Source organism: Coturnix japonica, chromosome 1 (assembly GCF_054131305.1).
Source record: "Coturnix japonica strain WE chromosome 1, WE-NBRP24, whole genome shotgun sequence".
In the NCBI taxonomy this organism is placed as follows: Eukaryota; Metazoa; Chordata; class Aves; order Galliformes; family Phasianidae; genus Coturnix; species Coturnix japonica.
The window spans coordinates 164,153,627-164,285,122 of NC_140663.1; the positions used below are offsets into that span (position 1 = coordinate 164,153,627).

A 131,496-nucleotide genomic window follows, 5' to 3' on the forward strand; every position below is an offset into this window, starting at 1 on the left:
AATCCCACTCACCAGACATGAAAAACAGTGATACTTTCCTGTTGTGTTCCTGCTGAGGATAAGCCTTGCTAGCAAGTCAACATGAAGTGAAGCTCAATGTGAATGAATGCATTTGAAAGCACAGTGATGAAATTTTATGAACATTTTCAGTGATTTTTATTAGGACAAGAGCTGTGAGAAGCAAACATCAGCAATACGGGACAATTCTACTTTACATGTCCAAAATATAAATGGTGAAGATCCTCATAGTACTGCTATCTTATTCTGGAGATGCTGCTGCACTATGTTCAAGACAGAGCCTCTGTGGCTTTGCCCTATAGCTAGGGCAGTGCTTTGCACACCTGCCCCGAGGAAGAAGAGAACTAAATCCTGCTCTATTCCTCCCACCTGCACCTATCGCTATAGCAAATGGCAGCCCAATTTGCTGTGCTTTGGGCACATGGCACCAGTGACACCTGAGAAGTAGTTCAAAACCTCTAGTTTGATGGAGAGGTTGAAGTGGGTGCAAGTGTAGGTGGGATCACTGGGCAGGGACATGTTGCACAGTTGGCTTAGGAAGATGTGAAGTTCTATTCTTCTCATTGAGGAAGAAGCTCAACATTGCCAACACATTTAGCTTTTAAATAGAATACTAAAAGTCTTAATGCAAAGAGAAGGCTAAACCCACTTGTGCCTAAGCAAACGAAGTTCTCTCTGCAGCCCCAGCTACCTGGCTCACAGAGAATGAGCATTTCAGACTTGCTTTGGCAAGTCACTTACTGTGTGTACAAATAAAACATACTGCTGCAAACGTAGCTTCGTGCAGACTAAGGGATCAGTGTTTTAAGCGGGTCTTCTAATATACATACAATTACATTAGAGAGTAAGTGCTGATTTAAAAAACGAACTCATTATTAGCAGATTAAAATATGTATCTACTCTAATTATGTAAGAATGGCTTCAAAAGATTATGTGCTGCTTGATTATTAGGTTAGAAAGAACTTGAGATAGTCACAGCAACTTTAAATATAGACTAGAGCCTTAAGTTGAGTATGTGAGGCATGAGGAGGCAGCTTTGGCATAGGGCATGTGAAAGCTGAGAGCATCCAGATCTGTCAGAAAAAGAAGGAAAAATAAAAGTGCCAACAAGAAAAACATTCAGCACGATATTTAAACCTCTGGGGTAACATTTGAAGTAGATCCATTGAGTCCCTTCTCCTCTTTTCCTTCTTTCTGTTTTCATCATCATTATTACATCCCCTACCTGAATAAATAGTCCTTTTGAGATACAGTCTTTAAAGCCCCTGGAGTCTTTGTTCACAAACATTAGGGATATGATGTGAGAGATGGTTCAGAAATTTCTGCCTCTGTCAGCTGTAGACTCTAATCCAGGGCACACTGGAGGCAGACATTCCAGGCAGCAGTTGTGTTGGCAGTCAATGTACAGGCATGGTCCATAGCTCAGGTGTGTTTATTGGCAACTTCTGTTCAGTTATATGACTTTGTGAAATACATATGCATGTCTATGTGTATACACTATTAATATCTGCATGTAGATGTATATATATGTATATAGGAATGTCCTGTTTGATGGTATCAAAAGTACATGTAACATAGCAGTCAGGCTCTTCTATAGTTACTTGGGACTAGCTTTCTTCATCAGAAAGTATTTCTTAGCTAGGAAGAGCTCAATTCTAGCTGTTCTCATGATGCTGGTATGTTGAGAAAAGTTAATTTCTCTGCTATATGGAGTACTGCAGCTTGCCATTTCTTTTTTGTACATTGAAAAGTATGCGGGATGTTGTGCAGAGAAGCCCAACTATGAACAGCTTCTCTGGTCTGAGAAATTTCCTGGTTAGCTATAACAGAGGCAGGAACTTTTGACCCTTGTGTCAAAGGGACGTGCTGACACTGTGAGCAGAGAGAGGGCCATAAACACAACCCTATCTTTAGAGCCAGTCTGGTAGTCCCAATAGGCTGTATCCCAAAAATGAGAGAATATTCCAGCAAAGACCACTTTACATTTGCACTGTTTTTATCTGCTTTCCCCAGTTTTCACTTCCAGGCATTTTGCTTGGTTAGATGAACCTTTGTTCTGGTCTGCTGATAATTTCCTGTGATCCTGTATGATCCTCTGGGTTCTCCTGTGAGACTGCAGCCCATCAAATCAACGTCTATAGAGAAAAAGGAAGGGTATGCAGGAGTCACTGGCTGTGCTGGTTAATGATACTGGTGGGTTGGCTTCTTGCTTCCATGAAGGGAAGCTTTTCCAGCTGTCATGGACAAAGTCCAAGAGGAAGAAGTTGTGCTGGGAGACCATGTGGGGAAGAGAAGGATTTGAGGGAGGATCAAGGCAGATATACATCTTGTTGCCCTCAGTCTGGGGGGAGAATTTTGAATCTAGATTTCACAAATCCTCTGTAAGTATGGGATTCCAGCAAAAGGAGGGCACTAGCTCTGCACAAGTTTTCCCTAAGAAGACAGGCACTGATTAAGCCTTTACTCTCTCCTTGGTATCCTCTAGCAGAGGACACCACCCACTGATGTTGGCATTCATGACCCTGGAGGGCAGGAGAAAGACAGGCCAACAAAAGGGAAGACTTCTATGATCCACCCCTTGCCCCCCGGTGATAACTAGGGATGCTATTTATGGAGCTCACCCAGCAAAGCCAGTCAGCCCCTGCCCGCCTCCCTGGTAACCTGCAGCTATTTGTTGTGGTTTGTTTTCCCTTGGGCTGGTTTCCACCAGCCAGTGTCCCTCACTGTGCATGTCAGTGACATCTGAGAGTGCCAGAGGATGGATGGGCCTGGGGAGGGGGTGTCACAGCCTGCCCCAATAAACCTGAGGATGAATGTATCAAAGGCGTGAGAATCAGCCAATAACCTCCATCCTGTGTGCCAGGGGCTGGCAGTGAGGGTGGGGGCCTGATCTGTGGCCAGCTTTGCACACTTTGGCATGACCAAGACCCTCCTGCTTGGCGGCATCTCACACTGGTCCCTCTATTGAGATACTTGAGCAAAAGCTCCAAGTACCCAGCCTAGGGGCAGCACAAAGTCAGCTCCAAGCTCAGCCTAAGACACCCTGCTGAGATGTATTGGTTTAAAGGAAACAAATGGCTATTTCCTGCCATATCATTTCATTCATGTCTATATCATGTTCTAGCTGTGCCGTGGGCAAAGTTAAGGTTAAAGGTTAAGCTACCTAGGTTGCAGAGCAGAGTGCTTTCTGGGAGAAGACACTGCAGGGCTGCAGAAACATTTCTGTACATGTGCTGGCATGGCAGCATTGATAGCAATGTGGAAAATCACTGAGGAAAGAACATGCAGGTAGACTGGGGCTCTTCAGTGCAAAGGGTGATGCTTTCCAAACCTCATGTCAGAGTTTTTTACCTGGAGGATGCTCCTGGATTTTGTTCATCTCTGTTTAAACACAAGAAACATTTTGTTCCTCTTCACATTCTTTTAAAAACATATGAACATGAAACCATAAGGATGGCACAGAGCTGCAAGCAGGAGACCAACAGCCATGCTGTACTGAAGAAGTTAACTGTGTGGCAGCTGGAAATGATCTTCAGAGCTGCTGAAATCAGCACATGAGCTTCTGCACGTTGCTCTTCCTTGCCTTTTCTCCATGCTGGGTGAGAAGACCCCAGGGGACACAAGGAATGCCCTGTAAGATCCCATTGCCTCCCAGCACAGCATGCTGAGAGGAGAGCTGATGTGAGTAAACCAGCTCATAGACCCTGCAGCTTAAACAGCCTTAATCAAACCCTGCAGCCCAGCTTAGCCCTTTTAAAATATTTTGGGGGTGATGTCAGCACCTGAGCAGCCAACACACTTGTTGCTCTCCTCCCTCAGACTACTTCAGTTCCCACAGTGGGATGAGGCACCAGATCGAGTGGGAGATAGGCAGCAGCTGAGAGAGAAATTGTATCTGCAGTGCCCCAGAGCCCCAGAGGCAGAACCACTGGGTCCCGTTCACCTTCATAAGGTAAAAAAAAAACTTGGCTTACTTATTAGGTCAGATTTTCTCTTGCCCAGGGATACGGGAGGCTGGCAGAACAGCTTGGGAATGGAGGAATTTATGAACTGCATGCAGTAGGCTTTTAATATTTAATCTGCAAACTCAAGCAGTTTCTATTTAAACCCTCTGCCTTCACTCTGGTATGGTCCCAAGGCTTCTCCTGTTTGCACCATAGGTACAACAGCCCAATCTGGCTTCTCTTCTCTTTGAAGATTTTGGTTGCGTGCTGAAATTCTTTGTTTGTCTAGAGCTTATGCCTCATTTGTCTAAGGGGTTTATTTTATTCACATGGCATGCAGATGGGATTGGTGCGTGACATTCCTGATAAAGCATCCTCATTTCTCTGTACGAACTTATGAACATGCAAAGTGCAAAACTTGCTGTGATAAAGTAAATAAAACCAATAACCAACAGAATGGCTTTTGAATATAACTTGAATGGAATTGCTATAGACCTGGAAGGGCTTGAAAGTGCAGGGAAGTCAGAAGTTTCTTGTGAAAATCCCATTTCACCCACAGGATTAACTCACAATGTTTATGAAGTTCTTCAGAAAGGAGAATGCCTAACCCTAAGTTCTCTGTGCACTTGTAGTGGTACCATCAATAATTCATTGCTTTCTCCTCTAACATATAGGAGAAGTTGAAATTCATTTTTTTTTTTTCCAGCTGTAGTATTTCTGTGCAAAATTTTATTTGTAGAGAAGATTATTTAAGGAATGCTCGATGAGTGTCTGGGATAAAGGTCTGAGAGGTTTCTTAGCTTTATTAGCTTTAACAAATCCTAGGGATGTATTAGCTTTTCTCTATAGGAGAATGCTCTGCAACTCTCTTCTTTGAAATATGAAATATGCAAACAAACCTCAGAGTCTAGAGAACGCTGAACAGAAGTATGTTTGCAGTGTACATCAACTCAAAGTCACACATGGGTTTGGTCTTTATTTATTTGAAATGCAAAGTTCCAGGGGCTGCTCCTCCTTGGGAGAAATGTTTCGGGGTGACGTTGAGATGGTTTCTTGTCAAATGCTGGCAATCCAAGAAGGCGATAAGCTGCTGGAGATGGCCGCTGCTTTGTAGCACCCGCAGTGCTGATTAACTTCTAGGCACAAAACCCAACATTTATTCATGCTGATATAGATAGCTCTGTCAGACTTGCCTTCCTGTATCTGTTCCTCACGTATTTTCCTTTTTCCTTACAAGAGCTTGTGACCTGAAGGCTGAGCTCAAGGACGCTCCCTGCTAAGCCCCTGCTGGCTTCTCTTTGCTCTGCCCGCTGACCTCTGCTCGCCCCGAACATCCCCCAAAATGGAGCGATCCACACAAGAACTTTTCCTCAACTTCATGATTGTCCTCATCACTGTGCTGCTCATGTGGCTCCTGGTGAAGTCCTATCAGGAGTAAAGGATGGTCAGAAACTCTTGGAGCTAATCTGGGTCTCTGTGGGTAGACGCCAGTAACACATCTCTGTTATGAGCTTTTGGTCAATTCGGGATGCTGTGATCTTTTTTTACTCTCTAGTCTCTGTTGCCTGTGTTCACGTTTATAATGGGTCTGTGATGGTGTAATTATTTTATTCTGCACTGATCCAGCTGTAAAATGTGAGATCCTGAGGAAATGTCTTATGTGGCTGTAAGTGCTGTGCCCCTCTGCCCACGCACCTGCTTCTTTGGTATCAGGGCAGGGTATAACCCCTGCAGCATGCAGTGGGTCTGTCTGTTAGCCAGCATAAAAGGTACAGACTTGCTTAGCAGAAAGAAATGTGAAACCCCCGCGTTCGCTTGATCTTGTTTCACCTCAATAAAGAACATGTAAAACCATTTTTTTGTAGCTTTTCTGAGTGCTGTTCACGGTGAGACCCACTGATAGCTGGAGCACGGTGTGTCACACAGCTCTGGTGGTTTGGTTGCCTCTGGCACCCGGATTTTTATTTGCACTTCACAAAGAATTCCTGTATAGTGACAGCTGTGATCCTGCAGGTTCGCTGATGCTCAGCCACACAGGATGAGTCGATTCCAGCAACTTTTATGTCCAATGTGACTTATGCCACCTGTGCTGTGGAGGTAGACTTCAAAGAGAGCCTCTATATCACAGATAATTATATTTTCTGAAGCTGGATTTTGAATGAGGATTCCCAGAGTCTATTTAGGGCTGATCTGTGCTTGTTGGATCTGTGCCTGTGGAGAGGAGCTCATGCTGTGCTGCAAGGGAGTAGGGAGCTAAACGACATTTAAGGTCCCTTCCAACTCAGGCCATTCTATGATTCTATGAACTCTGTAGGTCTCTTACATCTGGACTACTCTACTCTACTCTACTCTACTCTACTCTACTCTACTCTACTCTACTCTACTCTATGCTATTCTGTTCTAAAAACACAAGAAGGCAGCTATAGGTGTGCCATGCTGCTGACACAGATCTCTTTGCTCTACAGGATCCTGTACCAGGTGGGAAAAACTGTGGGGCTGTTACTGTTACAGCCCCTGTTACAGCCCCTGTTACAGCCCCTGTTACAGCCCCTGTTACAGCCCCTGTTACAGTTACTGCTGTCTGCTCTCTGGGTTTTTTTAGGTGGAGGAGTAACTGCTGGAACAGCCTTAAGGAAAGAGACAAAACGATGGTGATAGCACTGTTTGTTAGTTGTGCCTGGTGCTTAGAGACTGCTGGGGACTGTCCTATTGTCCTGTGTTGTTTTGTCTATTGTGGTGTCTTCCCACCGCTGCAAGAAACCCTGGTGCAAAGTCAACTCTTGTTTGCTCCAGGTTATGGCTAAGGGTGAGGCAACCTCCTCTCAAGGAAACACTGAGAAAACTGAAACATGGAAATGAATTTGCAGCCTGTCTCTGCTGGAGATACCTCACACTAGTGCTGCTGTAATTTAACTAATTTACACAGTCTGTTTGTGTTTATAGGCTGTGGCACACAGGAGTGGCTGGCGAAGGACACAGAAAGATCTATTTTTAAATATGGTGAATACTTGATAATTCAGCATGAAAGACTCTCATCTTTCATAAGCCGTGACTCCTTACCCCTGCTGAACACTGAGTCTCCAGCCAGCATAGTCAGACCTCCCTTGAAGATCAAAAATAGATCTTTGGGTTCTCCCACGCATCACAGCTTTCACCAGGGACATCGCTGCCACGTGGGAGGGCTGAGGCTTTTAAGCCAGTGCCAGAACATGAGAGCATTTCCCAAAGAGAGTGTTGTTATGAGCAAACAGTACACATTTGGTCTCGTCACAAGTTAGCAATGAAAGAATGAAGGTGTGGGTTTCCCAGCTGAGACAGCAGCAGTGGGGACAGACACAACTCAGAGCGGCCCTGGGAGCTTTCAGATGGGAAGAAAGTCTTTGAGAGTTTGGGGCACCCATAGCTTTCAACCATCAGCCTTTTCTGGAGCATTCATGCATCTGTCTTCAGCACGAGTAAGGGTAGACACCTTGAACTCAGTGTTAGAATGAGAATGCTGTCCAAATCATTTTCTTTTCAGGCAGATTCCAAATAAAAGGTTGGGTTATTTGCCTACATTGAATTACACCATTGGCCTAAAACTGACAGAAAAAATTAATTCAGCCAACAGAACTAGATGTCCTGATATGACATGATTGCATTGGTCTGTAGGCACATGAGCAACAAAGGACATCATCTGAATCAGAGTCATAGAATCATTAAGGTTGGAAAAGACCACTAAGATCATCTAATCTTAGTACTCCCCACCATCATGCCCTCTAAATCATGTCCCTAAGGACACTGTTCTTGAACACCCCCAGGGATGGTGACTCCACCACCTCCCTGGGCAGCCTGTGCCATACATCACCAATACTTCTCTTTTGGAGAATTTTTTCCTAAAATCTAACCTACACCTCCCCTTGCACTATTTAAGACCATTTCCTCTTGTCCTATAAGTGCACACATGCAGGCAGATTCCATTGTTTGAGGGACACAAATGCAAATATTTGATGTTACACTGGAGTCTCAAACCCTCTCTTGTACCTTTCTGTTTGCCAGAGACACCCTGGAGGAGTGATGGCTCTCTGTATTTACTGTTTTTTGTCACCAGCACTTTAAAGTATAAGGGAGACTGAGAGCATCAGAGCAATTCTGCACTAATGGTGATTTGCCCTTCGTTTCTCAGAATAATTCTTTTAGTCAAAACATACATTTAAATTGTTCCTAAAAGTTGCACTCTGAGCAGTGTATTCCAGTACTCATCCACCCCAACCATCAAAAGGTGTTCTCCTATGCTCAGATGCAATAGCAGGGGACAGTCTGACAAAATGATGGCTGATGTAGAAATGTGTATGAAGCAAAGGTGTGACAATGAATTCCTCCATGCAGAAAAACTGGCACCCACTGACATTATCAAACAATGTTAACAATGTTATTGTGCTCTTTGTATCAGTTGTAGTTTCCATTGAAGTAAATAGGAGGCATCACCTTTGGAGTAAACTACATAGATACTGATAAAATACTCCTGAGCTTTCTCATTTCCAGATTGAGGTGCTGCAGCTCTCCCAGCCTTTTCTTCTACAGCAGCTACTCTAAGCCCTGATCACCTTCATAGTCCTTTCTGCTGCACTCTCTCCAGTGTGGAGTTCTTGTATTGGGAAGCACAGCACCGGGAACAGCACTCCAGGTGCAAGGGCTGGACTGTACCTCTGAAAAAGCATCACTGTACTCAACCTGTTTTCCCTCCTACCCACCTTTGTTAGAAGGCACTGCAGGAACTACCAAATTCAAGCAAAGCTGTGCCTGCTTTTGAACCCTAACAAGGTACTTTTGTTTCCTGGTATCTAAGTACAAATTAATTAAACTTGTCCAGAACCAGTGTAGCGGCCTTCCCATTCACTTCACTGGGCTTTGGACCAGATCTTAGCTATCTAATTTTAGATGTTCAGACTGCAGAAACTTGGCCATGGGCCTGGTAATTCAGAATTGCTAAGCACTCAGCACTTCACACTGCAGAAATCAAAAACACAGCATGTGCAACGTGCTCTTGGGAAAAATCAGACTGCTAGGGGGGGTGCCTGGATCACAACCTAAGAACCAAATATTAGGCACCAAGATTTACAATTTTGCCAAGATATTTAAAGATTGTTCAATGGGATTTACGAAAATGCTTCTAGCAAAAATGATTGCAGTCAAAACGGTTTTCTGTGCTGTTCTTTTATTTATTTTATTTTATTTTATTTTATTTTATTTTATTTTATTTTATTTTATTTTATTTCATTTTCCCCCCTTTTTAAGAGCAGTGTTCTTGTCAAGGAAAGTTAAAATTCCAGAAAAAAAAAAAAAAAGGAAACCTTGGCTGTTGTTCTTTGCCAGTGAAACCTGTTGTCATTTTTATGATTCTGAAACCACTCCATGACTCTGGAGTACATCACACTCTACTGCCTTTTCTGTACAAGTTGTAAAGAGGAATCTCGTCGCCCAGATTCTCATTGTAAAGAATGCTAGTTTGAAGCAATGCTGTGCTGTAAACCAGTGGTGTTCATTTTGCTCCTGGATTATGCCATGGCTGCTGTAGAGTGAGTGACTCATGCCCACTTTCCCCTCCATCGCCCATACTCCGAGTCAGGCAATGTCTATCATGGGAGCAATAACCTGCAGCTCTCACAGAGCAGCCACCACCTCTGAGCCACAGGGCAGGAAGCTTTTCTGCAATGAGGGGAGAGAATGGGAAAAACAAACTATTGACAGTGAGGAACCACAGGTGCTGCATTTCTAAGTGGGCTGACTGTAAACCACTGTTTTCTTCCTGATACTTTTAGTTTTCACATTCACTCGAAATTCAGTTATCCATGGAAAAAAAATCACACGCTGTGTGTGTGTGTGTGTGTGTGTGTGTGTGTGTGTAGTGTGGTCAGTAGATGACAGAAAACAAGGGATGGAGAAAGGAAGGCAAAAAGAAGATTCTCAGCTATGTCAAGATCCCATTCCTTTGTATACATGGAATTTTTCTCCGGACCAAACCAAGAAAATATTACGCATAAATAACTTCCTTGCTACACAGCAAGTCCAGCGCTATTCTATTTATACAACTGCATTTGGCAGTGTCCCAAAGGCAATAGGCGCCTTTGCAATTCAAGAAGAACTTTGCACAGCAATTATCTATATTTTACTGGTGCAGTGAGCTAGGAAGGATCAAGAAAACTGACAGCTGATCACACTTTGGGATTCCATCACCAGGGCTCCTAAATCATTCTTCACCTACACAGCTGAGCTAACCTCCCCCTTGTGCGTAGGGCTTACCTCTCATGGGGCAGAGCTGGAAAAGCCTTTGGCATCCTTCCCAGGGCTGTATACAGCTGCAGCTCAAGCCAATCAACTCTGACCTCTTAGCTTAACAGTTCAGCTGTCAGCTTCTAAAGAGAGATGACAGTATTTTTAAGCAGGCTCCATTGTGCTTATCAGCTAATGCTAATCTCTGCTTGCACTTGGCTGTTTGGTGAGGGAGTGAAGGAAGCACACACTCAGGCAAAATGAACGGTTGATGTGCTTTCTGTATTGCACCAATATTCTGCCAGCTTTTGCAATGGGTGGATGAGGGTGATGATTAATAATAATTATTTGCCTTTGGCAGCCATTGTTATCTAAATGATAGAATCACCAAGGTTGGAAAAGACCTTCAAGATCATCCAGTCCAACCATCCACCTATCAATCACTGGTAACTCAGTACAACATCTAAACATTTCTTGAACACCTCTGGGTATGGTGAGATGTGACTTTATAGAATCACAGACTCATTTTGGCTGGAAAATGCCCCTAAGGCCATCAAGACCAGCCATCACCTAACATTGCAAATCAACCACTAGACTATGTCCCTTAGTGCCACATGCACATAAAACTTAAATGCCTACAGTGATGGTGACACCACCATCTCCCTGGGTAGCCAGTTCTAATTCCTGGCCACGCTTTCCATGAGGAAATTCTTCCTAATATCCATCCTAAATCTCCTCTGGTGCAACCTGAGACTCTTCATCTATTGGTTTTGTATGCGTGCCCCTTTGTGTCCCCAGGAGAGCAGACAAAGCTCCATGTCTCTCCTCCAAATGACCTTTTTCCTCATCTCTAAAGTGCTTCTCCCTGCCCAGAATCCAGGAAGTGGCTTTTATCTTTGGGCCTCGTGGCAGTGGCACAGTTTTGGCGCATTGCTGTGAATAGGTGCATGCTACAAGGTATCTGATGGGAGCAACATAATTTTTTAGTCAGAACTGTGGAACAAGCTGAGCAATAAATAATATAGAATGGATTTTGCATGTACCTCTTTTCCCTGCAGTATTTTGCCATTTTGCTGTTCAACCAGACTCTGGACAACCTGACTGAGCTGTAGGTGTTCCTGTTCACCACAGAGGGATTGGACTAGATGGCCTTTGGCAGTCCCTTTCAACTCAAATGGGTCTGTGATTCTAACTTCAAATGTAGTCCAGTATTTTTTTGAATGTGTTTCTGTTTCTTGATGGTATAAAACAAAGTGAAATCAGAAGCTAACAAGCATGAACACTGAAAACTCTAAGCTGTAGGTTTTCCAGCCTAGGATTGTTCCCTACTGAATTGTACATCTGTGTATATCAGCTGCACTTTCACTTGTGGACCAACATAAAGATTAAACTGAAACTATTCAATAAGATATAATCAACTTTATGTCATGATGAGGCTAAATAAATTTTTCCTTGAGAATAGAAACAGGAACCTGTTGCATAACAGTCACGGTCCCTTTATAGTCTTTCTGTGTTGAGGCAGTACTCAGCTGAGCATAGAAAATACTGAAAATATATTCCCCTATAGGCTTGGGGAAAACTTGTCTGCATAAAAAGCAATCTTCAAACCTATTCTGCTCATCTTCTAGATGCAAAGTCATGGAAAGATTTTGTTACTGATCCCCTCCATAAAGTGGATCAGTGTCATGTTGGGCTCTAGTTTAAGCTCTTTTTTTCTTTAAACAACAGAAGTTCTTATTTCTTGGGCAGTCAGACATCACAGTCATGAAGAGCACACAAGACCAGGATAAAAATTCTACTTTTGAAAAATGACAATGTGATAATAACTGCAGTCCATGAGTGAAACACTCTTATGGGAGTGGAAAGGCTACAAGAAGAATTAGCAAAATATGGGGAAAAAAAGAAAAATTAAAAAAAAATCAGGAAATAATTACTAATAAAATACTGCTGTTCAAACCCAGAAATTGCATCCAGATTGGAAAAAAAATTAAAATAAAATCAGAGAGATTAAATACAGAATCATAAGGAGAGCAAGGAAAATATTCTGAGTAACAATAAGGCAGGTGCATTAAAAACTACCAATAAAAGACAACAGAAACAGGAAAGCTGCCACAGAGACTGCAGGGTCTACAAACAGTAGGTAAAGGAGTGCTCAGAGAACACAGGTTTTCTACAAGAATGGTATATTAATTATCTGCAGCAGTGTTCACTGTGGAAAGGCTTAGGAGGTTTTCCATGCTAGAACTTATCTGCAGATGATGAGTTGGAGAACTGGTCTCAGCTGATGAGTCAGAAGTCAATAGAATGTACCGTCATATATCACAAGGAGCAGGTGATGTTCAGCCAGTGATTTTTGAGGAACTCAGATATGAAATTACCTGTCTAGTTTATGTGGAGTGTAATTTATTGCTTGTGTGAGACTGGTACCAGAGGAATAGAAGGTGACATAAACAATATCAGTTTTTAAGAGGACTGCAAAGGAGAGCTGGAGACTTAAAGTCCAGCAAGTTTCATTTCCATATTGGCCAACCAACCAACCAACCAACCAGAAAACAGATGAACAAAAAAACCCAAACCCTCATGCAGAGAATATATAGAATTCATAGGTATATGAGTGAAAAAAAAGAGCAAGGCTTCACCAGAGGGAAACTACTTTCTGTGACCATGTCAGTAGAAGTGAACTGATTGATACACTTAAGAAAACCCAAGCTTTCCTGACATAGAAGGAAAAGTTCTCCCTTTAACTGTCTGAAAGACAGAAAGGAAGTGGGAATGAACCATGAAATTGCCTAGAGGAGGGATGTCCAGAAGAGACTGCGTTGTTTAGCATATTTACAGGAAAAGGAGTTAAATAGGAAGATTGCAGTATTTGCTGGTGGCATAGATGTCATATAAAAGAGTTACAGTGTTGTCTCAATGGCAAATGATAAATAAGAAAATGGTGGATAGCATTCAAGATTGACAAAGGTGAAATAGGCCACATACGGAGAAAATGCCTTCAACACACAAAGTAATGAGCATGGCAGATATCGGTACACAGGAAGGATACGGGTCTGAATTCAAAGTGCTCCCCAATCACAGCAACTCCATTCTCAGTGTTGGAAAAATTGCAGAGAGGAAAAATAATAACAACAAAAATCATTGTGACAACTTTGTTGTGAGAATAAATGAAGCAGATGAGCTCTTCTTAGCTAGGAAACAAGATGACTGAAGGAAAGATGAGAATAGTAACGAATAAGGCCATATGGGCTGACTATTCATGCTTTTTCTGTCCCTCAAATAAACATAAATAAAGGCATTCCAGTGAGTAAAACTAAACCGTAAAACTCAGAAGTACAAGATGTTCTGAAAGAAAACAATACAGATATACTTTAAAATGTTTAGAGAAATCTGTGGAAGAAAAAAATTACTATCAAGAGCTGCTAAATATGAGGATAGACTTACTGGCTCCACAGGAATGTTAAGCCACAGACTGTAAACACTGAAAAGGTATTTTGAAGATTTATTGCTTGTAGTTTACCTGTCATTAGGGCACCATGGATCTGGCTGAAGGAACTGAGCTTGTTCAGCCTGGAAAAGAGAAGGCTGCACGAAGATGTAATTGCAGCCTTACAATATTTAAAGAGAGTTTATAAGCAGGAGTGAAACATTTTTCAAGGTGAGATAGTGATAGGTCAATGGGGAATAGTTTTAAACTGAAGGAAGGGATATTTAGATTGGATGTTGGGGAAGATTTTTACTGAGACAGTGGGTGAAGTGCTGGAATGGATTGCCCAGAGAAGCCAGGAATGCCCCATCCCTGGAGGTTTTTAAGGCCGGACTGGATGGGACACTGGGCAACTTGATCCAGTACTTATCTAGCAGATGGCAACCCTGCCTGTGGCATGGAAATTGGAACTTGATGATCCTTGAGGTTGCTTCCTACCCAAGCCATTCTATGATTCTATGGAGGTTCCCCAACCCAGCAGGGCAGGGCTTGGAAGCTGGGGCTCTTCCCATCACCAAGGGATGGAAAGTCCAAGGAACAGAGCCGGTCAGGGGCAGCCAATGGAAGCCTCAGCACAGGGCAGTGGAAACCTCACTGGGGATGGGACCAGGCCAAATGAAAGTGAATTGTTAAAAGATACAACAGCCTTTGAATACACATAACATAGCAGCAAAGGAGAAAGCAATAAAATCTTCTCCATGCAAAACAAACAAACAAACAAGTAATGAGCTCGAACGTTAGCAAAGTTTTCCATGCGGTTTTCTTCAAGCTTGACTGATATAGGATAGGAAGACAGATGCTACAGATTCCCTCCAGGCTGATGCAACCTATTTGGATCTCCTCAGGCCTTAAAGCATGGGAGTCTTTCTCCACGGTGGGGAGAACATGATAGATTGAATGAAAACCTCCCAGTATCGTTACAATTCCTTGCGATTCCTTGCTCTGCTCCCCCGACCCGGCAGCGCTGAGCAGCAGCGCCGCCCTCCGCCGCGGCCCTTGGCGCTGTCCAGGGTGCTGAAACGACGCTCCTCTAGCCTACGCGGTAGTGCGGCCTTGGATGGATGGATGGAGCAGGTAAGGATGCGGGTCAAAGAAACGAGTAAAAAGACAAAATGAGGGCACTGGCAGGATGGTTAGCTCATTGTCTATAGAAACTGAGAAACGTTTCTATATAAACGTTCTAAATATTGAACAGAGGAAGTTGTGCCCTCTGCCTGGAGGGTCTAAATTCTTACTTCAATGCATTGTTTTAATGTTCGGACTTCAAATATTGCAGAATGATGGCATAACAGCTTTAAGCATCACAAGGCAATGTCTTCTATGTGTTATGTATACTGAGTAATACAAACTTCAGCTATGACAACAGTGTGGCTGTTATAGTAGATAAATTAAGATCCTAAAAACTTCCTTCCCAAAAGTTTTACTCACCAACTACAAAACATGGTGCTTGGCTCTAAAAGAACTCCCAGTTACTTGTTGTTGTTTTGAAATGGATTTCTAATGGCTGAAACAGGGAATGAGGAACTGAGGATTCAGCGCCCTCCCACATTCTAATGGAATAACATTCATTGTTTTTGTTGTGGTTTTGTAATTTTTGCTATTGGTATTCCACATCATAACATCATGTACAGCACAAAGAAGAACTACATGTCCCAGAGGACCTCATGATCAGAGAGGGAAACACATCATGGAAGTGATGCTCGCTCTCTCACTCACTGCTTGGCAGCAGGTGTGGGTGTGCTTCCAAGCTGTTGCGCCCTCAATTTCAAAGTAGGCTTCTTGGTCTTCAGAAACCTCTCTCTCACTCATTTCGCTTTATTTATTAGCCTCAATTTCAAATAGATTTTATTATATTGTATTGCATTCTGACATCATAGTTAGTAAAATAAGTTTTTTTCTCCTTACATTGTTGCTGCTGCTCTGTTTGTTTCCTTGAGCCCAGCTCCCATCTCCCTACCCCTTTCCCTTCTCATCTGTTGGGAGCTGGGGGCCCACGGACCTACTGCCCCCCTGTCATAGACATAGTTTGATCTAGATATCTCCATGACAGTTTTCCATTGCAACTCATCTTCCCCTGTATCATGAATAGGTATTTGACCATTTACTGGGATTCTCTGGAACTGAACTCCTTCTGACATGCCAAGTATTATTTGTCCTGGTTGGAATAAGGTTATTTGGAGTTAGTCATACGATAGAAGCTTGTTGAAATATGTTGTGTGGTCTTGTTTAAAATAAATAAATAAGGGCATTTTCTAAAGCATGATTTTTCTCCCCCTCTATGGAAATGTTTGTGTCAGGCAATTTAGTATGAAAACAAAAATCAATTGATTACAACTGATTTGATTCTAGGAGCAGTGAGCTGTGGTATGCTGGAATTAACCTCTGGCAGAATAGAAGACGAATGTAGAAGTCCCAGTGCACATGCAGGTAACACATCACTCCTAGTTTCTGTGCGCCTATGGGTATCTCTCAATCTCCTTTTTTTTTTATTCGAGAACATGATCTTGTAAAGAAAGAGAGAAAAAAAGTTACATCCTTATCAGCCTATCTAAATTTTAGTCATTTGACATTATTTTTATAGTGCTGATTGAATTTTCAGTAGCATCACAGATGATCTAATTCAAATGATATTGGTTGAACTGCCTCCTACAATTCTCTGACCAAAAGACAGTTCTTTTCTGTGAGGAAGTGGAGTCTCTAACTTCCATCACTCAAATGTCTATGAGCTGTCGCTGCTATACTTGAAAAATAATGGAATAGTACTGTGGTGTAGAAGTTAATTATCATTATGCATGAGGCTCATACACAGTGATTATACACATCCAAAATAAATATAAGAGAATCACAAAAGATACTGCTGATAGCCAGGGTTGTTTAATTTTCATGTATAAGTGCAAATTAAGAATATAGAACGATACACTGAAGTGCCAGTATTCATCTCTATTATTTGCTGTTCAGGCAGCTCCAAAATGATTTGAATTGCTGCGGGTTTCCAAATGACCTCACTGTAGCTTTTGGATCTCCACTGGAATTAGAAAAGAATTCAGTACTCCAAAAGTGCTGGTATTTATTTCTACATGCTGGCAGAGTCACTGCCTGGTTTTTCAAATAGTCTCCCAGGATATAAACACGGAGGGTAGTTTTTAACACAAGGGCACTCACATCACTGATCAAGGGAGACTTTCTGACCCACTCAGTGGGTAGTTGATGTTCACAGCTCCCTCAGACCTGCCTTTTCATCCAGCAAATGAAAGGGTAACACTGTTCTGGGACTATAACTCTATGCTGAGAGCCAGGGCGCCCTATTCTTTGCTTTTGCTGATTTTACTGCTTCTGGCCAGATCTGTAAATTTACACTGCACAGCAGGCAGGTACAACTTTAACTGAGGCTGACCTCAGTCATGAAATAGAATAATACAGGTAAGATCCATCCCTTGAGTCAGGAGAGGCTGATTCTCTATGGAAAGAACCTGTTAAGAGTCAGACTGTGCTTTAGGGGCAGAACATTCCTGTGTACCAAACTGGTAGCAGAGCTGGAGAAGGCCTGCTTTCCTAATATGGCCATACACTCATGCCTCTTATCCACAGCCCTCAAGTAAGAAGTGAAACAGTTGGAGGCAGCAGCCTTGAGATGGCCAAACTAAGAGCAACCTTCCTGTCCCCAGTGTCACAGCAGCACCCCGTGAACTGGGGCAGGGCAGAATGCAAGCAGGGGGCTTACTAAAGGGGCTGGTGCCTGTACAGACCTCTGCTCCCAAAGTTCTTTTCCTGCTCCTTTTTGGCCCCAGAGGCAGAGGAAGGAAAACTCATATCTTCCACAAAATGGCTGTCTGCCAAAAGTATGCAACAGAGGGTGAAAGGAAGAGAAGTTAAAGGGTCAGTGGGCCAGACACATGAAAACCAATGAGAAGTGTATGTGCACTGGCTTAAATTCGAACTAATAAACCAATGTGAATGGTTAAATGGGAGAAAGAGCAAATCAGCATCATAAAAATCCCTGACAGAGAGAGGCTGATAACTACATTCTTCTACTTGGCATTCTCCTCTGCCATGTCAAAGTAGGGGGAGCTCCACCCAGGAAAAGCAGACAAATTTCATAGGCTGCCTCAGGCTGAGAGGTCTGTGGCAGAAGGTGCAGACCACATGCCGTTCTCATCAGTTAGGTAAGGTTCACATCCTATTGACACAATAGGATGTGAAGTATAAAGAACTATCAGAATGTCCTCTCTGTTCAAACTTTAACCTTAATACAGTTCCAAGTTGCTCAGCTTCCTTACTCCACTCTCCTCAAATTTTTACATTTGGCTGTGCCTACAGCTTGTTAATAATTTGTGACTGGTCTCTCTTATGAAGCGCAGCCTTAACTATTCATCTCTAGCCGTGAAACTTGCCCCACATTATCCTAAGTTTCTCAGGCTCAGATCATAGAATCATCAGAGAATGGCTTAGGTTGGAAGGGACCTCAAGGATCATCAAGCTCCAATCCCTGCTAAACTGCACATTTAATACTAGACCAGGCTGCCCAGTACCCCATCCAACCTGGCCTTGAACACTTCCAGGGACGGGGTGCTCACAATCTCTCTGGGCAGCCCGTGCCAGTTCCTCACCACTCTCATAGTAAAGAACTTCCCCAAACTAACATAAATCTTCCCTCCTTCAACTTAAAACCATTTCCCTTTGTCCTGCTATTATCAACCTTTTGAAAGAGTTGGCTCCCCTCCTGTTTGTAGGTTTCCTTTGGGTGCTGTAAGGCTGCAATGAGGTCAATCTGCAGCCTTCTCTTCTCCAGGCTGATCAAGCCCAGCTCCCTGATCCTGTCTTTGTAGGGCAGGTGCTCCATCCCTCTGATAACCTTCGTGGCCCTCCTCCGGACCGTCTCCAGGGGCCCCAGACCTGGACACAGGTGAGAAATATTAGATACTTGGCTGCCAGAGAAGACTGAGGCAAAGAACTCATTCAGTACTTCAGCCTTCTCCTCATCTACTGGAGCCAGCTCTCCTTTTACATTTACCAAGGGATGTACACTCACTTTGGCCTGTCGCTTCTGGCCAGTGTCTCTGTAGAATGCCTTCATATTGTTTTTAACTTCCTTTACCAAGTTCAGTTCTGCCTGTGCTGTGGCTTTCCTGATCCCACATCTGCAAGTCTGGACCCACCTCTTTATGAATCCTTCCTTCAACACATATATTGCATTTTCTTTCAAGGACCTTCCCAGACATGTTGTATGCACCAGGGATATATCTGTCCTAATTTATAGCATGTTACAAAACCGTGCTCTGTTGTCCATTGGTTTGGTATTTCACAGTCATCTCTACATGCCATCTTCATGTTTGCCCCTGCAATAGGGAAAAGGAGTCCGTAAGCACATAGCCGTGTTCCATTCTCCAGCTCCTTTTGTTTCACTCTGGTCTGCAGGGCTGACAACCGTGCTCATAGGTGCTAACCCAATGTTCTCCTGTTTTGCTCACCTTTGTTTCACACCATAAGCATTTTGGGGCACAGAATTCCTTTAGTTACATGGTTTTACAGTCCTTTGGTGCAATAGAGCACAGGTCTAAGAACACAGCACCACAGAAAATAAATCTTCTGCCATTCCCCATAGTTCATTATGATCTAAGCTGTTGTACTCGGTTCTTGCTCAGAGGCTTTATAGCTAAATCTCCTTTTCTAATTATAGCTCTATATAGAGAAGAACAGTTTCCTTTACTAGAATAAGTAATGACCTGATTTCTCTGCGTGCTGTTCACAGGGGAACGTACAAAGCCAATTCTGCTATATTTCTACATGATCTTGTTGGAAAACTCCTGTCTAATCTTTGGCAAGTCTCATAGAAAACCTGCACTGCTGCAAACCAAGGAAAACAATGAATAATTCATTTTCTTATCTTTTTTCAGGATTGTTTTCTGCAAAACATCTATTTTAATAATTCATGTGATTTTTAGCTGCACCACGTTATCAGTGCAAATGTACAGAGGAGAGACATTTTGTTTTTCTCAGCGTAGCCTGGAAGATCCATTAGTGCAAACATTTGGACAAAAATCCGGGTGAGGAGTGAGAGGTGAAAGTCTGGTTGCAGGCTACAGAGATAACGGGGCAGTTATCTGGAAATTACAGATCATCTGAGCCATTCTCAGAGAACTACAATGCTCAGATGGTCATATGTTGATCACATCAAGAGCCAACTGTAGGGCAGAGAGAAGCATACAGAGAGATCCTATATATCCCCAAAGCATCTGCCAAACAGGTGAAGTTAGCACTGATAAAACTGCATGTGATTACAGTTACAGGCTATAACTGACTCCTACCTCAGTCAGTCTGTCCAGGTGGCAAAGCTGCAGGCTGAGGTTCCCTCTACAGCTCACACAGGAGCAACTCCAATTGGCAATACCCCGCTCATGGGATAACCCTGCACTGCTGACTGCACATGTGCACAGATTGAAACCTCAGGTCAAATTATGACAGAAATGAACAGGTCAGCAAACAGGATGCTAAAAGCTAACCAGAGTCCATGAAGGGCAGAAATAAGAACAAACTGTATAAAGGAAACCTTCACTATGCTTCCACCAATTCTTTGGCTCAGTAGCAGCAGACCTCTTCTATTTACCCAAGTATCAGCACTCTGTTCATGTACCTCCTGATCCACCTAGAAGCACTAATTTCAACTATGACTATGCCAACAATTCTCTACTTGCAGCAGTGAGCCTCAGCCAGCTCTGCCATGTAGAGTGCACAGCACAGGACATAAAGTGGGTACAGAAGTTTGTAAATATCACTATTCTATTAATGAAGACTAATTCCCTTTACACCACAGCAAATTTTCCAGTCCAGCTTCAGGAGATGGACAGAAGAAACATTTATCCAAGAATAACTGCATGAATGGACTTTCTCTGGTGCTATAAATAGCGTATAGATACACACTGCCACCAGCACTTGAACAAATACCTTCCAAACGAGGTGGTAAGAACCTGGGCAAAAATGGTTCTTCTTTCTACAGAGGAAGAAAAAAGCTACAAGACAAAAAGCCAAAGGCAGAACATCACTTGCTCTCCTCCCCACTGTGACCACGAGCCCCGCGAGCAGCCCCTACCTGAGGTGACGGCCCAGCCCCAGGGGCTGGAGGAGCTCAGAGCTTACTGAACACAAATCGGTGCCCACCTACCTTGTCCAAGGAGCTCTGGCAAGAAGGTAAACTCATATTTGGTAGAATAAGTCAATGGGATAAACCATACACAATGTGGTGTCACCAGTGATGCTATTTTCATCTGCCCACCCAAAGCGAGGCATGTTCTGCATAATATTGGTACATTATCTCATCTTGTTATTAAGTGAATGAGCAGCTTAGACCTCCCATCATTTTAAGCCATTTTGCTTGGTGCAAACCTGATTGCAGTCTCGTAGTGCAGAGGCAGGCAGGTCAGACAGCTTTGGTCAGTGCTGATAGTAATTACAATGTGGCTCTGCCTTTTTAATGCGCTCATGCTGCATGACAAGGCCAATGTAAACAATTTGCCTGGTGAAACTGCCTGAGAAACTTGTTCAAATTACTCAGTGTAAATCTTTCCTGTTCTAAATTAAACCCTCCAAATCTGTTCCCTGCAGTGAGCGCAAACACTTTGTGCTTTCTTGAAACAACCTTTTACACCTTTGTTTCTTTACCATTTCTTCCAATATTCTCTCTCTAGCAAAAACAGGAACCAGTTCCTCACAGGTCACAATTTGGAGATGTATCAATGGTAGAATAAATGATAACTTCTAAAATAAACATTTTTGTTTCCACTGTAGGTTTTAAGATTCATCCTGGGGCATTGCCACATTGTCAGTCACTGGGGACACTCTTAACCCCAGGACTGATGAGGGCATGGAGAGCCAGGATGTCACAGCCCACAGCTTACGTAAGAATAGGCAGTAAAATAAGCTCCACAGGCACCAGCATGCAGGGGCTCAACGGGAGTAGGAACTTCATGCTTAGCTTCATTAAATCCACCTCCCTGCAAGACAGGAAAGAAATCACCCACAGCAGCTACATTATAGTGACACAATCTGACATGGGGCCAGATGACATTTGCTGATTTTATTTGAAGTTGACACTTTGGGACAACTTGGGACAGGGCACGGCAACTGAGAAGATCACAGCATTGAGAAGATGGCAGGGACCTTCATGCCAGCTCCATTCACTCCCATGCAGATTAAAAATAAACCAGTGCAGACTAATTAATGTATTGCAGAAGGGGAGTATGAGAGCCATGGAAGGAAATAAGGTGAGAGGCTAAGATTTGAAAGAATGAAAACTGTTGCGAGAAAACATTAGAGGCTCCAAAAGCTATAAAAAAGTCATCAATATTTGATGCGTTGCTATCATAGATTATTTACAAGTTCAACACATTTTTTATTCATTGTATTTTCATTCAAAATATGTAATAGCTATAATCTCCAGTGCTGTATTTCTGAAGTCATCAGACAACACTACTTATTGCAACACCTATAGGATTCTGTTATGTCTGCAAAGCATGCAACTTCTCAGCCCTGCAGAAAAGTCCCGATTCCCACCTCACATTTGAGCTAAGAAATGAGAGCTTAAATCCAAAGCTTATTTATTTCGTGATGACACCATAACTTGAAATGCTAAAACAAACAGAATCCTTCACACTGTAACCAGAACTGCTGTAACAAACCTGATCCAGGTAAATTTACATCACTCTTCAGACTAAGAAAATACCACAGAGCTGTCATAACCCTTCTATCTATTACTCCATGTCTGCAAAATGAAACCCATAGTGCTTCCATTTAGAATGACATATGATTTATTCATATAACTCACAAGTAGTTGGACACTACTCCAAGTTTAATCTCCATATGCAAGTGATTTACACAAACATATAATACTAAAATTGCTTGCTTAGAAGGTAAAAAATACCATGGGTATGAAATGCCATGGTAGATGCTGTTCAATATACTACACATTCTTAGTCTCAGACACTTTCACTCATTTCTGATTTTAGAAAAAAATGCAGTTTGCCATTACTTGTTTTTTAAGTAGTCTGGGAAACTCGTGTGGGTTTTCTCTAAACCTTCCAGTCAATTATTTTTCCCAGTCCTTATGAACTGAACTGACATCCAAAGCTGCAGTTTGAGTAGGTCAAAAAAATATATTGATTTCTGCTCCTCTGAATTCACTAAGCGCAACGTAATCAAATCACATCACCGCCTTCCAACATGCGACACAGAACACCAAGCCCTGTACAGCCAAAGGAACGTGCAGGAATTTAAACTGTGCTTCAGCATGGTGGTGTTGGTGCCGACAACCTGACAGTGCAATTTTTGGTTCCTATCAGTATCCAGTAGCTGTGAGTGATTGCACTTCCCTGGGAATACGTGAGCATCACCAGATCATTTGGTATTCATGCAGCTGTGGAGCCTGATTGTAATTCTGCATAAACTTCTTACTGAAACTTGTATCTAGTAAGCCTCATTATCTCTGCATTAAGCATATATGGCTGCATGGAGAAAATTGGACTTTAATGTGTTTGTCTACATCAGATTAAGTTACACATATTATCTCCTAGACGAGGTCCAAACATATATTTCGCTTGAAATGCCAGTAGTTATCTTAGAACATACCAATAAGTTAAAAAGCTTTCACAATACAAGATCCAGCCACATATTCCACATATACAAAACACAGCTAGAGAAATACAATTCAATTTTTCGATGCTGAATTATGAGAAAAGTCTAAAAAAATAGAAAAACTCTGATACCCAGACATCAATTCAGAATGTAACACCGCATAATGCCGCAATATGAGCACCCATTTAAAATGAGAAATCCCCCAAGAGAAGCATAAGGGGATCTAGTACTTGTGACAAAAATAGATGAATACTGCACCAAAAACATGCATACAATTGCCATGGTCATTCAGTATGCTAGTGATGGTCTAAACAGTGATCTAACGCAAGAGTGAAAGAGTGTTTCCAAATAAAATCACGTGAATAACTACATATTGATTAAGCTTTCTGATGCAGCAAAGTGAGGGCACAGAGCCATCTCGGGGTTCTGGAGCTGTTTCAAGATTCGCTTGTGAAATTTCTCTCTGACGCGGTTGAACTCCATTATATCCAGTGGATCCTCTTCAATCCAAAATTTGTGGAATTCATGCATTAAGTAGCCTACAAAAGAACAATTAACAATGATTATAAGAGAAATGCAGTATTTTAAATCACATGAAATCAAAAGAGAACTGACAATTCATAATTATGATGAGCACAAAGAATTCTGATCACTGAAGTCTGGCACTTCACAGAACTATGCAGGGATAAGTCTTAGTCTACCTGCAAGACTGCTGCAGCTTAAGGCACGTGCATGACTTATGTCTTGTCAAACAAAAGGAACTGGCAGAGTTTGCTGCCATGGTACTGGCATTGCACATGCTGGACACTTAATAGAACAGCTGGAAATTCATCTCAGGAAAACATCTGATCACATGCTTAACAAGGCTATTTGATGTAAGAATATCCCCCCTTAATTTCAAGAAGGTTTTTTAGAAAGCTGACTTAGAAGCAAGCTCAAGGTTTGATGAACATTGGCAGAACTTCCAATAGTTCAAAGAACTCATTAAACATCCTGACATATATATGGATGATGAGCTGTTAACTTCATTCAACTATGTTAAATAAACTAAAACATTAAACTAATGAGCAGGAAAGATGATACTGATTACATTCTTGGTTCTATGATTATATGAGCCATTGAGGATATGTAACCTCGCATTGCAACACAGTGAAACATGCAGGTTATGTGTGTCCAGGAAGTGATGTTGTTTGTTGTACAAGAGGCTTATCTGGTTTTATCCATTTCCCTCTATTTCATTATAGTCAGCCACAAATACACATGCATATTTCTAACTTAAATTTCACTGTATGTTTGCAAAGTTTCTCATTATGAATTTGAGAAACTCTATTCAAAAGGCACCTTAAACACATTAAATCATAAAGTCGGAAAAAACCTCTACGATCATCTAGTCGGACTGACAACTCATTACCACCATGCCCACATCTTTGGATCTATATACTCCAGCAGCCAGAGACTGTTTCATTCCAAGAGATGGTTCTTTCAAAGAAAAGCTCAGTTAAAAACCCTTAAAAAATCACTATATAAAATGTAAAACATTCAATCTTCATCTCCAAAACTCAGTTTCCAAAAGATACCTTCTGTACTTTAGCTGACCGTGCCACTGAATTATCATAAATAGGGAAATCAGCCCATCTTGTCTTCTTGATATTTGTTCCTTGATTGCAATTTGAAAACCATTAGAAATGTGGTGCTTGCTGTTGTACCCTTCTGGCAAAGATGCACGGCAGGTCTGTGCCATAGAAGGAATGCTTGAATATAGAGGAGAGGTTTGGATAAAAACAAGTCTACTGGAGGGTGCAGGGAAACATTTGTATGTAAATGAAGATATCTAAGATGGATTTATGGGAGAAGTATCTTTAGAAGCTCTTTAAAAGCTTAAGCTCTTTCTTTTTATTACTTAAAATCAATTTAAGCAGGTAGGAAGGTCAAGCACTTTTATTTTTTGCACTTTGTTTCACTCCCTGGTTTGGTGGCATCAAGCGTTGCAACTAAGTACTGGATCACAAAGAGAGGACAGCAAGACCAGCATGACAGTACCTGCACTGTGTCAGCAGATTTAATATACTCTGCTGTCTGCAAGGGTAGAGTAATAGGAACACGGATCAAGTCACCTTCCCATCTCCCCACTTACAGAAGGTTTGCTGAAAGTGAGTGAGTGTCGGTGCCTCTGGAGCAACGTTGTAGAAATGGGTCTTCAGAGCTCCACTCACAAGCAGGTTATATGCAAGGTCTGTTATGTTGATGCCCACAATAGCAAATGAGTAGCTGTAAAAACAAGTAGGTATTTGTTGAGAGCTTGTTTTCTTTTCACGGGCTGTAAGAAACTCTGACACTGACTCTGCAGATGGTGTGATACTGAAGTGTATTAATTCTCTTCCTCAGCAGCTTCCAGAGGGGGTGAAAAACTGGAAAAACATTTATCCTATCTATTTTGTACCCTCTAATGGCGGCATTTCCCTAGTGAAACATACAGACACGGTGAAAACAGGAGTTTCACCACTGTGCCAGCATTTTCAGTGGAGCAGCAGATGTTAATTCCTGTGGAACAAATAACTCAGGAGTCCCTGATCTTGCCTCTCACATGGAATAAGCACTCCACATGGTGGCTGTGCTTTCAAGGTGACCTGATATTCACTATTTTAACCTTTTGGCCCAACTGAAAACCCACAATTGGGAACAACAGGGTCAGACAATTGTTTCCATAATGACACTCATAAGGCTAAAAAGCCCATGGGAGAAACCCAGCTGAGTCATTTCCAATTTCTTGTCAGCAGAGAACTAGATACACAGGCAAAAACTTAAGTCAGGGCATGCTGGGAAGAGAATTAAAGTATCTGACCTATGAAGCAAAACTCTGACCTGCTAAGAGATCAACAAGGAAAGTATATTAACAAATTAGAACTCTTATCATTTGTAAACCTGCTGTTTAAAGAACTAAATATTTCTGGCAATGACCATTTCCCAAAATAAGAAAGTAAAGGAAACTTATTTAGTTTTGTATGTCCCAGGAGTAAAAAAACTAAATTCCACAGAGCAATGAAATACAAGCTTTAAAATAAGGTATTATAGATTCTCAGATACACTCATAATTATACTTTCTTGAAAGCAGATTAGAACCTGTCATCATTTATGTACTAGGAAGAATTAAACAGTCATTTATAACTGCACTATTCATAGCACACAGAAAAAGCTTTTTCTTTGCTGCAAGATTTTGCCCACTCCTAATTTGTACTTCAAAGTAGGTTTATCCAGTAATCTTTGATCAAAATCAAGATGAGGTTAAGGCAATGCATATCAGTATGTATGCTGGAAATTCCTTAAAGAAATAGCCCAGACTACTCCCTGTTTCCTTCAAATACACAGCATGAGAGTTAAGTTTAAAGTTGCCACAGACACACAAGACTTTTAAACTTACCCAATTGCCTTATCAAACTTTTTCTTCTCCCATTCAACTTTGCTGAACTGGCTGGAAAAAAATAAAACAAAACCCAGATATTACCAGGAAGTACTAGAAGACAAATGTTTCCTTTCCATTTATTTGCTACTGTAACATTAAACAAACACAGACTGCATTTTATTCCTATAGATACTGCTAATTTAACTCCGTTTCTGACTGAATGGGTTGATACAGGGACACACTGAAAAGGGTAGCTTGTTTTGTGGTATCACTGATATCCTTTGTCATCATTACAAAGTATGTGACAGCATCACCTCTCTTAGTAAAAACCAATTATTTTCTATACTGACTTCAAAGTTGACCCACACCAACTAAGCCTGAGCTATGCAAAAATAAAAAAACATAAAGAAGAAAGTGAGTTGATTTATCTTTACATATGCTCAAAGATGTACATGATGATCATCGTGGGAGTTGTGATCCACTTGGAGGCAAACAAAAACTTTCTATAGGAAGAATGTTTCTCAGGTCCATCCAAGCCAGAAGCCACTCAACAGCCAAAAGGAAGGGGCTGTGTTTTTGTTATTTAATGCAATAGTTAGGGAATCCCCTTTTAATTAAATTTATTTCAAACAAAGCTATATGATGCAGCTACCACGAGCTGACATTTAACTGACCAGGCTTTACCTGTATCTATATAGTAAGTTTAAATGAAACCAGTGCTTTTATCACTAACTACAAGCAGGCGAGGGTCTCACCCTCACCAGCAGATTAAGATACAGAGTCTGGGGGGAGTCTAGGCATAGTAAAGTAACACAGACCTTTCAGGCTTTAGACTGCACATCATAGATAACTATGTGAATGTGCCTTTCCTTGACTATACTTGAACTACAGTGAGTTTATATTACACTAAAAACAGTGCCCTGGACTTCACTCAAGTATAGTGTTTAAGAGATATTTCCTTTAAGTATTAAAGATTAAGAGAGGTTCACACCCATCCTAATCTGTTACCAAGTGATGTAAGTGGGAACAAAACTTTGCATCCTAAGTGGCTTGCTGCATAAGTACACACCAATGTATACTTATTCTCAACAAATGCAGTCATTTTGTAGGTTATGGCATAACATCAATAAAAAAACCCCAAGCAAACGTTTAGCAAAGGCAGCACACTTAGGATGTGCAAAAGCAATGTAGTTCAACAAAAATAGAAACTACATTGATCATTATCAGGTCAGAAATCAGCACTGCTGCTAAGCAACCACACCAGGAAAACACCACAGGCACCATGAGCAGCATCCATCTTGTAGTGAATGCTCTTTCAAGGGATAAAAATTGCACATGATCATGCAGTACTGCAAGACTTGGTAATCACACATGTAAATGGAGAACACAGGATTCCCAGCCCAGCACTGAACACTCATCACTTGTGCAGCATTGTTCTATTTCCAATGTAAGTCCTGGTCTCAGTTAAACAAAAATTTGGCTATTTTCTATGAAGCTTTTTAAGCGTCGTGACAATCCCTGTTCATCGGCATACATTAACAAAGCATCCATGCACAGCACAATACACAAAGGGCAGACCAAATCTGGGGGGTGCTTATAGTGAGAGAGTGAATGCCAATATATAAAAAGAAGCCTCAGACAAACTGAATGTGAGGATTTAAATCAAAGCGCAGAGTCTATTGTGCTTCCATTCCGTCTGACCCTACAAGTGCTTTTTGTCACAGAATTACCATTAGGGACTTCACTACAAAATAATGAGATAAAAAGCTTTACAAGATTCACACATGCACCTGCCTATAGTGGTATCTAACACTACTGGTTACAGGTAGAAGATTAAAAAATATTTTGAGACAACTAATTTCTGTTGCACTGGCTAAGAGGCATCCATTCCCCTAGTCCTTATAGAATAGATCTTACTCACTGTACAATTGTTTTGTCATCTGAAGGCACCTGATCTCTCAGAAGTCAGGACATTGAACTAGGCAGCTTAGACCAGTCACTACCTAAGGTAGTCAAAGTATGTGAATATAAGTAAAAGGAGAACGTAGTGAGTTTTTTCAGCTGTGCTACCCAATGCTTGGCATAGCCTACTTTTGATTACCAATCTGGTCACAGTTAGTATGAGCATATTTGGGCTGCCTACAATTTCCTACCCCTACTTAAAATTCACCTAAAATTTGTTGGTTAAATTTGCTATTAAATATGTTTGAAACAGAATTCTCCAGCTACAGCAAGCAAGGTTGGTTTCATTCTTTATATATTAGCATGCTCAGAGGGTCCCAGTGCAGGACAGTCATATAAACAAGTTAACACCATGGTGTATGGAGAAAGGCAATGGGGTTCTCTTGGTTTAGTAGAAAGGTTTTCAGTTTATAACACTCCACAGTGAAGTATGGTTTGATCTTATTTACATGTAGTCTCATAAAACTAAGAGAAAAGAAAAAAAAATAATACCTTATTTCCTTCTTAGTGACTTCCCTTCATTATGAAAAGACAAAAAACAAACAAAAAAACAACACAAAGGTAAACAAAAATATGAAATCACTGAAATTATAAATTAAGTGAAAACATTTAACAGTAGGTTTCACTATTTCAAAGATTTCAGTATATAAATGTGCCTCTTGTATTTGATCAGCTTTCGGGATCAACATTTGAAAACAGACAGAGCACATGCCAATACCCCACCAAGAGAACACACAGCACCCTTCCCAGTCCAATAACCAGCACAATAATCTCTCAAGTTACTCTTTGCTTGCCTCATGCATTACCTGTATTTAGGATGAAGAGAATCAGAAAGAACTTGTTGGGCTACCTCAGTGTCCCATTCAGCAAAATACCTGCAGATGTATATGTTTAGGGTAAAATGTTAACAAAAACAGCAAAAGAAATGTTAAGAATCCTAGCTATCCACACACACCAGCTGCAGCCTTTTTAAGTGTCACTACATGCATTATACAGTGTGAGTAGCATATAACATCTGGAATTCATTAAATTCAGATCCACAAAAAGAAAGATAAAAGCAGGCTCAAATGACAAGTGCAATTCCATGAGCTGCTGGTGAGCATGGGTTAGCAGACTCCTCTTTCTGCCTGCCCTACATAAGATCTGTTGCTTACTGCTAGCATACATTGGCTGCTGAGCTCAAGATGGAGCAGATCAGACTTCTAGATTTGGTAGATTCATTAAGTGAGGTAAAAGTAATCACAGGAGACTGTGAAATTAAATATGTGGGAGAGATTCCTATCCAGTGGGAGTTCAAATCCAGATTCAAGAGTTCATGTCCTTCACTGATTTTGGACAGAGAATGACATAACAGTCAGTGATTTTTTTCTCTTTCTCTGTGTAAAAGCAGAAAGTATTTTTCTTCCTTCTCATAGGGAGGGAGTTAAAACATCTGATAAAATTAAGTTACATAACTACCTTCAGTAGATACACGGGCTGAAGGAAATAGCAGAACCTGATTGATTCCTAAATTACCAGCCCCAGATGTTAGCAAACATCTGGACTGCACAAGGCAGAAGGGAACAGTTGTGTAAATTTGTTGCTTACTTTTGGGTACAGAAATAAATTTAAGAAGGATTTCAACTACAGAAGTCTGACATCAGTGGCTGCATTTCAAGTGTTTAGCCTAAGAATTCAGCACGGAATTCCAAAACAAGAAAGCTGAGCAGTAACATAACCCTCTTATCCACCCACTTCCAGGTCATTTTGCCTAAAGAGATGTAGATACTGTTGAAAACATACTTTACAGTTACTCTCTCGTGGGAAGTGAGTGTTAACTTACTGTTTCACAGATAAATTAAAAAGGGTTATATATACACACACATCTTGGCAAATGGTGTAACCCTGTTGAATGATGAATACTTCAAGAACGAGAGCCATTCAAGAAGAGAAACCTCTCTTCCTAAAAGCTGAGACAGAAAATACTCTTTCAAGTTTTTCGTATAGAATCCCTAATGCTTTTAGAAATTATTTCTTCAGACTTGCTAGAAAGTCAGCACATAATGCTGCTTGTCACAGCTTCTGACACACAAATATATCTATAAAGGAGGATACTTACACCAAGTTATATAAGCCCAGGAGACCCATCCCTCTAAAGTCTGTTTTAGGATCATCACCTTGGAAACCAATTTCACACCACTGTTTTGAAATCCGAGCTTTCAGTGGTGAATTGGGCTTCAAGCATTTCCATAACTAGAAAGATCACAGGTAGAATATAATTACACCTCCACACATTAGCATGACTTCTTCTGCTTTTAAAAGCAAGATAAGTTTTCACATAATTTTACTGCCATTCCAGCAATCAGAGCATAAGAACAAATGAAATTCCTGGGGGTGAGGGGAGCCAGGGGAAAAAAAAAAAAAAAAAGATAAATAATAAATAAAATCTCCAGTAGCTCAAAATATTGTGTCTGTTTCAGTCCTAAGAAGACCTTCCAACCTGAACAACTTATGCAAGGACGTGTTTTGTTCATGCTCTGTGCCTCAAACTAGAGCCTGCCTCCTAAGCACCAAGATGGGAATGGGCTGGAACTTGGCTGTAAATTATCAGCAGTGAGGCAAGCAATCAGGCTCTGCAGCAATCTTATCCCCAGTGTCTTTTGCAAGCCTCCAGAAGGGTTATAAATCGAGAGTGCTGACTTGGCTACCACAGAGTTAAAGAGCAGATCAGAAAACATAAAAACAAAAATCCATAAAAGAGTAGCACGTTCCACCTCTATATTTAACTGAGGGGTGAATCATTCATTGATATCACATAAAAATTAAATTAATAAAAAGCAAGAAAATGATTTAAGAAGTCAGATCCTCAGCTGGAATAAATCCACTTAGCTGCACTGGCCCAGCCTCTTTATTGCTTAAATAACATGTTGCTAGGCACCTAAAAGCAGACTAAATAGACTTGCCTGACAAATGCATAACTTTCTTCACATCTTATGTGCTGTATCACAAATCCATGCTTTCTAAAGTGTATTGAGAATCAAGCGTTCCCCATAAACCATAGCTGGTGAGTAGGGCCTCAAGACGCAGTTACATGAAGCCTCCCCAAGGAAAAGAGCAGTATGCACATTTCCAAATAATCCACTCTGAATCTGTATTAATTTTAGCAATTCAAACCAAATTTTAAATTAAGTACCATTAGGAAGTTAAAACTAATGATTTTAGTTTGCAGTGACTATAGAAATCATCATGTGTTGTTTAAATCGTGTTTGTCATCTTCCTTGTTCACTCTCTGACACCTCATTCAGTGACACTAAATGTAGTATTATTTATTAGTTCAATCACATTAACTTAATTTTCCTCTCATTCATAAATTGCCCTCTTGGTAAGCATGAATAAATAATAGACATTAGGATCTCAAATTACCCATTGCAGAGATCACTCAGCAGAATACCTAGAAGCAATGAAAACCAACTGGCTTATTCTCCCCCACTGTGAGCTGGAAGCTGAATTAAACCCTTGGACATGCTTTTGTTTGACATGACAATTCACAAAAGCAAAAGCCTGCTGTAAACAAGTGCTATTGCAGAGGTACACCGGGGATGTGGAGTTACTGATACTTTTTTCAACACCTCCACCACCAACTGCTCAGGTTCCACTATGCTTTTATTCTGTTTTTAATGTTTTGTGACTACACATCACAGCTGCCATTTTCATAAACATCTAAGAACCCCAAAGACCAGGTGACCAGGAAAAAAGAATGGGTTCCCAGTGCTCCTCACCTGTGATCCCCTCACATCCTACTTCTTATTCTCCAAGCAGTGTAGATGCACAACAAATTTAAGAATGCTTTCCTGGAGCCCAAGACCTTCACATTAGACCTGTAGCCAGGAACCTGGTATTATCAAAGACCAAGATGGTAGGTTGGCACCAGGATCCCCAACCTCCCATACATGAACTTCCTCACCGATAAGTCTGTGGGACCTTCCAGTTAAAGCCCTCTCCAGCCCCAGAAAATTACACTTTTGATTGCACAGCAGCAGAAGTCTATCTGCCCTATTCTGAGTTGTGGATAGAAGAGGTTCTAGATAGATTCTTTTCAGGCCAGGCTTCCACCTCCCAGCACAGAGCTAACCCTTAAAAATAGCTTTTCAGACACCTACAGGAATTCTCTGACCATTCGAGTCATATGTAGGATGCCCAATGGGATTTTCTGAAAGTATCTGGAAGCCCAATTCATTGGGCATTTCCAGAAATTTTCACTGTAACTTGTATAAGCTACTGGGTGACAAACTGTAGTGTGGAAGATAACAGTATCATCACATGCTGCTAAAAACAAAATAAATCCAAAGTTGAGTGGGAGCAGAACCACGAGTAACTTGTCTCAAGACTTCAGTATTTTTGTTTAAATAACAAACCCATACTACCTTATGTCTTTTTTCTTTCTTTTTTAAACCTTTGAAAATTCTCTCCTCTGTTGCTTTGCAGTCAAAGAGGTCTATAGCTGTCTCCCTGCTTACAGCTTCAAGATCACCTTCCTCAAAATGCATTTATTTTCATGCAGTGTTTTCTTTACATCCTCAAAACTCAGTAGAGATGGTTTTCATAATTGTTTGTGTATTATTCTGAATAATGGTCTATTTTCTATTTCTATTGATAAACAGAAATTTACCAATATATTTGGTTTCTCCAATATTCAAGCGTTACCTTCAAAAATACAAGAAGCTGAGGAGATGAAGTGTTTATTCTGGTTATGAGAGGTAAAAATACCCTTCTCCTCTTGAAGAAAGTTGTGTGTAAGTAGGACATACTGCTGTGTTTCTAGATCTCGCAGCACAGAGCTATTATCTGCAGTAAGAGCTGCATATTCAGTACTTAGATATAGTCCAGTCAACTGACACCTGTTCATCAACAAGGAACAAGCTGCTCGCTTGAAAGGTGTTGTACCCAGACTATGCTTTGTATCTATAGGTGTTACATGCAGAATGTGCTACACCCAGTATGCTTTGTAGACTAATCTTGAAGCAGGTACACAAGGGAGGAAGGTGATAAAACATCAAGAGGTATTAAGAGGCTTAAAGACCAGCCCTTGGGAGGTGGGATGAATAACGCATGCTCTATCAGCATCTCTTAACTACCTACCTTCAAAAGCATTTCTTCATGTTGCAGATTCTCTGAATCATAAGGCTCTCGGCGCAGCTTTTCAACTTCTACAATCAGATTTCTGTACCCAACAATCTGCAGCAGACAGGCCTGAAGAGATACTCCCAGCCTGAGGGTGGAAGGAGACACAATTCAATTTACTCATGCCACAGCACTACAAAATACATATCTGTTTAATACGTGCGTCATATTACATAAAGAAATTAATAATCCAAAGCTTTAATTATTACGGGAGATGTTCAAGTGATGGATATTACATTAAAGAAGGTTTTATGAGATGCATAGTCTTATTTAGCACACTGCTTTGATTAAAAAATAACAATTGGCTTTTAAACTGAAATTGTGAATTTTCACATACAAAAGCCTCATTATAACAATACACAGCAGCTTCCAACATCTGTTATAAGCACACCACTGAATCTTTTCCCTCGTTCAAATGGCAGCTTCCCAAACAATGCCCTGAGATCAGAGAAATGAATTTAAAAAGGACAGGGGGGAAAGTCAGCAAAAAGCTAAAAATAAGCATTTTATTTCCATGTCACAAGAGCCCACAAAAAAGAAGCTAAAAATGTGAAGCAACACAGTTGGAAGATCTGCACGTAGGCAGATGTTTTTTTTCTTTTTGTCTCTTGTTAAGAGCCACAATAACGGCTCTTTTTATCTGTTTTACTAATGTTGATCAACTTGATACATCATAAAAACTAAAAAAGAAAGAAAGAAGCCAACATGACTCTTATAGCTTTAAATTACAGTTCATCTAGTTTTAGGTCAAGATTTTACTGTAGAATACAAGTTATGTAGTTTACCACAGCCGTGGTTATAAGAATATTTGACGACATACAGAAATAAGGCATTAATTTTATATTTTTTCTAGTGGAACTGGGTTGCACTGATGATAGATACATATTAAGCTGCACAGGTTCCTTGTTTGTTCTGTTTGGTGCACTGAAACATTCTGTTTATTCCTTAATACTGCTCAGATTTCTGAGCAGAAGGATTTTCACTGCTTATCTTTTGAGATTAATACACAGAATAAGGGATGTCATCATTAGGCCATTTCTCCTGCTGCAACTGCATGCTGTTTGTGTCTGCAACCCTTTTGGAATAATCTAAGCAGCATTTCCACCCTTTGATGTTTGTTTTTCACATGCTTCACTTGCTGTGCCCTACCGTTTTGTAGAAAGGTTGCATTTCAAAGTAAGATAAAAAGCCTGACAGAATTGCCAGAGTGCATCACAGAGTGCACCACAGCCACCATGTTGTTAACTACAAAATAACCCAACAGCGTGGACTAACACCTGGTCACTCAGCTTACTTGCTCCCACCACTGAATATACACACTTATTTCAAAGGAACTGTTAAATGGGACCACCTCCTTTTCAGATCACAGACACCCGTGGCCTTTAAGAACAGCTCAGTCCTAACATTCCTGGGATGGCAGCTCTGCTCTGCACAGATGCTATGTGAACAAAAATGTCCGCACACAGATTTGCAGAAGCACACATAATATGACACATGTCCCCTCGTCCTTACCCGAGGAAATGTTATGCCTCTGCCATGCAAAGGAAGGTCAGAGCTTCTGAACTAGACAGTTTGGATGCAGGTTCTGTGATGTTTGATAACAGGCAAACCAATGGATTTTCCTTAATCCTGCCTAAAGACATACCTGACCTGCTTCTGCTGAAGCTTCTCCAGAAGCGTTTAATACAACCTAAGTGTGTCACACATGAAAGTTCACTCCAGATTATTAAAATTTAGCTAAACTTCAATTAATGAACATTAAGGAGCAATTTGGTGGCAGGATTTGCTTCTGTGTACGTGGCACCACCTTACACATCCTCACTACTACACATTCCTCACTGCTGGGAAAAGGTCTCAGCAAATTAAAGGAGGATGCCAGAGAAGGGGAGCTGGGTATGAAAGACTCAGCCCTATACAAGGCTGAGTGCACAGTTTCCAGCCTAAAAGCAATTCAGCATTTGTTCTATGCTAAGCACATGAACAATACCTGGATTCAATTAGAAATATTAAGGTTTTATTAATATTTCTTAATTTCCTCTTGTATGAGGACTAAATCATTCAAATGTAATCAGGGGCCTGAACAAGCACAAGCCACTTAAACCCTTCCTCTCCTTCTCTTCTAGAAGTCAACTTCTCAGAAGCCAAAGGCAATGCCACAGGGATACCCAGATGATCTCTGGTGTTACATGAAATACTATTTTAATTAACTCCATCTTTCTTCTTGGCATGATTCCACCCTATTACTCAAGGGTGCAACAATGGAAAGTGAATACTTCAATTAGCCCAACTGCTAATACTTTGGTTAGTAAAGTCCAAAGGTCAGGCTCTTAGCTGTGCACGTTTGCGTTTACACGTAGGCTTTCCTTGTGTGTTACCATCATTAATTTTTCACTGCTGTTTTATTTTTATTTTTTCCTGAATTTCAGCTATCATCAGCGTTCTGTGCAACACAGCTGAGCTGTGGCACCCTCCTTGTCTCCTCACTTAAACATAGAGTATTTGTGACAATATCACTACTTTGCCAGCCAAGCTATGGAATTACCAGATGTACAAAATCCCAAAGGCTTGGACAGGTGATGATCAACTCCCTAAAATATTGTACAATAGAAGTGGAAGTTTCAGCAGCCAATCTGGGACAGCAAGGGTTAGCAAGGCATTAATAGTTCAAACCAACAGCATTAAAAAAGCACACTGTTAAAGATTGTGTTTGAATAACTCAAAGCAGTTTTAAAAATACAGAAATGATATACTGGCTCACTGGTTATGACAGACCACTTTCTTCCCTACAGCCTTGCTAAGAAGCCGTCACTGTCATTTCCATGACCACCTGCCTTGGCAGTATTTTATCCCTGGGGAAGTGGCCCCCATAAATCAAGATATCAACAATATACTAAGGCAAAATGATTCAGGAAGTGGATACTCAGAACTTTTCTATTACAGTCCCCATAAAAGAGTATTCATTTTTTCTTTTCTTCTTCTTTTTTTTTTTTTTTTTTTTTTGGAAGCAAAGCTTTACACCCAGAAACAAGATTTATCTTCAAGTTGCGTACCAAAATAGCTATGAAGAACTAGTTCTCTATGGACCTGGGTACTGAAAAGAAATCAATAATTCCCAAATTCCCATTTGTTTCATAATGAAGTCATGAACTTACTGTGGATTTATATCCGGATTAATCTTTTTCAGCTCCATGATGTCATCTATAGTTTTTTCAATAGCATCAGGGTGAACACTTACTGAAGTTTGCAGCCGCTAAAAAGAAGTTTTAAGGATTTATATTGAACAATAGCTTCCACAGGAATCAATAAGTTAACAGTAATAAACTTGATACCCAACAACTTCTAGATTAACAGGGTCAGTTCTACACACACACACATACACACACAGCTTCAGACTGTTGAGTGAATTTAATACACATACAAATGCTTTGTTTCAGATTAGTGAGAAGCATAACCACTGCTATAGTGGAAAGATAAAGTGAGAGAGTCTTTCCCATTAGTATATTTAAAAATAAAGTTTTCTTGACTGCCTTGGTACCACTGCCTTCAATTTCTCTTACTCTTGCTTTAAAGGCAAAGAAACTGAGGCATAAAGCATGTAAGTAACTGACTGCTGATTATATAAACTCTAGGACAGGATGAGCTTATAAGAAGGAGACAGACCAATTTTTACATGGGGCAGATAGTGTTAAGACATAAGAAAGTGACTTTAAACTAAAAGAGGGGAAATCTAGGTTAGATGTCAGGAAGAAATTCTTTACTCAGAGGGTGGTGAGGCACTGGCACAGCTGCCCAGAGAGCTGCAGGTGCCCCATCCCTGGAGGCATTCAGGACCAGGTTGGATGGGGGTCCTGGGGAGCTGATGGGTGGCAACCCTGCCCATGGCAGGGGGCTGGAACTGCATGATCTTTAAGGTCCCTTCCAACCGGAGCCATAGAATCACAGAATCACAGAATTATCAAGGTTGGAAAAGACCTAGAAGATCATCTAGTCCAACCATTACCGATACTTCTCAGCTAAATCATGTTCCTCAGCACAACATCCAAACATTTCTTGAACACTCCCATGGTCAACACTCCCATTCTGTGATTTCTACGATTCTGTGATGAGGAACCCATCTGAGAAACCCTCAATTACAAAACTCCACCCTTGTCTCCACCAGTGCCACACTGTGACTGTCCCTACAGCATAGGACACACTCCTGCTTTGTAAGGCCACCTGCTATGGTGGTCACAGTTCTCTCCTCAGTAGAATATGCCTTTCATGTGAGATTATATAAAAACCTATAGTGATTCTTATATGGTGAGCAAACAGCCAACTGAACAAAATGTCACAGGACACAACAGGAAAGGTGAATTATCAGATCTTTCACTCACCTTACTTTTTGAACCTTTCAGTGATGCCTCTGTAAGAGAACAATATTTGAAAGCATTGTGTCAGACAATTTAAAATGAATCCAGTATAAAAATAGCTTACTATTATTTTTTAAACAAAGTCATACTATTTTTAGCATATACAGAAAGGTACAAAGGCTTGGAGAATTAATTGATTCAGTTACCTATTTTCATAGTTCTGGCAGCTCCAGGCTTGGTATTGTAACAGATCCTTTGCAATTCACATCGCCCAGTTAGTTTCCTGACCACAAACTTCAGGCAGCGCCACAAGCACTTGCAGTAGAAGTACAGGCAGACCTGGATAAACATTCTGTCAGGGGAAAGAAAACAACAAATGTCTGAAAATAAGTCTAGAGCAGAGCCAGCCTTGTTTAAATAAGGTCATCACAGAGACTGAATGGCCTTCCTCACCCCCAAAATGCCCATTGCCTAAGAGCAGCTTTAAACCAAAACCCTTATTGACACCATAAACATTTATCCAGATGACTGTTAAAGGACAAGAGATCTCCTGAGGCTCCTTATGGTCTGAATTAGCCTGTGATCCTATGAAAGTCAGAAAATAAACAAATACACTAGAAACAATCTATTTTCAAGTTGTGTGTGTGTGTGTGTGTGTTTTAAGCATTGCAGCTGCTATCATGCCCACACACCACAGGCTATTCCAGTTATATAATCCCATCCCAAAAACAGATTTTGTGGGCTACAACTGGTGGGCAAATTTTGGCTTTCTTATTTCTTCAGCTATGAAAGTTTAGCCCCTTCCACGTTACCCAAGTGTCTAACCCCCCTGAAAGCACCATGATGTGAGATGTGGCACAAATCACTCAGTATCCTTGAAGTCAAAACCATATGTCAGAAAAGACAAATTGCCAATACTTGACAATGGAAACACTGGCATCTGGACTGGCCTTGGACATCTCCCTCTAAGTAGCTCCTGCTTGAACAAAGTGTTGGACAAGGTCTCCAGAGGTCCCTTCCAATTGCAATCATTCTGTAACTATATTCTATGAAAACATCCATACACCTTCAGTATGCTAGCTTGCTCTTATATGGTCAGAAATTATTTGATCCTTTATGTTGTAAGTCTGCGTGCATTCATCATGAGCCCATTATCTCATCCACATACTTTCGACATTTTCAAAGGAAATCTGTTAAAAGACTCCTTACTATCCTTTACAGCAGAGTAGTTGGTTATCCTGAAAATACTGAAGTCCAGACACTTAAATCAGCATAGCTTTAATAAAGCTGGAAGAGCTCCATTGTTTCATAACACATCCTGAAGGGCATGTTGCAGAAGGACATTCAGGAAAGGGGAGATAAGTTAACTCATGTTAAAGTCCACACAGGAGTTTAATCTGCTTTATGCTCACTTTAGCTTAATCTCCTTTGAAGAGGGATTAAACTAAAGGGAACTAAAGCCATTTTATGTCTAAATGGAAGGCATTCACACAAGTATTTAGCATGCTTTAAAAGCATCACTTTATCTTCACACTTTTAGTTAATTCACTTAACACTCCTAAACACTGGTGTATAGGAAAACCCCTTGTCTTTATGCAGCAGAGGCTTCCTGTTGCATAATGAATGGAAGTGAAACCCAAAGAAAGAAAGACTCCCATGCTGGAATCAAGTTTTGGGTCAATCAAAAAGTTTCAGCTGCTGACCTGGAAATATTTGGGTCCTCCCATCCCAAGATGAGCCAGAACACACTGATGTGAGAATTTTATACATGTTTCATGGTGGGCAACACATTCAGTATTAAGAACAAGAACAGCTATCAGAAGGTAAGTCCATCATCAGCCAAACAGTCAGAAATGTAACACATTCAATGAGTAAGTCTCATACAGAGTCAGATGATACATTCAGCTGCAACGTCTCATGGTGGCTTGAAAACAAGCCCACAATTTCACAGTATGTATTTCAGTTCTTCCAGTAGATGTTTGGTATCAACCATCAAAGAGTTGACTTAACAGCCTGTCCTCTTGCACCAAGAATCTAAACAGAACACGAATAGCCACCCCTCAGCCTTCTCAGCACGACCCAGCTCTGTGCTCAGGCTAAAGGTCCAGAGAAATGCATGCAATAATTAACATTGAACCAGGAGGTGAAGAACGTCAAATAAAGTCCTGGGCTTTCATCAAATGTTTGTAGCAGAAGAAACCCATTCTCTTTTTGGTCTGCTTTGCTTTGAGTTCATTACCCAGAGAGCTCATTTATATGGAAAGAAAGGAGGGAAGGTTTGCTTAGCTTCATGTAGCAGCCCACATGAGATTTCCTTCTAATGAAGTAAATGAATCCTATTAAAAGACAAATCTAAACAAAACAAAAACTTCTGTAAGAAAGTCCATGTCTACACTTAATTACCTCTAGGGCTGAAACATCACAACCAACTTTATTGCTCAGAACTTTCTTATCATACTGTGTGATGTGGGTAAATTCCCAATAGAAAGAGAAATGGAATGTGTTAGGTGCATTTGAATTACACTTCTGATTATATGTTGCTTCCTTTATATTCAATGGCAGATTAATAAATCAAAGGAAAAATTCTAAATGGGATGAGCTGTGATATTTCATGGTTGCAATCACATTTGTAACTGAAATATTGCTTTGGCTGTGGTCTGAACTAAAATTAGCTACATAAAAATGTATCTACTATAGAAAGCCACTACAACACACAAACACTACACGTGATTCACTAAAACATGCTTAGCAGCTATAACAAATAAAGCAGACAAACACTAGTTTTGACTAGGTTACTTATAGAAAAAGTTTGCCTTTGAAGATATCTTCAATTCTCTATTATTCATCCATCTCAAGATTACAACAGCTGAAATCTTCTGTTTATAACATGAACAGCATAAAAAGTAACACAAGCTTGTTTTCAAGGAGTCATTCTTTACAAAAACGAACTCTTGCTGGCAGAAATCCTGTAATAAAGCACACTTGTGAGTAAGTCAGTTTATTTTAACTGCTTCAGTAAAGCAGAAGCACTGGTGCTATAATAGAAGACAGAGAATACTGTTAAGAACCCTCATAGAAGACTTGCATTAACCATGTGTCTGGCTACTGTGGTAGCATTAACTTGTTTGTTTTAGATAAATTCCACACCTTCACTTCACTGAATCTCATTGTTTTTTGGCTTTATTCCCTGCTTGGCCTTGCAAGTTTTCTTGGCATGCAAAACATTGTGCTTCCCTACCAGTCAGTGTAGTTATTCACACAGGTTGCACAGGGAAAGCAGCCAGGAGGGTTATGAGTATCTCCAGAGAAGGAGACTCCACAACCTCTCTGGGCAGGCTGTTCCAGTGCTCTGTCACCCTCATGATAAAGAAGTTCTTCCTCTCGTTCAGACTTCCAGTCTCAGCTTGTGCCCCATGTACCTTGTTCTGTCACTGGGCCCAACACCAAACCCTGTTTTAGGTCCTATTGATAGGAAAGGAACCTTTGAAATTATTTTTCCTGAAAAACAGCTCAGTGAAGAAAGCGTTGCACAACGGGATAAAGTCTTGGGAAGGTGAAGACAAACTGTCTAGCTGTGCATGGACAAGATAAGTGATTAAGCAAGTGATACTGCACTGTGAGAATTTAATGAACTTGACCATCTTTGGCTTATTTGTGCAAACAAAACTATGTACAGAAGCTCAACTAAGGAGTAATCACCAGTCATCGTTTCTGCCATACACGAGTGTGCTATTAACTAAAAGAAATTTTTGTTCTGTACTTTTTTAGATTTGACAACTGAAACTCATCTCTCCATTTAGAGATGAAAGCAAATCACCATAGGAACATGAGAACATATAAACGTAGTTTTGAACAGCAGCTTTCCACGCTCTCTTCTCTTGCTTCCTACTGGCTTTATTTTCATTTCATCTGAAGCAACTCCAATAAGACAGAACTTGTGCTTTAAGTTGCTGGTGCTCACTGACTATTTTGCCATCAGAAGCTTTGAGGATTTACTGGCAGAAGCTAAAATATCTGCCACAGGTGGTTCTCCAAGCTGCCAGTGTTACAGAATTTTAGTGTAAGTTACAACCAAGGTGGAAGTGTCTAAGTGTCAGAGAGAGACTCCTCAAAACTCTCTACCCCCAAAAAAAGCACGGAAAGATTAAACATTTCACTGAGGAAAAGTTCAATTATTTAATAAATAATATTTTAAACTCCAGGGATAATTAAGATAAAAGCAAACTGAAAAAGAAAAGAAATGTAGACCAGCTGCTTTCATTTAGACGTAGCCTTGGTCTAGAGGTACAAACACTGTCAGGAAGATAAAAGTCCTGCAGATTATTGGTGAATGCCCCTGGGTTTACAGTTATTCCAGTTACTGGAGTGTTGATGCAAAAAAAAGTTTTCCCACTGGAAAGCAACAGCTGTTGAAAAACAGTAAATGAAGAGGCAGAGAAACTGCAGGTACATTAAACACACTGATGTCTAAAAATGACAATCTTATAAAATCCTCATAAAATACCCAGACATCAAAGTAACTACCACTTGCACAAATAAGCACAACCCCTTCTTGGCTATGAAGATGTGCGATACAGTTCTGTGACAAGCAGGAACGTAGGAAGTATTTCAGATTGAGAAATTAGAACGCATAAGCAACGGAGTCAATTTATGACTCATTTTGAGTTTTTTGCATTTTAATTGTTCAAGTGCCTTAGGACTTCAGTTTATCAAAGACAGTCTTTTGTAATGACTGGTCTTTCTACATGGCACCAGAGCACACATTTCCCTTACATCTTTTTAATTAATGCCTCATTCAGTGTCTGAATTTGGAGTTCATGGATTATGAACAATGTTTCTAAGCTACTTTTACACCATCAATTTCACTTTTCAGTTTAAGCAGTGATGGTGACTGTCAAAGAAGATAAGTGACTTCAGAGTCAAGCCATTTTGGACTAGGTAAAGGCTACCTTTGAGAGGATTCAGTGATTCTGTGATATCTTAAAAGAAAACAAAGAAAATCAAAATACATGGAACACAACACAATCAAAGATCCCCCCCAAAAATAAAACCGTAAACTATCCAACCCACATCTTGAGTAAATATGTGCATCAGAAGCAGTAAAACAATATGCCACACTTTTTAAGTGTATGTTGTGTATTTGTCTGACATTCTAAATATCAGCAGGAAAAGATTTATTAACTTCATGTAAAACAGTTTACCCATGTCAACAGCATAAAGCAAATAATTTCTTACTGTCTTCCTTTAAATATGAGGATGTACAAGTGTTATTTGTACAAACTAAGCAATTGCAGTCTTGGTAGTGTAGCCAACATTGTTTTACATTTTCCTTCCCCTTTCATGTGAGGCCCTTACAGCTTCATACACTTGTGGATCATACATAAGAAAGGGATTCTTTCCTCTGCTCAGCCTTGGTGAGACATCTGGAGGGCTGTATTCACAGCTGTACTTGCCATACAAGAGACACAAATAAGTCCAAGTAGGAAAATTGAAGTTTCATAAACTATAGCTGCCATCAGCATCAACTAGTCCAGCTCTTGCTCTGTGTTGTGCACCAAGTTAAGTACTGTAACACTGAGCAGTCCTCACCAGCAGCACACCGCATTTGATCTTAATAAGCAGTTCAGGACAAATTGACCTACAGTAGCAGCCAGGGAGCTTGCTAATAGAAAAAAACTACCTTAACTTCTTTACTTCCCAGCTGATTTCCAAGCTGGAAAGCTAACTATCAGTGTCTTGCACAGAAATCTCCCTACAGATCTAAACTTAACTGTTTTATTCATTATCACAGAAGCCTGCAACTGCAGCAGCAATGTGCAACAGAACTTGCTGTTGCCAGTAAGCACTCTTCTTGGAGAGTAACCATAGTTTATTACTTAACATCCTCGTATCTTTTTAATACGTAAGAATTTTGAGCAATATAATACTCATATCAGTCTCACGTTAAAAGGATTAACCTCAAATATGAAAAATCCAGATTCTTGTAAGAAAACAGAATAGTTTTCCCATTTCAATAGTGTATTCTTGTTTGAGGTGCTGTGTTCTATCACATGCCACCCTCCCCCTTAACCTCACCTTCTGTTCTACATTCAGAACACTGGACTTTTCGTAATTAAGTCCTATAACAATTAATTAAACAAGAAATTGCTTTTCATGGCCTATGCCATGGCTAATTAAGTGAAGATAACAACATAAAGACTTCTCAAAACTTTCAGAAGTTTCTTCAGAAGCATCAGAGGAACAAAAATAATCAAAACATGAGTTTTCCTATGTGGAAAAACCACTGTGAGGTCAGGACAACCAAAAGAGAACAGAACAGACATTTTAAAGGGAAATATAAGTGTTAGCAGGAGTCAGGGAAGAACTGCCAGCTTGGAGGTAGGCAGCAGCTCGGCTTCTCCATAAGGCAGGAACAAAATCACATTATGCTCAAACGATACCAGGCCTTGGAGAAAGCAAGTTATAAATTTCTCAGTGACTTCATGTTGGAGGCTTCCACTGCAGCCATAGGGTGGTAGAGAACTATTTATCAGTGATCATTGCCTAGATCACATATGGCACAAATGTGTAACCCTAGATTAAACTGTTTAAAAAAAAAATAATAATCAAATCTGTAGAGAGAAAGAAAGGTAAAAGTTATAGGAGTACTGAGACAGCAGTCACTGGCAGGATTCAAGAAGGAATGCCCCAGCATGGCTATAAACCATCAGGTCACTGAATCAGCATTCAGGACTGAGGACCATTGAGAATCTGCGCCATAGAGCTGCAGCAACCAACCCTCTCACCACCCTGATAAGGTCATAAGGGAACACATTAATGCTCAACTTAATGGCTCATTAAATCTTAGCTGTCTTTTGTGGGTGTCAGCAAATAAATAACCACTTCACACTTTTAACCTGTACACATTCTGCTTAGGTCTTTTTTTACAGCTGACTCAAAAAAATCTCAAACAAACCAAACCAAACATCCCACTGAAATGCCTGGGGCAAGGACAGCTTCACAACAGTCATTATGGATGATCAGACTGGAGGTTATGATGCTGATATCCATAGCATGTGCATAAACAGTCCAAAAAGAAAGAAAAACAGTGGCAGATGCTCCATACAGAAACATATGTTTCTGTCCTTTTGAGAAAGGTTTCTCCCACCCAGACAGAATATGATTGCTTTGGTTTATACACAAATTGAGCTCTTGATATGTCTTAACTTCTAGGAGCACTCAATTCTCTCCATTGAGGGCAGAACAAAGACGGCTTGAGCTTTCTATAGTGAAAGCCAGTGTTCGCAAGTCCCCTGTAGTACTGCTAGTTTACAGAGAAACAACTGCAAGTCATACTCAGGAGCAAATGGAGCGGAGCCAATTTCAGATATATTTGTATACCTTCATCAATGAAATCTAGGTGAAGAGGAAATAAATCTCATCTGAACTAGTTCACGTTTTCCATACTGCTGATAACAACTAAAACATTTGACTTGTGGCAGCATGGAAGCAATTATTATCATCACTTAACACTTGAAAAAACATAAAGAACAGTTACCTCAGGAAGTGTTTCATGATGGTGGCTTGTGTTACAGCAGCTTTAATCAACTGATGATCACCAATAACCTCTTCTTTGCAAGTGATACCAGCGCTGTAGAAATAGAATTGTGATGTATTTACTAACCAAGAAAGAGTGGTACTTCAGTTTTCTATGTTGCTGTTTAAACAAGATCTTTCCTATGTTTCCACTGATATATATGGAACATCACATCTATAAAAACAAAAATTATAATTTGCCTCTTCAACCTGAACACATATTCTGACCAGCACACAACCCATGTTTATTTTGTGAAAAATCAAATCTTTCAATCAGAGCACAAAGTAAGAACATCCAGATTTCCCCTCAAGCTGTTTCAAACACCTTTGTGTTCACAGCAGCTCCCAAGTGGCAGTGTCAAGAGGCATTAATCTCTCCCGGGTGTTAGAAACCCTTTGCTCTCCAGAATTTACAACAGTACTTGGAGACGTTGAGTAAAAGCAGCTTGTAAACTAAATGATAGTAAGGGTCCAGATTTAATTTTTAGAATTATAGAATCATCTAGGTTGAAAAAGACCTTCAAAGAACAATTCCAATCATCAATCTGACCTATCGAGTCCCATCACCCAATGTGAGAGATGTCAGGTGATTACCTGCTTCCCCGGGGTCAAATTTTATACATAATACATAAAATAGATGTCTTAATAATAGTCATAAAATAGATACAGTAGACAATGTTGACCATTCCTTCTGAGTCCTGGTGTGCTAAAGGAAACTTTCACGGTAATTACCAATTTTTTCAGGTGAGAAGAACAAGAAAAGTTCAAGTAAAATAAATAATTAAATAAATAGTAACACAAAAAAAGCCTACCAACTTATAAATGTAACCTTGTCCGTTCAGTACAGCCTCTTCCCAACCACCTCTATCACATTAAGGAAACCTACAGTAAAGAATTGCTTAAATAATGCTCATATGTGAAGAGATTCAGACTTCACAGTTTACTGTACTTTATTTATATCCTGTAAATGACAATTAACATGCCAGAAAACAAAGGAGTACAGTTTCACAGCTGGGAAAAACTTTGTCTAAGATTTAAAGTTAACACATTTTCAAGTTTTGTACGAATACAAAACACACGTGCAGGCTTGGATGAAGGCTACTCAGATAAGTTATTTAAGAGAATTCTTCCTTCATGCAGCCCCCAGAAGACAGCCTGAAGGCCTTCAAAATCTGGCCTCTTTTGTCACATAATGAAAGCTCTATGTCTAAAGAAACATATATATGTATACACAGACACATATAAAGTGTTTTTTTGTTTTACAGAATCTATCAGCACTGATGGGATAAAAATCTTCTTAAGCTAACTTGTTCTTATTTTCTTTCCATTTCACAAGTTTTACACTATGCTGTTGCTTGTTGACAGGAACAGAAGCAGTGTTTAAGTTCACAAAAATGCAGCTATCTTGTTGGATTACATCTCATACCACTTACTAAAAATATATAATCCCTCAACTGTGAAACCTTCCTTTATTTATATTGTTTTTGACTGGCTGAATCATGTTGCTGTCCCCTGAATACAGCTGTAATTGGTGGTGGCTGCAGTGACACCTGCTTGCAAGGGTAGAGAGAAGCTGACATCAAGCTCTGGCTCTTCAGTGAAAGCAGTAGGCAGGCTCCTAGCACCTCCCGCTGCAGCTTTTGATAGACCTTTGATGGCAGCAGGCACAGGGAGCACAGGAGACAGGCAAAAACTGGAGGGGATGTAACTTGCTCCCCTCCTCCAGTCTAATAATTTGCTGTTTAAAGGATACCACTTGTGAAAGATTCTCACAGCTGAGTCTCAGCTTTTTAGCATCAAAGGGAGGGTGAACAAAGGGAGCTTCAGCACAGCATTCGACCCATGAGGGCAGCTGTGTAAGGAAGACACCAGAGGTGCCAGGAGTTGTCAGATCAACGCTTCCTTGAAGGGTGTGTGAGCCTCAGCCTCCAAGGTCAGCTCCTTCCTCTTCCTGATCAAGGTCCATGCTGCCAACAAAGTGAGAGTAAAGCAGCAAGATCAAGAGGAAAAGAAATCACTCGCCTGCACTCTAGGGCAGTCTCATTCAGCTACATCATGGTGGGAGCCGCAAAGCACTCTTCCTTATAGTACAGTTATCAGCTACAGCCTATTATAGGTTTGATTTGAATGCTTGCTAAAAATTAGACTGTTTCAAAAACTAGCTCTTAAGAAGTTAATACTGCTGTTCATAAACCTCTGACTTCACTCAGAGAACTAAACTAAAAGGAAGGATATTAGTTGGAAAGAAAAAGCATAACTGACATAACAAGTATTAAAAGTGTTTGTTCTAAACCTTTTTAAAAACTCACCCCTAGATTCATTCAAAAGAATAATTCTCCATTTAACTAAAGGAAAGGAAAAAAGTCACAAAAATGAATCATAGAATTATTAAGGTTGGAAAGACCACTAACATTATCTGCCCAACCTTTAACTTATCCCCATCATGTCCACTAACCACGTCCCTCAGCGCCACATCTCCACATTTCTTGAACACCACCACCTCCCTGGGCAGCCTGTACCACTGCCTCATCACTCACTCTGGGGAGAAACTTTTCCTAACGTCCAGCCTCAACCTCCTCTGGTGCAACGTAAAGCCATTACCTCACATCCTACAGAAACACCAGAGTTAAAGTCCTAATGCCAAAAAAGGCCACATTAAAGCTTTTCAGAGTGGAGAGTAACAGAAGTTCACCTCACCGAGTTCTACAGCCAGTCCCTGACAGCACGGACCCAACCCTCAGTCAGGTTAACACAGCAGTAAGAACATCTTTCTTCACTGAAGCCCAAAGCAACCGTGTTCCACCAGACCACCAAGTAAGCTTTCAGGACCTGGAGGCAAGACTTTCAGTGCAAACAGATCACACAGAGCCTACACTGATGCCTTATGACCACAGACTACCCCAAGTTGAGGGACCCTGAAGCACCACTGAATCCAACTTCTGGCTCCATGCAGGACCATCCAAAGTTCAAGTCCTTTGTCCGAGACATTGTCCAAACGCTCCTTGAACCCTGGGAGGTGGAGTTTGATAAAGATTGTGTGTGTGTGTGTGTGTGTGTGTGAAGAATGTTTAAACTCTGAAAAAAACATACATTTCCACAATTCACAGCTGAGTAACTTCAATTATTCATAAACCTTGAGAGCCACAACTCTAGTTTCTATAAGCCTTTTTCTACTTAAAATGTAATAGATTCCTTTTACCTGAAAAAGAAAAACAAAAAAGAAAAGAAAAACAATATATCAAATAAAATTAATGACTGGTCAGTTTTACTTCCAAAGTTGTTACAACATCTCAGTAAGAAAAACAGCTATAGCTTTGGACTACATTTACACTGCTTTAGAGAAGCTTTCCCACCAGATTTCAGGCAACTGCCACTTAGTGTGTGCTGAGATTTAACTCTGCTTCCTATCTTCTTAAGGAAAGGTACACTATAAGAGTTTCCTCAGTAAGTTGGATATCTGAAGACAAGAAAGGCTTTTAAGTTCCACTCATAGTAAAGGAAACAGTCTGCAAGTGACAGTAACTGAATTAATTAGTGAGCTTGCAGAAAGAAGAAAAATAATTAGCCAAATTACCCTTTGTTGAGAAGTTCACACGGGTTATTTGGGGAGTTTTGGTCAGTTTCTCAAAACACAGATTCCTGCAGAAATACTTCTGTCATGAAGTCACATCTGAACACAGAGAGCCAGCAGGCACCCAGTGAGGACAGGCTGCTGGTCACTGCACCCACCCAGTGCTCCAGGAGCCACGCCAGCACTTTCACCCACAGCCTAAGAATAACATTCCTACTTTAAGCTATACAGACTCACATTTGCTCACTGAGAAACCTGGAAAACACTTCCTTTCTTCTCTATTTGTAGATGGCCTTTTTGTTGGTGGTGTTTTGTTTTTTCTTTTTTTCCTTTAAATTCCAGTCAGGCTAGGCTAAATATAAACACAATCAGGTTTGATTTTGTAAGCTGTTTTACAAGATATTAGTACCCAATAAGCACCTCACACCAACAGCACACAGATCCACCTCTGAAAACCTCTTGGCAGAATGTATTAAGTTTGCACTTGAGACTTGCATTCTGAGGCTATAGGTGGGAGATGACACAGCAAGGATACAGGTTTGGATCTCCGATGGGTTCAAGTTTCTCAGCTTGTGCAATTTCATCCACACCACTTATAAGAAATTAAACTCCTCCATCCCACAACATACACAGATACCTGTTCACTGTAAATGGTTTAATTCAGATTATCTTAAAAGAGATAAGAGTCCCCACTCCTAAAACGAGCAGCAAAACTTCTTGGCAGAGATGTAGTACTGTTATACAACACAGCAAAACTATGTCAAGTTCTTTGTCAAAATATAAATTCCTTAAACAAGCATTAACTAGTTGGACTCTTGTGGCTATTTACAACCTGCTAAGCAGTACAACCAAACAGGCATCTATCTGAAAGGTTAACAGTGGCTGGAGGCTTAAGGAAGTCGAGAAAGACTTAAAAGTCATATCTTGCTCTGAAGCCGAGGAGTTGCTTTGTCTGTCCTTAAAACAGATGTAGTTTCAGTTGAGGGAAAAAATCACCATATATGCAGGATAAAATATAATAAAAGTAATCTTCACAGCATTTGTTTTCCAAGCCAATGACTCACCTGACATATTTTAGACATATTTGGAAGGTTTATATTGCAATTGCAAAGAAGGAATAGCTCTGCTGAAGACACACATCATGAGCACCGCTAAGATGAGCAGGCTGAATATAGGACTTTGTTAATGTGGATCATTAGATTACCATTAGTTCAAGTTTCCCTCCTCACACAAATAAAAAAAGAAAAATACATGTTTGAAGTACATGGTTCACGTACTTCATGATGGTATGAAGAACAACATTCATACCATCTTGTTGTCAACTCAGGTTTCAGCTTTTGTTTCCAGCAGTATCCTGAACTGCCACCTACACATCACTGACCTGGTTGCTGAGCCGCTCTCCATCATATTTGAGAAGTCGTGGCTGTCAGGTGAGGTCCCGGATGATTGGAGGAAGGGTCACGTCACTCCCATTTACAAGAAGGGGAGCAGGGAGGACCCGGGGAACTACAGGCCGGTGAGTCTCACCTCTGTACCTGGGAAGATTATGGAACAGATCCTCCTGGACAACATGCTTGATCACATAAAGAACGAGCATGTGATCCGAGACAGCCAGCATGGCTTCACCAGGGGAAGGTCATGCTTAACTAATCTTGTGGCCTTCTATGATGGAGTGACGGCGTTGGTGGATGAAGGGAAGGCGACCGATGTCATTTACCTGGACCTGAGCAAGGCCTTTGACATGGTCCCCCATCACATCCTCATCTCCAAATTGGAGGGAGGTGGATTTGATGGGTGGACAACTAGATGGATAAGCAATTGGTTGAAAGGCCGCAGACAGAGGGTGGTGGTCAATGGCTCTATGTCCAGGTGGAGGCCGGTAACGAGTGGCGTCCCTCAAGGGTCTGTCTTGGGACCGGTGCTCTTTAACATCTTTATTAATGACATCGATGAGGGAATGGAGTGCACCCTCAGCAAGTTTGCTGATGACACCAAGCTGAGTGGTGCAGTCGATACGGTGGAGGGAACGGATGCCATTCAGAGGGACCTTGACAGGCTGGAAAGCTGGGCTCGGGTGAACCTAATGAGGTTCAACACGGCAAAGTGCAAGGTTTTGCACTTGGGCCGGAAGAACCCCAGGCACCTGTACAGGCTGGGAGGAGTTGTCCTTGAGAGCAGCTCGGCAGAAAAAGACCTAGGGGTCCTGATAGATGAGAAACTTAACATGAGCCAGCAGTGCACTCTGGCAGCCCGGAAAGCAAATGGGATCCTGGGCTCCATCAGGAGAGGGGTGGTCAGCAGGGATAGGGAGGTGATCGTCCCTCTCTACTCTGCTCTTGTGAGGCCCCATCTGGAGTACTGTGTCCAGGTGTGGAGCCCTCAGTACAAAAAAGATATGGAGATTTTGGAAAGGGTCCAGAGGAGGGCCACAAAGATGATCAGGGGGCTGGAGCACCTCCCCTATGAGGACAGGCTGAGGGAGTTGGGTTTGTTCAGCCTGGAGAAGAGAAGGTTGCGGGGCGACCTCATTGCAGCCTTTCAATACCTGAAGGGAACTTACTCCCAGGAAGGGAGTAAACTCTTCGAAAGGGCTGATAATAGCAGGACTAGGGGAAATGGTTTTAAGTTGAAGGAGGGAAGATTTAGGTTGGATGTTAGGGAGAAGTTCTTTACTAGAAGAGTGGTTAGGTCCTGGAACAGGCTGCCCAGTGAGGTTGTGGATGCCCCGTCCTTGGAGGTGTTCAAGGCCAGGTTGGACGGGGCCCTGGGCAACCTGATCTAGTAGAGGTGTATGTTTGGTGGCCCTGCTAGGCAGGGGGGTTGGAACTACATGATCCTTGAGGTCCCTTCCAACCCGGGTAATTCTGTGATTCTGTGATTCTGTGATTCTGTGACCTCAAAAGCCTGGAAATATTTATTTGTGAGGGACAACAATTTTGAGTTTTAGGTCACCAACAGTGTGACATTAGATAGATAGATAGATAGATAGATAGATAGATAGATAGATAGATAGATAGATAGATAGATAGATAGATGGAAAGAAAGAATCATTAACGCTTCTCTACCCCAAGCACCAATGTGCAATGGCTAGAATTAGAAAGGGGACAAGTATCTATGTCATGAAATGTCTCAGGAGATCCTGGTGGCTAGCAAGCTGGCCAAAAGCCAGTAGCATGCAAAGTAAGCTAACAGTGCTCATGGCTGCAAAAAGAGAAGCACAGCCAGTAGATCAAGGAAAGGAATTGCCTTCTCCTACTTAGTGGTTATTGGACCACATTTAGGGACCGTATCTAATTTTGGGTGCCAACAAAACACAAAGGACACCAATTAACTGGAGCAGGTTCAGCAGGGTCCACAGATGTTGAAGGAGAGGACAAGGCCCTGAGAGCTTGGTCTGACCTCAGAACTGAGCCTGCAGCAAACAAGAGGTTGTGAAGAAGATCTCCTGGGCTCTCTCCTAGCTTTTGATCCCCTGCTTCCCCCAGCACTTCTTAAGGGGAGATCTCAGATACCCTGAGTTATGTCTGCTTTATAGATTACTTGGACAGGGTAGCATCAGGTGCAGAAGTTTTTGCTATCTTATTAGTTTGGGAGCTATCAACTTCTCACTAAAATCCTATATAAATTGCGCTGTTCATCATGAAAAGTACCTAACAGCACTTTCCAACTTGCACTGATACCTGAAGGTGGAATAAAAGTTGCTTAAAAAATGATATATATATATGTATATATAATATGTTAGTTTAATATATAATTATATAAAAATATACAAATTATATAGTATATATTTAATAACACAATAAAAACAGGATTTTTGCTAGTCTTAATTGCAGCGTACTTACTTGAACAATACTTGAAGGGAGCATATAAGCAGGAAGGGGAATGGCTGTTTACAAGGATGGATAGTGACAGGACAAGGGGGAATGGTTTTAAACTGAGACAGGGGAGGTTTAGGTTAGATATCTGGAGGAAGTTTTTCACCCAGAGGGTGGTGATGCACTGGAACAGGTTGCCCAAGGAGGTTGTGGATGCCCCATCCATGGAGGCATTCAAGGCCAGGCTGGATGTGGCTCTGGGCAGCCTGGTCTGGTGGTTAGCAACCCTGCACATAGTGGGGTGTTGAAACCAGATGATCATTGTGGTCCTTTTCAACCCAGGCCATCCTATGGTTCTATGATTACTTATAGATTCTTAAAAATTAGCACATAGACTTCTCCAACTCACAATATGTCCTTGGAAACTGCTCCATTTTACAATTCTGTATTTCACCAGGAGAATGAAAGAAAGGCTGGATATGAAGTAAAACCTCACTGAATTTTACTCATCTCTAAAAGGTCCTTCAAGCATAAGCATATTACAATGCTTATGCAATCCAAAGAAGGAGCCCCAAGTAAAAGCTTCAAATCAGGACAAGCACAAAAAAGCCTTCCCCCAAAACACTAAATAATACTTTTAAAGCTTACAATTCTGCAATCTCACCAGCACTTCACTCCAGGCCATTAATGCCTCTTTAAAATGCTAAATAATCTCACAGATTTGTGACAGAAACAAGGAAGCTGCAGGAGGGTTTTACAATGCCTGTAAGAGTCACTGAGAGGTAAAACTGCACTTGGATTCAAGGAAACTCACTTACCAAACCTCTAACACCATCTACTTAGGTCTACCACATTGAAATTTGTCAGTAGATAAGGATCACCTGGCAACTACTAAGTAGATAAGCCACATTTTGCCACAGATAACATCAAGCCGAAGCTCAACATCATAGAAGCATCTCCAGTTCATTGTTGTTATCTGCCCCTGAAAACCAAGTCATTTGTTCCATATTTGGCTTTCTATAAGGAATTAAATTTTAGAAATTCAGCAAAGGAGGCACATATGTGTACACATATATGTTGAATGTGGAATTATGGCAATAACTACTTTTACTGATTTCAATTAGTTCTGCTCTATTACAGTGCTGAAAGATGTTGAGGGAAAAATGAAAATTAAGTCCCTTCAGGTCAGTAGTGAATAATTCAATGGGCACATTCTTTTTCTAATACAAAACATGAAGTTAAAAAGCAGAAGCTCTCCACAATCCAGAATACTGCAGTCTTCCAGAAATGCAAACAGATGCTTAAATACATTAATTCTTTTAAGTGTTGTCTCTGTCTTCAATGTTTCCAATCTTAAACAAGCTTACTTTATTATTTTTTAAGGAAGTATATTTGATCCAGAAGAGGACTGAGTAGGTAATATGTCAGCTAAAAATGAAAAGTTAAATGAAAACAAAGTCTCACGCTTGAGAAGAGCTTTCAATGAACAACAAATGGAATATTTATTAATTCATGTCTTATATAAAGGAATTTAATCATTTCTTATGAACCTTCAACTTGGTCCCTGATGAGTTCACCCAGTAGAGCAGCAGCCACTGGCTCAGGTCTGTCTATACGGCTTACGGTGCCATGGTTCTGGCCTACTTCCTCTGTTTCCATACATACTACAGAACAGCTTGTACTGTGAGGCAGCCTGTTCTAAATAAAATATCATACTTTGTAGCAACATTCCTTCAAGCTTAGAATAAATCATATGAGACTAGGTGCATAAAATCCAGAAGAGGAAACCTGGTTAGCTCTCAGACTCATTACTGCACAAGCTCCATGAAAGAAAGGAAACAAACAAACAAAACCCAACACAATATCAAGCCTCCCCTCCATCCTTCAAAATGACGACTTTAAACAGGGAATAAGTTAGACCCCCTTGCCTTTCCCTCTTTGTTTCTACGTCACTACTTAGATTAGCTGAGGGTATAAGGTAAAGAGTAAGAATGAACTACGGGCTTGCCTTCAAAATTAACTGAAGCTTAGATCTGCCACATTTTTACCAGTTCCCAGTAAACAATAGCTATGTGGGAAAACATCCTATCAATGGCTCACTCTTTCTCTGTTCTTTCCCCAGCCTTTCCAATATGTGTTATTTTTACTTGGAAATGGTAGGATAAATGCAGCCATTAGATTAATACAACTGCCCATCAAGTATCAGCCTGAAATCATGTATAACCATAGACTTTCATATTTAGGTGGCTAACTTACAAAAACAAACGAACGAAAAGACAGCAGGGATGTTAGGTTATAGGTCAGACAGTGCTTTCCCCCGGAGAAGCACTTCACCCTGGAACTGGGTGAGAGTCATACAGTTCATACTGATCTATCAAAAAATTGCTCCATTTGATGCCCATTTTTTCTATCACTGCACTCAGATTCTTTTGACATACCAGTGACGACTTTTGTATGGAGCTCTCCAAGGTAGGCATGCAAGAGTAAAGCATGTATGAGTTTATGCACGTCCTCCTATGAATTTACAGGCACAGTTTTCCCGAAAAGATTTGAGAGTAACCATTTCCTCTGAAGCAAGTCAGCAGATAATGTCAAAAAATAACTGAAGTATTTGAGCATCCTATGACAAGTGTTACGCTCCAACCATTAGCTGCCTAAATTAGTGCAATCTGCAGAGGGACCACAGTAAATGAGCAACATACTTTATCTGTAGTAAAGATGACTGGAAACCCCACTGTGGTTTTTCTTCTGCAAGCTTTACAGCCTACAATTTCATCCAAGAGAGTAGGAAACCAGGACAGTTCCAAGTACGTGACCTTGTAGAAGCTCTGGGTCTTCTGTGCAGCAAGCACACAACTAGTTCAGGGTAGATTTCTCTGGTTTTACTAATGTCTGGGGCATGTAGAAGTTGAAGAAAGAATCTATTTGCCCATGGAAACTAGAAAGTTTTTTAAAGTTGTTGCTATAAACAAACCTCATGCTTTGGTTGGAGCCATTCTTAGTAAAAAAAAGTGAAATGGTAACACGTTCAAGACTCATCTTAGGGGCATCTTTCCAAGTCTGTCATTCAAACAGGCTTATGTACTGACAGTTACCAGTTGAATCTTCAGCTTAAAAGAGTCACAAGTATCTTATTAAGTTTTAGTTTCCATTAACAGGTGTTGAAAACACTGAAATGGGTTACATTAAGATTCCTTTCATCCTTCTGTACCCTAAGAAAACTCTAAGTAGCACCAAAATCAAGCTCTTTCAGTGGTGGAGAATGGAAACTGTAATGGAGTTTGGTGCCAGGGACATTTGCAGCAAAAAGGAAAATTGTAACACCAACACCCCCCTATGATGACCAAGTAAAGGGAAAAGATGATGAAAACCTGCAAAATGAAGACAGAATACTTTGAAGGTCAGTACAGCTATACCAGCTGGCAAGCAAAATGTATGAAAGACTTTCATATAGGGCTTAAGAAACATCCTCACATCTTCCCATGGTAATCATGGGAGGTGTCCTTTCTCAAAGAGTAGAAGGATGGTCAATAGCAAGGAAAGGAGGAGGTACCATAGTTTCCTCCTTCCCTCTACCTCTTCCTGTTATGTCCTTTGCTTTCTTTTAGGTGCTCACTTTCAGACAAAACAGGATGCTGGCAAGGATTTGATGTCAGAAGTTTGAAAAAGGGGGATAAGACAACACGGAAAGATGAGAGAGAAGAAGCACAAAGAACAGAGGAAACGGTTCTTGGAATATTATTACTGAAGGGGAAGAACAAAGCAAAGCCAGGGAGAATGCAAACTAGGGCAGGATGATTGACAGCATTGCTGTAATACACTCGTTCTTAATACAATGCACACTGAAAGTCTTCCTTCAACATCTCTTTTGACTTAGGGCATGTACTTTTTATATTCCTAACCTTTACCACAAAGGCAAAGCGATAGTTAGAGATATTACTTGAAGAAAGTAAGTAAAAGAAGTTTCTAAGCATTTTCAGCAGACTTATCTACAATAAATCAGTAATATGAGCTCATATAGTACCTGAGATGTAGTACCAGTACTGATCTTTGCAAAGAACATCTCTAACTCAAAACACTTGTAATGGCAGTGGCCAGGGCAAGCACAGTTCACAGAACATGACTATCTAAGATCCTTGGATGTTCCAATCTGGTATCCCCACCAAATAGATGGGCATAGACTGTATGACCTCTTAATCTGTGCCCAGAGTATATCCCATTTCCCTTATCTTTCTTTGGAAGCACCCTCATTCCTCTCCCTTCTGCAAGTGGCACAGCAAGAACTCCTCTTTTCCTCCTTCAACCCATCTGTTCTTGTCAGGCTGCCTTAACACTGACAGCATGAAGGCCTAGCAAGCCCAAATGTAACAAAACCCACATTGATCTTCATGTTTCCTAGAGGCACAGCCTGCTTGATAGTATGCACCCAAGCCAATGTTGATATGGATGCGGCTCTGTGAAGGTAAAGTGGGAAAGAGAGTAAAAGACTTGTTCTTATAACTGCCTATTAGAGATATGGAAAGGGATGACAGTTTCCATGAACACAGGTTTGGTTCATACTAAGGTGCCCACTTCTATCACCTGCCAGCCTACCAGATTGCGAAAGTATTACCAACACAGTAAATAAACTGTTTCTGTGTCATGGATAAATCTCAATATATGAAGCATTTTGGAAAAAAAAAAAAACAGAAAGTAGTTTGGGATTTATTGTTATTTTTGCTTTATATTTCTTATATGAAGAGTAGTAAAGTCCAGTGGCAAAATTTCTATTCGTCATCAGTACAATCTGGTAATGACCACAAGAGCCCATACTCAATATGCTGACCCCAGAAGCATCAGAGTTTTGGGGTCCAAGGAAACTTATCCGTTCATTTTTGGCAAACAGGCACATAATATATGGTAGAAAGAATAAGCTATGATTTAAGTCTTGCCTGATCAGACTTGCTGCTTCTCATAATGGTGTAACTGTTTCAGCAGACAAGGGAAGAGCCACTAATGTCATCTACCTGCATTTCAGTGAGGTCTTTGACACAGTCCCCCTAACATCCTTCTCTACAAATTAATAAGATATGGATTTGACAGGTGGACTGTTCAAAGGAAGAGAAACTGGTTGTAACATTGCACCCAGAGAGTGATGGTCAATGGCTCAGTGTCCAGATGGAGATCAGTGACAAGTGGCATCCTTCAGGGGTCACTGCTGGGATCGGTGCTCTTCAACATCTTCATCAATGACATCAGCAGTGGGATCAAATGCACCCTCAGCAAGTTTGCGGATGACACGAAGCTGTTGGATGCAGTCGAAATGCATGAGTAACAAGATGCTATCGAGAGGGACCTAGACATAATTGAGGAGTGGGCCCAGGTGAACCTCATGAGGTTCATCAAATCCAAGTGCAAGGTCTTGAACAGGGGTCTTGGCAATCCCTGCTATCAGTACAAGCTGTAAGGATGGAGTACAGCCCTGACAAAAGGAGCTGGGGATATTGGTGGATGGGAAGCTGGACATGAGCCAGGACCGAGCCCTTAGCTGCATCAAATGATGATCCAGCCCAGTGAGACTGGATGACTTTTAAGGATTCCTTCCAAACAGTCCTATGATTATATAAGTCCTATGCTTGCAATGTTGATAATCAGTTGTACACAGGCTGTTTGTGTAAAGAATGCCTCTTTAGGACCTTATGTACCTTCAGAAGATATCAGTTAACTGTGAGTGAATTAGCAGCATGGTACAAAGAGATGAGGAGACAGGATCCTGCATGACTCATTTTCTTGGCCACGATAGCTCTGTCTGAGCATCCATCTCTGTGTAGGAAAATACATATCACATGAGCTACAGCTACATCAGCACTTAGCACAGACCAACAGAAATGGCTCAGCCAAGGAAAAAAAACCAACAATGCTAACCATTTGAAACTGAAACTACATAGTGGGGAACAGATGTTTGTTTTTAAACAAAGCACCTGATACTGACAGTAGACAAGCTCCAGCCTTGTCTCTGGGTCTGGCTGACTGGTGGCAGGCAGGATGCAGTACGACAGCTCCCAGAACATGTCCTCCCACTTATTTTCAGGTGTTCCCAGACTAGCCCACAATACCAGCTGAAGAAGAAATGAACAAACTGAACTGAACCATTAGTGTATGCATGCCTATTAAGATGAAAAAAATGCATGTGAAGTAATGCTGGATGAAGTAACTGATATCAGAAAGGAGATACTCGCAGGTACATGGTTTCCTATGGTGACAGTGCTGAAGACTATACCTCCCAAATCTTCTCTTACAAGCTGCCATTTCAACTCTTCAATCTACATTTTTTTATTTTTTTTTTTCATATTCCATCTTTTAACTCCTGCATTTCTCCTGTTCTCCATGCTCCTATATACACCTGTGACTGTAGCTGGCCGGAACATAACTGATCACTCAACCTAGGGACCTGCAGACAGATTAGCACACATTAAAAACACCAAGCCCAGGCCCTTGGTTACAGTCAGGTACAATATTCAGTACAAGTGCTGGAAACTCTCTTACAAAGGGCCTCTCAGCTGCAGCAGAAAGCTGAGAAGTGCTTGCTCACATCTTGCTGGAAGCGAGGGACAGCTCACTTGACAATGAACTGCCAGGAGTACCAAGCTGGTGTGGGGCTCTTAATTGGTTTTGTGTGTGGGTGGATGGGAACTGCTCACTTGATTACAGCTGAGTCTTGAAATCAACATCCTTTACAGGAGACTACAACATCAACCAGGAGTGCTCCTGGAGCAGGACTCCTGGCTTCGTTTCTTTGGAGAGTTCAGTTCTCATGTAGTGAGATTGCTGAGACCTGAACCAGCACAGGGACACAGGAGAGGGTCTCCAGAGGATGTGTCAGATACTCAGGCTTGCTGCAAGCCAGCTTGCTAGTGCAGACATATCCATGATTTGTTTCAAGGCAAAGTCAGACAGGTTCAATGCCTGACTTCACCCTGAAAAGGAGCACTCAGGCAGCCCCACTCATGGTGTGAAGTGACTCAGGAGGCTGCTCCTGCAGCCCCTGCTGTCTCAGTTCTCTTTCCACAGCCTGGCAGGAGCAAGAAGCATTTCCAGCTCAAGCTCAGGCACTACCACATTTCTCCCAGCTTGGTGTTGGCACATGGCACAGAGCACAGCTCAGTGCCTGCAGATACTGAGGATGCTAAGCCTGAATCACAGTCTCAGCGCTATGCTGCCGTGGCCATTCCCTGCATCTCTTCACATAAGTTTTTGGGTTCTTTTCATTTTGTTTTTCCTCAGTCTATTCCACTTTCCTGACTGGAATTTCACCAGTTGTCTTCCTCCCCAATATTCAGTCAGACCAGCCTTCTTTAAAGATCAGAGTCTGCTATCAAAGCCTGCATTCAAGAAAAGTAAATTCTTCTATGCAATCTTCTGGCCTACATTACAGAGCCAAAGATCCCAAGGGAATGTCACATAAAACAAGCTTTCCAATCAAGAGGAACAAGAAGATGTTCATTAAAAATATAATAATAATAATAATAATAAATAATAAAAATAAAATAGTTTCATGAGCCAGGGGACATTAAGCCACACAAGATCAGATCTCCAGGCAGCCCTGGCTTGCTCTTGCAACTCACCGCTAACACTTCACATGGCCCCTTGGGAGAAATAAAGCTGCCCCGGCTCTGTTTACCACCCGTGCCTGTCTGTACAACTGAACAGGTTTTGCTAACATCAGTTACATTGTGGGATTGTAATTCCAGGGCAAGAGTGACAGAAAGATCACTGAGCCAGAGGAGACCCTTGGGCTTACAAGAGCCCAATGCAATTGCAGCCAATAATACAATGCTATCCCACAGCTGCCCATGAAATGTGGGCATTTCAGTTACACGCTCAGCCCTAGCAGGTTACATAGCAAAAAGTATTGTATTATTCATCAGCAAGCCAGCAGGAAAGTTAACCAATGTGTTGTTAGCTCATTTCCTATTGTTAAGTGCTTTCCTGGAAGTATTTTCTACTGTTATTCTGTCAACAGCAGTACATACAGTATCTGGTGCTGTCACATGATTTCATTCCTGAGGAACCATAGGCTTCCTGTCTCCAAGCATCTATTAGCCCAGCTGATAAATCTAGTGCTACAGGAATGTGGGTTTGCACTTGTTTCAGCTGAAATACTACTGAAAGCAATACACAAATTATCAGAATGGAACGAGTCAGGAGATCTTTCTAGATGCAGCTCCTCCTCTTCAGTTTGCAAACACAATGTTGCACATAACCAAAAAGTCAGAGGAACACAAGGGAAAAGTCAGAGGAAAGCAGGTTCTCCCACACAGCAGTGAGTCTCTTCTGGATTTGGGTTCCTCTAAAAACGTCAGATAAACTGGGCTACAAACAGGCTGACTGGTGTCAGGGAGAGGAGATGTTCTCATCACAATCGCACCGCTGCCTCAGCTCTTGGAGGCTCTCCCAGCACAAAACGATGCCCTTTAGAAACGCAGAACTGTTGGAAGCGGGAGGCGAACTGCGCGTCAGCAGCGGTGCAGGGGGTGATGCAGGTTTCGGGAAGTGATGCCATTTCTCCTATTTCACTTCGGGATACACTGGGCTGGTCGGGGGCGGGGACAGGGGAAGAGATGAATGAAAAGCCGGGTTTACTAAAGCGTGCGAGCCTGAGAATTAATTTATTTCCAACAGTTGCTAACATGGCTCCTTTGTTCCGAACGCCTTTGTCACAAACCCAGCTACCTGCTAAGCCGGGCCGGGATAAAGCGGTGCCACCGCGTTCCCCTCCGAGCACCTCAGCCGCTCCGCTTTAACCCTTCTCACGGGAAGGCAGGGAAAGCGGCGGCGGGGAGAACGGATCCGGCACAAAGACGGCGCTCATCGGTCCCGGAGTTGAACTCGGGATCGCGCGGAACTTCGCCGCGCCATCACCGCTCCGTGATGGGTGGGCGCAGCGCCAGCAGAACCCCGACCCCCCGCGCTCCGCAGCCCGCGGCCACAGCTCGGCACGGCGCCGGGGCCGCCCCGCAGAGCGGCCTGCGGCGGGCACGGGGTCCGCCCGCGTCCCGAGGGGCAAAACTTCGCTCCCGGGGTCGGACCCGGACCCCGACCCGGGCCCGGCCGCCCCGCCCGCCGCCACCCCCGGAGCCGCCCGCGGGCCCCGGGCCGCGCCGCTCACTCACCGCGCCGCTACAGCCCCATGGCGCGTCCCGGGCCACCGTCGGCGGGCGGTGCGGAGCCGCGATCCGGGTCGCTCCGCTCCGCTCCTGCGGCGCCCGGAGAAGGTGAGGAGGAGGAGGAGGCGGCGGAGGAAGGCGGGTGCCGGTGCCGCCTACCGGAGGGCGAGGGGGGGAGCGCTCGCCGCCCAGCCGCAGCCTGAGGGCCGCCCGCACCGCGGCTGAGGCGGGGACCCGAGCCCGCCCCGGGGAGGGGAAGGGGCCGGGAGGATGCTGCCGGTCCCCGGCAACCCGCCGAGGACTGTCCCTTCAAGGGCAGAGGGCGGCCCCCGGGCGCGTTGCACAGATACAGGTTGAGATGCAGACGGCATTGAGGCAGCCCGGCCTCCCGCACCTCTCTCCCCCTCCGGCCGCCCCCGGCCGCACGGTACCTGTGTGCCCGCCGCGGCGCTGCCCCTGTATCCCAGCACGCAGACCCGCGTCCCTGCCCCTCCAGCAGCGTTATCTTGAGGACCTCTGATCTTCAAAGTTGCGATCTGCTCATCGGGATCACAGGCTGGCCAGGCTGTAAGGCTCTCCCCTCCAAGAGAAAACTGATGGTCGTCTGAGGCATCCACAGACGTGTTTAAAGTTGCCCAGAGCCGTAAGTACGGCCCGATGCAGGCAGCCTGCCCACCCTCACTGCCACCCGCAGCTGCCCAGATGTGCGCTGGGCTGGGGCAGGCTGGCAGGCCGCGTTCCCATCCCCACAGCGTCCAATAGAGTCGTGTTTTTCCGATGTCCTTTGGAAATGCTAATTAACCTATTTTTCAAAGTATTTTCCGTGTCTAACCTGAAAATAGCTCTCGGCATGACTGTTACAGGGGACATAGTTTAATTTCCTCCAAGACTCTTTCTTTTTCCCCAGTCACATAATCAACCATAACATTCAAGAAGCACAGTGAAAATATGAAGGTCATAAAGTTACACGTTTACTGATGGCTCAGAAATGCCGTCTATGCCTCAGCACTGAAGGCACATCAGGCTGCTGCTTTACTCCTCCTGCACTGGGGGAACGCTGTCCCTCTTTCAGCTGGGTGCTGATGGCTGTTGCCATCTGCAGAGCAGCTTCAAGGCAGGGCAGGCACAGCAGCCTGCTGCAGCCAAGCAGCCCCACCAAACACTGGGCATCAGGCAGCAGCACTCCTGCCTCACCTCTCACTTCAGTTATGTTTTGCACATCCAAACATCCAAAGACTTCAAGCTTAACTCCATGCACGAATACAACTAGTAAACTGGTTCCTCTTCTTTTTTTCTGTATTGTGGTGACAGTTCTATTTACTGTATCTCCATAAACTTTTCCCCTCTACAGACCCAAGTTCCCCATTTCTGAACCTGTCAGGAACCGCTTTAGGTAAGAGAAGCCACGCTCAGTGGCTTCAGCAGCAGTTCAAATATGCTTCCCAAAGACTTCTAACTGAGCAGCACAAGGTACTCATAATTATGCAAGACACATCAAAAGCCAGATCCATATTAACCTTCCTTCCCAGACATCATACTTTTGTCCACAGATGTAGATGCATTTTGAACATAAGCTGGGAAGGGTTCATGTTGCAAGTCCCTTCCCATTGCAGCAAGGTAAGGGATTAGAATAATGGCCTGGAACTTCCCAGGGCCTCCTGCCTGTTAACTGATACCAGGTTGCAGTACCTGCTTCATGCTCATTATCAGGTCCTATGTGAAGTTAAAACTAAACAGCATTTTAAAGCTATCAGTGGCATGGATTAAAAAGCCCTCAGCTCTTCTGATTATCAGCATTTAGAGAAGCTTTTCCTACACTGTACTTTTATTTTAACAGCATAATTACCTTTTATTTGCCACAACTTGAATATACTGTGCATCACAGCAAAAGCACAGCCTGCATTTAGAAGCAGTACATTAGTACATCCCAGTGTACAAACGCATTAGAAAACAAACAGATAGGGGACCCCACTAGTTGAGCAATGTCACACACTCAGCAATAGCCAATACAGCCTGCTGTGAGTAATAATAACCAGCAAGGTCACCTGCATGATTAATTTAGTCTGTTAAAGAAGGTGACAGAAATGACCAAAAGAACCTAAACCAAAACAAAAAACAACAACAGACAGCAACCTTGTCCAGATATTTGTGAGAAAAAGCCACTCCCTCATTGTTTTGGAAGGAAGTTCTTGTTGTACAATTCACTGATAAGGATGAGATCAATAAAGAAAACACACGCTGTGCCCTTGTGAAGGACCTGCCATGTTTTGACACCATGTAGCACTTTTCTCAGAAGCACCACCTAAGCATTATTAAATGCACCACAAGGAGTTACTCTTCAACAAATGCTTTCACGGTATCATTAAGTTTTGTTTTCTTTCTGACAAGTAAGATTTTCATTTTCTGGTAGCACAGATGGCAGCTAAAACACTCGTGCTTATTTTACATAAAACAGAATCACAGAATCACAGAACTGTAGGGGTTGGAAGGGACCTCCAGAGATCATCGAGTCCAACCCCCCTGCCAAAGCAGGCTCCCTACACCATGTCACACAGGTCGGCGTCCAGGTGGGTCTTAAATATCTCCAGAGAAGGAGACTCCAACACCTCCCTGGGCAGCCTGTTCCAGTGCTCCGTCACCCTCACTGTAAAGAAGTTCTTCCGCACATTCATGCGGAACTTCCTATGCTGTAGTTTCATCCCATTACCCCTAGTCAGGTACAGGTGAAAGGATACATTTTACCTAACACCACAACAACCATAAGGATAGTAAGGAAAGATAAGAAAGAGAGAAAAGAAAAACAACCCTATCTGCACAAAGGGCTTTTTTACCTCAGTTTCAGAAGCCATAGCCTTATTAAGGATAAGACATGATCTTCTCAGCATAAATCAAAACTTTCTCAGACTCTGCTTTCAATCCTCCTCACCCACCCTGGCCTTCAGGGGCCCTTTTGCCAGCTGGGCAGTGTTGGGATGTGATGAACCACACCTCTGCTGTTAGTCACACTGATAGCACTCTTCCTGGGAACTGTAGATCAGATGACAGTTTGTATATATATTTCTTAGTGGCTGGTATTCTTGCTCTGTTAGGCTGGGTGTAATTTAAGGGACTGCAGTACATTTGGCAATTGGTGACAGTGCTGTGTGTTTAGAAGAAAATTGCTATAATAGGAGCATACTGTTGAGTATAATGATGCTTGTGATACCGAAGGAACAATAATGGATTAAGTACCACAGGACCAACTGTTGTGTTTCTTCATTACTTTGACTGAGCTGATCTAAGTTTTTGCTTGTGGGAAAAGCTGTGTATTATGTAGGCTTTACTTTCTCCTGGTACCTTTGCTTGATGGAATGCATGAAGTCTGATTTTGTTTTCAATGGTTTTGCTCTCACTCTGTATGGAAATGCATTGTGCACCTTGTCATTTGAAAATCTGTGTTCTATATGAAAGTGTGCTGAAGACCTCTGTAAGAAATGGCCAAACACTAATATAAGCAGAGGAGGCTTTCCAGAGCTAGTAGCAGTTGATGACAGAATGCTGTAATTAGCAAGTCTGATGCTAATGCACTTGTCAAGATGTTCAGAAACCAACCAAGCTCAAATTACCCAAGGTGTAGAATGCCATCCAACAAACAACCAGTGGTACCTGGGAGGTGTCATGTGCAGACAGGAGGGCATTTGTCTGAGCCCAGCTTATAGCTGTTCTAAGCACGTGCATTTGGGGGTGTGAGTTCCCTGCTAGATAAAAAGTTCACTGAGGGGTGGGGAGAATCTGAAGTCCAAGAGGCTGCTAGTGGGAGCAGGAATTCCAGGAGAGGCATGTTAGCTATTGAGTTCTGTAGGGAAAGGTGTCCATAGTAAATAATTTTCTGTGCTGTGTATGCAGGATAGGTGCTTCCAGTCCAGTTATTGATCCTACATCATCATAGCCAGAAACTTTTAAATGTTTGCCTGAAGCTTTCTAGTTTACATTTAATAAATGAAAAGAAATATAAGAGGTAGGAAAACAGGCCCTCTTGGGGATCTGTGCAAGTCTAGAAATGGTATTAATCATCTCCAAATTTGCTTATATCAAAAACTCGTTGCATTTTTTGAGCCTTTCATCTTAGGATCCTCATGCTAGTTGGGTTAGCATCTCTCTTTTAAGTCTGACAGTGTACAATATATGTTTAAGCATTTTGGTTTTACTCTGTGTAATCATCCATGCTGAGATTTAATGTGTGGGACCTACAGTTTGTAGCTCATTCATCCCCATTCTAAGCCCTGCCCAGGTGATGATCCTGAATTATGTGATGCAGTCAGAGATTCCCTTCTTTGGTCTACACATGCTGTCTCCATTCCTGGGACAGTGTCCTGTATAACTACCTGCAGACATCCTGCCCTCAGAGTGCATTCCTAAAAATGAGTTGCAGAACACTTTGGAAATATGTTATAAAGAACCATCCTGCTGAGGTGAAGAGAAGGGTGGGATGGGAGAATATATTTCCGAACTTCAGCTTCTATAATCTTGTTGCTTAGGAAGTCTGTTTCTTCTTGATGAAATCTACTTTCTTTTAGTGTGTGAAATCATTGTGGTACTTAGTATTTGTGTCAACATTCTGCTCTGAAATACTGAACAGCTGTGAATTATTTGTGTCTAGCTCAGGACAAGCACCAAATACAGAAAAATCCTGAGATGTGTATTATGTGGCTCTCAAGCATTGATATTATAGCAACTAAAGCAGTCTGTACATAACCTTCATGATCATTTCTGAAACCTCTCTTCTCGTTATTTTATTTATTTACAGTGCCACAATTGGTTTCTCTTGTATTCCTTTTACTGAAGATGCCAGAAAGCTTAACACAGGAGGCAATAACAAAAGCAAGTAGATGACGATAACATGGGAGATGAACTGCCAGGCTTACTCATACAGCCTCCAGAGAGACAACAGCTAAGTGAAGCAGCCAGTATGCTCATTTAGCTTACGCATCTCCTGAACCAAAGAATTCTGTCAGAAAGGACATCACATGAAGTAAAAGTCTGGATAGCTGGGCTGAAGCCAATGGGATGAGGTTCAACAAGACCAAATGTCAGGTTCTGCACTTTGGCCACAACAACCCCTGGCAGCACTGCAGGCTTGGGGCAGAGTGACTGAAAGTCTGTGTAGAGGAGGTGGACCTGGGGGTATTGACTGATGCTCAGCTGAACGTGAGCCAGCAGTGTGCCCAGGTGGCCAAGAAGGCCAACGGCATCCTGTCTTGCATCAAAAACAGTGTTACTAGTAGGAACAGGGAGGTAATTGTCCCCCTGTACTCAGCTCTGGTGAGGCCACACCTTGAGTACTATGTCCGGTTTTGGGCCCCTCACTGCAAGAAAGACACTGAGGCCCTGGAGTGTGTTCAGAGAAGGGCTACAAAGCTGGTGAGGGTCTGGAGCACAGACCTTATGAGGAGCAGCTGAAGGAGCTGGGATTTTTCAGTCTGGTGAAGAGGAGGCTCAGGGGAGACCTTATTGCTCTCTATAGGGGATAGCTTCAAGCTGCGACAGGGGAGGTTCAGGATGGATGTTAGAAAATACTGCTCCTCTAGAAGAGTGGTCAGGCAGTGGAATGGTGGAGTTAGGCAGTGGAAGCGGTGGAGTCACTGACCCTGGAGGTGTTCAAGGAACATTTGGACATTGTGTTGAGGGACATGGTTTAGTGAGAACTGTTGGTGATGGGTGGATGGTTGGACTGGGTGATCTTGTGGGTCTTTTCCGAACTTGGTGATTCTGTGAAATAGAAGGGGGATAACAGTGATGTAGATGAGCACTTTATTTTATTAAAACAAAAGTACTTGCATTTTTATCTTAATAAAAATGAACAAACTTGAATATACTGATTTTCATCAGACTCTGTTGTAATCTTATTCACTAAGATGTGTAGCAATCACATTATGCATGTGTGAAGAAGATTTATATTTATAACGAAGAATTTCTTTGAAACAAATTTTGATCAAATGAAAAGGAACATTCTTCATTCTTCTTCTCATGTATCCTTTGCAACTGCTCAGATCAATAGCCTGACTGCATATGCTGCATTTCATTCAAGGATTACCAGGTGTTACACAAACAATGATTCATAAGGATTCACAACCCCTGACAAGTTATGTAAATATTTATCCAAACATCATCCTGATTGGCAAATTGAGTCACAGAGAGGTGTTTGGAAAAAAAACAAAACACACACAAAAAAGCCTACTAAATTTAGATGAATCATTCTTTTTTTAGCCTATCCAGTTGAAAAACTTGCAACTTCTATGTTTTTCAGATGTGTTGAATATGTGTATGGATCCAGAGGAGTCAATGAAAACTGGATTAAAAGAGCAGCAAGTGGGGTGACCTGAATAAATGGTCATGTTTCAAGATTTCAGCTTCAGTTGCTTTATGCATGGTTGCACAGCTATTCCTCCAAATAAGGTGAATCTATTGCATGAGGAAGAGCTAATGAGACCTCCTAAGATGATTCCTAAAAGAGGCTGATGTATGGAGTCCCAGCCTATGGATCACATGGTGATATTTTCTTCAGTCCTACTGGAGAAATGAGGATCTGGTTTATAATGAAAATGCAAAAGACTGAGAAAACTTTCAATAGTAATACACTGTGCATTTAAAAATAAGCTTAGCATATTGTTTCTGGACTGCAAGTGTGATATGCTTAAAAATGCATTGACTGATGAAGTAGACAAATTCACTGCCTGATATTCCATAATTGTCCTTATGATACATTCATACCCTGAAGGATAATCGTGCAGATGATCATTTCCAAGGATATGCAGGAGAGCAGAGTGCCTGCCTAGTACAGATAGCAGGGAGGATCCCTGTGCAGGATTGCTTTCTGAACGCCTACCAAATCCTAACTGCTTGTGACAGAACTGGGTTTTGCCAGGTTAATGTAAGATTTTGACTGTAGGGCCAGAAGAGAATAATACAATTCAACAAGCGATTCCAAAAGATAATGCTTCCCGTCTCATTGAGGGAAACAGTTGTAAAAAGCAAGAACATTGTTTTCAAGGCTAAATGAAAAGATATGTTCAGTAAGTTGGAGGGAGATCAATATTCTGTATCATTCAGTACTGTACAGTATGATACATTCAGTACAGTACTGAATGATACAGTACTGTTCTGCACTTTCCAACACCTTCGAAATGGCACCGGACTAGCACAAGACCTAGCAATGGAAACAGCATTTCTTATTTATCAGAGGGCTAGCAGGGGGCTCAGGAATTGTTTTTGAGAGATGTTCCCAGCAGTAATATACAGATTTCATCATCTCCAAGCTTAAAGTAGATGGTCCATGAATGTGTCATGTTGTATTGCAATTGTACAGTACCGTCAAACAAAAATGTGATTATAGAGGTGCATGGAGCCTGAGAAACTAATGGTGGTCTATTGCTTCAAACTGCATGAAAACCCCTGTTCTAGAGCAGCAGAAATACCATTACCATTCTTATGTGAGAGGAGATGAGGCTTTGGAATGATTTAAAACCCTAAGTTTCTAGGACTGCTTATAGTCGAAGAAAATCCAAAACATTAAAACTGAGGGTAAAACAATTGCCTGCGGGGTGTGATTTGATTAGTATTGGTGCATGTGGGATTTTGGAGGCCAGGTACCCTTCTTTGAGAGGTTTTAAGTGAGCAGAAAAAAGCTGTCAGCAGATAGCATTTAAGGAACCGCACTGGGAGATTTTAGTTGATCTTCGTGTATATTATGCTTTCCAGTAGTTGTGCTTAGGGAATTTAAATCTCTTAGAGTCTTCCTTAATCAAATGAGGAAAATCTCTGTCAATATTTATGCGTGCATGTCATGAGCCTCACAAGAGCTGGAGATCTGTAGTGGCAGTACCAATAATGAAAGTTCTTCAGACCTGCAGCGTGCACGTCAGAGATGCAGTTGTTTGTATCTTGTGCCTGAAAGTTCTGAAGAATATTCTGAGGACTTTCCAGGAAAGGGTCAAATGTTTTAGTTTACTGTAGCCTACAGGACTGTGCTCCCTGTTCTAGTGACATGTCATTGGTGACCCAGCAGTACAGGAACACTTGCAGCGTATCCAGCAGTGGAAATTAAAACAATTCCTCCCTTCTGAGTTTAACAACACACATGCTTATGTTCCATTAATACAATCTTACTGCATAGCAGAAATGCTTGATTCAGTTAACCTCTATCTGAACATTTGCTGACCTTCTAAACTTTCTGGATGATGAGATCTGAACCTGTCCCAGTACAGAACTGAAAATCTAAAAACTCAGAGGAAGATACAACTATCATTATGCCAAAGAAACTTGCTCCACAGGAGAACGGTCCTCGTAGAGACTTTTGCTGGTATGAATGTATGGATAGTCACATATTCGTAACAAAAAAGCGTTGCCAAATTTTACAGTGTTCTTGTAAGATTTATGCAGTTGCACATGTTTCTTAAAGTTCCGATTCTAAATATTTCAGAATAAGTTCAGCTTTTATTAAAGGAAAAAAATATGTGCATTCCAAAGTCTCATGTTTCAGGGAAGAAAAACCTTACAGTGACACAGAGAGTGTAGTCAAAATCAGAAAGCATAGTGATATTATTTGAAGTTTTGAGTCTCCTGAGAATGAGTGATTTTTGTTTACTGGTATTTGAAAATAAGGATAAGCACTGCTTTCATGGTACTAACTGGAACAGCTCCCACTGATTTCACTGGGCCTAGAATTCTCCTTGTTTCTGTTCTTGGTCTTATGTAATTGCTAAATAATTCCAAAAACTGGATTTTGGGGTTGTTTTTCAGTGTTTAGAAAGAAATATGAAATCTAGCATTGAACATTACAAATACAGAATCAAAATGACATGCAGCACAGAGCCAGCCTTGCTATCTTCCTGAAAAATGTAAGCCTTTGGCATTGCAGAGGTTTGTTATGGAGAATTTTACTATTCTAAGTGGCAGCAGTGGCACATTTTGAATTTAGGTCAACAGATACTTGTCAAAGTTCCTAACTATTACATGAAAGCTATCCTAAAACAATCCATCTGTGTCTCATCACTGACTATCGTGCTCCTACAGTACTGCTTTTGGGTGATTTTGAGGACAATTCCGTGCTAAGAGGTTTCTTATTTCTATAACAAACTGTTATCCTGAAACATATCCTATTTGTCGTGATTCTTAAATTGCAGCATCTTAAATCAAGACTTAATACATCAAATCCTACTATCTTGCTGTAATTTTCTTTTAATTGGGTTTGAAAGTGATGGAAATCCAGTGTGATCACATTATGCTAAAGCATGGCTAGGCATAAAAGGAAGTAAGATTTTCTTTCCACGTATGGATCAGTAACCTCTATTTTGTTGAAGGAAACAGAAGTGTTGTTACCTGCTTACTTACTGTCATTTGAAGTGGATAGGGAATAGGCAAATAGCTAACAGCATAGGGACTACTTTTTATCAGAGACTGTAAGAACATAAATACAAATGTTTTTTGAATCTCTGTGAGCTTTTTGTGGGTTAGTCAGTGACAACATCATAACCATATGGACATATATTTTAACATGTGGTCAATAAGCACAGAGGTATGTGTAGAAGATGTGCCCACATTAACCCTAGGATTAGAGCAGACTGCAAAATGCTTCAAGGTCTTAAGCTGTAAAGGGAATAGAAGTTCTGACATGATCAAACTGAACTTATATCAAAAACAAAAACAAAACAAAACACAGACAATCTTTAACTTTTTTCCTTTTAATTGGTGGAATTTTCTTAGGTGTGAACGTTGTTTATGGAGGCAAAATCTCAATGTGTTTACAAGGGAAAAAAATCATAGAACCATAGAATGGCCTGGGTTGAAAAGGACCACAATGATCATGTATTTTCAACCCCCTTGCCATGGGCAGGATCACCAACCACTAGACCAGGCTACATTATTCCAAAGTTATTCAAGGTTACTCCCTCATATATCCAAAATTCTGGACTCTACTAATCATAAAGAGATATTTCAAGAAAAGAAAACACACAGTAAGTCTGCTCTCCCCCAGAGAGCAATTTTGAAAAGAATAAGGCTGAATAAACCCAAATGATGGTGGGAGAACACAGGATGAGGCAGCTGCCAAAATCCCTCGGTTTGTTCTCTGAAATGTAACAACCCACTAAGCCTGTGTTATATTTCCTACCCACCATCAGTGCATGCAACCCAAGGGGATAAAACATACACAGACAGCCAAGTACAGGAACTGGGAGCCCACGCAGTCAGGGCTTTGAATCAGAATGTGGGCATTCAACAGAAACAACCTTTGGGCAGGTATTTTCTACTTGTCTGAACAAACTGGTAATGAAGTACAAAGAGAATTAATTAAAATTAGTCTTTCAGTAGCTTTCAGGTTGCATGCTGTCCTGAGTTGTGAGCCTCAGAGTATATTCTGATAGAGACAGCAGCAAGAAATGTTTAGATGTGGTTTGGTGAGAAGTGTTGGTGGTGGGTGGATGGTTGGACTGGATGACCTTGGAGGTATTTTCCAACCTTGGTGATTCTATGATTCCATAAATATTCATATTGTACGTGTGAGAAGCCTTAATCAGAAAAGCTGTGCTGTCACAATGCTTTGTGTGCCCAGCATGGGTCAAAGATGGCAAGTGGAATTTCTCTTCAGTGGAGAAAAACAAGCGTGAGTCTGCCGGAGCTGAGCAAGAAAGCAGCTGCCACCCCAGCACAGGTCTCGGCTCCTCTTTAATGCGGCGGTTGCCACAGCTCGGGAAAACCCTTCAGAGCTCACCGAGAGCATCACAGCTGCCCGCTTTCCCCACAGAACCAGCTCGGCAAAGAAGGTATCCGGCCTCACACCCAGCACGGACCCACCCGCAGGGCGGGGCGCCGCCATGACGGCGGGCGGAGCGGCGTGTGCCCGCCCCAAGATGGCGGCCTGCAGGCAGGTAGTGTGTGTGGCGGGGTTGCAGGGAGGTGGGGTTGCTGTTGCTGTTTACAGGGGCGCTGACCCCATTCCCAACTTCAGAGCCGGGCCCGGCGCTCCCCTCGCTGGCGGCTGCCGTTGTGCTGCTCTCCCAGCTGGGAGAGGGGCCGGGCAGTGAGTGCCTTTATTGAAGCAGTAGTCAAACCTGTCTGTCCCATGTGGTGGTTAGCTCAGAGCTACTGGAAGGATAGAAGTGGTCTTTCAGCGCTCATCTCTGTCGCTGCCAAAGTTCTGAGGCATGACCTCTTTGTTTTTTGCTTGGAGGATGTGGAAGTTTGTGGGGACCTTTTGCCTGAGGCCTATTTGAGCTGCTTTCACCTAGGATCAGGTGGAATCACCCTGTTGAGGTTATGTGGGCTCTGTGGGAGGGGCTGAGCCGCTCACCTGTTCTTCCATCTGGGTCTGTTTTGCAGAGACTGCTTGGTCTGGAAAATACAAATAGAATCATAGGATGGCTTATGTTGGAAGAGACCTTAAAGATGATTAAGCTCTAACCCCCTGCCAACTGCTAGATAAAGCTACCTGGGGCTCCACCCATCCTGGCCTCAAACACAGGTAACCTCCTCCAGCCAGATTTGCCTGGTTCATGCTTCTGTGTGGAACAGTTTGACACTGCTTATCCCTCCTCATTAGAACCTGCACGCAGTGGAACTGTTGTCCTTCTTTCACCTGACTATGTCAAAAAAGGCTGGGCTGGTCAGACTGTGATCCAGTCTGTCTTTTGGCTGCTAATGGAAGCAAGATGAATGGACATTTTAACTTTGCCCTTTGTTTTTAATTGTATTCTTTCTTGAGTGAGTGAGATGTAAACTCACTGTGATTTATTTATTTGTTTTTAATCTAAGCAAGTGTGAGATTTCTTAGTCATTATTTAGTTAAGGAAGATTCAGTTGACTTTTCCTCTGTGTGTGTTTAAACCTGGTTGAAGCTAAGGTGAAGAGTACTCGGTGATGAAGCTATTTTGAACTTTTTGTCTTTGGAAGCAAGTGTGATATTTGTCAAGGAATGAACTGCCAATTGCATGCATGTTTTCCTTTGGGAAGGGAAAATGATTATTAAAGAAAGGACCAAGAGTATAAAATATGCATAAGGCCCTTAGTAAGGGCTGTTATTTTGAAGAGAGATAGGAGACGATTATTAACAGACTCATAGTGAAAAGTGAGATTACAGGAAGGACTTTCTCTATAATCCATTGAGATTCTATATGCTTCTGAAGTTATGGGAAATAATTTCAGTGGTCCCCTCTTTTTTTCTGCTACTGTTCCATGTTAGAGGTCGGTCACTGTTGCGATTACCTTTTCCTGCATTATGTGTGCATTGTGTATTTTTGGGTAATGCTTGAATTAGCTCTCACTAGAGACCCAAGGAACTAGTAGGTTTTTCTTAGTGGTAGGATGGATTATATATTAGTCTCTTTGTTGGGCTCAGTTATATGAGCTTGGAATTGTTGGTGCCTACTATACCAGTAACTTGCTGGGTTTGTAACTTTGCCAGAAATTATTGTTGTCATCGGTTTATATCTTTAACTGTTGTTTTAATTTGAGTTCTTTGTAAGGTTGGGTTTAGGAGTGGAAGAATAAGAGTAGTAGGAACCAGCAAATGGTGAGAAGAGAGGCAGAAGAGTTGAGTCTTCATAAGCAGTGTTTATTGTGCTCCTTTTTGAAGTCTGTTATTTCCACTCACTGCTGTTGTCATTCCAATCTCCTTTAAAGAATTAGCCTTTCAGCACAGGCAGTAGTTGTGCAGTTTGTATAGAAGAATGGTTACTAAGGCATTCAAAACCAACCTGCATCAAGTATTAACATGAAACATTTACTTTTCCCATTTTCCAGTAATACATTGTCCTGTTATTGTGATATGTGCAGTACCAGGAATCAGCCTTGCTGTCTTGCAAGCTGGAAGAAATGCAAATAGATGATAGTCTGTGAATGCAGCTGACATTTAAACAGGTATGTATAATAATAATTGACATAACTTTTTTTTTTTTTTTCTTAAAAACAAACTGAAAAGAAACAACAAAATCCTCAATGTTTTTTGATGTGAAGTGAGAATGAGAAAAAGGAAGAGGGTAAACGCAGCTGGGTGTGATGTTGTCTGAGTGGTAGATATTGGTGGCAAAAGATGCAACAAAACCTGGAGAAGACCAGTGAGTGAGTTATACTTTGGAAGCTCACTGGCAGGTAAATGGTGCTCTATTGCCCCTAAATTCAGTAGTTAATTAACAGACACCGTTTTCAGCTGTACAAGTGTGTATGAGGTGTGGAACATCCTGGTTGTTGGTCTTCTAACATCGAAGTGTTGAACATGTGTTGTTAGTTTTCCTCTCAAAAAAAGCTATTTTTTCCAAATGTTGTATTTACTTGAAAGTGGCAGTTATGAAAAAGGAGGCAAAATGGGAACAATTTGTCTCCAGCTTGAACATTCACTGAGGCATTGAGTAGCTTAGAGTTATTACAAATCTCTTGGCAGTTTCATGTGTGTATTTTTGCTTGACCTGCTTAGGAGATAAATTTAAAGAGAAGAAGACAATAACTGAAATTGTTATATGGAAACAGGAGGGGCAGGCAGCATAAAAACTGGAATTGGATATAGAGATGCTGTGAATAAGAAAGTAAAGAGGAAAAGAAACTAGAAAATGTGGCAATCTTTTTATAAAGATTTCTTTTGTGGAAGAATCCTCTTGATAAAGGAGCTAAATAACAGTGCTTCCAAGATGGGGAAAAATTGTGCTATTGACTGAGGAATAGTGTAGTTTGTGAACACTTTCGTGTCAGCCTCCAGTAGTTTATAAAATCTGGAGCTATTTAAATTCTCATTACTCTCCTGAAGATGACTTAAAAGGCAGTGACATAGACTGAAGTATTACATTTTTCATGCACTTACTAGGTGTTGTTACTTCTGCTTCCCAGATCACAGGCATGGAAACTGGCAAGAACGTTGAAGATCATTTGAAAGTCCACAAAATGAAGAAGAAGATACTGAGGAAGCAGGTCAGAGCCCAGCATACGCTGATGAGACACGAAGGCATTGAGTGCGTGTCCCATGCTACGCAGGTGACTGACAGTTCTGATTTTGGTGTTATGAGACAATACCGCTTACCTGTGTTCTGCCCTCATGTATATGTTGGCTAAAATGCAATTGTTTAAAAAGCTCTTACTGAGATTGAGGGTTTTCTGTGCTTTTTTTGCTTTCAAAGCATAACTGTACTTCATCAGTTTAATGCTGATGGAGAGACTGTGACAGCTTATGGGGATATATATTTTTTAATCTTATGCAGTAGGGCTGGGGAGAACAGCACAGCATGAAAAATGTTACCTTTTTGAAGGAGACAGAGAAACAGAAGAAAGGCCTACGTGGTATTTTTTTTTTCCCCCCTTCTTCTTTGGCCCTTAGCTTTTGTATCTTTCTTCCTGTTATACTTCTTTATCAAGTATAATTTGACTCAGCTGTTATCTCCCTGTTAAAAAACTTGTATACCTTAGAAGTCTTTTCCACGTTTTCTTCATCTTATTTGGGTTAGGCAGTGGTTGTGTAGAAACTGAACTGGCTGACTGAATTGTAGCTGTTAAAAAGGGAGAACTTTCTCTTCCCTCACACAAAAAGGAACAAGAGAGAGGGTTATTCTGCTTTTTTATAAGACAGTCAATGAACTTTATCATGTTACTTTATTCTCTAACCTGCCAGAAAATTGCCCAGCTTTTTGGTCTGTTAGTGTTCTGCTGCAGTAGTTTCAGCAAATCAGAAGTACCTAGTAAATACCAGTGGAACAAAACATCCATGGCAAGATGTTTCAGACAGAGGAGAAATTAAACAGTCTTACTTCCTTCTGTGGGTTGTGGGGAGTTGTTAACTTCAAGCATACTGTAACACTGTATCATTTACTGTTGCTTTGTTCATCCCTCAAGTTCTTCCCATTCTGAAACATAATGCTTCTTTATGCTTTGTAACAAAATTGGGCTTAGTTTACACTCAAATTTCACGCCATATGGGCATATCCTATATATTGACCCAACAATCTTGTAGATTTTGAAAGTTCTTTGGAGTAGGGCTTCATTCTTCTAGTTTGGCTTGGAGATGAGTACATGCTCCAGGATTTATTCCCCTTGTCACTGCCCCAGCTACCAAATTGTCTGTCTCATGTATCCAATGAGTAGTTTTTGATTTCTATAAGCTCCTCATGTATGACTGAATGTTTTAATAAAAGACAGATGAAACAAAATAATAGTGCTAGTGATGAACTTGTTGAGTATGGAAATTACTTTTAGAGTTTGATTATACTGAAATTGCTCAGTCATAAGATTGTGAACAGTTGCAGTATGTGCCGCTGTTGTGTAGTGAAGGTCTTCATAGGCAATGTGCCTTCAGCCAGTGAAAGCACTGCTTTCCGTCTTCTCATTTCCGTTGTACACCTGTGCCTTCCATTAGTAAGATTCTAGAAAATAATAATGAGGTGTGATCACCTTTGAAAAATGTGATTGGTGTGGACAGCATGATGTGGTTTTAGAAGTAAGCGTTAACAGAGCCATCACAATAGACATAATCACAGCAGTGTCTCATGTATGCACACTTGTTTTAAAATATTCTTTAGCGATCCCTCTGTTCAGTTTTAAACCTAATTTTCAGTCTCTTAGGAAAGTGAAATGCTGTCATTTGAAACTTTTGAACACTTTACCAGCTGCTTTCAGAAGTCGGAGAGCATTTATAGCATTTAAGGAAAAGATTGGAAGCTTTCTAGAAATGTGTTACATGTAGTCAATCTGGGAATTGTTGGTAGTTTGGAGTCACCAGAGCTCTATCAAAACTTCTAGACTGCATCCTCATTTAGTTTTAAAAGAAGTTTAAGACTCCTTTTAACTTTTGTGGTTAGATTGAATGTCTAGTTATAGTATATGGTTACCTAAAAGTCAATGGAACTTATAGTTTTGTTAAAGGGATGGCAAAGGTTGTTTTTTTCTTTTGTAAAAGAGTCATTTGAAAGGTTCTATTTTTGTTTTGTTTCTGCATTCTCTGATAATTCTGTACATAAATCACTGTGAAAGCCCGGAGTAAAGCAATTAGTCTTTGTGCTTAAATTAATCTGTATTAATAAGGATGGGGCATAAATCCCCTTTGTTTATAGAAGCAAGAGGGTGAATTCTCAGATAAGTGTGTTGGAACAGAACTCAATGCTCTGTTTATAGAAGCTGCTTTTTTGTTTCTTTCTTTCTTTTCTTTGCTTTTCTGAACCTGTTGTAGTATGGTGAGATGGGAAGGAATATCTGTCACTTTATGCTCAAAAGGGCTCTTTGGCAAAGATTAGAAAGCCTTTCTTAACAATAATAAAAAAGAATCACCGTATCTGAAGATTGTTGTGTTTGATATTGAACAGCAGCAGGGCTCTAGGAAAATTCCATTTTAGGAAACTCAGAAATAATATCTGCCAATGTCACTTTTTTCATATGATACACTTCACACATATGCCAATTTGAAGATGAAGTGATGTTGTAACAGATTTTGCAAGGACTTCTCCCAGAATTTGTGCTGGATAGACGTTGCAAAAGCCTCATATCAGGCTAATGAAGATGTAGAATATATGAGTAATCTTTGCTTTTTCCATTATAATATGAATTACTTTCTTAGTAGTGTTTGGTTTGGATCAATTAATAATCAGTAATTGTATTTATTTATTTATTATCTCTCTTCATTTAGAGCCTAGTTATTGCCAATGCTGGCCTGGGTAATGGAATGAGTAGACATCAACTGCACAGGATAGTAGAAAACTATGGAATCGTGGAAACACTTCTAATGCCACCAAATAAACCATATTCATTTGTGAAATATGAGTCAACAGAAGAAGCCAAGAAAGCCTTTGATGCCCTGAATGGAAAAGAAGTAACACCGGAAGACACTGACCAAAACATTGTTTTGTATTGTAATTTTGTTGAAAAAGGTATCATTTTTGTACTTATCTGTAAACTTCCATAGGCTTCTCTCTGCCTTTTTTCTTCTTAGATTGTAAATGTAGCTAAAAGGGTGCTAGTCTAAGTAAGCAAAGAATAAAAACCAGACTTTAAGATTGAGCATAGAAAATTACCTTTTGTCCTTATGTTGCATGATAAGATAGGCAGCTACTGAAGTAGTTTCAAGACCATTCATTGCTGCACATGAAGGTTCTCTGATTTGAGGAGTTAAGCTGGGACTCAGGTGAATTCTGGATACGTTGAGTTGGTTTGGACTTTATTGGGCTCTTTGTTGATTGTCTTGTGATCTCTGTCTCAGTGCCAGTATGGAAAATAAACAGAATAAGATTTCTGCTTGTTTCTTTTTTCCTTATACTTGGCTGACTGTATGCTAGGACAAGAACTATGTCTCTTTCTGTAACATTTTATGGTGTTTAGTATAAGACTTCCTTGTGGTTTGTACATTGAATACAGCAGTATCCAATGAATAGCTCCAAAAGTACCCAACCAACTAGGACAGCAAACTGAAGGCTCCTTCGCTGCTAGCATTTCTGTTCTTGTAGATATTGTGTTATGGTCCTCTGTGTTTGTGTTCGCTCGTGACGTGGTGTAGGGAACCTGCTTTGGCAGGGGGGTTGGACTCAATGATCTCTAGAGGTCCCTTCCAACCCCTACAATTCTGTGATTCTGTGTTTGGTTACAAAGTGCTTTCCTGGGAGTCAAATAGTTATTTTAAAAAAAGAAATCATATTTTTCTGTGGTGGTTGGAATAACAAAATTCCATAACTACTCTGCTTTTCATCTATAAGCAGGGGTTAAAGCACTGAAGTTCTAGAATCCTGAAATGATTGGAAATTTTTTGCAGTTGTTTTAACAGGAGGATCACAGGCAGTTTTATGTTTAAGTAGCATGGAGTCTTATGAAATTTACACAGAAATGTGGAGCAAAATTTGGGCCTTAGCCTGTTTTTGTTGTCTTTAGAAAGGGGTTCACCAGGTTAGTCCTTAGTGAAGGCTCCAATTTATCATGAAATCAAATATTCCTACAGCCATAATATATTCCCATCTGTAGTAAATATTCCTGTAGCAATCAAGTGGCTTCACTAAGTCAGTCTGCTCTTTTTCCATGCACTGCAGTTTTCTGGAAGAATTCTGTTCCTGCAAACTTGCCTCCAGGCCTCAAAGTCATTGAAAATATTATTTCTTCAGAGGAAGAAAGGAAGATGCTGGAAAGTATTGACTGGAGAGGAGATGAAAATAATCAAAACGGTGGGCAAAATCAAAGAAATTCTGACCTTCCGTCTTTTTATCTTGCTGTTTCATGAAGTTTCATGTTACAGGAATTCAGCATATTCACAAGTGTGTTGTTTGAAAACCTTCTGTGTTGTTTCTCTATATTTTAGAAATGGGTCTTATATTGCATGTGATAAATTAGTGGGGGCAAGCATTATGAATCCATATGCAGATAGATATTTATTTGAATAAGATTGCCACCTACAGAAACAAGTAGATTTTTTTTTAATAGACAGCTTATGTAGTACTTAGAAGCAGTTTCTTCTTGTAATAAGTCAAAATAAGTCAGCAAGACGCATATTTGGATGCTTTAGTTCTTTCGCTTGAGTTCTGGGGGATTAAAATCTCCTAATAAACTGGACTTAGGATCCAGTTCAAGGTTTCTGTGTAAGTTTTGTTCCTTGAAACAACACCAGTGGTTACGTTGACCTTTGTTGACTTGGTGCCTGGTCAAAGTGAAGGATCTTATTCTGTCCTTAGATTGTCAATCAAGTGCTTATCTGGAAGTTTAGCCAAGAATAAAGATGCGTTAGATGTGGGTCAGTAAGTTTGTACTTCTAGCATATAAAAAAAGCACGGTCAGTTTGACTTTAAACAGCAGTGAATGCGATGTCCTGGTGAGTCTTCAGAAAGTAGTAAAGCACAAGTGTGTGCCATGTAGAAAAGGGTCACATATTTTGTTTTAGCTGTTAGTGAAGGAGTGTTTAACGAAGATCAGTTGAGATAAGGCCGCGTAGCAATTTGCCTAAACTATTTATGTCACCTGATCTTACTTTGAATTTGTATCTTCTTACAGCCCAGAAGACTTTAAAGCATAGAAGAGTAAAACATTTTGGATATGAGTTTCGCTATGATAACAATGATGTTGATAAAGACAAGCCTTTACCTGGAGGTGAGAACTTCTCTATTAAATAACACCTACTTTGCTCTGACATTTGAGCCATTATGTAAAGCCTGTAAGTCTCAATCCGGTATGAGTGTGAGATTCTAATTAAAAGAGAGTAGAGATGGTAATAGGAAGAGAACCAATACTGTATCTAAAGCACACGCTGAACAATGCTGTTGAGTGGGATTCATTCCTGATTGGTGTAAGTGCTTGAAACTTGTTTTCCAAGTCTCTTGCAGCCAGGAGTTGCTATCCTTTGCTGAGGTCAAAATGAATAAGGTTTTTGGGATTGTAAATGCCATTTCTTTCTTTCTTTCTTTAAAGTTTTTGTTACATAACACAAATTTTAGTGTTTAAATTGTATATTACTTTGGGGCTATGGTGTAAACTGCAACATATATTTATCTTGCTCTTGAAGCTTGCTGGAAACACACCAAAATTTTTCTTTGGATAGAAAGCAATTTTGACAAAGTTTGAATCAAGCTTATTTGAAGTTTAGAGCTGTTTAGTCCCAGCAAACAAAGTGAGTCCTTATGTTTTAAGCACTTACTGTGCTTGTGGGTGTTACTCCACAGAATGTAAATTAAAACCTTGAGTGAAATAGTAAACTAAAGATTCATTCCTGTTTTCAAAACTGGCTTGACTTCAGCAGATTTATTTGGCGATATTTCATCTAATTCATTAGCGGACTTTTAGGGGATAAATATTTTAGTGAGCTTTCTGCGTATCTTCTGACTTTCTGCATAATAATTTTGCTTCTCGTCTTGCAACTTAGTGGATGGTGGAAATTTTGTCTTTGATTTGATATTGTTTAGTTTATTGCATTATGCCTTTGTAAGGACAAACATGAAAGTGGAAAGGATAAAAATGTAAAACAAAGTTGTCTTGCTTAAAGCTTTGTTTCTATAAATAGGTCTTCCTGAAATTTGTATCCCGTTCTTAGAGGAGTGCTTGAAGCAGGGATATATCAAACATCAACCTGATCAACTGACTGTAAATCAATATGAACCTGGACAAGGTAAATTTGTTTATCTTTTAAAAAAATGTCAGGCTCTTTAGCTTAATAGAACTAAAGAAGAGAATAGCTTCTGTTGGGACACTATTTTAGCCTTTGCTTAATGCTTTTCCTATGTGACCAGAAATATGTTTAATCATAATTAATGTCTTCACACTGGTTTCTGAGCCCTATTTAGGAATATAGTTTTTGGTATCATTGATACAGAAGTTAATAGTGTTCAAAAGTGCAAGTTCATAATATGGGAATTCAGCATAAGAGGTTACAGGAATAAATATGTGTTTGGTTTTGTACTCAAGTGCGCTTCTTCATTTGCTTCCAGAGCCGCCTCTTCTTCCCCATACTGTGTATATAGTTTCTAGAAAACCTCTCCTGCTGTTAGTATATGTGATATAACATTAGTATGTGTGATATAGAGGCTCTTAAATATGCTGCAAGAAGAGTTCTCTTATCTTAGAAATAAGAAATTACTCCTTCTATAATCTTTCCTACTCTGAAGATAAATTTGTTTCTAATGATGCCTCTAGGGAATAAATCGTATGCTGTGCTTTTTCCTAAGGTCAGTCATCAAGGCTAACTATCTAGCTTCCTTTCCAGAATGGCTATCTAATATGTCCTTAGGAAAAAGGGACAGCAACTTTTCTTTCAGATTCAATGTCTGACAGCTAATTTGGTGTCTGCCAAACAGGGGCCTGAAAATCTAGTGCCATTTGTTTATGTACTGACAATCTGTTAAATTGTGTACTTCTGGTTGGGACTTGAGATTAGGTGAATTGATTTCTATCAAGAATAGAAGCAGTGTATAAAAATCAAAACAAATGAGAAGAAAATACCCTTTCTTAAGTGCAAATTGCTAGGGTACAAGTGAACATAGAGTGCAGCGATATTCAGCCTGGAGAAGAGGAGGCTCAGGGGAGATCTTATTGCTCTCTATAACTTCCTGAAGGGGGGTTGTAGTGAGCTGGAGGTCGGCCTCTTCTCTTGTGTCATTAGTGACAGGACCAGAGGGAATGGTTTCAAGCTACGACAGGAGAGATTCAGACTGGACATTAGGAAGTATTACTTCTCAGAAAGGGTGGTCAGGCACTGGAATGGACTGCACAGGGAGGTGGGGGAGTCACCGACCCTGGGGGTGTTCAAGGAATGAATGGATGTTGTGTTGAGGGACGTGGTTTAGTGAGAGCTATTGGTAATAGGTGAATAGTTGGACCATATGGTCTTTTAGGTCTTTTCCAACCTTGGTGATTCTATGATTTGATTTTATGATTTTACCTTCCCTATCTGTGTTATGAGCCACATTCTGTCGCCGAGCATTAAAATTGAGATTTTAAAAAGTGACTGAGAACTTTAAGCAAAGCAGTAGGGGCCACATTTAAGACACCCTAAATGAATTCCTTTTTGAAGCCCCTTTCTTCAGGATCTTGACAGTGTTCAAAATTGCAGATTTATACTTAGATGTTACCATCCACTTTTGAATGCTTAGGTGACTGTACTACATTATGCTGCGTATGTGGTGTGTGGACAGCAGGAAGATCTTTGTTGAATTGTTGTGGTGATGCTGAAATGAGCAGTCAGGGTTCTCTTGTTGCACAGTGAATTGTGCTGATGTCTTTGTGCATCTGAACACAGCTTCAGTGTTTCATACTGAAGCAAAGTTACAAGCCAACATCAAAACGTAGCAATCAGACTCAAAAAGCAGGGATGCATTTTTCTATCAGAGTAGAAATTGTCCTCATAAAACATTTGTATTGCTTTTACTGAAAATAATGGCATTCACCATACTTATATCTGAAAGTAAAATGTGGCATATTATAAGGAAGGATGTTTTATAAAGCTGTCGGACTCTGTTAGGAAAAAATATTTTCAGCCAAGATATTTGGTTGTGTCCAAAGTGAATGTCAGTAGAGTTTTTAATAAGTGAACCTGTGTTTTCATAAACCAAATAGGAATTACTTGTTATCTGTTTGAAGAAAGGAGTTGTAGTTGCAGTTCTCCTAAGCTGTCTGCAGGCTTTGCTCCTCTGCTGGCTGCAGTTCCCCACCTTGCGGTGAGGCTTGCACAGTGCTTTTTCAGCACTTTTATGTTAAAACGTGGCTCAGGCTCCAAGGGATGCCAGTTTGTTTATTAGAAAGAGATTGCTGTCTGTTTGTAAATTCTCACATGTGCACAATTACTCATATATACTAATCCCTGTGTATTACTTCTATTGAGGTAATCCCAGCAATGGTGTGTAGATTTCTCCTGGGAACTGTGAAGCAGAGGGACAGGGTTTGACTGTGACAGTATCCTTTTTTTGGCGTAGGTACTAATTCTGAAGCTGAAACCTTTTTACAGTTATTCACTTAGTGATACAAGGAGAATTTGGGGTGATTCCTTCTGGGAGAAGAGTCTGAGGGAGAAATAGACTGGATGATCTAAGGCCCAAAGACACCCAGTATAATGTAACTGTTAGTTTAAAGCTGAGAAGAGAACATGATGATTTCAGGTGCTTGCTGCAGCAAAGGAAGTATTAGGAGTCTTTAGAGGATGAGTGGGACCTTTGTGTGCTCTGAACTGTCTTTGAGATATTACTGCTGATTAGAGGAGAGACTTCAGTTAACTGTACATCTAATCTGGATGTGTAAATCAGATGGGCTGATCCTGTCCTGAGCTGTTTTGGAAGGCAAGTATCACCCTTAGGATAAGTTTTGTTTGTTCAGCCATATATCCTATTCCATAAGGACTTCTGAATGGATACCTTTCTGTTAATATAATGATGCTTTTTCTGTGTGTGTGCAGGAATTCCTCCTCATATTGATACACATTCTGCTTTTGAGGATGAAATAATCTCTCTCAGTTTAGGATCTGAGGTAAGCTTAATATCTGTATGCACTTCGATGTTTTATTGGGAAGTATAATTTTTGTATTGTTTAATGCAATTTTAGTTTTTCATGCTTTCCGTTTCACACTCATCTGAGATTGATCTCAGGCATGCAAGGTACTGTGATACGTTAATTAACTAAACAACCACGATGACGTACCAGCAATAACTCATATCCTGTTTTAAAGTTTTAGCATCCATTTATCCACTGACCTTCCTTCATTTTGTGAGTTGTGGGAACTGTATAGAATCACAGACTTCTTGGAGTTGGGAGGGACCTCTGAAAACCATCTAGTCCAACCCCCTGCAATTAACAGGGATATAACTTCTATTTGTTTCTACTTCTAGTTTTTCTTTTTGTTATTCCCTGTTCCCTTGAGGTTGCAATACAGGTCCAGTAAGCGAACGTAGATGTATTACTTGATCTTCTCAAAGCCTGAATCCTGCTGAGCTAGTCACAGTGCAGGCAGAGGTAGACCCTGGTCTTGTGTGCTTTCAATGTATGTAGACAGTGCAGATAAGGAGTAGGAGGGGAAGCGGAAGAACTGTGATATACCATGAATCCATGGAATGTACCAAGAACAGGACTGAGAACAGACCATTGGTTTATTTTCTGCTGTAGAGCTGCCAACCCTGCATGAGGATAACCTATCTGCTGCTTCATTCTTGCAATGGCACGGAGAGGTCTTAGATGTGTGTTTGTGTGTAGGGCTGTATCTTTGTAGCAACAGAAGCATTCTCATGTTGAAAAACAACATTGGTTATTGCTCTTGCTTTGCCTTATTCTTTAAGCAGAGAGAGTCATGGCTGACTATTTTGAGCACTGGCACTTTCTGAGTCTCTAATCTGGGCTCTGATGTTGACTTCCTCTTTTTTTCTTGTGAGTTTTCTAGTGGACATGGAGCTCCTGGGACCAGGAATGAGTCTAAGGAAGAGTAGCCTTCCCAGTAACGTGGGGCAGTGGCACCTCTCTGTTGCTGGTTGACTGAAAGGGGGATGTCAGTGATGCCAGTCCTCTCATTAATATCATGAATGTGTTTGTTCATAAAAGCCACAGTAGAATCAAAAGCATCCAGTTAGAGTAGGAATATCTGGAATTAGTTGTGATGATTTTGTCAGTAGAGTTTTCATTCTTTTGTTTTGACATCTGGCAGTTTAGACATGCCTTTTCCATGCTGCCTCTGTGCTTAGCCTTGTTTCTGATCTGTTCAATTGCAGTATTATCTTTAACAGTGTCAGCACCTTTGTGCTAGGCAGCACACAGGAACATCCATTTCTTTCATGCAGTTTCTCTAGGGGAAAAGGTGTAATTGAACTTCTGTGTGTTTTATCAATCCTTTATTTTTTTAATACATACTGAATATTCAGTGCAGTACAGCAACAGCAGGTGGTCCCACCTTGCACAGTTCCTGTGTTGATCTTGTAATTAAAAATGTTTCTTCAGTTTTCTTTATTAAAACTACATTGATGCTACAGTAATTCTTCAATGTTTTCTGACTCAGCCTGCAGCCCCTGGCTTTTTTTTACCTTTTCAGTTTCAATTAAAAGGTTGATTCTGGCTTTGGGTTCTCTGTTACTTCATCGGTGAGACACCATGATTATATTACAGCACACCTTTGTGGTGGTCTTAAGCACACGGCCAAAAGCAGAGTGATTTTAATCACCTGAGAAATGCAAACTTTTCTAGGACCAGGACTGCCTGAAGGATTATGGTGCCAGTTCCATGGAAATGGAATGTATGTATTTCAGTCAGGAAAACAGCTTCATTTTGACCGTTTACAGACATTTCAGACATTGGCGTTGGACTCAGTCTGTTAGATAGTCCCCAACTTTCAGTGCCTTTTCGTAGTGGGCTATAAATACTCTACTCAGATTCAGGCAATCAAAGCGTGAATTAAAACAAGCCAGTGGCACATATAAAAGGCCTCATAATTTGATGCCTTTGCTTTCTGGTACTTTTATAACATTTGCAATTTCTTTAATATATTTTTGTGCACTTAGCTACTTTTCATCTGATTTTAAAAAATAAATAGATGCAATAATACATGCTTTAGTTATTTTAGGAATTTATTTATAGGGACACCTCTATTCCCATTGCAGATGACAAGATTTTTTACACTCTGATAATAAATAATTAGAGTTGCACATATGGCAGCAAATTGTCGTACTTGCCTATTCTCACTATTCTCTCTGGTGTGACTTAATATTTTTTTTTAGCTGAATAAATTGGGCTGCAACGCAATGGGAAAAAAAGCAACATAGTGATATGTTTTGTCTTTTCTGTATTTTTCTCAAAAAGAAATGCCCACGTTTAAATTGGAATTGGACTTTGTTGTCTGACTGGTTGTACAACCTATTTCTGGAGTTTGTTAATGTGACACTGAAAAGAAAAAAAAAAAAAGAATACAGAAAGCTTCATATGATTTATTTTTAAGTGAAGTCATGGAAGGAACTTTTCTTCCCACTGTTTGTCTGCTTGTCCTGCCAGTATCTGACTTAGGCAGGTTCTAAACACAGTATGTGAAGCAATTGCCTTGGTGTATGAAAAAGGAATCTGTGAACCAGCGAATACAAGTACCATCTTAGTCTAGTGCCTTAGCAATCAGTGCAGGTTTAGAGACTTCTTATGTTATCTTCACAGAATCCCAGCATTAGGTTTAGGTTAGAAAGGACCTCTTGAGTGTCCAAGGCCTTTCTCAAAAGGGTCAGCAAAGCAAGGTGTCAGAGTGTGTTGAGTTGTGTTTTGCATAGCTTCTGCTGGGTGATCTGTTCCAGTGTTTGAATTCCAGTTCAGTAAAACAATTTACATGTGCTCAGATGGAATTTCATGGGTTTTAAATTGTGACCATTCTCTCATTTTCTATCAGTGGGTGCTATTAGGAAAAGTTTGGACCCCTCTTCATTCCCTCCCATCAGGTATTTATACATGTAGATCACATCCCCCTGAGACTTCTCCAAGCTGAACAGTACTAGTTCTTTCAGCTTTTCCTCACCTGAAAGATACTTCCTAATCATCTTCATGGCCCTGCACTGGACTTGCTCCAGTAATTCCTATCTGTCTTGTAGAGGGGAGCCTAATCCATTTCCTAGTACTCCACAATAATCCACATGCATCTTCACTGGTGTTTAGTTAAAGGTTCACCTCTCATGAACTGGTAGTTATGCAATGCAGGAGACTGTTGTCCTTTTTTGCCACAAGATTGCGTTGCTGATTCACAGTCATGTTGGTTTTCTCCAAGAGCACACAAGCTTGGGGAAGAGTGGCTGGAAAGCTGCCTGATGGAAAGGGACCTTGGTGTACTGATGGATAGTCAGCTGAATATGAGCCAGCAGTGTGCACAGGTGGCCAAGAAGGCTAATGGCATCCGGGCTTGTATCAGGAATGGGGTGGTGAGCAGGACTAGGGAAGTCATCCTGCCCCTGTACTTGGCATTGGTGAGGACTCACCTTGAGTACTGTGTTCAGTTTTGAGCTTCTCAGTACAGAAAGGACATGGAGGTGCTGGAGCAGGTCCAAAGAAGTGTAGTAAGGCTTGTGAACGGCTTGGAAAATCAACCCTATGAGGAGAGGCTGAAGGAACTGGGGCTGTTTAGTCTGGGGAAAAGGAGGCTGAGGGGAGACCTTATCGCTCTCTTCCAGTATCTGAAAGGTGCTTACATTGAGAGCAGGGCAAGCCTCTTCTCACTGGTGACAAGTGACAGGATGAGGAGAAATGGCCTCAAGTTGTGCCAAGGTAAGTTTAGTTTTGATGTTAGGAAACACTTCTTTACAGAAAGGGCTGTGGAGCCACCAGGGAGGTGGTTGAGTCATCATCTCTGATGTATTTAAAAACTTGTTTGTATGTGGTGCTTAGGGACATGATTTAGCAGATGGTTGTTAGTTAGGGTCCTATGGTCAGGTTCTGGTTGGACTTGATGAACTTTAAGGTATTTTCCAACCTGAGTGATTCTATGATTTGGGGTTCCTGTCTACCCAGTTCTCCAGCCTGTCCAGGTACTTCTGAATAACAGTCCTGGTATATTGGTCAGTTTTGTATTATCCTTAAACTTGCAGAGGGTCACTTTTTTCCATTGTCCAGATAATTAATGGAGGCATTAAACAGTGATAAATGCAATGTCAAGCCCAGGGTTACACCACTAGGGATGCCTTCTACTACCATTTGTGTCGCTGCCATCTTCAGTGATACTTCCTTGTATAAAACGCTGTAGAAATTCAGTCTTTTCCTGTGGAGTATGACTTTCTCCAGTAAAAAGGCACTTAATACTATTCTATTAGAGGGATCACTGCAAGCATAATTTCTTCCTGCACAGTTAATTTATGTTGAAGAAGGAATAGTTATTCACATGTAGAATATATAAATCTTAAAATATGGGAAATCTGGAGTAAGGCACAATTGTTCTCAGCTCTGCTTTTTTTTTTTTTTTTTTTTTTTTTTTTTTTCCCTATCATATACACTACAGCAAAGTTCATGAGATTTGTAGGCATGAGATTGTTTCCCATCTTCTTCACTTGCAACAACTTTATCAAGTGGCTCAGTTTTATTCTAGTTGGTGCAATATGTCGTTTTAAGGAGCTTACAAGATGGATTAAACTTGATTTGTAAGAAAAAGTCTTGCTTTGGAATCCTTTCTAACTCATACAAACTGCTAAACAGTCTGAACAGAGCAGTGAGATGTGATGCATCTTGCCCTGTGGTATTCCAGGGAAGGTGACAATGTCAGGACAGGTTCATCACTTCTTGTTTTGTTGGGTTTTTTTCCTCCTATTTCTTTGACTTTTATATTATGATATTGAATACAGTTTTCTTCAATTCAGACGTTGCCATAGTAGAAAAGAACGGCAATGGTGTAAAATCAGTTCAAAGTGATTTTGTTAAGTTTAACAGTAAAACGTGTCCTTTGGTTCAGGAGTTTGAACAGAGTGCTGCAAAACGGGTGATAGTCCTTTCTGTTAATAATATTCTGGGTTGATTTGATGTAGGTGTTATTTTCAGTGCCTCCATTTGGTGTCTCTAAAGGTACATAATTTTGCAGTATTTCATCTTAGGAGCCTGGCCAATTTTGCAGCTGGAAAAATCCTAGTGAAAGCCTGTGTCAAATTTCCTTTAGCAAACTGGCAGGAAGTGTTTGATCAACATTGAGATTTGTTTTTCCACTTTTCCTGATTTGCCATGTAACATACTGTCATGTAAGCATTGATTCATTAGATATTTGGAAATACAGAGGTAACGTTTCTATGATGAGCTAAGTGTTACTGTGAGATATACAACCCAGAAAGAAATTTTCCCTTCCTGACAGCAGATCTTGCCCCCAATAAATATGATACGTCACAGTCCTGTCAGCTCTGTCTTGCTCCCTCAGAAACAACTGAGGGACACCCTCTGTCCCCACACCATAACGTGAAATGCAGTCATAATCTTATCCAAAGATGTATTATGTTGGTACCATGCTTTAATTTAGGTATCCTGTTTTGATTTCCCAATACCTATCCCTGATGTGGAAGTCCCAGGCTTGTCTGTTTTCCCTTAGTGAATGAAGAAAAGCAGAAACTGCCTTCAGTTTTTTCAGTTCTTCAGAGTTTCTTCTTCTTCAGTTCTTCAGTTTCTTCAGAGGAAACTCTGCTTCCATTCCATGTGCTTCTCCTTGGCAAAGAGTTGGTATAAGGGCATAGAACTGCTCTGATGCCCTGTTGGGGCCCCTGGCCTAACTTCTGTGAAAAGGAAACCTCAGGGTCTTGAGTTGGATTTGTGGCTCAGGGTTACACAGTGAGGCTTAGTGTGTGGATCGTCCTTGACTTCTCTTCATCTGAATGTATATTCATCATGCTGTAGCCTGCCCTTGATCTATAAAAAAAAGTCTGTGAGGTATTATGATATTGGTTAACAAACAGGTATCTGTTCCTCTAGCAGCTAATGAGCTGCTTGAGAGACTTTATCAGAACCCTTTAGAAAATGTAGATTATATCCAGCTACTGACAGTTAGCAGCCATTTCACTTCTTGTATGAGCTCTAACCAGGTAGGCAGTACTGGATGTTACTCTGTTAACTCTATACTCCCAGTTACATATTGCTTATTTTGCTTCGCTGCTGATTCGTTTACTTTAGATTTTCTTTGGCTTTATTTTTAAAGGAAGACATAAAGCATCTTGCTTATTTAAGGAATTGCTCTGGTAGCGATTGTAAAACAAAGTTTTTCCTTTGTATGTGCTAGCAGCATAATTGTAGTAGGTGAAATCATGACAGTATCTATCAATGCTTAGAATCAGATTGAGTTGGCAGAACCAGAATGTCTCTTAACCTGAATGGAAGACATTACTGCTAATAAGTAAAATCTAACACTCAAGTGGTTGTGGTGGGATTCCTGAAGCTCAATAGTGTGGTGGTTTTTTTCATATCCATAAGATGGTTTTCTTGATCTATAATCTTATTATAGTCGTGGATTTCATTTCCTTCTGATGAAGAGCTGTCCCAGCAGTTTCTGTACCATTTAGTTGGCAACTCAGAGACTATTTTTATAATTCTATATCAGAGTCAGTTGTTTTTGCCACTTAAAGTGAATAAATCCGGCTTCATGGATGTGTTGCTGCTGCCTGTGTTTATATAAATATGTCTTGCATTTCTCTTCCTGTCTCTTCCGTACCACAGCGTACTGTTATTTGAACTTGAATCAGATATAAGATCCATCAAAAGAAGAGGAGAGCCTGCAGCCCTTCTTGGGAGTTTTTACAATGCTCTTACTATATTTTCAGGGATATGTGAATATTCATTCAATAAATATACTATTCTGAATTTTCTGTTCTGGATATTGCCTCACCCTTTTCATTAAGTTCCTGTTCACGGGTATCCACACATGCTGATGTTTCCACCTGCTCAGTTACTTTAAGTAAGGCTCTTAAAAGCCCAGTTTTCATGTACTTTTTTCAGAGGAAGCCTGTGCTTAGCCCCTTAGCCCTGTGACATTGGTGTGGCTTCCTATTTTGGCTCAGGTAGCAACAACAAGACATCCAGTGTGCAGCTAATGCAGACAAGCATTTGTTTCTTGAGTATTTAGGAATCTGCTTGACCTGGATTACACTGAGGTGGTACAGGAAGAGCATTCAGACAGAATTACTGCAAGAACAATGATCTTCTCATTATTTCTCTGCAAGCTGTATGATAGTCATTTGTAGAAACAATAGAACAGCGTGGAGATGACTTTGGCCACATTAGAAGAACAAAACTGAAAGTAAGCTGTGAGAGAATCTTGCTTTTCTGTAGAGCTGTTCCTCACTATGCAAGACCTACTCACTTAAAAATTAATTAAAATCCTGTGTCAGGCTGGAGGAAGAGCAGCCTCTCATGTGGGCTATTATTTTGGTTGCTGGGAGAGGAAGGCAGACCTGCAGCTCCTCCTGGTTCCTACCACTCCACTTTCTTCTTACCCACATGGTTGCTCTTTCTAGTATACTGCATTTTCTCTGAGTTATTGCTTTTGAGATGGGAATGTGGGAGGAACGTTCTTGTCCTGCTGTCCTCTGAGTAACAGCATCAGCATTGTGTCCAACATGAGTGTGAGAAAGGGAGAAAAATGAAACTGCAGTTAGAATGAAATAATTTGAAAATGAAATCCACTCAGTGTTGCATGGAAAAATGCATAGCTGTGCTACAAGAAACAACAAAATCCTGCTGTAATTGAAAGGAATGTTTGAAGTGTGCAACAGGGCTTGTGATTTTTGTCTGCAGTCCTAGTTGTTAAATAATAACAGAAAACTTCTGTGTAGTTATTTCATCAACAGGTGTTTTAACACCTGTTGTCTCCCAGCTCCTTCCTTTTTTGCGGTGTGCTTATTTTGAATGCGGAGGCAGCATCGTTTCATTCCCCGTTCTCAGACATCTGACTGTTATGGTTTTACTGTGACGCACAGTTAGAGAGATGGAATTTTTCAATTGATTAAAATGGTGCTGCTAAAAAAAAATACTGTCTTGTGATTCCACTGATTTTTCAGAGACATCTCATTGATTTACATACCTTATAAAGCCTGAAGATAGCTAGAAATCTTAGGGGGGTGTGTGTGGAGGGGGGGGAGGGGGTGAGGAATGGATTCGATTGCAACTCCTGATATTCTGTACAAACTAAAATCTATTTTTGTTCTTGCTTTGCTCCTCCCATGTACCCTTTGCTATGATACAGGAACTAATCTGCAGTGGTGGGACAGATGAGTACCTGTGAGCCGGCTCAGGGGCACAAGGAGCTGGAAGGGAACAAAAGCAGGGCAGCTGATCTAACCTGGCCAAAGGGATATTCCATTCCACATAGTGTCATGGGGGAAAATCTATAAAACTAAGGGGAGTTGGCTGGGGGCTGCTGCTGCTTGGGAACTGTCTGGGTATTGGTCAGCAGGTGGTACAATTGCCTCGTACATCACTTATTTTGTAGCTATATATACATGTATTCTCATCCTTTTCTGTTTTAGTAAATAGCTTTATCTCAGTCTATGAGTTCTACCTTCATTTTTTTCCCCCAATTCTTTTCTCCATCCCACTGGGGGGGTGTAATGAATGAAAGGCTATGTGATGTTCAGCTGTCTGTTGAATTAAAATACAGTTTTGTATTATGTTTTTTATTATTTTCAAGAGATTTATCAGTGATTCCTATACCTCATGTTATTTTTAGAAGATCAGTGCTTGGAAATGGAATCCCGGTGTTTGCCACAAATTAACAATGAACATACTGAACTCTAGGGCATAAAAAAGTTATTATCTTTAGCTGTTGCGTTCAGCAGTACTTCAGCACTGGAGCTCAATGAAGAAAACTAATTTCATTAGCCAGTGATGTCATCTGTATTGTTGCAGGAGCCTATTTAAAGACTGCCAAGTTTCATGTAGAAATGACAAGTAGTAATATCAATCACAAGTACTGCATAACCAAGGAAACAGACTTAACGTGTTAAACTCCTGCTGTGGTGTATTTATTGTCTCTCTTGGACACTGATAATATCAGAAAGCATAGCAAATGGTGTCTGTAATCTGTCTGCCCTTATGCTCTCTTTACAAAGCTGAGCATCTTGTATAGCTGTGTTTAGCATCTCTTCAGCTATGTTTAGTATTTTGGGAGCAGTTTCTCCACAGATCTTCTATTTTGGTGGTATTGACTCTGGAAATTTTCACTGAGGAACTAGCAATTTAGGACATTTGAAAGTGTGCTGCAACCAGAGCTACCAAACCTGATGATAATATACTTGGCAGAAAGATTCTGATTTAAGGCAGGGAGAGCTGTGCTTTTAGAGAGGCAGAAAGTGGGCAGTGCAGAGGGGATGCAGGAAAGCACTGACTATTTGCTGGCGCTGCAGGACAGTGTAGGAGTAAAGCAAGGTTGATGATGCAGCTGAAAGCAGGGACAACTGGAAGTTTCACAGCTCCTTGTGCCTTGTGGTGCTGTTGCTCCTTCTCCTTTGTAGCCTACATCTCTGTAGTGCATGCCCATGTAAGCTGTTATAGTAGATGCATGGCCAGATGCTGATGCCCTGCTAGAGCCCTTGTGTATAACTTTCAGCTGCATTATGTGAACACGATTGTTGAGCGGATGGAGAGTGTAAGAGGAAAAAAAGTTACTTGTGGTGAAAATTAGCAGTGCTGTAATACCACCTATATGAAATGTGCTTTTCTTCTGATTATTTTACCTACTTTAAAATCGTGTATGTTTTAAATTTGTGGTACTTTTATATCATAATCACAGAATGGCTTGCGGATGGAAGGGACCTCAAATATGATCTAGTTCCAACTCCCCTGCCACGAACGGAGTCATCACCTGCTAAATCGGGCACTGGATCAGGCTGACCAGGGCCCCATCCAACCTGGCCTTGAGCACCTCCAGGGAAGGGGTACCCACAGCTTAACGGTGCAGCTGTGCCAGTGTCTCAGCTGCCCTCTGAGAAGGAATTTCTCCTTAAAGCTATTCTAAATCTACTGTCTTTTTGTCTAAAACCACTGTACCTTGTCCCATTGCTAAACACCCTGGTAAAATAATGTTCTGCTATCTTTCTTGTGGGCCTCCTTTAAGTACTGGAAGGCCACAATAACATTACCTCAGAATCTTCTTCTTATCTCTTTTATGTAAGAAAACACAGCAATTGTGTGAATTTATAAAGCAAATTTTTGTTGTTGAATTATTTTAAAGGAACCATTCATTAACATGCTGTGTTTTGAATTATACTTTATGACCCTACGAGACATCATTTGCCGTGAAGACAAGTTTCATTATGGTTTTTTTTTTCCAATTCTATGCTTTTGTCTGCAGAATGATTTATGTATTATAATAATATACATATATGTGTATTATTATATACGACTTGTTTATGTATTTAGGCCATTTTTGTGAATTCACGTCCAGATTTTTGTGCTTTAGTACATTTCGTTTCTGGACACCTTGTGGGACTGGCATCCAGCTGGTAGGGTGGCAGAACAGGGTGCTGCAGTGGGACCCACACCTGGAGTGCCTGCATGTGATCTTGGTGGGGTTTTTGTCACTGGTGTGTGTGTGGGGGTAGCCCCATGGGCAGGAGAGCGATAAGGTCTGGGAGCCCATGCGGCCTCAGGGGTGCACCCAAGTGAACACAGTGGGAGAGTAGAGCTTTGGGGGATTAGTTATGAAGGCTATTTTGAAATGTTTGTATTTATTACTTCGTCACTTCGCCGTGGCTCAGTTGTTAAAGCGCCTGTCTAGTAAGCAGGAGATCCTGGGTTCGAAGCTTTCGGATCAGCCAATGAGCGGTGTGGAAGGAAGGGGGCGGGGCTATCGGCGTGGGGGCGGAGCTCCGCTGTAGCTCGCAGCCAATGGGCGGGGAAATGGCCGAGCCGTAAAGCGCCGGAGGTGTAGCGCAGTGGTAGAGCGCGCATGCAACGCAGATGCTTTGCATGTGAGAGGACCCGGGTTCGATCCCCGGCATCTCCATGGGGGGCGCGCATTGTTTTGTGTGCCCTGGTGGCTCAAGTGGTAGGAATGCCGCATTGCAACACCAGGGCCTGGGGTTTGAATCCCCCCTGTGGCGCAAGTGGTAGAAGTGCCGCTCTGCTACACAGAGGCTCGAATCCCGGGAGTTGGACTCGATGATCTCTAAGGTCCCTTCCAACCCGCACGAGACTATTACTATTACTATTAACATGTTTTAGGCCTCCAGTGGTGGTGTTTGACTGTTATTTTGGCACTACTGTTGACCAAAGTGTAGTGGCTTGCTGGTTGCTTCATATTTACATGCTAATAAATCAGTAAGTTAGTTTGATTCTGATTTAACTTCAAGATTTGAACGGTTTTTCCTGCTACTGTCATACTTAAATGATTGTGACACCTTCATGCCGGCTATTTTGTGCCATTTTGGAAATACACCTGAGTTCTTCCAATATGTTTCCAGAAGGTGGGGCAAATGTATTATACTCATGTTACACATTAAGGAAACAGAGATCCTCAAATGATCAGGTGTTTTAGCCAAGGGTAGAAGGAGCATGCTTAGCCATATATGAAGGGTGTCACATGAATCCAAGCATTGAGCTACTGATTGTCCACCATACTGCATTGCTGGTTTGCTCCCTGCTCACTCTTTGATCAGCTAAGTCTTTCCAAGACCTCGTCAAAGTATGGTTTTGGCTTTAGTTCATATGAGGACTATCCATAAAAGGCAGAGTGGATACAACTAAGTTTGATCCCTGTCAGCTGGTGCACTTCACACCCTAGTTTCTCTCACTTGTACTGTCTCCTAGGGAAAATGTCACCTTCCCTTTTCTGTGCTATAAAATTCCAGCCTGGTGAGTTGTAACACAGTTCTCCTAATGCTTCAAACACTAAGCACTAAATAATGGTCGTATGTCAGGGCATAACTCTAAGCAGTGTGGATGTGAGACAGTGTGGTTCATTTAATCTCTGTTCTGGGAATTGTCTCTAACTATCTTTTATTTAGAAATACAGGTGTGCACAAAATGTCTGAAGTTCAGCTCAGCAGGCATTCTCCAGTGGCAGTGTCTGGTGATGGGATAAAGCACAGAAGTTAATGGCATATTTCAGCTCTTCTAATCTGTGTCATAGTAGGTGAAAAACTTCCAATAACTTGTAGTTAGTGAACCTCAAGAGATCCATCCCTGTGTACAAAAGGAGAGTGGTATATATTCCAGCTAGCCGTGACAAGGCCTGCAGAGAGGTGGAATAACCTGTATCCAACAGGAATTAGCATGGAAATTGCATGTTTTCTTCTTTATGAGCACTGCTTGGATCTGTAATCAGAATACTGGCATCAGGAGAGCTTTGATCATGCAGTTAGTGGCATAAAATCATGAAACAGTTTGGATTGGAAAGGGCCGTTAAAGATCATGTAGTTCAACCCTCCTGAGGTGCATTTCTTGCTAGACCAGGTTTCCATCCATCCCAACATCAAGTACTTCTAGGAAGTGGACATAGATAGGAGTGCTAGGAGTGGTACTGGTATCTTGCTCAGTGGATACAATGTCCTTGTATTTATCAGGAAAGTTAATAGCAAGATAAGGCCTCAGAGAGAAAATGAATGAAGTACTCTTTGTTTTTTGAAGTAATGGAGCTCTAGGATATGTATACTTAAAATTAAGAGGAAGAAATAATATAGATCGTAGAGTGGCTTGAATTGGAAGGGACCTTAAAGTCTGCCCTGTTCCAATCACCTGCCATGGGCTGGTTGCCACCCAACAGATCAGACCACCCAGGGCTCCATCCAACCTGGCCTTGAACACCTCCAGGAATGTGGAATCCACAGCTCTCTGGACATCTGTGCCAGGGCCTCGTTGCCCTCTGAGTAAAGAATTTTCTCCTACTATCTTATCTATTTTTTCCCTATTCTAGTTTAAAACCTTCCTCCTTGTCCTACCACTATCAGACCATGTAGAAAGTTGGTCTCCTTCTTGATTATAAGATAATTTTAAGTACTTTGAAGTAACTAAACACAGAACAGCAAGATAGTAATGCATTACACGCATAGAAGATTGAATATGATTTTTTAAGAAAGAAATAATATATTAAATGTCTAAAGAGTAGTGCCTAAAGAGATAAGCAAGCTTAATGCCAGGTGTTATGCTTTGGCTTAGATCTGATGGATGAGGCCTGGTGCATGTGTTGGAGACTTTCGAAGTAAGCAGTACTGAAGTATTTCATCAAGTCATCATTATTGTACTCATTTTCTAGAATATGACTGGAGACCATGATATAGGATATAAATATCAGGTTATGTAAGATAAATACCCTAAAATACGGACTGTTTGGGAAAGTTAATCCATTCTCTTCCCCTCAAAGTTCAGAATACTCCTAAGTTCCAAATTTTGGATGTTAATATAGTTTTTGCAATGAAAGGTGCTCTGAAGGATAATATTGAATGCCTCAGTTCCATGACAGTCAGCAACCCCTCAGCCTCACATGGAGCCCTACTGTTGTTCAAGCTCTGTGTGTGGACTTAAGGCCACACAGCTGCCTCTGCGGTAGGTATTCCTCAGCTGCTTTACATGTGCAGTAACTGCTATGTAGGCTGATAATGTGACTTTTCTCTCTGAAAAATGAGTAAATAATGTCAGAGACTTGAAATACATTCTGGATTGTACTTCTTTCAAGTCTACTTTTTCGAGTTTTAGAGTATGTTTCTTCTAAGGCAGTCTTTTATCATCAGATATAAACTGCATTAGTGGTGAAGCTTAGAGAAATAGTACCACAGCAGTGAAATCCTTATTGACATTGTCCTTATAGCTGCATTACATTATTTGTTGTGCTTTTGGGTTATTACTTGATAGACCAGTCATACATATCCCTCCTGCACTTCCCTGATGTGCAGTGCTTCTGCAATGAAAGGCAGTGCAGACTAGTGCACACTTCTTATTCCCACAGAAGTTAAGAAAATCACACTTTCTTCTCTTACGTTTTTATGCTGAATTCTATTCCATTTTTTGGCACTTAGCTGTATTTTATGCCAGGGGAGCAATGTTTATGATGCGGGTGTCGCTTTGCTTTGTTGTTCAGCCCCTCTTGAAAGCTGTTTGCTGTGTCACTTGCTCCCTTGTCAGAAGGCCTCATGACAAGATATTTAAATCTATAAGTAGGTATTGTTTGCTGTTTGTATTTCTTTCAAGTGTTTGGTGTATATATATATAGAGAGAGAGAGAGAGAGAGACTTCTTCAGCAGTACAAAGGAAAAAGGTAAAAGTTATGTGAGATCAAAGCATCAGCTATTTTTATTTTTGAATCCTGAGTGATGCACTGTGAGCTGAGCTGGAAATTTGATCTTTATTGACTCTGCCACCTAAGAGAAAAGAGACAATAAGTTTTTAGGGAAAAAAAAAAGTAATTGGAAATAAGTGCTGTGGAGCAGAGCTGTCATGAAGCAGATTGATTCAGCAGTGGCAGTTGCTTTATTGATTGTGAATCCTTAGTAAATTAAAGAGCGGACTGAATGTGTTAATCTTTTATGTGTGTGTGACAGTGACAATTTAGGATGTTCTGCCCGGATAAAGATATAGGAGTGGGGGAATATTATCTACTTCAGTCAATAACGGGCTTTTCAGAGATAAGAACAGTTCCTTACGTACCCGTCTGGGTTAAATGTTCTCTACTGTACCACGGACAAAAAAAATAAAGAAGTACTTTTGCTCAGTTTTAAGCCTTTGGGTGCAGGTATTTTAGATAAAGAAATGAAACATTAATGTAGAAATCACGTTAGTTTTATTCAAATGTTCATAGTAGGCTCCTTAAATGTGATTATTTGTCTGAATTGCAGTGTCTAATTTGTTGTTAATAGGAAGCTGTGAATTTTAATACTGTCCAGCTAAGGATCTCTGTCTGCTTCATAACCAAAAGTCAGTTTTGAATCTCGATTTTTGATTCTTCCCATTCCTGCTAATTACTTAATGCCATTGCTCATTTGCAAGTAAATTAATCCTTTATTTATATTTTGTCCCCAAGTCATTGCTGCTTGTTAGAAGGGTGTCATTTGTTTAGAAGGGGAGCAGCCATGCAGTGTGAGATAAGAATACAAACTTTTCTTTTACAGAAAAGGAGCAGGGACAGAGCTGGACTCTGCTGATGAGGACTAGGCTTGCCAGATACTATGTACAGTATGTAACTTCCTGTTCTTCAACCTGAAATTCTGCATCAATAGAAATTCATTTCACCTATTTCTTGTTGGCTTATCATAGCCAATGTTGAACCAAGAGAACACTTTTTTTCCTACTATTTCTTTTACTATCTGTTTTTCTGCGACTTCTACTTGAAAATTCAGTTGTGAGGGACTATTTTTTTGCCTGTCATTTCGAACATGTTCTCTGTTATGGGACACACTGAACCTCTGCTGGTTTGGATGCACAGTATTCTGCAGAGGCACAGTGGGAGCTTTACAGAGTTGGAAGAAATATTTTCTGCTTCTTTAAGCAGGGTCTCCAACTTGGCATGTGGAGATATGAAGGAGGGCAAGGTTTCCTCCCATAACCTGGAGAGACATGAGAAGTGGAAGTGTAGGAGACCTCACAGAACTGGGAATCAGCTCCTAGAGGAAGTATAGTTTCTGAATGTTACCTGCAAGAACTGGGCTTTGTTGCTGCTGTTGACCTAGAAGGAGGAACAGAGGGCCTCCAGGAAGGAATTTGGACTGTCTCATTATCAGTTTGTGCTTCCCTGTTTCTGAAGAACTCAGTCTCTTACCTCTCACGCCCAGCCCTCAACAGCAGTGGGACAGGAGGCAGAAGAGCCTCACATATCATTTCATGAATTTTATCCAGCCACTTTGCTCATCAGTTTGTTTTTTTTTCCCTATCTTACTTTTGCTTTACTTGCTATTCTAGTTTAGTCATCCACTGGTTTCTTTACCTTGCCAGACAGCTGCTGCTTCTTACAGAGGCTCGTGCTTAGCCGTGCTTTGTGTCATGGGTTCCTCATCAGATCTGTTTAGCCACTGTTTTTTCTCCTTCCTCATCTTATGCTCTTTTGAGGATGCCTGGAAGAAATTACAACGTGCATAGAAAGGAATATATTAGGAAGTGGCTGCCTTTTATTTATTGATGTTGCGATTTAAGTTTTACATAATCGTTAATTGGATGGAGCTCATGGGTAGGCTGCATTCCTGTTCTCCCCTATAGCTCTTCCATTTTGTGTCCCACTGTTTGACACGTACATTTCCTTCCTTAAATTTAGGCAGATCAACAAGAGTAAAAGCTCTTGCTGTAAGGTAGATGGTACAACAGCATTGTTTTTGTGCTGAATTAATGATCATTGCACCATTGTTTTCTGTGTTAAATGCATCTGTATGCAGAAGCAGCACAACTTAATTTGTTTCGATCTGGTAAAGGTAGTAAGTCTGCTTTTAAATTACGTACTTAGCAAGTAGGTTGCAGTCAGATGCTGCCACTTCCATGGTGCTTGTTTTCCAGTGTAGTTGGAACCACCACAACTTAAATGATTTTTGACCACTTTGCTTTCTTTCCTTTTTTCTTGCTATGTCTTCCTTCAGCCATTTGGCTTTCTTAAAGAGTCTGATCCTTATTTTCGACAGAAAGAATTTTTCTTGTTTGGGAGATGTAAAAGGATAACATTAGTAGCCCAAGCAGAAGCAAAATATAGCACTGCCATCTGGGCTGTGAAATTGAATTGAAGCTGAGAGCATTACCTCAATATATTGCTGCAGTTCGAGGCCAGGTGGCAAATGAGAAAAGGCTGCTCTGGTAGTTGGCATGTTAGTCAGGATCTTGGGAGGCTCCTTGTGCTGCAAACCTCTAAGAATCTGGGCAGGTTAGAAATGATTTCTCTCTCCTAGTACTGGTTATTGAAATGTTATGCATCCACTCTGAGTTAACTGTCTCAGCTCACTCTTCTGTGAATGGATAAGCATTTCATCCCACATCACTTAACTGTGTCACAGAGTAGGATGAATCACCCTGTGGAGATGCTTGTCTCTCTGTGTAAACCTCACAAAAAGGCAGTAGTTGAGTGCCTAAGCCCAGATGTCTAACTAGGAGCTGCTTGAGTTATAATAAATGAGCCCTATTTACATAGTTGCATTTAGTTGAGAGATCATCATCCCTTCCTATATCACAGGTACATGGATTTAACAGTGCTCCCATGTTCTTTTGAAGGAGACTATTACTGCAAAAATAAAATGAACCAGTTTAGTATTTTAATTATTTATAATATTAAAAATGCGTGTATATGTATTAATGTGTTTATATATACAGGTTTTGTGGTTGTCTCAGATTTTTGAACACTGCTGAAAGGAAGAGGCAGGATAAAGACATAAAGGCTTTTGCTTCCCTAGGAAATACACAGCTGTTTTGTGGCATTATCTTTATTAACACACAGAGGTAGGACGTGAGAATGCCTTGCTAATATGTGATGCTCTGTAAGTCATGCTCATTGGTGATTGGTATTTTTTTTTCTTTTTAGATTGTGATGGATTTCAAACACCCTGATGGCCACACAGTGGCAGTTCTGCTGCCTCGATGCAGCTTATTGGTGATGACTGGTGAATCCAGATACTTGTGGACACATGGGTATGTGTAAGAGCTTCTGTCTACTCATAATGAATGAGAATATATGTTGTTTATTTGCTTTGTCAACAGTATTCTGTGTTGAAACTGACTCTGGAAGAAATCAATGAGGTTTTGAGATAATTAGACAAATTCCCTCCTTGTCCAGACGCTGCTCAGATTGCATAGGAAAACTGGGGACTTTAGGAAGCTGGTTGTCAGTTCCTGAGCTGCAGCTCTTACAAGTTGTTTCACACAGAAGTCCCTTTCACTTTTCAGTGTGAAAGTCCTCTAAGGTGCAAGGAGTTGATTGTACTGGAATTAGCTTCATTTCTTTTTCCCCCTTTCAGCCCACAGTTTTTCCCGTTGTATCACATATGCCAAAGCCTTTGAAGAAGGGTTGGTTTAGGAGGGTGACTTCCCCTGTATAGAAGGCTTTAGTGTCACAAAGGGGAGTGAGTCTTCCTGGGCTTCTTCCTGTTGCTTTAGCACCATGTCAACTACTGATAAGGCTGCTTTGTAGTGAAACAGATTTGGGATCCTGGGGAAGAGATTTCTTGAAATGTGTCTTGAGGCTTTGCTTATTGTACAGTCTAAATAAGATTCTCGAATCATGCACCACAGGGAAGTACTTACAATAGGAATGCTAAAGTCAAAACGGCTAAGAACTTGGCAAGGTTTGAGTGACAGTAGTTTACTTCAGAAGAACATGTAAACCTTCCTATTGCACAGAAATGCCCACGGTAAATGTTTCTTCCTTTGTTCAATCCAAGGAGGATCACTGGTTACAGCAGGAAATGGGAGAGACTAATTACATCTTATACATTAAAGACCAAATCCTTTTATTGGCAAATCTTCTGCCTTCTAGTTCTACTGGTTATTTTTTATAGCGAAGAAGAGTGAATGTGAACTCCCCAATGGCCTGTATATTGTTCATTTTTGTAGAGCACTTATGCCACCTGTGTAGTTGCTCATTAAATCATTGTAAAAAGCAGCTGGGTCTTCCTGATTTGCATCATTCTGGGCAATGAAGTCCTTTGTTTTTCAGTATACAAGACTAGAGATGGATCTCAGCATTATAAGCTTCTTACTCAATTCTGTCAAATACTGTCTGCCTTTTCTGGAAGGCATCGACAACTCTGAGAACAGTGTTCAGTTTTTACATAAGTGACCTTGCTGGCCTGGAATAGTGCAGGGGAGCAATCAGGTTGACTCCAGCTGTGACCTGTCCAGTTGGCCCAGGCCATTTTGTGGGGCAGGCTGAGGCCACATGGGGACATCAGCCAGGGGTCCAGTCCTGGATCAACAGGACTATGGCCGTGCACAGACAGCTGTGACACATCTGGGCTGTGGCTTGGGCATGGTGCAGCAGGACAGCCTCTACTTAAAAGCAGCTCCTGAGGGAAGAGGGATAGCCCTGGTTGAGGCCTCTGGTTTGCTTCACAAGACCTTTCTCCAGGACCACTAGCTCTGCTGTTCCCAAGCTGGCCATGCACCCCAACAGCCAAACCTGTGGGAGTGGGACAGATAATGCACACGTTCCACTTGCAGTGACTGCCAACCTATGCGGTTTGGGGTGGATACCTGCCTGTTAAGAACTAGACTGAGATCAGTACTTAATTCACTTTTACCTTCAATGATGATTGTGTTTTGAAAACCAAGGATGCAAGCTAGGTTTGTAATGAAGATCTCAAGTCTTCCTACCCATGTATTCCCATCCCCTCTGCTTGTTTGCTTTTCCTAATAATAGCTTTTCTGTATGGGAAATGTGTTTAGAAGCAGTAGTTGGTCAATATACTCAACTAGGGTAAATTAGTATTGGAATCTCAGTATTTCAGAGTAGGAAATACTTATTTGTTTTCCTTTTATCTTTTTTCCGATTATATTCTTTAACTCTTAAGCACCTGTTATTGCAACATCAGGTATTCCTCAGATCACATCTTCACTGTTGTACCTTGTTGGTAAATGGACATCTTCTGTAGCTAAGGAGAACAGAGATAACAGTAGGATTGCAGAGCTTGCCAGTAAAGAGCAACCTTTTCTTTATGTTAGTGAAACATGCCATTGCAATAAGTAAGACTGGTCAACCAGCAAGGAAGTGTCGTTAATTGACTTGCATCAGAATGGTTTTAAGATCATTTGTGATGTCTTTTTTTCTGTTCTCAGATGTCAAATTAAAGAGCAGAAGGTTCATTTTTGGGGTAATTCTGGAAATGCTTTAGTTGTATATTTTTGGATACAAAAAGGATTAGGGGCTTCATTTTATCCCTGTTAACCAAGTATGAAAAGCATTTTCATTCTATCCTTTCTGATAGCGTGTATCTGAAGGAAACATAAGGTTAAGAAATCATTGAGTCAACCAAAGGATATGTGCTTTTTATGTCTCATAGGTGAAAATAAAACTATGATTTCATAGTTGATGAGTTTTATTTTTGGATGGAAAAACACTGTTCCTAATGCTGTAACAATAAGACCAAGATGATGGGCAGCGTTTTGTTTTTGACGCTGAGATACACTAGAACACTAGATAAAAGGCTGAGCTTTCATGTGGCATGGACAAAAGGAGAATCACATGGGTTGAAAGTGTGGAACCTGGAAAAAGGCTGTGTCTGAAAACATTAGTGCCCAGCACGCACAGCCTATTGCTGCAAGTACAAATATGCTTTACATAAACAGTAAAGCCAATGAAAAAATCTGCAAACTTTGGGCTTGAAGTTCAGATGTCAACGGAAACTTGACCGTACTTAACTGATTATTTAATCATTGTTTCATTAGCTGGGTAGGGCAGTTCTTTATTAGACCCCCATAGCTGCCTTAAGGCAATTTTTATACCTGAGGCTGCGCTGTCTTCTTTGTACAAGATCTACACAGACAATGAATGTGCTGCTTTATGACCTTCAAACAGGAGGGACCCACAGTCTTTCTCTATGGTTGGATTGAAGACCAACTTCTCTGACATAAGGGATGACAAATAACAAGTACTGGCATGGCTGCCTTCTCATCATTCAGATCATTCTTTTGCTTGGTTAAGTACAGGCACTGCTCTGCAGTTTTGTGTAACCTGCAGAAAAGTTTCAGTATGAATAAGGATTGTGACTGATGGCTCTGCTTTATTAAAAGATGTAAGAGACTTTTTTTTCCTCCCCCTTTACCTCAACCTATGAGGGTTAGAATCATAGCATCTTTTTTTACAGGTTAAGCTCAGCTAACTAATATAGAAGTCACTTTTATACTGAGAGTTTGTCCTGCTGGGAATCAAGTACTTTGAAGTCAGCAGCTCTGAAGAGGCTTCACTGGGACGACTATTCCTTAGAGATGGCTTTTTTTTTTCTTGAGGAAATTTCTGCATTAGACTGCTTGAAAACTGAGCTCAGGAAGTGTTTTAGTGTGACAGTAACAGCTTTGAAGTGCTGAACTATTTCCCTGAAGAGTTTCTATTTTGTTCCAAGAGTGTCTACTTTGTCCCATGTGCGAGTGATAGGAAACCACATGTGGGTGCAGCTCTATCTCTTCTCTTGTACTGAGTTTCCTGTTTTATTTGCACATTTTGCTCTTGTCAAGTTTGTGAGAGATCCACAGAATCACCGAATCATCGAGGTTGGAAAAAAGACCTACAAGATCACCCAGTCCAACCATCCACCCATCACCAACAGTTCTCACTAAACCATGTCCCTCAACACCTCCAGGGCTGGTGACTCCACCACCTCCCTGGGCGGCCCATTCCACTGCCTGACCACTCTTTCAAAGGAGTAGCATTTCCTAACATCCAGCCTGAACCTCCCCTGGCACAGCTTGAAGCCGTTCCCTCTAGTCCTGTCATCAGTTACATGAGAGAAGAGGCTGACCCCCAGCTCACAGCAACCTCCGTTCAGGTGGTTATAGAGAGCAATAAGGTCTCCCCTGAATCTCCTCTTCTCCAGGCTGAACAATCCCAGCTCTTTCAGCCGTTCCTCATAAGGCCTGTGCTCCATCTCCCACCAGCTTTGTTGCCCTTCTTTGAGCATGCAAGAGGGCTTCAGTGTCTTTCTTGCAGTGAGGGGCCCAAACCTGGACACAGTACTCGAGGTGCAGCCTCACCAGAGCTGAGTACAGGGGGACAATCACTTCCCTGTTCCTGCTGGTAACACTGTTTCTAATGCAAGCCAGGATGCCATTGGCCTTCGTGGCCACCCGGGCACACTGTCGGCTCATGTTCAGCCGAGCATCAATCAGAAACCCCAGGTCTGATTCCTCCACACAATCCTCCAGCCACTTTGCCCCAAGCCTGCAGTGCTGCCTGGGGTTGTTGTGGGCAAAGTGCAGGACCCGGCATTTGGTCTTGTTGAACTTCATCTCATTGGCTTCAGCCCAGCTATTCAGCCTGTCCAGGTCCCTCTGAAGGGTCTCCCTACCCCCAGGCAGATCAACACTCCCAGCCAACTTGGTGTCATCTACAAACTTATTGAGGGTGCACTCAGTGCCCTCATCCAGGTCATCAGTAAAGATACTGAAGAGCATTTTTGCAGATCTGTGATGTGCTCCAGTCTTTGTATCTTCTCTAGTCAATAAACAGAAAAGCAATTGTGTTGTAAAGCAGAGTTAATTGAAGAGACTTGCTTGTAAGAAAAAACTTCAATCTGCAAGTTTAGAGCTAGTCAATACTCTTAAATCTGTAGCCACCATTTTTAGTAACGTATTTTTTCTTTAAGAAGCGTATTTCAGATAAAATCCTAACGAAATAATCACACTTACCAAGGGAAAGAAAGGAAGAGAAAGAAAATGTAATTCCTTTCAATTAAATAACACGTTAATTAACATCATTAGTTTATGTGTCAGTAGCTCTTTTCTTTAAAACATAACCTGGAAGCAGAAGCAGAAGTACATTAAATAGTGTGTTGTAATCACACTTGTCAGTGTCTAAGAATTGCCTTCTTGTGAAGATGAATGGTTGTTTTTTTTTCTGATGCAAATTAAATTAATCTTTGATTTTATGTTATTTTGTTTTAGGATTACACCCAGAAAATATGACGTCATTCAAGCATCTGAACTTGGACAGAAGGTTGGAACAATCACTGCTGATGTTAGAGATTTAACACTAAAACGAAGGGAAACAAGGACGTCGTTTACATTTAGGAAAGTGAAGAGAAGCTCTTGTAGCTGCAGTAAGTGTCTTGAGGTGCATTTCTGGTCAAAATGGTTATTTCTGTATCATTGGTGTGCAAGCATTTTTTGAGCAAAGTAGTTTGCCATTTTAGTTAGTTTTGGCAGTCCTAGTAGCTATTTGTAAACGGTTCATGGTTCACTGTACTGTATGGCTTGAATTGATAGCATCCACACGGCTGCTGGAGTTTCTCAGGGTAGCAAGACGTTTGTGTAACGCCCGAGTCAGGCAATTAATCTGGAATCTTGGATTTTACTGGCACCTCAAGTGCTGGAATAATCAACTATAGTAGAAGTAGAACTATTCTTTGGGTTCTCATCAATTCTGGTGATTTTTCCCTAGAAGAGAACTACAGTTTTGTGAAGATGAGTGTGTGAGGGAAGGAAAAGCAATCAGATCTGCAGTAATAGAGCCATGCTTATCTGCAGTGATAGAATCTTAGGACAGGTGATAGTTGATAGATGGCTCAGTAGTTGTGTGGAAATGAAATCCATTTGTGTCCTGAGAATGGACCTGTCCCAATCACTTACAGACAGCCTCCAGTACACGTAGTAAGATTGATTGTTATATAATCATCAAATACATCTGCAGTTTGATCCACGTTTCAGTTTTTGAAAGGTAAAGAAGGGAATTAAGCATTTGTTGCATTTCAGTATTTTACTTTTTGCTTTCTTTTGCTTAAAATCTTTATTCAGAATAGAATGACTTTGCTAACGTTTTTTTCTTGTTTGTGTATCTGTTGCTGCATCTAGTTTACCCATCTGTCTGTGACAGCCAGAAAGGACAGCAAAGACGAGCAGAACCATCATTTCCTCACAGTGAGTTGGAGGCCTCAGAGCTGGAGCAGGAATATGTACACAAGGTGTATGAAGAGATTGCCACGCACTTCAGCAGCACCAGGCACAGCCCATGGCCCCGAGTTGTAGAGTTTCTCAGGTCACTGCCTGAAGGGTCAATAGTTGCTGATGTTGGTTGCGGTAACGGGAAATATCTAGGCATCAACAAGGATTTGTACATGGTAAGTAGTAGCTACTGTCATTTGTTTTCAGCAGTACCAGTTCTTATTGTGTCTCACAGTTGTGGGATGTTGGAGCTTCTGTTGTGGGAAAAGGGCCAAGAGCAGGAAGCTGTTGCCTGATCGAAGGTGAGTTACCAGTTATGTTAGGCTTCCACATGGATTTGCTGCGTGTGGTAACCTTTTTCTCAAAGCCATTTTTGCTTTGCAATTCAGATTATATTAATAGAAAAAGTAGTAATGGGTGCAGTGGATGGAATAATTGTAAGGGATCCTTTTGACTTTTTTGCTGGTGTTGCAGAGTAAGGTTCTTAAAAGGGAAAAGAGTGGGGCAGTTTGAGTTTTTCCAACAAGTGTGTAATTTGGCTGATGGGTGGGAAATATACAGGTTGCTGAAATCACCATGGGCAGTGCTGCTTTGTACACATTCTGTTCAGTTCCATTTGGCCTGGTGGCATGGCTTATTTGTGAACAACAGTGTCTGGCTTCCCCACCTGGATCTGTGCATAGGCCACATAAATATGCCAATGAAATTCCTGCTGGATTCTCTACTTCAGCTCAGATTTCAAACTTTTCTCACTCATTTTCCTCGCTTTTCCAGAGTCCTGATGTCATTCTTCATGTGTTGTCATCACCTTTCCTGTCTCACAGTCTGTGACTTCGCCTACTTTTACTTACCTCCCTTCCAATAATGGGGACATGAAGGACATACAAATACAAAGAAAATATATATATATATGCATATACATATATAAATGTATATAAGCAAATGTGTATTTATTTATTTATTTATTTATTGCAAATATTTCAGAGCCTTTTTGCAACATCGAAGTTTTTATTCTTTTTGCCCAAAATAAATATTGGAGAGGTGTGTGTTGTGCTCTCGCCGGTTCCAGAATTGTGATTCTTTAATGTTTGTACTATGAAGCACTTAGAATTTTTCAAGCCTGATGGATCTCTTGTAAGTCAAAGCATTCATTATTAATAATAAAAGTCAGACTTGTTTGTCTGTTACATCAGAGAAACAAGTTTCTATCCTGCTATTTTTATACGGCTATAAAGCATAAGTTGTTATTTACAGCCCTGTCCGTGTTTGTAGTACATTAATTTCCATTACTCCATTATAAGCTAGGAAAAAATCTACTGATTTATAACTAGATGTGTTTGTGCCTGGCTGCTGTAGGCTGAAAATAATTGTTTATGTTTCATACATTTCAGTCTTTCACTCCTGACTGCAAGAAAAATCAGTAAACTTAACTAGAGAAGAAAAAACTTTTCCAGGGCTTTATGTAGGTCATTTAGTCCTCATATTAATTTGGTAAATTGCTATTGTATCGGCCTGTGGTGGGCTTTTGTTGTGAAATCTCTTCAAGATGCTGTATTCAGAAATTCCCAGGACCTGCGTGTTCTCTGTAGCCCGCAGTTAATCAAGGGTAAGGTGCGTATCCTGGCAGTTAAAGGAGTTCCAGCCCTTCCCTTTAGTTACTGCGGGAGTTAACTAGTTTCATGTGTACCTGCAGGAATCTGAAGTGTGAAAAGAGAGGAGGCTTTTAAAGGTGACTTTGAAACAGTTGAAAATCAGAATCTGGAAACTTTCATTCTGTTGTTCCTTTGCTGTGGGCTGGGTGTGGAGTTGAGGGTGAGGAGATACACGGTATACTTTATGTATTAGATGCATTACTGGGCTAATGCCTTTATGAACCAGGAGTCAGTTTCCCCCCACATTTTCTCCTCTTGACTTGGGGCATAAAGGTCAGGCAGAAGCTTACTGAGTTTCAGCCTTTCCTTCACAGCACTGGTGTGGCTTGCTAAGTTTTGGTGCTTGGTGCATGGGAGCCTGAGCCCTGTTAGCAAAGAGGCAAAAAGCAATGGTGTGAAATAAGAGTTATGAAATAAGTGTTTGGGGAGAGCTCTGTTAGCACAGCCATGTAGCTTGCTGTGTTTTGACTCAGAAATGTTGAAAACTAGGTAGAGGGACCCAAGAGCAAGTAATGTGCTACAGAGGTTAGTCTGTGTTTATAGATAGCATTCAAGGTGTAGCTGTAATGGTGGGTATAAGTTAAGGTACTTCCTTATGTTATAATCTCCATACTCTCTCTGAAAATATCTCCACTGTGCCCCGCACTGTCATATTTACCTCAGGTTCTTTAGATGAGATGTGATGAATACAGTTACGTTCAGTGAAAATGACAGTTCTGTAATGGCTGCATTATTGTGACACAGCCAAGGGATGGCAATTTATTGACAACAGAAAGTGAGATTAAGAACGTCCAAGAGTGATAGAATCCATGTCTGATGTAGTTAGGGAAAGACTGGAGAAAGAGTCTGAGTCCAGTTATCTCAGATTACTTTTCTTCTCTGTCACTCCCAGCTTTTTTAACTGTTGAAAAGAGTACCAAAGAGAAATGTCTGCGGGGTTATGTGGTTGGTAGGATGGGGCTTTTTATGCAGTTCCCTCCCCATCCAACTTCATTTAGAGGAATCACTTTGACAGTTTGTATTTCAGTGTTATCAAGCTCAACATCCATATCTATAAACAGGGTTTTTATTCTATAGAATGCAGTATTTCAGCCTCTCCCACACATAAGCACCACAAGGGTTTCATTCCAGAGCCTGTTGACATCATTGCAGTGTATCTTATCCATTTTTATGAGCCATAGATCTGTCTTTAAGGTTTCCAGTGTCTGGGCAGGTGTGATGATGTGCAGATCCCTATAGGGGCATCCCTGTGTGGGGCTGAGGTGTGACTGAAGGACACTGAAGCCTTTCAGTTTTCTGGTTTACACTTCTAATTGAATGGATACGCTGGTAAGAAATGTAGTAGCAACTGAAAAAAGCATTGAGTAGATATTTGTCTTTGTATTGAGAGAAGTGACTACTCACCAGAGTAGTTATGCTAGGAAGAAAAATGATGGCAATAGAGGAGCCCTGTGGTTTGTTTTAATATAGACATTCATATCTTTTTTTTTTCCTTCTCTGCTTTACTGTCCTAAACTGTATTTTGCCAGGGTTTGGGGAGGAGGAATGGTGAAGATCTGCATTAATGTTGAATAAAATGGCTATACTGGATCCATGCTGCTTGAGGGCAGGTTCCTATCCAAAGGACTTAGCAGTAAATAAAACCAGGAGGGGGCAAAACCAACTGGCAAAGGTGTACTTGGAGCTAGATCACAGGATATTTTAGCAGTCAAAGGGTGAAGCAGAGGAACCTTTCCTGCCCTTTTTCCTCAGTGAATAGGAATTGTTAAAATGGTGGGAGATGTGGGTCTGAAGAGAGCTCAGAAGGCACCCTGACTGTATGGAATGGAGAAACAAAACACTACGTGAAAAGAATAGTAAAGGCCAGGCAGACCAACTGGAGCAGAGAGATTTGTCTTGCAGTGTTTGTGCTGGTGTCTTTTTTTTCTTCATGTGTGTGTGTTGGAATGTAATTGGGTTCCTTGAGGCTCTGACGCCATTAATTATAGCTGCAGTGATTCTCCAGGGAGCCATATCATTCCATTTGGTGGTTGGATTTCAGAATTAGATGTACTTTCCTTTATCACTTTCTAATGTGCTGCACCGGTCAGGTTTACAGATACTCAAATGAGCTAATTCAGCCAGATGGAGTTTAGTAATAATGAGATAACGTAGAAAGAAAATACATAATGGTGGGCAATGCTGACCTGTCTTTACCTATCTTTATTTAAGCCTGCAGGATCTGCAGTACCATTACAAAGCAAGCTATTTGTCTAGTGTTCTTTTCCCCTAATGATCAATTACATGCTACTGCATTAAGTAGATTTATAAAATCTAGTTTAACTCCTCCTGGATGAAATGGCGTAGATGAAGTCCAGCTGAAGGCCAGGATGGGATCTTTGCTTCTGTTATCTCATTCTAAGAAGCCCAATACAAAACTCCTGGAAATTCATAGAACTCACAGGTGTTACTTCTCTTTTTCTCTTTCCTGTTCCCTTTTGTCTTAGAATTTTTTGATACTTCTTTAATTTATCTGAGGCTTTGCTGATAACACATTTCTTGGCTTAAAAACAAGAGTTGGATGCAGGTAGTGTATCCCATCCAGATATAATGAAAATTAGTGCCCCAAATCCCTTCTTCTGGGGAGATGCTAAAAGATTCAAAGCAACTTGCTGAGAGGTGGACTGGCTAAAAGGTGGATTCAGCTGAACAGTCAGCTGTGCTGTGTGAGATAAATAAGAAATTGGGTGGCTGAAGCAATGAGTTGGATTTGGAAAACTCAGCAAATAGGTTTATGTAAAGATAGAGAAGACTCGAGGGATAAGAAGTAATATGAAACCTTTAAAATGTTTAAAGCTCAACTCACCAAGGAGTGTTCTAGGTTAAGATCCTCCTCATTTTGGACACTGAGCTAATTCCTCTACCTTTCTATGCTATTCTAGAAGAGAACTCAGACTGTACCCTATGGTAAACATCAACATCAGCCATATGAACTGGTGAAAATTAAAGCATTATTGTTACATTTTGAGAATTGTTTTTAATGGCTTGATTACGTGTTTGATTGGAGAGAGAAAAAGTAAAACTACATAAAAGCATTTCTTTGAACTGTTTCCTGTGAACGCAGCATCATCACATCAAAGCTTCACTCGTGCTTCGGAATTAGAAAACAGAATTGGGAGGAGTTGAGTTTGAGGTTTCTGTCTCTTGCTGAAGATGTATTCTAAGGAGACATGGCTCTTGTTCTGACACATACTTTATGTGTTCATAAAAATCATAGATAGTCTTGGTTTCCTCCTGTAAGCTGGCACTGCACCTCTGAAATTAGCTGCTTGTTGCCAGCTTCTTGTTTTCTAAGAGGCTGAAACCAGTACATAACTGGTTTTGAATGGATGTGTGTTTCTTGTAAGCTACCAAATGTGGAAATACAGTGATTATCATTCTTTTAAAATATCATGCAAAGATAATTCCAGTAAGGATGCTAAGTTTGCTTAGCTCCAGCACCAGGCAGATTTGGGATGACTCCACACATTCAGAGTTTATGCATACGCATGCTGCACCTATTACAATGTTCATATCAAAGCCAACGTAAAGGTATGCTGTATGCACCTATCTAAGAGCAGCTGTGCATTCACACTGGTCCGTTTCAAGGTCTCAATTTCCCTTGCAAAATGGAATCTTTTTGCTTTGGATGTAGATTCACTTCATCAAGTATGACATTACAAGTAAGCCTGACTTCGTAATTATTTGATATAATTTAGATGCAAATGAGGAATTCACATTCTAGCAGTTGTGCCTTTGTTCTTGTTTGCAGTTCATTGAATTTCATTAACATACACTGTAGTCCTTTTCAAGGTCATTTTTGGAGGGGAGGATTAAATTTCACTGTCCAACCTGTTCTTACTACACAAGCATAGGGCCCAAGCAATTATTTCTGGGAAAGCTTATGAAAGTTGCAAGTACTCTTCTTCCTTCTCTTTCAGCCAGCATCAAATTGGGTCCTTTGACTTTTAATAAATACTGCGTTCAAATGTCTCAATTGCAGAAGTGGTGAAGGGTGCTGGTAATGAGGTGTGGAATCTCCAGCGTGCAGGTTGTCAGCTAAATTCATTCTGTGATGAGAGTAATTTAAAGATACTTCAGTTGGTATCCAGTGAAATGATGGGATTTATGTTTACTTCCAAGTAAACAAGAAGTCCCTCTTTTGTTCACTCTGTGCTTCAGTAAACCCTGAGATGAGGCCAAGAAATAAATGGGAAGAAGGTGCTACTGGGATTGATCTTCTCAGGTCTGTTTAGTGCTAATTGTCAGAACAATATGTACATACACATAGTGTTGGTTTTGGGGAAAGTTATCCTGGGTTCTCAGCTTGGTATTTTCACAACAATTTCATTTACTTTGGACCCAAAGTTGGGGTCACAGAATCACAGAATGACCCGGGTTGGAAGGGACCTCAAGGATCATGAAGCTCCAACCCCCCTGCCTGGCAGGGCCACCAAACTTCCACAATTACTAGATCAGGTTGCCCAGGGCCCCATCCAACCTGGCCTTGAACAGCTCCAGGTATGGGGCATCCACAGCCTCCCTCAGCAGCCTGTTCCAGGACCTCACCACTCTCCTAGTAAAGAACTTTCCCCAAAGGGTCCGAAGTCTCTGGAATTCTCTTCATGTAAAGCTCACTTGGAAGCTTTCAGGAAATCTGGCTGGAACGGAATCCTGGTTTTCTTCAAAGCTGTGGTGGTGGATGGAAAGCTAAAAGAATTTTAACTAACACAATTAATTGGGTGATGTAATGGAAAATGTGTTTATTTTTATCAATTGCTCCAAAAGAGATTTTTAATTTTGGCAATCCTGTCGTCTCTGCTGAACTGATGAATTGGAGCAGCCTGCTGTACTGCTGGCATCAGGGATGGTTTAGTATTCTTCCTGCATGAAATAAGATAAACACTGTCAGCAATAATTACTTAGGAATCTGACTCTGCTCTTGGTTATCTGTTTGTTGCTGATCATTGAAAACAAAAATAAATCTAATGTTCTCATGCAAGCTGAGTTTGATATATGATTTTGTAACAGGTTTTTGGTTTGAATATTGTATGTGCTTGGCAGACGTAAAAATGAGGGTGGTGTATGCATCACTCCATTTATCCCTAGGGAAGGGTCTTAATCCGTTTGGATTTATTGTTTCTTTGCAGGAGTGTAAATAAAGGTTCTTTTTCTAGATGCTTTTTCTTACCTTCTTTGACGCTGGGTAAAGGGGGAAAAAAACATTTCATGCCGTGTTTCAGGATGGTTTCTGGAGATCATAGAATCATAGAATCACAGGGTTGGAAAGGACCTATAAGATCATCTAGTCCAACCGTCCTCCCTTTACCATACCTACAGGAAACCCCTAAACCAGATCTCCTAGCTCCCTATCCAGACGCTAGAAATCATTTGGACTGTACAGGAACTTGGAAAATTGCACTGTGCTGAATATGAGAACTTAAACTTCTGTGTGTTTTGGTGCTGAGGTAGAAAAGGAATGTACCTCAGTGCTTCCTTACCTAGGCTGAAATGACAGAACGTGAGGTTGTGTGACATACTTCAGAGTCACCACTTCGGCATTTATTCTTGTAGATTCAGCATTTTTTATTTCAGTATTTGCTTAAGATGTCCTTGTGTTAATGGTGGCAGCTGAAAGGAATTGAAAATACCAGGGTTGGATTTGGTCACCTCTTTGTTCGCTGTTTTCTGGTCTAAAGATACCATTGGAGCCTGTTCTGACAAATGTTATGCTGAGAGCTGTTCTGTCCTATCTTGATTCCAAACTGAGGTGCAGTGATGAGCAAGCAGCCGATCTGCTTCTTTTGCTTTTAAGTGAACATTTTTATCTTCTTTTTGTCGATATCCAGGACTCATAAATTTCTCTCACTGAGGCTATTTTTTATTCTTGCTCTTGGTTTTCTTTTGAACTAGCATGTGTTACCTTGGTAGGAGACTGTGATGACTCTATTACTGGAAGCATCAAGTGAAAATCATTTTTCAGTCTTGTAATTATCCTTCTTATGAGAAGCTTAATGGAACACTTTCTGTTACAGATTGGCTGTGATCGCAGCAAAAACCTTGTGGATATTTGTGGAGAAAAACATTCCCAGGCTTTTGTCTGTGATGCCCTGTCAGTGCCGATCCGGAGCGGTTCTTGTGATGCCTGCATCTCTATTGCTGTCATCCACCATTTCTCAACAGCAGTAAGTCGCCCATCTCTGTGCACCGCTGTGCTCTTGCATTGCTCTGCAGAGCTACTAATATTATTTAAAACTGAACAACAACAACAAAAAAACCCAGCAAAATAACTCAGTGGATTGGGATCACGGGAACAAAACAGAACAGCAATATGAAGTGAAAATCAAAGGGGTGTGTTTGGTATTAAGCAGTTGTCAGAGCAGAACTAAACTGTTGGACTGCTCTACCTCTGAGACATTCTCTTTGCATTCTCCTTCTCCCCATTGGGTACACTTGCTCTTCCTGGCACTTTAATCTTCTAGGTGTTTGTGTTTCCTTTTGTTCTGCTTACAATTAATGACTCTGGAGAAAGTGGGCTTTGCTTTGAGATTCAGGAAATGCATCATTTCCAGGCTCAGATATTGAACAGATCTCATAGTTTTAGTTCTGTGGATTAATCCTGTAGAGAATGGGGACACTGCTCATTTGCTCCCTGTATCTTTGTGCTGTCTGAGCTTCAGGCAGGAGCCGTGCAGCTGTAACAAGCTGCTAGACCATGGAACCATGATACCCTAGAGTCACCCTACAGAAATGAAGTGAATGTTTCCAAATGCATCATGAAAAATAGGAAGCAGACTTGTTTTGGAGAAGGCTGGCACATCTTCATTGGGGTAATTATAGAATCTGTGTTGAAGCTGTGAATTTAACTTATTCAACTGCAAACTATATTTAAATCTAGAATTTTAGATCATCATAGAATTGTAGAATGGCTTGAGTTGACAGAGACCTCAAGGATCATCGAGCTCCAACCCCTGGCAGGGCTGCCGACCTTTACATTTAATACTAGACCAGGCTGCCCAGGGCCCCGTCCAACCTGGCCTTGAACACCTCCAGGAATGGGGCATCCACAGCCTCTCTGGGCATCCCATTCCAGCACATCACCACTCTCATAGTAAAGAACTATCCCATGACATCTAACCTAAATCTTCCCTCCTTCAACTTAAAACCATTTCCCCTTGTCCTGCTTTTATCTACCCTTTCAAAGAGATGAAGATCTCAATCAACTTTATTGATAGACCATCATTTCCAACTGGGCTGAAATGTCCAGGAAATCCTGGTCAGCACAGCACTGTTTCCAAAAGGCAAGAGAACTGCGTTCAGGAAAATGGCTTCCTTTGTGTATTGTGGCCTACATTATGAATTATTTCCCACTGCTTGGTCATTGGAGGAGTATAGCACTGTGTGCTCGTACATGCCAGGCAGAAAGAGATATTGCCCAGGAGAAAAAATTTCTCCGACCTTTATTATATGTCAGGGATGGTGCTGCCAGGTCCGCTCTCCTGTCTTTTCTGTCTATCTGTATACCAGCTTCCCACTTCTGCTTTTTCTTTATAGGAAAGAAGGCTGGCAGCTATCCGTGAACTAGCCAGGCTTCTAAAGCCTGGTGGAACGGCACTCATTTATGTCTGGGCAATGGAGCAAGAATACAAAAACCAGAAGTCTAAATATCTTAAGGAGAAACATGGCAGCAAGGACAAGGAGGAGGAAAGCAATACTGGCACGTCCCAGAGACTGCTTGATGATGAAAAGCCTGATAGCAGCATCCAAGGCTCAGCATGTTGTGACCGACTCCTTGATGACTCAGAGGACAAAGGCTGTGCTGCAAAGCCAGTAGCAGACTCCAGGCTTCCTGTTCACACCAACCGAACCTCCTTTCACTCTCAGGATATGCTGGTTCCCTGGCACCTGAAAGGTGGCAACAAAAAGAAAGGGGCAAGTGTTGACAAAGTGTCATCTCCAGCTGGCTGTAAGGAATCGCAGGAACTCAGCCCTGTTTTCCACCGCTATTACCACGTGTTCCGTGAAGGAGAACTGGAAGCAGCATGCGGATCCTTGGACTGTGTGAGGATTCTGAAGAGTTACTATGATCAGGGAAATTGGTGCGTGGTTCTAGAAAAGCTGTAGACCATGATACTTCCTCCATTACCTTTCTCTTTTGTGGAAGTACTTTTAATACAGACTGTAGCTATTGAGTCTTTTCAAATATCAGAATAAAAGATTGTTTATTAACAGTAATGAATGCTGAATGCCTGTGCTAGCAAAATAATGACTAAACTCTTGGTTTAATTGTTTATTGAGGCATGGCATTGGGCTTGTTCCTTACACTGATTTCTTCTGTTTGAGCCACATGGACGCAGAGGCACATCCAAGGCAGATGACCCCTCCTGTTAATGCCTGGGAGTTGGTTTGCTTATATTCAGCACATGGCACATAGCTGTAAGCATCGCATTGATGTGTCTGCAGAATGACTAGTGAGCTCATGCAGGAGGAGTGTTCCTTGCTCCTTGGTAACCTGTGCGGTCAGCTTCTGTGTAGGAGTGGTGTGTGCGGGTCCTGGCATCATGAGGCAAGATGTGCTTCTGGAAAGTGATGATGTGCCATGGCAGGAGCACGGGCCTTCACAGGGCGTTACAACTTGGTATGTGTCTCAGCAGAGCCACAGGGGGCTGAGCTCACACATGTAAGAATTCTTGATAAGTTTATGTCAGTTCTCTGTCACATCAAAATCTACTTTGGAACCTGTTTCCAAATGGTTGTTCTGACAGAACACTCCAGTCTTTACTGAGCAGTAGCAGTGGAAGTCTCAGATGTGTTACTTTGCCTGCCTCCCTTTCCTTCTTTTTCAGGAAGCAGAGATTCCCCCAGCTGAGTGCTTTTCCATGGACCCCCACAGACCTGTCCTGAGACCATCCAGTCTAACTCCCTTGCCACAAGCAGAGACACCTACAGCTCTATCAGGTGCTCAGAGCCCTGTCTAGGTCACTCTTTAATCCTGCAGACATCAGCCTGCTCTCTGCAGACAAAGCAGTTAATCTGCACAAGAGATGCAGATATTTAGGTCAAGGTCTTTTCTCTCAATTTATATTCTCAGAATGCTTTGAGATGTACAGAAACAGTATGTCTGGTGCTGAGAGCAGTTCATTTTGTCTCAGGTGTCTCCGACTTGTTCAACAGGGCAGTGCTTCAGTGAGGGTTTGACAGACACAGTGGTAGCCCAACGCTGATGCAGACAGAAGCCAGCAGCAGTTCATGTTGAAAATAAAGGTCCTCCTGAGCAGACAGCGCTATTTATCCTGCATGTGCATATGTCACAGTTATCTACATCAATCTATGTCTGTGACGGGGGCAGTAGGATGCAGTACTGCAGATGGGCCTCACAGGAGCTGAGTAGAGGGGGACAATCACCTCCCTCTCCCTGCTGGCTACCCCAAATGTGTGACGGGTCCAGATGAGTGTCTCTAGGCTGAATAGGGCCAGTTCTCTTCCCCATTTCCCTGTTGCAAGGAATGTAGATATGATACATCCTTACTAACAGAACAACCTGCTATGGGTTATGCGTCCTTGGACCAGCTCTGTTTTTCAGTCTGTCAGAGGTGGCCAAGTGAAAGGCCTCAGAAAGCACTTTTGGACTCTGGAGCAGCAGTGAAATAAAGAACCTAAGAGAAAGAGCTCATCATATTTCAGAACTAGCAGAAATAAAGGGCATATACATGAGGGGTCTGTGGTGCTTCAGTGTGATGATTAAGCAATGAGAATGGTGGAAGACCTGAAGGGAATTGCATGGGGAGCTGTGCTTCTCTGAGCTCAGCAGGGTCAGTGCAGTGCCCCATGGTCAAGACTGCAGTGCTGGTGTGTGTGCAGACTGATGAACAGAAACACGGTGATTATTCATGTGATGCTTCTGTCTCTGCTCTGTCTGTTGGCTGAGAGGGATGTTTGCTCACTTTCCGACTATGCGGGGATAAAATAAACAGAAAGGGCAGGTGTTGCTTGGAGAGCATTGCCAAAATGAAATAGCTCGGATACCTGCTTGGGTTTGGACCTACGCATGTGGCTGTATATCGTTTCTTAGTATTCTTCAGGCTGCTGCTGCACCAGGTTGCTGTAGGGTGTGCTTTCTGAATGTCACTAGCTTATGGGCCAGAAAGAAGGAATGGCTGGTTTGTTGCAGGCTATGCTGTACTTTGCTCCTCCTCCCTTTCCAACCTGGGCTAAGTGCAATGGGCACTTTATCTTCATGCTTGAAAAGTCAGAGATTGAAAGGGATCAAGGTTTTGGTCAGAGTGTGAACAGCAACGCTGAACATGTGTTAGCAGGCTCTTCTTGCCCAGTACAGTGTGACAAAGGGGGGAGAGAGGATGAAAAGGAGATGGGGGTAGAAGCTCTGAGACAGGAATCAAACCTTTGCAGCTGGGAAGGCAGAAGGTAAAAATAGCAGAGCAGTGCCAATGGCTGATGGGCGGTGTTATGAGGTGCCTAAAGGTCAGTCATAGGATCATATAAAAGGTATATTTGGAAGCCATGCAGTCCAATTTCCTGTTCAGACCAGGATTAATTCCCAGGTTAGAGCAAGGTGCTCTCAGGGCTTTGTCCAACCAACATCAAAAACTTTTCCAAGATGGAAGTTCCACAACTTTCATGGGCGTTTGACCTGAATGCAGAACAAAGATGCTTTTTTGACAGTGCTGATTACCATTAAGAAACTTCTTCCATGGAAGGTCCTGTATTACTGGTTCCTGAAGTAATCCATGCAGCTCAAAGGAAACGCATTACTTTTTATCCTAAAAGGTGGCTAGTTTGGGCAGTGTGAAAAATACCAGCAGGGAGGAACCATGTTTGATGCCCTTTCTTATTCTGTCCTCTTATCTTGGCGTGTGTCTCCCTTAAACATCCATGGAACACTTGAGTTCCGAGTTTTGCTTTTGAAGGAGGAGCCAGGCTGGTTTTCATGCTCCAAATCTGATTTGGGACTTGTTTTTATCCTTGTTGAAACAATCTCCCTTCCTCTACTCACTTTTCTGATTTTCCTGACTTTCAGTGTTTGTTCTTTTGAGATATCGCCTTTCTTCATGCCTTGGGACATAGCGATGTCCTGTCCTTACGCCAGGATTACTCACCTCCTCCTCTTGGCAGAGCTAAGAATACAGAACTTTCCAATGTGCTGAACCCTGTAGTCCATATAAATACAAAAACAAGCATGTGCTTCATGCATACAAATGAGACTCAAACGTATGTTTCACTGCTGGCTTTTGACTGAGAGGGCTGACTTCCATCACAGCTCTGTTTGATAGTGGATATAAAATAGCCAACTCACAATCTTTAAAGAAATAAGGCAGTGGAGGAAGTCGGGAAGTTGCTTTATTGTTTTAAGAGATTGAAGAGAAGAGGAATTATGAGAATGGGTTACAGAGAAGAGCTTGTGGAATAGAAACTGTAACGTAATACGGCATGACAGCAGAGAGCTGAAACTGAGAGTGATCGCTTAAATGGTGTGATACCAATGGGAACAATTAAAGTAAATGTCATCAGATATCAAATATAGGTTAGAGAAACAGCAATCAGTCTGAGTGATAGCAGCTGCTGGTGTGCATACAGAGTGAAGAGAACTCCCGAAAACAAAACAAAGACAGCCGTGTAGGTGAGTCTTTTCTGAGCAGAGCTCAGGTGTGCTCCACGTGAAGTAGAAGGCACTGAGCACATCTGGTGCACTTACATGGTGAGAGGTTTAGAGGAATAGCACTCTCCATATACTGGAAAATTTGGGGATTTACTGGAATATGGATGAAATTTAGTCTCAGAATTTCAGTTCTGTTCACAGGAACAGTTTCTGTTCGTGAAAGGTAAAGATCTGTATGGAAATACTGAAGAAGATTAATAGTTACTGTCTCCAATATGCTTTGTTTTGTGTATTCTTCTTGCAGCTACAATTAAGGACCTCTTGTCATCATCACTTTCTGCACATCACTATGTTTTTTCTATAACTTACTGGGGAGAAAAGAAGGGAAGACATTTAATCCATCATTGCAAATCTCTTTTATGTGTGCTAATGCACTTCATATGAAGTGATTACACTGAAAACAGCAACATTTGGACCTTAATTTATTATGCAAATAACTTGCCTGGCAATAAGTAATATGTGTCCTCCTGGGGCGGAATCAAAATTGCATTGCTTTGTTAAAACTGCTCTGAAAGGCCATACCTGACATCTCAAGTATCCCAGAATGAATTGTCTTCCTTTTCTTGCCTGCTTCCTTATGAGCTATTGCTACAGAGGTACTTGTTGGATGCACACATCCTCTGCCTGATGTGCTCTTGTCCACAAGCTGGATACAGCTTTCCAGGCTGAGCTTCCTCACCTTACTAGAGAAGAAAGACATTAGCGTTCATGCCTACATCTCAGGTCAACGTCTAGACTCCCTGAATAATTATCAGAGACAAATAGGGCTTTATGGTTTTATTTACCTGACTGACTTTATTTTGCACATAATATTCAATGTCACAGCTGTCATCGATGAGTTACACAACGAAGACCTTCTCTCAGCCAAGACTGTGAGGCAGTGTTGCAGTTTCCTCTTCACCGACAATCATTTTACCTTTGAGAATTGCCACTTCTGTTCTTTTGGGAACTTCTCCTCCCCTTGCTCCTTTGGCACTTTTCCTTCCCGAGTCTCCTGCATTTCCAGTTACTTTCTACATGTCCTTGAGTGAGGTTTTCTTCCTTCCTTTAGATAGATTTCATAAAGCTCTGCCCTTGTTCATCTCTTTTTCTTACCGCGACGTTGTCTCATCCACAGATACCAATTTAATTATCATTGGTGTGCAGGCAGCATGGAAATCAAACTCCTCATTCCATTAATGTTTCTTTATGACGTTAAAATCATGGCCTCCCCTTTGGATAACTAGCAGACATAACTAACTGTGGCTAAAGTGGTTTATTAGCCTCTCTCAGCTTGCAGCTTTTCATGGCTGGTTTGCTGTGACATTTTTCTTCTTCTGGCCTCAGCAATGCAACGTTTCTGCATTTTATCTGGTTAGATTCCTATAGCCACTGTGCTCTTGCATGGGTTATCATCTCAGCTTCACGCTTTGTCTTCTCACACTACGTTCCTTCGTTGACCCTTATATCTCATTTCTTAACAGCTTTCAAGGTCTTTCAGATGTACCATGAATCACAGTGTTGAGTGAAAGATAAAGAAGGTCTTAAGTCCTGGAAGTGAAGAAATATACTGCATGTGATGCAAGAGGGCAGTGACAGCAGCTTTCTGCAGCTGAGACTCACAGGAGTACCCCTGTTTTTGCCCACAGCAGTGGGCCTGGGTGTGTATGTTACTCCTGTCAATGCATTTCTGAAATGCAGGACTTGTTGCTGATATACAATGTAAATTTGCAGAAACAAAGGCAAAAAAAAAAAAAAAAAAAAAGAAATTAAATTCATGAGCAAATAAGAGAGACGTGTCACAGCAATATTAGTAAATAAATACCTCCTTCAAATGCAGAAATACTCTATTGTCAATCTGACAGTTGACAAGCTAATCTTTACTGTAAAACCATTACTTTATATCTAAAGAAAATGAAGAGAATATCAGTATTCTGTCACAGCAATCAGCAATATCGCACCATGTATTCATTCTTCACTCTGTCTTTCCTTTACATTAAAAGAAAAGCTACTGGACAGAAGTGTAAGGCAGAGTAAATTAGAGCAAATGCATCTCTTTATAAATAGAATCATAGAATTACCCGGGTTGGAAAAGACCTCAAAGATCAAGTCCAAGCACAGCCTAGCCATAGTACCCTAACTCTAAAAACCCTCTGTTAAATCATATCTCCGAGCTGGGCTTCCTCATGGGATGTCTTGCTTAGAACCTCCATCAAAAATGAAATAGAAACTCCAAGTCCTAGCCAGGATTTAGGAATTAATGCTGGAAATACCCTGCTGCGGAGCAGTTCTGTCTCGCCTACTCGCTCCTCTTTGATGCCTTCTGCAAAGCAGGAGATGGAGAAGTACGTGTCTCATCACACTCCACTGCTCAAACACACATCACTCCTTAATGTCAGGCTTCTCATACCCTTGGATGAGTTCAAAACATAAACTTTCAACTAGAGAACTGCTAAAGCATTCATCTCAGGGAGACAGTCTTTTACAGCATGCCGCTGCTCTCTCCAGCAATCATTCAGGCTGCAGTCTGACAATCTCTCAGGATAATTACAGCAGCTCCTGTACGTTGCATTGAAAGGCAAATCCCGTCCCCAGGTTTCCATTTTCAAAACTCCCCAGCTTTTCACACTGCTGTGTTCTTTTACTTAAACAAGGCAAGGGTGAGAACAGTTTGTTCATTCCTTTTTCCCCCTTGCCTCTTGTTCAGTTGCTGAAAGTGATTTTCATGGTACATAGACTTGATACATTCTTTTGTTCTCTCTAAATCTAGCAACACAACTCTGCTGTTTTCCTGTTTTCCCTTTCCTTTCCAAATCAATCTTGTGTGCACAACATCCTTGTCTGAACAGAAGGTGTTTGTGTGCACTGTCCATCTTTTCACCTTGATTAATGCTTGTGCTTTTTCTCTCTGGCCTCTAAACTCTCGCCTGCATCAGATTTCCTAATATACCAGAACAAAAACAATCCTTTGACTCACGAAGCAAGTAATGCCACATCTCAGTCCCTTGAAAACTCAAGTATTTTCCATTCAAACACTCTTCTCAGATTATTTACTCTTTACTGTAGGACTCAAAGCAACCTTTTCCGTATGTGCATTTGTTTTCACTTCTAACCACCTAATTTTATGACTCCGTTTTAATCAAGCAGTGGCTTTTGAAAGGATATTGAACATCCCTTTAAGGAATCTCAGGTTGTGTAGTTTTGACACAAAGCCCTTTAGTAAAATATTCTGTCTGATAACAGCCTGGTGCTGTTTTTAATTTGCTGTAAGAACCAGATGAAAGCTGTTTGTAGCATGATCCTTTACTTGAAGGTTGATGCCCTTCAATAAGTGTGGTTTCGATGAGGAATGCCTCCTATCTTTTATTATTATTATTATTATTGTTACTCTAATGATTTCTGCTGTGTACTCACTTCAGATCTCACCTCACCCCACAGCCCATATTCTAAGGAAGCATAAACAGGATCTTTTATTTTGGGTTTATCATCACCTCTTGCCAGGGCACCAGAATGAGAGAATACATTTCATCTGGCCCTATTATTTGCTCCTCCTTCAGATCATGTCCTCTCAAATTGTGAAGTTAAATCACTGTGAAGACACTGGAAACCAGCATCCACATTCAGAGCTCTAAGAATTATTTTTGAGCCCTCCAAGCAGTCTAATACCTTTTTAAATTGAAACAAAATGAGTAAGGCTGTCCTCCAGTAACAAAGCTCTGTACTCCAGTCTCTGTGTTACTGGGATTTGAAACCAGCAATGTAGAGGATACATGAAAAGACATCTGGTTCTCGAAGGTAGTTTGGTTCAAGAGTTTCAATGGCACTTGGTGAGAAGGGGCTGTCACCTGCTAATTCTACCACTGTAGGCGTAAAGGTGGTGTCTATTACAAACCTCTACGGTGGAGGCCGGAGAAAGCCGGATCACCACGGGAGGTTTCTAGCAGAAAGCAAATGGCCACTATTTTCTGACTAAGTGCAGCCAGCACTTCTGGTAGTACCTACAGTCTGGTGGGAGTGCAGGAGCCCTACCCCGGAATCTTCTTGGTTTCACAGCTATGCAGACCAATGGATAGCTACTGCAGCATCTTCCCCTCTGTTTTTCATCTCTTTCCTCACAAAGTAACACAGTCTCCTTCTCATCTAGATTAACTTCAGCCTGCAACAAAGAAACATTTCTAAGGGAACCAGAGCATCTCATTGCCCATATTCGATGAAAATTAAATGAACAGAGATGAGCTGCATACCAAGATATCTATAGCTCAGATCATCTTACTGTGCATTGCAAACATGTTCAGCGAAAGCAGTAATTTACCACAGCGCTCATTAAAGCAAAGCCTTTCCATCCACGAGCAGTTCTTGTGTCAGTGTATGGAAGGCGCGTACTAGAACATAGGACTGAACTTATAGGACTGACGGAGCACTGGAACAGGCTGCCCAGGGAGGTGGTGGAGTCTCCTTCTCTGGAGATATTTAAGACCCACCTGGACACCTACCTGTGTGACGTGGTGTAGGGAGCCTGCTTTGGCAGGGGGGTTGGACTCGATGATCTCTAGAGGTCCCTTCCAACCCCTACAATTCTGTGATTCTGTGATTTCTTGTTTTCACTATTAAAGATCTTTAACCTATCTTTCTGAAGCAACGTTGTGAAGAAGATAGCAAAAAAGCATGCTTGCTTATTTTGCACTTGGGTTCAGGATGATAAGAAGGTGATGTGCAGTGATTCAAGTGTACATTCACACTTATTCCTTGTAATGAAGCAATGCTGATGAAGATTTGGCTTATCCATATACTTTGATTCTCCATTGCAATGGAAGAACACCCTCCTATGATACTCCACAACCTGAGTCCAGCTGGGAGCGATGCAGTGACTTCCTTCACATTGCTGGGTGCTGCCCACGTAAGTGTGCATTGAAATGAGCAGGAGAGGAGCACAGACAGCCCTCAGGTCTCTGGGAGATGGCTGCTGATGGAAGACAGCATAATGCACTGTCTGTGATACCAGGTTAGGGTATCCCTGCTCTTCTAACTATAGGGCTGACACAACTGCCCATGGAACTAGGCTACAGGCTGATTTATGTAACTGGCCCAGCCTCAGAAAGCAGATATATTTTAATCTTACTTTAAAAATTGAACAAATCAACCCAATGCGTTGCGCTGAAGCTTTAAACAAGACTGTTGGTGCTACTGTTGCATTGGTCTGATGCATTTGGACTGATACCCCAAGGCTCCGGTGTGTTAATTTCTGCCCCAACCAGGTGATCTGAGTCAGTATATCTGTCTGTCAAGCAGCTGGCTTGGATCTCCCTGTTGTGTGCACCATTGGATCTCTCCAACATGAGCAGGCTTAGAAAAGATCTTCCCATTTCCCCCCAGAGAAATGATTTTTGAAAACATCAGCTATCAGACTCAATAAAGAAAGGCCAGGACAGGTGTTATCACTGCTTTGTGCTTGACGACTGATAAAAGCCTTTGTTTTCAAAGTCTCAAAAGATAAAAGCAGTGTGAAAAATTCCCACAAGAAATGAACTGAACAAGTTATCATTGCACGTGTATAACAGCACCATTTGAGCTTCTATAGCTTCCTCACCAAACATTCATTAGTCGCTGTCACTGGAGAATTTACCGATGAACCATCCTCATTATTACGGTTGTAGAGCTGGGGTGGGGAAAAACAGCTGTAACCTCACATGCTTGGTCTGCTAAACTACACTTGAAAAGATCACTTGTTTCCAACATAGCCAAGCAAATTAACAGAATAATTTGCTTAGGGGCAGATCCCGTAGTGTTCGCTATTGAAAACAGAACAATGGGTGAATCATTCTCCGGACCATCACAGATTCCTTGTTCATTTTCATGGTGAGCTGAGCTCTGATTCCCGAGGCAGGCTGGCACGATTCTCGCTGTCACAGGGCTCTTTTGCTGCTGCCAGGAATAGTCTTTCTGATGGACAGAAGAAAGATGTCAAGTCAGGCCCTGACTGCACAATTCAGGCAGCTAACGACCCAGGCAATGCTACTGCACTGATTTCTGGGCAAGGTGTTCTATCATTTTATGGCACCAAGGTTAGACATGGTTCCTTCAGTTTTCTGCTGAGGAAGCATTATGAAATTTATGTGAAAGAAATACTCATTTCCCCACAATTATGTATTTTTTTGTTGTTTTTTTCTTTTTTTTCTGTACTTCCTCAATGGTTCCTATTTTGATTTTTCAGACCATTCAATGCAATTTCCCATCCTGGTCAGTTACCCTTAAGAATCAAATCCAAATGACTGCTCAGAAGACTAACGGCAACCAGATGGTTTCATTTTGACTTCAGTGTACCCTCTCTATTGGGTCTATTGGATGTTGTGCTTTTTCAGTACGAACACTTCAGCATGTATTGCTAAAACTGAAGTGAGAAGCTGTCTCCTGTGGCAGGCTGGATTTACCCACGTGCTTAAAGCTTCTTTACCGCTGCAGAAAAAATACTTCCATGTTTTCAAAGTAAAGAACCTCTTTTCCCCAATGAAACACTGTCTTTCACTTAAAGAAAACTGTAGAGGATTTTTTTTTTTCCAGCCTTTTTCTTGTAAAAATAAAATATCAGAGAGCTGAAGGCAAGTAGTGAAGGCTGCAGTGTGAATGTTTATAACACTGGTCAGCATGAGAGTCATCAGCTTCTTGGAGGGAAAGCATAAAATGTGCCATTAAATGGGAAATAATAATTTACTCTGCAAGGTCAGTGCCTCCCTGCAGGAGTTCAGTAAGGATCAGTATCTCTGAAGCATTATTGTTTTACTAGTGTGGTTAATTTTGGCAGTGGGAATGAGATGACTGAGCAGAAGTGCCCTGCCAACCATTACAAGTGGTATATCAGGGTTCTCAATGTTCACTGAAGATTTCCGAGTGCATTAAAGTATTCAGACAGAGCAATATCTTGAACAAAATGAGACTAAAGTTTCATTTTTTGCTTGTTTCCTCTGAAAAAATCCTTTCCTAGACAAGGAGATGAAATAAGATTAAAGTATGTCAACCTTTTCCTAACGTCTGACCTCAGAATTAAAGTCAGCTCACAAAAAGCCAACAGCAGAATGGTCACATTTATGAGAATGGTCACATTTATGAAATACTTTTCTAGCTCTAATAGTTCCTTCAGCTGTTGAGATTCCAGAGTGCATTTGTGTCAGCTCGTCTCTTCTAAAACAGAACTCGAAACTTGGATTTAAGTGAAAATTTACAGTACTGCCTTATTAATCAGGTGGACAATTACAGATACCAATAATAGAACCAAATACTGCAAAAGGTCAGACACTGCTTGGAGTTCTCTTTGTACCTTCCTGCTGTAGAAAACACAGTCTTTGTTCTCATTATTGCTGCTGGAGGAAAATAATTGTCCACAGCTGTTGCAAACTGGCTTCTGTCAGCTCCCAGGCTTTCATTGCAGGTATCTCTTCCAAGTAACTCCTGAACTGATTCAGTCAATAGCAGTCAGATCAACTCCCGGACTATCAATTCACCATCTAGTTCAATATAAATCCATTAAACAAATATGCCTGACTGCCTGGAGTGAACTAGGGGGCTCCCACCTGACCTGCCCTTCTGGCTGCTTGGAGCCAAGATAAATACAAACCAGTTTGTCAGTAAAAAGAGCACATCAAGATCAGAGAAGAGGCTTTGCTTTCTGAGCCAAACAGGTGCTTTCCTACCTCCTCTTTCAACTGGTGTGCTTCACTGCAGACAGCCATGGACTGATCATGCAAGGCATTTTTCAGCCCTGCTGGAACATCTTTTGTATCCATCTGTTTCCTCTATAAGTGGCTCCCTAAAGGGGGTCTTGTACTGCTTTGCCAAACAGCTTATGAAGCAATATCAGTTATCATTCCCTACCTAGTGGTGATCTATGACAGGCTTTTTTCTTGAGATGTTGGCTGTCATAAAATAAATCAAATGCAGCAAAAAGATGCAAATGTGATTTCCACATTTAATACCACCATGGAGATGATGATTAAATTACTGTTATCACTTCAGAAACATATTGTCCAATGCAAATAGCCAACAAATTACCGGAACACTTTGCTCAGACCTTCACCTAAATAATGTCATTACTTGGCAGCTCTGAACGTGTCTGGTGTCACGCACATTAATAATGCTCTGATCTCATCCCAAAGAAATGATGTTTTGGATGAATATTTGCTACACCTGAGATATAGCAGTCCTGTCAAATACCATTGGTCAACACCAATTTGTGCATGCCTTTTATATATACATATATATAAATTTTTCATATATATATTTTAATTTCCTTTCAGGTATACCCCAGCAGCTGCCAACCTGCCAGTTATAGAAGCCAAAATTCAGCCCAAAGGTGCTGAATCACCTGCAAAAGGCAGATGCAGAGGCCAAATGTCCTTGTGCAGAGGTATTGCAGCAACGTGTAGCTCAGTAGCATGCAAGAGCATTAGGCCACAGTTTCCTCTTGTTAATCTTGGTGCAGAGGAGTAGACTGGGTCTGACATAGGATTATTTCGACCCAGCAGGAAGATCAAAATTCAGCCTGCAGTTCAATATTTCCTTGCCATAGTCTGTGTTTGTTGTCTGGTGTGTCAAGTGGCATAAACATTAACTAAGTTATACATGCCATGATGTGCTACTTGCTGTAAGCCTTACTAGGCAGACTGTGAAAAGTCTTCTAGGTGTTGGGTCAGAGAATCATAGAATCATAGAGAGGTCTGGGGTGGAAAGGACATCAAAGATCACCTTTCTCCAATCCCCCTGCTGTAAGCAGGGCTGCCAAGCACTAAACCATGTAGTAGGTCATGTTGCCCAGGGTCCCACCCTACCTGGTCTTGGTCATCTCCAGGGAATGAGCTTCTCTGGGCAGCCTGTTCCAGCACCTCACCACCCTGTCAGTGAAAAAGCTCCCCCTGCCATCTAATATAAATTTTCCCTCTTTAAGGTTAAAACCGTTCTCCCTTGTCCCTCAGACTTGAACACAGTCTGATGAGATGGGCTTGAACTTGCTCTTCTCTTACACTGGGAGAGGTTTTGCTCACCCAGCTCCCACCTAGAGGTTCAGGAATGTGAGGTTCAGGGATGTGAGATGCAAGAAACCTGGCTGCCAGTGAAGACTGAGGCAAAGAGCTCGTTGAGTACTTCAGCCTTCCCCGCATCCATTGCCTCCTTATCCCTCGGGTTGGGGAATCACAGAATCACAGAATCACAGAATGACCCGGGTTGGAAGGGACCTCAAGGATCATGTAGTTCCAACCCCCCTGCCTGGCAGGGCCACCAAACATACACATTTACTAGATCAGGTTGCGCAGGGCCCCGTCCAACCTGGCCTTGAACACCTCCAAGGACGGGGCATCCACAACCTCCCTGGGCAGCCTGTTCCAGGGCCTAACCACTCTCCTAGTGAAGAACTTCCCCCTAACATCCAACCTAAATCTTCCCTCTTTTAACTTAAAACCATTTCCCCGTGTCC

At 41.3% G+C, this 131,496-nt stretch overlaps 3 protein-coding genes across 14 annotated transcripts; 2 read left to right on the plus strand and 1 right to left on the minus strand.

Annotated features, from left to right (window-relative positions):
* Positions 1 to 3,870: 3,870 nt before the first annotated feature.
* On the plus strand, positions 3,871 to 5,816 carry SLN (sarcolipin). Its single transcript, XM_015852231.3, has 2 exons — positions 3,871 to 3,970; positions 5,200 to 5,816. Exon 2 carries the CDS (start codon positions 5,305 to 5,307, stop codon positions 5,398 to 5,400), a length of 96 nt encoding a protein of 31 aa, XP_015707717.1. The 5' UTR covers positions 3,871 to 3,970; positions 5,200 to 5,304; the 3' UTR covers positions 5,401 to 5,816.
* A 16,250-nt stretch (positions 5,817 to 22,066) lies between these two features.
* Positions 22,067 to 63,069, minus strand: ELMOD1 (ELMO domain containing 1). 6 transcript variants are annotated; one of them, XM_085536434.1, is made up of 13 exons: positions 62,310 to 62,413; positions 45,734 to 45,826; positions 41,010 to 41,162; positions 38,403 to 38,548; positions 38,221 to 38,249; positions 37,000 to 37,097; positions 33,806 to 33,935; positions 30,786 to 30,919; positions 29,494 to 29,562; positions 29,180 to 29,203; positions 26,744 to 26,794; positions 25,460 to 25,593; positions 22,067 to 23,864 (listed from the first exon to the last, which is right to left on the minus strand). In XM_085536434.1, exons 4-13 carry the CDS (start codon positions 38,545 to 38,547, stop codon positions 23,692 to 23,694), a joined length of 987 nt encoding a protein of 328 aa, XP_085392560.1. In that variant the 5' UTR covers position 38,548; positions 41,010 to 41,162; positions 45,734 to 45,826; positions 62,310 to 62,413; the 3' UTR covers positions 22,067 to 23,691. The 6 variants fall into 6 exon arrangements, with proteins under 6 accessions (XP_085392560.1, XP_015707715.1, XP_015707714.1 ...); XM_015852229.3 differs by lacking the exons at positions 41,010 to 41,162; positions 62,310 to 62,413 and adding an exon at positions 62,735 to 63,069; XM_015852228.3 differs by lacking the exon at positions 41,010 to 41,162.
* Positions 63,070 to 73,177: 10,108 nt separating this feature from the next.
* On the plus strand, positions 73,178 to 118,612 carry ALKBH8 (alkB homolog 8, tRNA methyltransferase). 7 transcript variants are annotated; one of them, XM_015852227.3, is made up of 14 exons: positions 73,178 to 73,207; positions 73,659 to 73,800; positions 75,078 to 75,194; positions 76,155 to 76,298; positions 78,934 to 79,174; positions 80,321 to 80,452; positions 81,273 to 81,368; positions 82,276 to 82,380; positions 85,156 to 85,226; positions 102,643 to 102,749; positions 107,712 to 107,866; positions 108,618 to 108,883; positions 116,413 to 116,562; positions 117,932 to 118,612. In XM_015852227.3, the coding sequence occupies exons 3-14, from the start codon at positions 75,174 to 75,176 to the stop codon at positions 118,499 to 118,501; spliced, it is 2,058 nt and encodes a 685-aa protein (XP_015707713.2). In that variant the 5' UTR covers positions 73,178 to 73,207; positions 73,659 to 73,800; positions 75,078 to 75,173; the 3' UTR covers positions 118,502 to 118,612. The 7 variants fall into 7 exon arrangements, with proteins under 7 accessions (XP_015707713.2, XP_085411990.1, XP_032298067.2 ...); XM_085555864.1 differs by having other exon boundaries at positions 76,155 to 76,276; XM_032442176.2 differs by having other exon boundaries at positions 76,155 to 76,235.
* The last annotated feature ends 12,884 nt before the right edge of the window (positions 118,613 to 131,496 follow it).

Excerpts from the sequence above, each read along its gene's own strand:
- SLN (XM_015852231.3), top strand. The coding sequence starts at position 5,305 with ATGGAGCGATCCACACAAGAACTTTTCCTCAACTTCATGATTGTCCTC.
- ELMOD1 (XM_015852229.3), bottom strand. Across the intron at positions 29,563-30,785 it reads CTGGGCTTATATAACTTGGT|GTATTTTGCTGAATGGGACA; the intron begins GTAAGTATCCTC and ends ATACATCTGCAG. Across the intron at positions 23,865-25,459 it reads TCACTTTCAGCAAACCTTCT|GCTACTTAATGCATGAATTC; the intron begins GTAAGTGGGGAG and ends GTTCTTTTGTAG.
- ALKBH8 (XM_015852227.3), top strand. The coding sequence starts at position 75,174 with ATGCAGCTGACATTTAAACAG. Across the intron at positions 102,750-107,711 it reads AGATACTTGTGGACACATGG|GATTACACCCAGAAAATATG; the intron begins GTATGTGTAAGA and ends ATTTTGTTTTAG. Across the intron at positions 108,884-116,412 it reads TCAACAAGGATTTGTACATG|ATTGGCTGTGATCGCAGCAA; the intron begins GTAAGTAGTAGC and ends TTTCTGTTACAG.